The 116172-nt window shown below is 43.3% G+C and overlaps 2 protein-coding genes across 6 annotated transcripts; both read left to right on the plus strand.

Annotated features, from left to right (window-relative positions):
* Positions 1 to 29621: 29621 nt before the first annotated feature.
* Positions 29622 to 62066, plus strand: PRPS2 (phosphoribosyl pyrophosphate synthetase 2). 4 transcript variants are annotated; one of them, XM_082447269.1, is made up of 8 exons: positions 29622 to 29871; positions 35134 to 35317; positions 43004 to 43102; positions 44121 to 44245; positions 50194 to 50367; positions 51294 to 51453; positions 53148 to 53254; positions 61902 to 62066. In XM_082447269.1, the coding sequence occupies exons 1-7, from the start codon at positions 29750 to 29752 to the stop codon at positions 53238 to 53240; spliced, it is 957 nt and encodes a 318-aa protein (XP_082303395.1). In that variant the 5' UTR covers positions 29622 to 29749; the 3' UTR covers positions 53241 to 53254; positions 61902 to 62066. The 4 variants fall into 4 exon arrangements, with proteins under 4 accessions (XP_082303395.1, XP_082303394.1, XP_082303393.1 ...); XM_082447268.1 differs by lacking the exon at positions 61902 to 62066 and adding an exon at positions 55276 to 55751; XM_082447270.1 differs by lacking the exons at positions 29622 to 29871; positions 61902 to 62066 and adding exons at positions 30822 to 30993; positions 31557 to 31640 and having other exon boundaries at positions 53148 to 55751.
* Positions 62067 to 62164: 98 nt separating this feature from the next.
* On the plus strand, positions 62165 to 101611 carry TLR7 (toll like receptor 7). 2 transcript variants are annotated; one of them, XM_082446961.1, is made up of 3 exons: positions 74763 to 79942; positions 80300 to 80400; positions 97407 to 101611. In XM_082446961.1, exons 2-3 carry the CDS (start codon positions 80398 to 80400, stop codon positions 100554 to 100556), a joined length of 3153 nt encoding a protein of 1050 aa, XP_082303087.1. In that variant the 5' UTR covers positions 74763 to 79942; positions 80300 to 80397; the 3' UTR covers positions 100557 to 101611. The 2 variants fall into 2 exon arrangements, with proteins under 2 accessions (XP_082303086.1, XP_082303087.1); XM_082446960.1 differs by lacking the exons at positions 74763 to 79942; positions 80300 to 80400 and adding an exon at positions 62165 to 63612.
* Positions 101612 to 116172: the final 14561 nt, after the last annotated feature.

Genomic DNA, 116172 nt, shown 5'->3' on the forward strand with positions numbered 1-116172 from the left:
GGATGAGGCTATCTAAGAGGCTTGTGGAAGTTTCCTGATGGGAGGGACTGGTGGTGGGTAGAGCTGGCTGTTGCTCTAGTTGGCAGAGCTCAGTAAAACTTTAATCGGCTTGTCTGCTGATCGGTGGGGCTGGGTTCCCTCCCTGTTGGTTGTTTGGCCTGAGGTGACCCAACACTGGAGCCTACCCGGGCTCCTTGGTGGGGCTAATGGCAGACACTGGGAGGGCTCACACCAAGGAGTACTCCCCAGACCTTCTGCTGCCAGTGTCCTTGTCCCTTGGTGAGCCACAGCTGCCCCCCGCCTCCGCAGGAGACCCTCCAACACTAGCAGGTAGGTCTGGTTCAGTCTCCTATGGGGTCACTGCTCCTTCCCCTGGGTCCTGATGCGCACACTACTTTGTGTGTGCCCTCGAAGAGTGGAGTCTCTGTTTCCCCCAGTCCTGTAGAAGTCCTGCAATCAAATCCCGCTAGCCTTCAAAGTCTGATTCTCTAGGAATTCCTCCTCCGTTGCCAGACCCCCAGGTTGGGAAGCCTGACATGGGGCTCAGAACCTTCACTCCAGTGGGTGGACTTCTGTGGTATAAGTCTTCTCCAGTCTGTGAGCCACCCACCCACCAGTTATGGGATTTGATTTTACTGTGATTGCGCCCCTCCTACCATCTCATTGCGGCTTCTCCTTTGTCCTTGCATGTGGGGTATCTTTTTTGGTGAGTTCCAGAGTCCTCCTGTCGATGATTGTTCAGCAGTTAGTTGTGATTCTGGTGTCCTCGAAAGAGGGAGTCCATTATTGTTTTAAGATGAAGTAAAATGAATACATTCGCAAGAATATGTGGGCTTTTTTTTTTTAATTGAAGTATGGTTGATTTACAATGTTGTGTTAATTTCTACTGCACAGCAAAGTGATTCAGTTATACATATATATACATTCTTTGTTATATTCTTTTCCATTATAGTTTATCACAGGGTATTGAATATAGTTCCTTGTACAGAAACCTTGTTGTTTATCCATTCCATATATAATAGTTTGCATCTGCTATTCCCAAACTCCCAATCCTTCTCTCCCCCCGGCTCCACCTTGGCAACCACAAGTCTGTTCCCAATGTCTGTGAGTCTGTTTCTGTTTCATAGGTATGTTCATTTGTGTCGTATTTTAGATTCCACATATAAGTGATATCATATGATATTTGTCTTTCTCTGTCTGACTCACTTCCGTTAGTATGATAATCTCTAGGTCCATCCCTGTTGCTGCAAATGGCATTATTTCATTCTTTTTTACGGCTGAGTAATATTCCATTGTATACATGTACCACATCTTGTTTATCCATTCATCTGTCCATGGACACTTAGGTTGATTCCATGTCCTGGCTATTGTGAATAGTGCTGCAGTGAACATTGGGGTGTATGTATCTTTTTGAATTAGAGTTTTCTGCAGATATATGCCCAGGAGTGGGATGGCAGGATCATATGGTAGGTCTATGTTTAGTTTTTTTAAGGAATCTCCAGACTGTTCTCCATAGTGGCTGTGCAACTTACATTCTCACCCACAGTGTTGGAGGGCTCCCTTTTCTCCACACCCTCTCCTCCAGGCACGTTTTAAAACCACCACCTGTCAATCATTTTTGTTGTAAATTACTGCTTGGTTGTCCCAACAGGACAAGGATACAATTGCTGGAAAGATCCCAGTAATTCCTTCAGTGTAGCTGCAGGATATAAAGGATCCATGAGTGTTCTGGCCACAGAAGGAGCCCAGGTGCACCCCCAATGGGAGGGACAGGCCTCACTGAGCTCCCCAGTCCCCCAAGCTGTCCAGCTGATCAAAGAGAGGAGCTCATCTCGGCCTTCCAGAAGTTCATGTTTGCTGTTCCCACAGCTCCACCTGGCACCCCCATGACACCAAATGCTCTGGAGCCCTGCCCAAGCTGACCTGCTGTCAGGTGCAAGCTGATAACGGCCCCCGCATATTGCTTTTTCCTCGTGTTCATGGCGAGCCAGAGTGATCAAAGGTCACTTTTCCAGCCTCGCGTTTGTGCGTTGACCCTGGCCTCGGGGCTGCCTGTGGCCCTTCACGCACCTTATCTCTAATCTATACCTGGCCTGTTTCCCAAGATTCTGAGGCTGCTCACATGATCAAGCCAAAGGCATAGTGGGGTCAGTCGAAAATAAAGGGCCCCATGGGAGGGGGACAAAGGGAGTCCGAATTCACGTGCAGCTCTAAGCTTCTGGATGGTGGAGCCAGAAAGGCAAATCTCAGCTTATGTTAGGTTTTTGGGTTTATTTAATTGAAGTATAGTTGATTTACAATGTTGTGTTAGTATCAGGTGTACAGCAAAATGCTTCAGTTATATATATATATATATATATATATATATATATATATATATATATAACTGAATATATATATATGTTCAGATTCTTTTCATCCTTTAGAAGTATTAAGCCTGTACTATGCCCTGTTAGGCTGTCTCCTCCAATATTGTATGTCTTAAGTGAGTCTTAGGTTCCTTCTCTGAAAAATGTATTGAGTATCTATCTTCAGTGTGTCAAACACTGTGCCAGGTGCTAAAGTAGCTGTCAGTTTATCCTGCAGTCCTCTAAGACAGGACTTTTCCAACTGGAGTGTGCAACACGACCCCTGAGGAGTTGTTAGGACGCTGGGTCCCAGCCCCAAGGTTTCTGATTCACTAGGCCTGGGGGTGGGGCGTGGTGAAGAATTTGCATCTCTAACAAGTTCCCAGGTGATACTGATACTGCTGGTCCAGGGCCCACGCTTTAAGGACCAGAAAAGGTAAGTATTCTAAAATATGGTTTTCTGTTTGTTACAGGCTTTAGATGTGAGATTTGAGAGAGAAAGAGGGGTTTATAGCATGCACATCCATCTGAGAAAGATTAAGAGTCAGGCTTTATTTCCAGCTACATGGAATAGCAATTCACTTTATGAAAAGTGTGGGAAATAGGGGGCCCAGTTTAAGGAGGAGCAGTAATTTTTCTCAACCAAGAACTTGGGATCTTTTTGAAAGATATATAAGGCCTTAAAGTTGCTGCCAAACAGCATGGAAGGGATGCTATTTGGGCTGGAGATCATTTGAAACATCTGTTGCCTTCTATGGCTTGGTCCACATAAGAACCTCCGTGTCGCCTCTATGGATATTCTAGCTTTATGAAGCACGTCATCTTGATGAACTTGTGATAATAAATTAAGTGCAAAATGCGCTCGCGTGGGCTAAATGAACTGCTCATTTAGATGGAGCATCACAGTGCTTTTTTGCCGTATGTTCTGCAGAACGTGACCATGAATCCGTCATTTGCTATGTAGACTTCACAGAAACACCTTCAACCACAATGAGACATTATCTCACACCTGTTGGAATGGCCATTATCAAAAAGACAATAGGGCTTCCCTGGTGGCGCAGTGGTTGAGAATCTGCTTGCCAATGAAGGGGACACGGGTTCGAGCCCTGGTCTGGGAAGATCCCACATGCCGCGGAGCAGCTGGGCCCGTGAGCCACAACTACTGAGCCTGCGCGTCTGGAGCCTGTGCTCCGCAGCAAGAGAGGCCGCGATAGTGAGAGGCCCGCGCACCGCGATGAAGAGTGGCCCCCGCTCGCCGCAACTAGAGAAAGCCCTCGCACAGAAACGAAGACCCAACGCAGCCATAAATAAATAAATAAATAAATAAAATTAAAAAAAAAAAAAAGACAATAAATAACCAAGTGTTGACCAGGAGGTGGAGAAAAGGGAACTCTCGTGCACTGTTGGTGGAAATGTAAATTGGTGCAGCCACTATGGAAAACAGTATGGAGATTCCTCCAAAAATTAAAAATACAACCAATATGATCCAGAAAATCCACTCCTGGGGATTTAGCCAAAGAAAATGAAAACACTAATTTGAAAAGATATATGCACCCCTTTTGCAGCATTATTTATAATAGCCAAGATATGGAAGCAACCTCAGTGCCTGTCAATAGATGAATGGATAAAGGAATTGTGATCTATCTATCCATCTATATCTATATGCATATATAATGGAATATTACTCAGCCATAAAAAAGAATATAATCTTGCCATTTGTGACAACATGGATGGACCTAGAGGTTATGCTAAGTGAAATAAATCAGACAGAAAAAGACAAATACTGTATGATTTCACTTATATGTGAAATCTAAAAAACAAAACAAATGAACAAATATAACAAAACAGAAAGAGTTATAGATACAGAGAATGAACACATCATCACCTGAGAGGATGAGGGGGAGGGTGAAGGAAAGAAATAGTTGAGGTAGATTAAAAAATATAAACTTTCGGTTGCAAAATAAATGAGTCAGGGGTATGAAAGGTACAGTGTGGGGAATATAGTCAATAACTACATAATATCTTTGTATGGTGACATATCATAAGTATGCTTATTATGGTGATCATTTTGAAATGCATAGAGAGATCAAATCACTATGTTGTGCACCAAGAAATAACACTGTAGGTCAATTATACTCTGACTACAAACAAACAAACATACTCATAGACAAAGAAGTCAGATTTTTGGTTACCACAGACAGGGGTTAGGGGGAGGGGAAACTGGATGAAGGTGGTGAAAAGATACAAACTTTCAGTTATAAGATACATAATAAGGAATAAGGAATATACTGTACAACATGATAAATATAATTAACCCTGCTGATTGATATATTTGAAAGTTGTTAAGAGAGGAAATCCTAAGAGTTCTCATCACAAGGAAAAATAATATTTCTATTTCTATAATTTTGTACATATATGAGATGACGAATGGTCACTAAACTTACTGTGATAATCACTTCATGATGTACGTAAGTCAAGTCACTATGCTGTACACCTTACATTTATACAGTGCTGCATGTCAATCATATCTCGGTATAATTATATCACTTATGTCTCAATGAAACTAGAAGGAAAAAAAGAGACACAAGGAGTTTGGGGAAAGGGGAGCCTCGCAGTTCTGGGATGCTGTTCCTTGGAGTCATATTGAATTCTATTATTTTGTGCAAATAGAGCCTTTGGGTATTGTGCACCTTGATGGCTCTGGGCTCCTGCATCAGAAAGACTTGGTCTGAAATGTTAACTCTGGCAATCCAGTGGTTAGGACTCAGTGCTCTCACTGCCGGGGCCCGGGTTCAATCCCTGGTCAGGGAACTAAGATCCCACAGGCTGTGCAGTGCAGCCAAAAAAAAATAAATGCTAACTCGGCCAAAAGAAAAAAAAAAAGAAGAAAGGTATTCAAATACAGACTTGTTACTAACTTTAAAAGTTTTAATATATTTTTTAGAATGCTTAAAATGGAATACTATAGCTAATTTGACTTATTTTCAAAGGACGCTGTGTATGTTTTGAAAAATCAGATTTTCACATTATTAATTTCTTTTGGTCTCTGCTGAAACACACAAAAATCAATTCAATGACCGGGATTTCCAGTTGAACATGGTCTATTAAAATGAAGCACTGTTCCATTTCAAACCCCCCTTAAGAATAGGTTTGGGTGTTTTTTCATTCTTACTGAGATATAATTGACACCTATAACATTATATTGATATTAGTTTAAGGTGTACGACATAATGATTCATGTTGCCTGCATTCCTTGGCTCATGGACCTGCAACACCCCAACCTCTGCTTCCATTGTCACATCTCCCCTGACTCTGGCTTTCCTGGTTGCCTCCTTCACCTGTAAGGACCCTTGTGAATACATCAGGCCCACCTGGGTAATCCAGGAGAATATCTCCATCTCAAAATCCTTAACTTAATTGCATGTGCAAAGTCCCCCTTTGCTATGTAAAGTAATATATTCTCGGGTTCGGTTCCGGAGATTAGGGCAGGGATACCTGTGGAGGCCATTATTCTGCTCACCACAGGGGGCCCCATCGCTCTCAATGACACCCATGGTTGACAAGCCCCACTCACTGCACAGAGCTTCTTTTCTTCTCTTTAGTGCCTTGTCTCAAATATTAGCAGACAGTTTAGATAGCTGAACCTGTTTCCTCATCTCCAACAGCTTGGGACGGTTGTTAAGATTGAGTTAATATTCTTAAAGCACTTAAAAGAGTTTTTGCACTTACTATAGTAAGTGCTCTAAAGATGTTTGATTTTATTATTTGATATTATTATCAGTGAAGGAAAACTTCTAATGTGAAAATTAGAGAACAAAACAATTAGACAGAAAAAAAGTAACTGGGGAGAAAGACTACACAGGAAGATAAAAACACACCAACAGACCTACCATTCGTAGAGCCTCAGAGAGATCAGAGGAGATATTACATCCATGAAATGAGAAGTGGACACTGTCAAAATGAAGGGAAGCAATCAGAAAACAAGAGCATGTTTTGGAAATTTAAAATATCGGTCTGCAGCACATGAAATTGCCATTTTTAAAGATTGAAAGTCATCAAAAATTTGGCAATTTCATATAGTTCAACCTAATATAAACACAGAAATGAAAAACTCAGTAGAGGAAACAGAGAAATGAAATATAAACACAGAAATGAAAAACTCAGTAGAGGAAAACATTGAAGAAAGCTCTCAGATAGTAGAGCAAAAAGATAAAGAAATGGAAAATAAAAAGATATAAAAAGTATCTCTCCAGGAGGTCCAACAACCAAATGAGAGAAGTTCCAGAAAGAGAAAGCAGAAAAAATGGAGGGAAGGAAATCATTATAGAAGTAATTTAAGAAACTGCTCCAGGGCTTCCCTGGTGGCGCAGTGGTTAAGAATCCGCCTGCCAATGCAGGGGACACGGGTTTGAGCCCTGGTCTGGGAAGATCCCACATGCCGCAGAGCAACTAAGCCCGTGCGCCACAACTACTGAGCCTGCGCTCTAGAGCCTGCGAGCCACAACTACTGAGCCCGCGTGCCACAACTACTGAAGCCCGCGTGCCTAGAGCCCGTGCTCCGCAACAAGAGAAGCCACTGCAATGAGAAGCCCGCGCACCGCAGCAAAGAGTAGCCCCCGCTTGCCGCAACTAGAGAAAGACTGCGTGCAGCAACGAAGACCCAACGCAGCAATAAATTAATGAATGAATGAATGAGTGAATGAATTTTAAAAAAGAAACTGCTCCAGAATTGAAGGCCATAAATGAAAGGATCCACTGAGGGACTGGTACAATGGTGGAAAAAGAACCACGCTACAACCCATGCTAGGATCAAAGAGAAACTCACAGAAGCTTCCAGAGAGGGAAAGTGAAGAAAGAAAGAACCTCATACAAAAACTTCTCGACGGAAACAATGGAAGCTAGGAGTATATCAAACAGAGCCTTTAAAATGAGAGAAAACAATTTCCAGTCAAGAATTCTACATCCAGCCAAGTTTGAACTTAAGTGTGAATGTACACTCAAGACATTTTCAGACTTGCAGAACCACAAAAATATATTTCCCAGGCCCCATTTCTCGGGAAGCTAGTGGAAGAAAGTCTCTCCCTAAATGAGGGAGTAAGTCCAAAAGAAAGAGAAAGAGGATGTGGTTCCAGGAAAATTCTAGAACTAGTGATAAAGATGGGGCTGGTGACAGGAAGACTGGGCTTAAGAGAAAAGCAAATGTATTTTTAAACAATATTTTACATATACTGGAAATAACCAAGCAAATCCTCTGGAGCGGGGAGTCTCAAGCTTTAAGTAAATCACCTGGACGGCTTATTGAACCAGCACAAGCTTCCTGGGCAGAGCTTGCTCTGTATCCGTATTACTGAGAGATACAGAGGTTAATTAGGGAGAAAAAAGGAAGGGTTGAAAGTGGCTGTATCTGGGGAAGAAACACTGGAGCTGCAGGAGGGGGGGATTGGGGAGCACAGGGGTGTGCAGGGTAGGAAACTGCACAGATAAGCACTGTGGGCCCTGGCAGGAAAGTATTTGGCCCTTTAAACCAGGGGTCAGCAATTATGGCCGGCGAGCCAGCTGCCTATTCTTACAAACAAAGTTTTATTGGCACCTATTTTCTCTGGCCGCTTCCCCACCACAGGGGCAGAGTTAAGTAGCTGGGTTAGTCCCTGTGGCCCGCAGAGCCTTAAATATGCCCTATCTTGCCCTTTGCAGAACAATTTGCCAACCTCTGTTTTAAACCATCAGTGTTTAACTGATAAAAAGTAAAACTCAATTGAAATAAAAAGCAAAACCAAAAGATGAATGACTGGAGAATCATAACACGTTCGTGCTGGAAGAGATTACAGTACTTGCAACTGCGTTGGTTTCCAAGTGAGAAGACTTAGCTTCTGGGAGGTGAAACAGTTCATCCGGGGTCCGGGGTAGTGGGAAATCTAATCTATGGCTGTATTCAAGTGGCTCTCCATCTAAGTAAGTCATAAAAAGTTACTAAAGTAAGGTATTCATGAATTAAAATTAGCATGTGACTAGGGTTCACCAAGAGTTCTAATTTAGCATTCTACAATGAAAGCTGTGAACCGTACAGCCTGCATAGAGCTGAAATTCCCAAACTTTTCAGGAAGAACATTGATCTGAGCACACAATCAATGTTGCCCTGAATGTGATTTTCTTTGCTTTCCGTTGTAAAGTATTACTCTAGCTTGTCAGTTACTTCGTCCACCCAAGTATATATATGCTGATGAGAGACCTATCATTTTCCCAGAGCGAGGTTTAAGGTGCCTAAGTCCAAATAGGAATCATCCACTTGCTTTTTCCCCCCAACTCCTGTGAATTTGTTTTTAATTGAGATATAGTCATCCACATGCTTTGTTGTAAGCTAAATCGCTGTAACAAGTAGATCCAAAATGTAATGTAATGACTCACACTCAGAGAAGTTTCTGATTCACAGAACACTTGAAGGGATAGGAGTTGAGGGGGGTGCAGTGTACAGGGTTAGTGGGGAGAAGGAAGAGAGGGGCTCTGCTCCACAGAGTCATTCAGGGACCCAGGCTGACTGCAGCTCCCCCGGCTTCAACACTTGGCTTCCCAGCGTGCTCTATCATCATCATTCCAGCCAGCAGGACGCGAGGAAGGCCGTGGAGGAGTATTTGAGGTTCACTGTCGCTTCGGGTCAAGTTCCACTGGCTAGAGCTCAGCCACGTGCCCGCACCTCACAGCAAAGGCCACTGGGAGGTTTACAGGTATCTGAAAAAACTCAGGAAACCTCTGATGAACTTTTTTTTTTTTTTTAAGATGGAAGTCAGCATTTTTTTTGTTAATTTAATTCTTTTTATTTATTTATTTATTTATTTATTTATTTATTTATTTATTTATTTATTTATGGCTGTGTTGGGTCTTCGTTTCTGTGCGAGGGCTTTCTCTAGTTGCGGCGAGCGGGGGCCACTCTTCATCGCGGTGCGTGGGCCTCTCGCTATCGCGGCCTCTCTTGTTGCAGAGCACAGGCTCCAGACGCGCAGGCTCAGTAGTTGTGGCTCACGGGCCCAGTTGCTCCGCGGCATGTGGGATCTTCCCAGACCAGGGCTCGAACCCGTGTGCCCTGCATTGGCAGGCAGACTCTCAACCACTGCGCCACCAGGGAAGCCCGAACTTATTTTAAAACAATATTTTATATGCATTTTCAAATAACATGCTCAAACTGTTTTTGTTCCAACTTCCAAACACCTTTTCATATGTGTGGTATGGCCAGGGCCCCGGGAAGGATTAGGCAGATTTTGGTGGTCTTCACCGTTCCTATTACTAAAGAAGAGGTTTATAGCCAAAAATGCTTATAAAGCAACATTCTCTTGTTACCACTTATGTCTTTTCTCCATTGAAAGTGGGAACGAGTCAGATGGGTGTCCTACAGGCATCTTTTGTCCCACCGAACTGTATCAAAACCACTTTGAGTCATTGCTAGAGAAGAGCGGTTCCAATTTATAACTTGGGGGCTGAAAATTAGGGGGCGGGGATTTTAGTTGAGGCATAAAAAGGACATAGTCTCCACAAGGGGTCAAGCTTAGGGAGAGGGCCTAGCTGACCTGAGGCTACAGAAACGGAAGCAGGAAAAGCCATATTCACCTGCGAGAACTGACGAGGAAGTGTCTAGGATGATGGATTGAAATCCCTTTATCTTACATACCTATCAGAGTTCAAACCCGGAGACAATCCTCATCCCAGCTAAAGCGGCACCTCGGCCCCAGCCAGCGCACCTGGTTGCCTCGGGTCGTACAGGCCTGTGGCTCCCTCCACTGGGGTCAGCAGCATACCCACGTTTCCGTCCTCGTTCCACCAGTCGCATCGTTGCCTGGAAGAAACTATGGATTGGGAAAAGGTAAAAACTCCCTTTTCTTGGGCTTGCATACATTGGCCTGGGATTGGCGTAATCCACGTGGTCCACCGTTTAGTTTGCGCACCCCGCCGTTCTGATCACCAGGAGAGATGGAGCTCCCAGCAGGAGGAGAGGACGGGGAGGCACGCACCCAGGTGGGGTCCGGCTGTACCTGATGGGAGCAGAGCCCCCCAAACGTATGGGGGAAAGGGAAGTCTAGAGGCCTGAAAGGTAAACTGCATTTCCCTTAAAACACCACCTAAGCCTGTCCCATCCTCACCTAGGGGCCATTGATTTGTTTTTGTAGTAAGAATGCTCTGATTTACTGTGGGCTTTGGGCTTAAGATTCCTGCCATCTAGTGGCCAAAGTAATAGCACATCTTCTCCCTTGAACATGCCATTATTTGTGATGTGATTCTTGAAATGCGAGGTGTAAGTGCCTTATGCAGAGCAGATGGTCAAAAATATTTGATAGAAAAATGAAATGTAGTTCAGCCAGAAGTTTCAAGATGGTACATGGAACATGCAAGGAAAGGAAAGAAAAGAGACATCAGAAAAATTGATGGCTAAGCTCTCTGTCAAGTGTGCTGTAATCCAGCAAGGGTATCCCCTAAGAAGTCCTCAGGCAGGGAAGTACCCTGAGTTATTCTGTGCGCCTTCATCATTGTTGTCATAGTTACCCATGCAAAAGGGACCAATGACAGGTTTGCCTGGAGAAAGGGGGAGAAATGGACTGTGGCAGTGGGTTCTGACATTTGTCAAGCCAGATGGTGGGAGCTCGGGTGTGGCTGGAAGCTAAGTTCGCAGAGCAAACCTGTTCCTCTTCCCTACTTGTCTGCACATTAACATCACCTGGGGGTCTTTAAAAAATTCCAAAGCCCAGGCTACATCCCAGACCAGGGAAATCTCCATCTCTGGGAGGGACCCAGGCATCAGAATTTTTGAAGTTCCCCCAGGGGTTCCCATGTGCAGGCACCCATAGGGACCACTAGCCTGTGGGTACTTAGCCTGTAATTCCACGCAATGGTGTCTTATGTGAGCATGACACTTCACTGTTGGCAAGAGCATTCGGCATAGATTATCTCATCTAATCCGTGTGTAGTAAGCACAGCCATCTCCTTGGCTGCTCTAAGTTTCCGTATAGGAGCCTCTTGTTTCCTTGACGCAGCACAAGATACTAGCAGAGGTAGCACTGTGACGACTGAGAGTGTGGGGGTCTGAGTGGGATCTTGGATGTGTGAGTGGAAAGGGCAAAGGGCTCCACTCACAGAGCCGGAGCCACGCATTTCAATGGTCTTCATTTTAAGCAAATTGAATGTAGAAAAATATGTATTTTTCTTTTTTTAGAAATAAATTTATCTATTTTTGGCTGCATTGGGTCTTCATTGCTGCACACGGGCTCTCTCTAGCTGTGGCGAGCTGGGGCCACCCCTCGCTGCTGCGCCCGGGCCCCTCACTGTGGTGGCCTCTCCCGCTGCGGAGCACGGGCTCCAGGAGCAGGGGCTTCAGTAGTTGTGGCATATGGGCTCAGTAGCTGTGGCTCACGGGCTCTAGAGCGCAGGCTCAGTAGTTGTGGCGCACGGGCCCAGCTGCTCTGCGGCATGTGGGATCTTCCCGGACCAGGGCTCGAACCCGTGTCCCCTGCATTGGCAGGTGGACTCTCAACCACTGCGCCACCAGGGAAGCCCCTGTATTTTTCTAATTACATGAGATGATTATTTACTGCGTGAAAGGCTTCCTCTTTATAGAAAAAATTGCCACAGAATTTCTTAAGATAACAAAGCCCTTTTCTGTATTTTCAGTTATTTAGTTTAAAAACCCAATTCTACAGTCACCTTTTCAGCATCATTTTTAATTTAAAGCTAAGCCCTCTGAAATATTGTCCAAGTCATTGGCTCTTTATTTGTATACTTGTCCATCCAGCAGACAGTAAAAAAGAAAGAGAAACTTTGCAAAGCCCCTTGGGGGTCCCCCTTTCTCAGGGTTGCCATGTATGGGTGCACAGGTTGTGCACTGCACAACTCCAGAAGCCATGTGGTTAGTGATGTGAATCACAGCCCCTCCTTGTTTCTGTAACAGGGTGGGGCTGCTCTGATGCTAGACCTTGCAGAAGAAATAGAAATGCCTGCCTTGACTTGTGTTTCTGGCATGAGAGCCGGTAACTCACCAGCTCAGTCTTCGAGTCCTCACAGCCAAACCTAATGGTTGTCACTTCTAAGCCAGTGCTGCTTCTCCTGGGATGGCTTCATACTGGTTCTTGGTCATTTCTCCAGACATATGAAGAACATCTGTTTTTTTCTTTCTTTCTTTTTAAAAATACTTCCTCTGAGAACATTTTTTTTAAAAAAAAAAAGGCTTGTTTCAGCTCATCCATATTCAAAAGAACTTCGTGCCTGTACTCTTAACATGAACAGCTCTGCTAATGGAAAGATCTTGTTTATTCCCCTGAGCATCCACACTGACCCTTTCTCAACCTTCAGCATCATTCTCGCCTTTATTTTTCTGTGCAAAGACTGATTCTCCTTATTTTCAAATACATGTTTGATCTCTTCGCAAATATATTATCAGTTCTGTGTTTCAAATGACCTTTGAAGTATGTTTATGTGTGAGCATAAGCCTCCTTCAGTTGGGGATCACCCAGCATTTCCTGGGAGGGAAGGGAATGAACCTTTCTTGCTGCCTTGGATTGTCTGTCCTCGTGTATAACAGCTCGTAAAATTGATGGATTAAGAACAGAGCAGCTGAGCTTTTCCAGCTTCTAGCCAGGTGGTCCTTTCACTTCTTCCTACAACCAGATCTTTAGTAAATGTCAAAACGCTTCTTTCAGAATCCTGAGTCTGGGGATCGGCCCTCATCCCTCCAGCGTTCCTCGGGGGAGTCACATACACTACTTTGCCTTCTTGGCTTCCTTTGCCCACCCGGAAGTTCTGAGCTGTTTTGGGTTTCAAATGTTCTCTTTGATATTGGCTTTCTAACATAATTCTTCCAAATCCACTTGCTGTTTTTAATCTTGTATTAGTATGTTCAGTTTTTATCTTTCTGTGCTGCCCCAGATCCCTTTAGGAAGGGGGATAGACTAAACAAGCATATGAATTGGAAATATGCATTTACTGTATTTCCAGCTCTGAGCCTTTGAGATCTGGTCAGGAGGCAGGCGCCAGGGAAACCAGAGGCCAGGGGACCCCTGAACCCAGCTTCCTGCTCATGGAAATGGCAGGGGTGACTAGGGCTGGGGACACAAAAATGCTTTTGTGCTCCTTTTTCTTAACAGGTAGGAAGCACGGAACATAAAGCCATAGCAGTGGGCAGGGATGGTGTGTGCAGTAGTTCACTGGACAGGCTCGGGAGAGCGGATACACGTGAGTTCAAATCCCAGCTCTGTCGCTTGCCAGCTGTCCATCACATGACCTCCTCTCTCTGCCCTGCAGTTTATGCATCTGTAAAATAGGGATAGTAACTCACATTTCTTCTGCTCTTGTGAGGATTAGTTGAAATAATGAATGCAAACACTTAGCACAGTGCTTGGAGAATGCGTAATATGGGCTTAATATACATGAAAGCCAAATATGATAAGTATAGTTTTATAATTTTGTTTCCAGAAGATAGCTGGATAACAGTTTGTGACTGGCGATTTTATTCTTCATCATTCAAAATAACAGGCACAATTCAAACTGTTCTCCTTTATGAAAAAGTATGGGAGCCGTGGAAAGGAAAACTTCTAGGGAAAACCTTGTTTCTCTCTTCAGAAGTCTCCCCAGTATTTTTCTGAGTTTTTCTATCTTTGTAACTGTAGTCAAACACTCGTTTATTAAGACAGTTAAAGGTCTGATTTGCATACAGTAATCTTTAATTCAAGACAGTAAGAAGCTATTCCTTTGGAGTTTTTTCCCCCAAATTTAAAAATTAACGATATATGATCTTAGTAGACATATCACTAAAATAACCAAGAAGTGAAATATTTGTGAACTTCCTTTACTGTTAGAAAGACAAGTTCACTGGAAGTCATGCTAAAATAGTAAGTTCTAGTTCCTTCCCTTCAACATGCTTCTCCATGAGACCAATATACTTTTCATATTTTAGATTTTCCAAATTATACAGAAAATGCACAATAAAAATGGAAAATTATTACCAAAACAATGATGATACAATAAGAAGGCCTTTCTCTGGAAGAAATTGAAAGTATAAACATATTTCTAAAATAAGGATTATTTGGGGAATTCAACTAAAATTGCAAACCTCAAGCTACATATGCATACAATTCAAATGGAAAAAAGAATTGCCAACCAACAGTATCTGAAACAAAAATCTAAAATTCGGCAATGCCACTGCTACCTATTTTCTTAGGGCTGCATTATTCATTTTAAAACTGGGATGTTATTTAATTCTCTGAAAGTACCGGGCAGGGCGCAGGTCTTTTGCCATAAGGAGTGCAGTTTGGGTCTCCGTTCCCCCATCTCAGGCCTGACTGCCAGGCTCTGCTGAGGCTGGTGCAGAATCCCCTGCTTAAGAACAGCCTCCAACTTAAGGCAACATTGATGCAGGCCTATTCGATATGCTCTTTGGGTTTTTTTTCTTCAACAGTGAAAGCACTTTCACTGTCTACGAGGATAATTAAATTTCTCCAAATGCAGGCTCGTCCTGAGCTGCAGGCCCAAGATTATTGGAGCCAGACAGCTATTTGCCCTCTAATTTACACGGGTCCTAAGGCTTAGAGGTAGACAAGCTAAATCAGCCGCCTGCAAGAGCCAAGACAGCAAAGGAAATGTGTGACTAGGGCTGGGCGGAATGACAAACAGAGGCACAAAGAGACGAAAAGTGACAGCCGACATTTGGCCTCCGTGGGGATAAAACAGAGCCTGCTGGGACGTGGCAGTAGAGGAGATTGCTGCCCCCCAAAAGGGGACAGCCTCGACTTGGGGACAAACAACTGTGGCTCAACACAAAAGCAGGGCCATTGCTGCCAGATCTCCTGATTTTTCAAGTGAAGTCAAAGATCTGGCTTTTAGGGCTTCCCTGGTGGCGCAGTGGTTAAGAATCCACCTGCTAATGCAGGGGACGTGGGTTCGAGCCCTGGTCTGGGAAGATCCCACATGCCGCGGAGCAACTAAGCCCGTGAGCCACAATTACTGAGCCTGCGCTCCGCAACAAGAGAGGCCGCGATAGTGAGAGGCCCGTGCACCGCGATGAAGAGTGGCCCCCGCTCGCCGCAACTAGAGAAAGCCCTCACACAGAAACGAAGATCCAACACAACCATAAATAAATAAATTAATTAATTAATTAAAAAAAAAAACTTTAAAAAGTAAAAAAAATCTGGCTTTTAGATGAAATCTCCTCTATTTTAAAAGTCAGCAACTTGTTCAAGTGAAAGGCAACAATGCAGAGACATTGCTACGATGACCAAAGAAAACAGAACCGCAGGACACTGGTTTCCTAACTGTGGCCTAGAGTATGAAGTTTTCTTCCAGGTTGCATTTTGCCTTGAAATAGAAATTGAGGCAATTGCTATTCTTTCAAAAACTCTTCTCTATAAGAAATATTAAAGAAAAAAAAAACTACCTACTGTATAGCACAGGGAACTATACTCAATATTTTGTAATAACCTATAATGGAAAAGAATCTGAAAAAGAATATATATATATATATATATATATATATATATATATATATGTCTAACCGAATCACTTTGCTGTACACCTGAAACTAACAGAACATTGTAAATCAACTATACTTCTATTGAAAAGAAAAGAAAAGGAAAAAAACCATGCTAAATGCAATGTGATGTCCTGGATCAGATCCTGGAACAGAAGAAAATAACCAAAAACATAATGGTAAAGTAGTGAAATCAAATCAGATATGGAGTTTAGTTAGTAGCATTGAAGCGCTGTTAATTTCTTAGTTTTAACAAGTGGGCCCTGGTTTGTGAGATTTGAACATGAGTGGAGACTCAACGAAGGGTTTGTAGGAACTCTATATGCTAGCTCAGCAGCTTTTCTGTATATCTAAAATGATTCCACAACACAGAGTTTATTTAAAAATAAACTACAGTTGACCCTTGAACAATGCACGGGGGTTAGTGGCCAGACCTTTCTCACAGTGGTAAATCTGCGTATAACTTATAGCTGGCCCTTTAGCCCTCCAGATCTGAGATTCATTTCTATCCACGATTCAATCAACCCCTTACTCTGGTACTTACTACTGAAAAAAAATCTGCTTATAAGTGGACCTGTACAGTTCAAACCCATACTGGTTGAAGAGTCAACTGTATATAAAAGAGCATGTGTAAAATAGGTCCAATCAACTACTTCATAAAACGCACATTGAACAAGCAAGTTGTCCATGAACATTACTGTAGTAAGTGGCGCAAGTGAGAAATAAGGTCTAATATACAACTGAGTTCAGGTGTGGGGAGGATGAAAGCAAAAATTCCAGAAAGAACAAGATATCTTAAGACAATTGGGTAAACCAATGTCGGTAGATCAGAGAGTCTGTTAGGGCAGCTTGTAGGTGACAAGTTTGGAAGAAAATGAGAGCATACTGGTATAGACCTGAATTCCGTGTTGGCACAGCAGACAGTGGCATCACTCATTTAATTTCTCTTAAGATATTGTTTTATAATCACAGGAAGGCTTCTGTATTCATCTCTGGTCTACCAGTTTCCTAGCTTCTGATTTTCAATGGGTTTTTCTTCACCAAGTTAATGAAACAGAAGGTGTGTACTAGTAAAGATTAAGCACAAATAAAGGGCCAGAAGAAAAGGAAAGAGCTATAGCTGTAAGACGCAGCTACACACACATACATGGCCATCTAGTCTATAAATCCTCCTCGAGCAGGATTTCTCAGCCTCGGCGATCTCGGCATTTTGGTCTGGATACTTCTTTGTGGCGGGCTGTCTTGTGCATTGTAAGATGTTTAGCTGTGTCCCTGGTCTCTGCTCACAAGATGCCAGCATTAGCCCCCAAGATGAGACAAACAGAAATGTCTCCAGACATTGTCACATGTCCCCTAGTGGGCAAATGTGTCCCTGATTGAGAACCACTGGCCAAGAGAAAAGCGTATTTATCAGAGAGTGTATTCTAGAGTACTGGCATTCAAGTTGTTAGAACTGCCAGGTGGAATCACATGAAATAGCTGTTTTTGTAGGTCATAAATGGTTCAGTATCGGTCATTTCATGTTTCAACCTGAAATTGTTGTATTTCTCTACTAACTGGTAAACAGCAAGATAGCAGCTGCTATGACTAGTAAGAATAATTAATAACGTGCATTCTAATATAAACTTAGTGCCAGGTTTTTCCATGTCATTGAATGTCATGATAACCAATCATTGGGGAGGCTGCATGACTTGGTAAATTAATAGAGAGATTAAATATGTTACTATCCCAGCTAGAAAAAGTGGCTGGAAAATGTTATTAATTTGCTATTGGTTCATCAAAAGTTGAAAGTGAATTAAGCACTGAGAATAATATGGTTGCTATTAACATACATTCTCTGCTGATTAGATACGAAATCACCAGACAGTACGGCTCTCTGGCAGCTTTGAAGGCAGGTGGGGGGGCAGTGCCAGTGTACGGTGCCCAGCAGGCTGGAGCAGGGGGCGTTGGTGGCCCCATGTCTGAAGAACCATAGTTCTCACGTTTCATAGTTCTCTCATAGTTTCCACGCCATGTAGAAAGCTCTGGTACCCACAGGCTGAGCCAGCTGAGATCTGGAGTACCTAGCCTGGTGGCCCCTGGGCTGCAACAAATCCAACAGCTGCCATTGGGGCCCTAGTGACATCCATATAAGGGGGGCATCATTGGATGAGTTAGATGTGGTTCCTTGTGTCAAATCACAGCTCAGACAGGGGCGTCGTTTAGCTGGTCATAGCTGCATCAAACAAAAGATCATGTGGACAATTTCTAAAAATCAGGAATGATTTGGAAAGTATTAGAAAATTAAGGAGCAATACGGTACCCCTTAGATTACTTGGTAAGCAGTCTTGGATGATACAGCTTAGTTTATTTAGAGACTAAAAGGGAACATACTTATAATTTTATTTACGTATGATTTTTATATTAATTTTATTCCCGTTGCAGTCGTAAAATACATTCATTTCACCAGTGGCCTGGCATCAGATATTTAGCATCCCACTGGTTCCCAAAGGACATCTCACCCTATCCAATATCGAAGAGTGAGCAATTATCTTCTGTGTTTCAATGTTTAAAAAAAAAAAATCAAACTTATACACAGAAAACAGGGAGTTCAAATCCTTGCCCACCACTAACCTTGGCTGCCTTACTTTTTCTATATTAAACTGATAGGATTTATACTTGATGCTTTGTGTTTCACACAAGATGGGTGTTTATTAAATGTATTTTATTGACTTAATTTAAAGCACCTGCAATTTAAGGGTCTAAATATTCCAGAGGTGTGTGCTGGAACTAAAATTCCTGATCGTGGCTTGCTGCAGCCTGTCTCTTGCCATGATAGTGTAACCTTGAAGGAGTGCCAATGGAGTTTAATAATTGACTAAGAGTGGCTTTTTCCCCAAAGACACTTGAGCTGAAGCTTTTTCAAGCCTGAATAAGGTCACATTATTCCTCTTTTAAAAGATCAAGAAAATCATATCACGCTTCTGAGAAGTGATAGGTAGGTAGTTGTTATCATACGTTGGCATTCAGGGAAATGAACATTTTTTTTTTGTTAAAAAGCTTTGCTTGTAAATCAGATTCTTATATATGATAAACCTTCAGAAAGTACATGCTGAACTCATTGACATACTTTAGAATTTTATTTTGGAGAAAAAGAAAAAGGTTTCCAAAAGTATTCATTTTATCTGTTTTAAAAAATAAACACTATTTTCAAAAATAAACACTTTAAGGCTTCCCTGGTGGCGCAGTGGTTGAGAATCTGCCTGCCAATGCAGGGGACACGGGTTCGAGCCCTGGTCTGGGAAGATCCCACATGCCACGGAGCAACTAGGCCCGTGAGCCACAACTACTGAGCCTGCGCGTCTGGAGCCTGTGCTCTGCAACAAGAGAGGCCGCGATAGTGAAAGGTCCGCGCACCGCGATGAAGAGTGGCCCCAACTTGCCGCAACTAGAGAAAGCCCTCGCACGGAAACGAAGACCCAACACAGCCAAAAATAAAATAAATAAATAAAAAAAGGGAAGGAGCAAGCTTTAAAAAAAAAAAAATAAACACTTTTAAAGTAAATATAAAGAAAACACTGTTTTCAACATTTCCCCAGTACCTTTGCTAAATTCATTAGGTGGCGTAAACAGTTTGTATCTTTTTAAATGACTCCTCTGAGAAATGGTGTTACATCACAGCCCTAATGGCGTGAATGATGGCAGGAAAAGAGGATGGCGGTCTACAGAACGAGGCCAAGAACAAAACGACCGCAACTAAGAGCAGATGCACCATTAAACTGGGTGCTAGTTTTGCATTCACTACTAATTCCTCCAAGGAAAAGTGTCTCAATATTCTGGGGAAAGAGAAGAAAAGGATGGGGCAATTCAGAATCCAGAGGGACAAAAAGTCAATGATAGAACTGGAAAGATGAAGGGTGTGTTTGTGTGTGTGTGTGTGTGTGTGTCCAGAAAAACATGTTTTGTTGAGTTATTCCTCATGGCTCTAAGAAGTTTCTAGGGGTCACTTGATACTAATTCCTATTTTATCGCTGGAGTGTTTATGAGAGTGGCTCTGTCTGCACAGCATAAAGAGAAGTGGATCTTTAGGAAGATGCCAAATGATGAAGGGACTTTTGGTTGCTGTCTATGTTGATCATGTCAATTGCAAAATAATCACATTTTCATTTAACCATGTGTTTGCTCTCTCCACACGCAAATTTAAGGAGTATTGGTTGGAGAATATTTCTGATTTTTAAGTTCTTCCCTGCCTGTCTTCTTTATTCCCCCAAAAAAGAAAAACAATAATGATGAGAATCTGCCAAGCAATGTGCTAGATGAAGGATTGTCAAACTCCTTATAACCTGGGGGCCAAATCTAACCTGCCCCCCGTTTCTGTACAGCCTTTGAGCTAAGAATGGTTTTTACATTTTGAAATATGGAGGGGAAAAAATAATATTTCATGACACACAAAAGTTAATTTGCAGTGTCTGTAAATGAAGTTTTATTGAAACACAGCCACGTGCATTTATTTACATGTGTTGCTGCTTTTGTGCTACAACTGCAGACTTGAGTAGTTGTAACAGAGACCCTATGGTCATAAAGCTGAGAATATTTACCATCTGGCCAACCCCTGTGCTAGACTCTGAGGATAAATCTGTGACCAAGACTGACCCAATCCCTGACTGTGTTACTTACGGTCTAGTCAATAGGTAATATGCAGCTAAAAGCAGCAAGATGATAATTACAGATTAAGGTAAATGCTATGAAGGCAGTCAACACAGGGAGCAAGGAGGTAAAGAAAAAGTGGAGCGGGAGTGAGGGGAGGAAAGAGAATTGTGGTTTGTGGGGAGATTAAAGAAGTGACATTTATAAACTGAGGCCAGGACATCAAAGGAGCCAAGCCTGTGATGGAGGAGTCAGTGGAAAGAGCTTCCTGAGAGAGGAAGGCACATATGCAAAGGTCCTGTGGCCAGGAGGGCTGTTTGTGTTGTAGGAAGGAGACAAGAGAAGCTGAAGTTCAGTGAGGGCACATGAAGTTGGAGGGTTAAGCAGGGCCAAATTCCAAGCACAATGAGAAGCCATTGACAGGTTGTAAGCAGGAGAGTGACGTGATATAATTAGCTTTGATTTAAAAAAAAAAATCATTCTGATTGTTGCATGGAAAGGGACTGGAGAGGCAAAGATCTTGGGACCAAATATCATGCAGGAGGCCAAGGCCGGGGCTGACTGGTGGCCATGGAGACGGACAGAAGTGAACGGACTTGAGGTTGAGACTTTGCAAACAGAACTAACAGCCTCGGCACATGAAAAGTAATGGGAAGATCAGAACCAAGGGCTGGGGGGTGGGGGAAAGGGGAAGATATTGGCCACAGGAACATGCTTTCAGCTGTAAGATTCATAAGCTCTGGGCATCTACTGTGCAGCATGGTGATTATAGCTAATAATACTGTATTATATTTTTGAAAATTGCTAAGAAAGTGGATCTTAGTTGTTCTCACCACAAGAAGGAAATCGTAATTATGTGCTGAAGGTGTTAGCTGACACTATGGTGGTGATCATTTTGTAATATATAAGTGTATCAAATCAACACATCGTACACTCTAAGCTTACACAAGGTATATGCCAATTATACCTCAATAAAGCTGGGCAGGCTGGAGCGGGGGGAGAAGAAGACTTCTCATTGAAGAGGCCCAGCTTTTTCTGTAAAGGACCAAAGAGTAAATATTTAGGCCTTAAAGCCACATGATCTCTGCCACAACTCCTCAACTCTGTCCTTGTGGCACAGAGCAGCCATAGACAACATGTCAATGAAAATTTTCATCTGCATGTGAGTGTGTAAAGCTTTCTTAATGAAACAGGCTGTGAACAGAATTTGGCCTTGGTTTGCCCACCCATTATAGAGTTGGATATTCAAGCCTAGCCCTCAGGAGAGAGGTCTGAGCTGGAGATATGAGCATGTAAATCATCAGGATTTACCAGGTCATGGGCCTGGATGTTGGCAAAGAGAGCTTGTAGAAAGATCAAAGAAGACAAGAGAGGCCGAGGCATTCCAACAACATCCCAAGAAACGTTGGGTGGGCGGGATAATCTTTATCACGATTGTGTTACTGTGATACTTTAGAAGCGAGAAATATTATCATAAGGAAGAAGTACCCTTTTTATACATCACATGGATCTAAAATGGAAAGCCTTCTTCAATTGCTCCCACTTACATGGTGGAATGATGTAAGAGGCGGTGGGTGCAGTAGTAAAAGCTGCCTGGCTCCACTACATAGCTGTGTGACTTTGAGCAAGTTACCTAACTGCTCTGTTTCCCAGTTTCTTTACCTGTGAAACGGCGATGAGAGTCATAAGACCAAGCTCATAGGGTTGATGTGAAGGCCTGCAGTGTAGTAAGTGTTACATGCACATGTGACGTTATTATTCCTTCTCTCTGTGGCTACCTTATTCTAGAAAGGGTTTGCAGCAAGTTGCTTTTTTGGTCCTTACTTTAGAGCCTTCACTTCTCTGTTTGGCTCACACTAAAATGAAGCTCAATTCAACTTAACTGACTTTGTGTTGCTCCTCTCGTCAGAATGCTCCCCCACCTTCTCACAATCCCGAAAACCCTCTATCCCCTTGAAGAACCTTCTGGCGCCACCATTATAAAACTTCCTCACGCTTCCATCTTTGCCCTGGTTGGGAATTCCTGTGCCACTTAACTTGCTGGACTCCTCTGCTTGAATTATGCATGCCGTATCCAGCTCTCTTAGATTCACTGAGGGCACCAGAGTCTTTATCTTTGATCTAATTTCCAACCCATGTGACTGATCCAACCCACATGAAAAGGAAATTCCCCTGGGCAGCCTCAGATTATATGTAATTACCCGAGAAATCGGCTAATTCCACCTTCACCTTGCCTCTCAAGAAAGCGAACTCTTTTAATGACCAATTTTCATGGAAAGGAATTAGTTTAATATTCATCTTCATTGGGTCCATGTGAGGTTGACTTCTGGTTTTCATTTTATTGCCTATTGTTATGAACTTGTTGTTTTTTAGATATTTTGTACATTTCAGGCCATAATCAGTCCATGAGTTTTGCTGTTCACACTATCCCACTTTTGATGAGAAGTAACCACTTCAAGCCGGCTCCCTGATCCTGCAGACATAGTCTTCCCCGTCTTGGAAAGCGCTGACGCAGGGTGTCTTGGGTCATGTTGTCCATCCCCTGCCCCAGACCTTGGACCTGCCAGATCTCCAAGGACCCTGGTTCCTTTCAGTGGGAGATAGCATTTATACCAAACTCCGTACTCTGAAAACTGGTCATTAAAAGGAAGAAAATGAAACTTTTGTCTTGATTTTCTAGTACAAACTATATTTTAGGGTAACCACGTATAGCTGTAGAAGATGAAGGGATGCTCTTCTTTACTGGAGAATTCCAGTGAATATTTGTAGACAGGAAGGAATGATAGAATTAGAAAATCAGCATTTGCGAGGGTAGAAAAGACCCTTACAATGAAGGAATCAGACCATCACCACCTTAAATCAGTATCATCCTCAATATCCCTAATAGCAGGACAACCTGACATAATATATTAGATGTGATCATGGTATTGGAGTCATAAAGAAATGTCCTTATCTTTAAAAATATCTCTTATTGAGATGTAATTCACATACTATTCAATTTATTCATGTAAGGTATAAAATTCCATGGCTTTTAGTATATTCACAGAGTTGTGCATCCATCTCCGTAATCAATTTTAGAACATTTTCATTACCCCCAAAGAAACCCCACACGCCTTAGCCATCACCCCCTAGACCCTCCATCCTCCCATCCCCCAGCCCTAGGTAACCCTTAATTTACTTGTCTATGGATTTGCCTATTCTGGACATGGAATCGTGCAATATGTGGTCCTTTGTGTCTGGCTTCTTTCACTTAGCATACTGTTTTCGAGGTTCATCCATGTCACAGCACGTATCAGAACTTCATTCCTTTTTATGGCTGAATAATATCCCACTGTATGGACCGATCACGTTTTGTTTATCCACTCATCAGTTGATAGACATCTGGGTTGTTTTCGTCTTTTGGGTACTGGGAACAGTGCTGCTATAAACACTCATGTAAACTATTTCTCTGAGTACTTGTCTTCCATTCTTTTGGCTATATACTTAGGAGTAGAATCGCTGGGTCAGGTGGTAATTCTGTGTTTAACTGAGGAACTGCCAGATTGTTTTCCAAAGAAGCTGCACCATTTTACATTCCTACCAGCATTATGCGAGGGTTCCAATTTCTCCACATTCTCACCAACACTTGTCATTATCTGTCTTCTTGACTATAGCCAACCTAATGGGTGTGAAGTGGTATCATTATGGTTTTCATTTGCCTTTCCCTGATGGCTGATCATCTTTTCATGTATTTATTAGCCATTTGTATATTTTCTTTGGAAAAATATCTATTCAGATCCTTGGCCTACTTTTTTTTTCCATTCTTTTAATGGACTTGACTTTTTTAGAGCAGTTTTGGGTTCACAGTAAAATCAAGTGGAAAGTACAGAGAGTTCCTGCATACCTCCACATACGCATAGCCTCTTCCAACTATCAACGTTCCGTACCAGAGTACTACATTTGTTACAACTGATGATAGCCTCTTCCAACTATCAACATTCTGTACCAGAGTGCTACATTTGTTACAACTGATGAACCAACAGTGACGCATCATCATCAACCAAAGTCAATAATTTACATTAGGGTTCACTCTGTGGGTTTGGTCAAACGTATAGACATGTATCTACCATTATAGTATCATACAGAATAGTTTCACTGCCCCAAAAATCCTCTGTGCTCTACTTATTCATCCCTCCCTCCCCCTAACCCCTGGCAACCACTGATCATTTTACTGTCTCCGTAGTTTTGCCTTTTCCAGAATATCATACAGATGGAATCATACACTATGTAGCCTTTTCCGTCTCTTTTAATTAGTAATGCACATTTGAGGTTCCTTTGTGTCTTTTCATGGCTTGAGAGCTCACTTCTTTGTATCACTGAATAATATTCCACTGTCTGTATCACTGGAATAATACTCCACTGTCTGTATCACTGGATAATATTCCACTGTCTGGATGCAGCACAGTTTATGTGTCCATTCACCTACTGAAGGACATCTTGGTTGCTTCCAAGTTTTGGCAGCTATGAATAAAGCTGCTGTAAACGTCCATGTGCAGGTTCCTTTGCCCGTTTTTGAATTATTTGTCTTTTTATTGAGTTGTGGTCATGTTTATACATTCTAGATCCAAGTCCTTCATCAGATATATGAATTGCAAACATTTTCTCCCATGCTTTGGGTTGCCTTTTCATTTTCTTGATGGTATCCTTCGAAGCACAAACGTTTTTAATTTTGATGGCCAGCTTATCTATTTTTGTTGTTGCTGTTGCTTGTGCTTTTTGTGTCATAATAAAGAAATCATTGCCTAATCCAAGGCCATGAAGATTTATACCTATGTTTTCTTGTGAGAATTTTATAGTTTTAGCTCTTATATTTAGGGCTTTGATCCATTTTGAGTTAATTTTTATACATTATGTGATATCCATATCTTTTTATAGATGCAGACTAAATAATTTTCAGGTGAATATACGATGACTGTAATTTAGAACACTTCAGAAAAAATCAGATGAAGCAAATATAGCAAAACTGTGACAGCTGCCAAATCTAGGTGATCGGTTTATGGGTGTTCATTTTACTCTCCTCTCTGTTTAAAAATTAGTTTTCTTTAAATAATAGAAAGTAAAAGATATAGAAATAAAAATCGGAAAAATACTTGATTATGAGTGAAAATGCCACTAATTGAAGAATAAACTTGCATCCATTTTAACTTATAATTTAAATTATTTATAAACATTAGCATTTTATAATTAGTTGTAAAGTGTCAGACTCCTAATACAAACACCTGATAGAATGCATGCATCAGGGTGTCTTGGCATTGCTCTTAGGAACCAGTGTTCTAGAGCTTCTCACTCTAATATGGCAACTACCAGTCACATGCGGATGTTGAACACTTGAACTATGGTAAGTCTAAATTGAGATGCGCTGCAGGTGTAAAGTATACATCATACTTCAAACACTTGGTATGAAAAAGCTGGAAAATATCTAATGAATAATTTTAATATTGATTACAAGTAGGAGTAATAATATTTTGGGATATATTGGGTTAAAATGTATTATTAAGATAACTTCACTGGTTTCTTTTTACTCTTTTTAAATATGGCTACTAAACATGTAAATTACATACATGGCTTGTATTATATTTCTTTTGGACAGCACTGTTCCAGAGAACAAAGGGCTGAGCTAGAAGGTCTGCATTCTAATCCCCTTATTGCCTTTTACTAGCCATGTGACTTTGGGCCATTTCTTCCATTTCTCAGCCCTAGGATAGTTGAAAATAAATTCATTCAGAAAATATTTAGAGCTCTCACTATACAGAAAGAACCTGGCTGAATGATGCGGGGAATACAAGATGTGAAACTGTTCACAAACTCAAACGAGTGCTTTCCCATTTCAGCCCTATCCATGAGTCAATGAAGACAGAAGTCAACAATGGAAATATCTTATCATTTTAATTTTCTCCACTAACATTTTATCTTAAAATAATGAATATTTTACAATATGTTCGTGGTCTAAGATTTTATGTACACATAGTAGATGTTCTTTTCATCCTCTGGGTCTTGAGTCTTTGAACGTGTGTTCCATTTTCTTGGGGCCTTCCTCAACTCCACATTCTGTCCAAGAAGTCAGTGCACTGGGGTAGACAGCTGGTGGACTGGTGGACCTAATATTCATGCCCTTATGTTGTCCCATACCACTCTGACGCTGGTCTTGGCCACGTGACTTGCTTTGGCCAATGGGACATTAGCAAACAGGATAAAAGCAGAGGCTGGATAAGCTCTTGCTCATTGAGGCTTATCTTCTTGGAACCCTGCAGCCATGCTGTGAGGAAGCCCAAGCAGCTCTAAGGAAAGGCTCACATGGAGGAAGAAAGGGTCAGTGGTTTGTTCAGACAAGTGGTTCTTAACCTGGGGTGATTTTACTCCTTAGGGGACATTTAGCAATGTCTGGAGACACTTTTGGTTGTCACAACTGGTGGGGAGGTGCTACTGGTAGAGGCCAGGAATGCTGCTAAACATCCTACAAGCAACAGGACAGGGCCCACAACAAAGAATTACCCAGCCCAAATCTCAGTAGTGCCAAGGCTGAGAGACCCTCTCTAGACCAAGGTCCCCACAACCTGGGTGCTATGGATCAAGGATAAAGGCGCTTGGGAGAGAAAGTGTTCACACTTAAATAAAGATCAGCTTTCTGGACAGTCTGCTACTCATGGTGATTTTAGATGACTCTCATCCATCCCAGTGGGATATTTCCCCTTGTTTACCCTCAGCATTTAAGCATAGTAACTCATCAAAGTGTTGTACCGACAACCATTTTATTAGTTGCCCCAACCCAGATATTGCTTCTCCCTGGTAGTATTGAAGTCATGGTTTGTGACAATTCAATCATAGCTTCCAAGTGCCCGACCATAAACAGACTTGGAGGACAGGGGCTTTAACTTCTACTGTTTTATAGAGTCCATCCGTTTTGTTATCAAAGAACTGCAGCCCCACCATGCCAACAAGAAGCCACTTTCCCTCTGAGAAGAATGTGTATATATTTTGTCTATGAGAGAAATTTTAAGGACATAAAAATTATAGTAATACTGTTGGTAGTAAATTTTATTAGGAGAGTTTAAAATAATTACATTGGCAGACTCATTCAATAAAAATTTTAAACATATGTTTGAGTATGAGTATAAATCTCATTGCTATGGTAATTATCCATAGAATACATAGATAAGGCATTGCAAGAAGGGTTTTTTCCCCCCAAAATTAATAGAGCACATATACATCTCCAGGCGGAATGAAAAAGGGGCAGAGGTGCTGCCATAATTAACGCTTTGGACAATTTTTTGGTAAGCAGGCAGATGCAGGAGTTTAATGAAACACATGATGTGCTAGGCAGTCTAATTTGCAAAGTACATGGACCCAGATGAAAAATTCCAATGATATGAATAATCCCAACAATCCCCCAAATCCCAAAAATATGAAGTCAGATTAGAGCAGGCTACAACCCACCTGCGAGTGGCCTTCTCTTGATGGAGAGCCAATTCTTGGCAACATTAGGTAAAACCCAGCCATTTATCGAACCTGTTTAATCTGTTTTCACTGAGGAACGTTAAACTGTGACCAGCATCATCAACACGCGAGTCCTCCACCCCCATGTAACACATTCCCTTCCCCGACATTTGGTTTGTGCCCAGAGGTTGGTTTGGGAGTGTATTTGCTTCTTGAGAAAGACTTTTTGCTCCTGTCTGCAGGGAGGGAAGGGAAGGCGGGGCCTCCAGGGATGTGGAGGGCTTCAGCTGGGGGCCACCTGGGCGGACTGCGTTCCTGGGGTCAGGCCTTTGAGAGAGCGACAGGCAGGAGGTTGCGAAGCTGGCACAAGGACCACCACATCTACCTAAAAATGAGGAATCTGGAGGGGCCTTTGTTCGATCGCACATCACGTCGAGAGCAACCTTGCCCCCTCCACCTGGGGTCAGGGCTCAGATGGTCACTGGCGCTGTGAATTTTTCAAGAACCCTGGACAGTTCTTTTCTTTGACTAAGCACTGGATGGTAAATAATTTAGGCTTTGAGGGCCAAGAGGCAAAATGGAGAGGATATTATGTAGGTACTTATATAACGAGAGAAAAAAATTCACAATGTTTTTATTGATGAAATCCAAACTGTAATAATAGAGTACAGTTTTTTGCAGTACACACCCACTAATGAGAGGAAAGGAGTTCCTTTCTGAAGGGGATAATATGTCTCTTAATTGGGGTTCAATGGTATTGTAGCTATTATCACATACATACACAAATGTTCAAGTGTAAAATAATGCTTAGCTCTCTGGTACAAACAGGCAGCATGTGAATCTGGCCTGCAGGCCAGTTTGCAGACCCTTGTCATCTGCACCAGTGATCTGCAGTGGGTTTGGGGGTATTCCAGGTTGGGGGGGTCGCTCCTGGTTGCGAGGCACCTTCATCGCCCTTCCCTCACCCTCCCTCTGTGCCCAGCTAATCTGGTTCATTGACTCTCCCCCGCGAAGCAGGACAGAAAGGTCAAGATCAGGGCCTGGAGCTCTCCCACGGAGCCAGGCCCCCCAGGGTTTCTCATCCTACCGCCCTCGGTGTGTAGCAGCCCCCGCCTCGCAGCACCCGCCTCGCAGCACCCGCCTCGCAGCACCCTCGGGCTCTTCCTCCAATCCTCCTGCCCCTCCCTCTCTCGCTCCTCCAGCTACTCCTCCCGCCCCCATCCTCTCCAACATCCCTTCCCCTCCCGCCCCCCCTTCCTCCCTTTCCCTTCCAGCTCCTCCTCCCCCCGCGCCGCTCCCTCAGTTCCTCCTCCTCCAGCTCCTCCTCCGGGTCCTGTTGCGGCACTTTCCCACTCCACCTCCGCCTCCAGCTCCTCCTGCCTCAGATCCGCCGCCTCCAGCTCCTCCTACCCGGCTCGCGGCTGCGTCTTCCCGCTCTTCCCACCCCGCAGCTCCTCCTCCCTCAGCTCCGCCCCTCCAGCTCCGCCTCCGGGATCCGCGGCTGCGCTTTGCCGCGCCTCCGCCCCCTCCAGCTCCTCCTCCGGGAGCCGCGGCTGCGCTTTCCCACTCTTCCCACCCCGCAGCTCCTCCTCCCTCAGCTCCACCGCCTCCAGCTCCTCCTCCTCCAGTCCCGTCCCTCCCGCTCCGCCTCTCCCAGCTCCGCCCCCCCAGCTCCGCCCCCTCCAGCTCCTCTTAGCTCCGCTCCTGCCGGTGTCCGCCAGTCGCGCTTTCCAGCTCTCGCCGCCGGCTGCCGTGTTACCGCCGCCTCCGCCGCCCCGCGCCGCTTGGAGCCCCGCGCCTGACCATGCCCAACATCGTGCTCTTCAGCGGCAGCTCGCACCAGGACCTGTCCCAGCGCGTGGCCGACCGGCTGGGCCTGGAGCTGGGCAAGGTGGTCACCAAGAAGTTCAGCAACCAGGAGACCAGGTGGGGGCCGGGCCGGGGAGGGCGCTGGGCGCGCGGCTGCGGTGCCGGGCCGGCGCCGGCGCTTACCTGGGACCCCCTCCGCGGCTGCACGCTCCCCCTTCCGGGGCGGGACGGCCACTACGCGGCCTCCGCGCCACCGCCGCGGCGTCCGGGAGAAGCCGAAGAGGGCGGCCCCAGCCCGGAAGAGCGACCTCCGGGCGGTCACAGGGCACGGGAGGAGGTGGGCGCAGCTGGCGGGAACCGCGGGGCACGCGGGGAGGGACGGGCCTGGGCGTGCTCGCCCCGAGGTCCGCGTTCCTGCCTGGCCGATCCCAAACCACGGGCGCGCGAGGGAACGTCCCGCCCACGTCCCCAGCCCCGGCTGCGCGCTGGATTCGCCTGGGGCCGTTGAAAGTGCCTCTTACCCGCCCTGCCCCAGAGATTCCGGTCCGAGGGCTGCGGGGTCGGCTTTTTAAAAGCTCCCAGGTGACAGTGCTGAGCTGCCAGAGTGCAGACTTCTGAGTTCTCCACAGGCTGTGGTCCTGCAAAGGGTTTAAAGAACCTGAGAACTCCAGGGCTCACGTGCTGGGATCCCCTGTGCTAACTTTTCTGCTTCAGAGATGATGGACCTTTTCTTTTCAGCTTCTTCGTCGTCCTGGGACTCTGCTGTGTCCCGCAGCAAGGCCATGGCTTGAATGTAACTGCTGCCCGTGTCTCAGGTCCACAGGAAGCGGTCGCCTCTGTTCAGTGAAGTCAGGCTGGTGGCCCCCTCTGAAGCTGGACCAGCGTCTCCTTTTTTTCCACTTGCCTGAATCCACGCAGCTCTTGACTAATTTCAAGTTGGTCCCATTTCTACCCCCCCCCTTAAATATCTTCCACTGTACTCACTTACTGATCTTTTTTTTTTTTTTTTTTGAGTTACCGATCATTTTGATATCTTTGGCAAAGATTCAGTTCAGCCAACATTTCCAACAAGCGGTGCTGGAACAATTGTTGGCAGCTGCAAAAAAACCCAAAAAAAGTCCATCCATACTTCCCACCATTTCAAAAATGAACTTGAAATGGATCGCAGGCCTAAATGTAAAACCTAGAACTAGAAATTTCTAGGAGAAAACATCGGAGAAGAAGCTTGATGCCCTTGAGGTGGGCAAAGATTGCTTAGATACCGAGGGGTTATTATTATTACATAGAGAGAAGGTGGAGGTTGTTGTTTTCAGCTTGTTAGGCTACGGGAAACCCTTCTTCCAGGTGGGAAATCACCACTGCACAACCCTGATGATAATATAAGTGAAGAGACATTTGTGAATGAGTATCAGGTGGTGTTAATGCACGAGTCCTTCAGCTAAAGAATTCCACTTGGCAGAGTTTTATCCAGAGGTCTCAGAGGAAGTCCAGGGCTCTGGAGAAGGATAGTGTATTCAGGTTTGAATGCCACAATATCTGGCAGTCCTGTTTAAGTTGCAGTAGCTTTCAGAAGAATGGGATGATAGTTTGTCTCCCGGAGGCGGTGTCATATAAGTCAAGGAAAAATTTTTATTTGGTTTTGAGTATTTTATAACTACCACTCAATAATTAGAAATCATGAGGTGTCAGAAACCACTCAGCATGAAGTCTGGGAATTGCTATATAGTTACATTTTATGTTTTTAATATCTAGACTATAAAAGGTTAACTTCCTGACTTTTCTCTTTCCCATGAACTGTCTAGGCCCAGAGGTTGATTTTATTATAAAGAGGACTCCCTGTACCAGATACTGCACTAGTGATCGGTTTTTCCCGTGTGGTCCTAGAGGTGAGAAGCACAAGGGCAAAAGGAAGAGAGAATTGATACAATTCATGTTCAGCGGCCCCTTCCTGACTCTCTCCCTGAACCAAGACCAGAAATCTGGTTTGGCGCCTGGTCCTGAACTCCTCCCATTACCCATTTTAAAAACACTATCTAATTGGACACAGAGCCTCATGATTTTACCTTCTCATCTCTAAATTATTTAAGCTCTGCAGGAAGACATTGGCTTCAGCTTTACAATTGATCACTGAAGTGCCACAGTGATGTCCTAGGACAGCACTGATGATGGTGTCTGAAAGTCTATTGTAACCCGTTATGTTGGTCAGTTGACATGCCCAGAGCAGCCAGCTGGATCCTGAGACCCAAAGTTCTGGTTATCTGTTGTGTAACAAGTCACCCCGGAGCTTAATGGCTTGAAACTAATTGTTTATTTGACTCTCAGACCTGCATTTGGGCAGGGCTCAGCGAGGAAGGCTTGTTTCTGCCGTGTGTGGTGGCATCTGGGGCTGGAGGGTCCACTTCTAAGCTGGCTCACTCACATGGCTGGTAAGTTGGCACTAGCTTTGGCCTGGGAGCTTGGTTAGGAAGCTCAGCACCTCTCCCCACAGGGCTGCTGGAGCTTCCTTATTAGAGCATGGAAACGGGGGTCCAAGCACAAGGATTCCAAAACACAGGAAGTGGCAGCTCTCAGTCTGTTAAGGCCTGGGCCCCAAAGTCAGTGCATCGTCACTTCTGTCACACTGTGTTGTCAAGCACGGAGTCCTCCTTCCAGATCCGGGGGAAGAGGCCATAGACTGCACTTCTTGATGGGAAAAGCGTTAGTCTGTGGCCGTCTTTTAATTACCACACCCATTCGTTGTTGGCTCAGATAAACTCATCAACCTTCTTATTTCAGGGTCAGTAAAGAACAGTGGACGCTGCCGCCTGGCCACAGTTTTTAAAAGGCCTAGAGTAAAGATCAGTCGTGACCATCTTTACGAGTAGAAGCAGGAATAGCTTTGGGGAGAAGTTGCCATGGTGATTGTATGTATTTTCTGTCTTCCCCTGGACCGCTAGTCATATGGGGATTGAGGTTCCTTAGAAAAAAATAGGCTAAAGAAGCTGAAATTCGGGGATTAAACAGTCATAACACCAGGAGTTGTTGGCAAACCTTTTCTGTAAGAGGCCAGACAACATTTTAGGCTTCGTGGACCCTTGGTGGCTCCAGCTGCTGTTGCATCTTACAGTTGTGTAGGTTAGAAGTCCATCACCGGTCAGTGTTCCTTTCTGGAGGCTCTTGGGGAGAATCCATTCCTTGCTTTCCCAGCTCTCAGGGGCTGCCTACTTTCCTTGGCTCTTGGCCCGTTCTTCCATCTTCAGGGCCAGCCACATAGCACGTCTCTGACCCTACGTCAGTCCTCACATCTCTTTCTCTGACCTCTTCTCTCTCCCTCTTGCATTTTTAAGGACCCTTGTAATCACATTGGGCCAACTAGAATAATCGAGGGTAATCTCCCTGTTTTAGGGTCACCTGACTAGTAGCCTTAATTCCATCTGCCACCTTGCTTTCCCTTTGCCCTATAAACGAACATATGTATTCAAAGGTTCTGGGGATTAGGACATAGACGTCTTTGGGAGGCCATTATTCTGCCCACCCCATTCTCAGCTCACGGGCTATAGATTATTGACCCCTGAGCTCTGTGATACTGTGATTTCCAGGTTGACTTCACCTCACAGTTGATGTGATATTCACAAAGGCATTACACTTAGCTCCCTAGTACTCGAGTTTGGAGGGAGCATGCAGAATTCGGTCTGTCACATGCTCTTCCCGAGGTTGGCATTGTACTCTTTCCATCCGTGGCAGAGCACGTGCGGGGTTAAGTCCCACTGTTATCAAAACTCATTTTCAGATCCTGTCAACTTGAAAAATGGCATTTTTGTCTTCTAATTATTCTGTTTAAAGTTGGGTAGAGGCTTCTGTTGATTCAGATAGACCGCTTGCTATGTGGTATTCAAAATGCCATTTGTATTTACATTTTCTTTAGAAATAATTAGCTCTTTTAATAAAACAATACCATTGGGTATAATGGGTTTCTGATTGCAAGAGATGGGATACAGGTAATTGTGTATGTATGCCAGTGTTGTGCTGACTCGTTCCCTTGTTGAACCCCCAGAATCCTATACCTGAAATACAGAAACTTTCTGGTAGGCAATTTTCAAAGACTTTAGCTCCTATTTGCTCTTTCTCAAGAAGCTACTGGAGGATGCCCATCAGTAAAACAAGGAAGTGCACCCAGAAAGGGCACAGAAAGTGGGAAATCGAGGGCAGGAGAGGGGTGGAGGGGAATCCCAGGAGACAGCTGTGCACAGGTGGAAAGAGAGCCAGCTCAGGGAGAGACTCGGGCAGGCCGAGGAATGGAGATCGCGCTCGAGGCCTTTGACATTGACATTGTGGGATTTAGTTTGTTAGCCAAGTGTTGAGGCTGCCATTTGTATTCAGTACTTGGAAAACTTAGTAGATGAAGAGGTTGGATAATTTCCTCCAGGGTAAACAGACCCCCAAAAGTTGTGCATAGAAGGGAAATACAAACTTGGTTTTCAGTTTACTGTATGACTCAGCTCTGAATGGCACTGACACAGTTAAAATGTAGCTCTCAGATTTAGTTGGAAGATGCTGATCTATGTCAGGAGGATGGCAAGATGAGATGGCAAGGCTGCACACGGGTGCGGGTGATGGGATGGGGAGGAGATAGAGGTAAATCCTCCTCCTCCGTAGTGAGAAGTCAACACGTGATGCCTAAGATGAAAAATCCAGATGAAGCAATACAAACGTAAGGGAGGGACTTTGAAGGTAAATATCTAAAGACCATATCAAGAGTTGAAATTGGCTGCCTCTGGGCTGTTTATTTGTTTTAAGCCTTACAGAACGATTGGAGTTTTTTAAGCAATGTGTATGTGTAACGTTAACGAAAGTGAAAAACTAAAATACAGTATTGAACCAAAAAGAGTTAATGTAACAGGCCTGAGACAATTTCTAAAGAGCATATGAGATCCCCTCATATATGAAAAAGGTCCCTTTGCAAGGTGGCCCTTGGCTGGCTTCTGGGAGCTTAGCTTTCGTGAGGTTTCCCGCCATTCCCTGTGGGAATAGCTCACTGCTGAACAGCGTAAACCACGTGGTTAACACCGAGTCCCTGGCCCCCAGTAAAAGCCCAGGCGCTGAGTCTCTGATGAGCTTCCCCGGGAGTCAGTGCTTCACGTGTGTTGTCACAGCTCGCTGCCGGGGGAATTCACATGTCCTCTGTGACTCCACGAGAGTAAGGACTCTTGGAAGCTTGTGCCTGGTCTCCCCAGACCTCGCCCGTGTGACTTGTCCCTTCGCTGATTTTGCTCTGTCTCCTCTCAGTGGAAGAAGTCATACCCTCGAGGACCACTGCCTGCCAAGTCCTAGGGAATGACAACCCTGGGGGTGGTCACAGGGATGTTTTCCTATTAACGGGTGGCATCTTCCTTCCCCTAGCGTCGAGATTGGCGAAAGTGTGAGGGGAGAAGATGTGTACATCATCCAGAGTGGCTGCGGAGAAATCAACGACAACCTGATGGAACTCCTCATCATGATCAACGCCTGCAAGATCGCGTCGTCCTCCAGGGTGACCGCCGTGATCCCGTGCTTCCCCTACGCCCGCCAAGACAAAAAGGACAAGGTATGGGGGCGGGGCTCCTGTTGGAGGAACCTGCTCTGCCTTAACGGCTACATTTATTTTCTCACTGTGTACCTCTGAATCCCCGGGAAATGTCTGCTCTCTACTGTCAGGATGGAGTAAATATGCCTTCTCTGGTTGGCTTTACCAAAGGTCTGTCTTTGGACCAGCCATCACGTTAATATTTGTACATATAGAAACAGATAAAGTGTATTTTTGCAGGTATGAGAATACCATTACTATAATATGAAATTATTATACTTTACATATAATGAAAGTGGATGAAATTGTTGTGTACCTTTGTGGTGGGGGATAGAACTAAACACAAACACGCACACACATTACTATAGTCCTTGTGATGAAATTATTCTGTATCTTTGTGGTGGTGGATAGAACTACACACACACACACACACACACACACACACACACGTGACTATAAAACACTGGGGGAAGTCCTGAGCAGACCACTGGATTGTATCCACGTCAGGATCCCAGTTGTGATATCCTACCTTAGTTCTGCAAAATGGTACCGTGAGAAACTGAGGCAAGGTTGCACCATCTCAGCATTGTTTCTTACAGCTGCATATGAGTCTACAGTTATCTCAAGATACCAAGTTTAATTTATACCATTATCTCTTTTTAACCTTGCAAGAAGAATGAAGTTAATATTGTTGAATTATTCTTTTTGTAACACTAGCACTGTAGGAGGCTTTGTGAGTTTCTAGAAAAACTGAAGAAGATACGGCCTCTGCCTTCAAGAAGAATCAGAGAAGTTGGAGTTGGAGGGGAACTTGAAAGGGGATTGTATTACTTTGCTGGGCCTGCGAAAACAAATGAGCACAAACTGGGAGGCTTACTTAGAATGACAGAAATGTGCTCTCTCACAGTCCTGGAGGCCAGACGTCAGAGGTCAAGGTGCCAGCAGGCTGCACGCCTTCTGAAGACTCTGGGGGAGCCTTCTTTGCCTCTTCCTGTTTCTTTTGGCTCCTGGCATTCCTTGGCTTCTGGTAGCATCATTTCCATCTCTGCCTGTCTTCACATGGCTGCCTTCCTGTGTCTCTGTGTGTCCTTTTGTCTTTTATAAAAGGACAGTTATTGGATTTAGGGCCCGCCCTAATCCAGAATGACCTCATCTTGATCTTCACCTTAGTTACTTCTGCAAAGACCCGATTTCCAAATGAAGTCACAGTCTGAGGTTCTGGGTGGACGTGAGTTTTGGGGATACCATTCAACTCTCTATGGGGAGCAACTCTTAAGCTGTTGTCCACCTTGTATTTTATGAATAGATGGTCGGTTCCGCGGCAATCCTTTCAGTTCCATATAACATAAATCCATAAAACATATTTATGGACATTGAAATGTGAATTTCAGATAATTGCCACATGCCATGAAATGTTGGGGTGTGTGTTGGCGGGGGCTGTGTGTGTGTCTGTCACTTTGTGACTTGGCTTTAGCTTGTGAGCTGCCCAAACCTGAGGTCCCACCTGTTCCTGTGAAGCATATGACCTCCCACTTGTCATTTATGGAGCTGCTTTTATTCTAAACTTGATTTGCAAGTTTTATGTGTGTTTTTAGCTGCTAAATTTCAATTTACTTCTTTTGTCCCATCAGTGTAGTCTGTTGTCTTAGCTCTTCCTCCCATTTGTGTGTTTCCATGGGCTTGTTCAGCATCTTCATTCTTGTCTGTGTCATAGGGAAGCTCATATTCTGCTACCATTTCTCTTCCATGTAACAGGAGGTTTAGTAAATTCTGTATTCTGTCATTTGTCATCAGATTTTCCTTTTATTTCTAGTAGCTTTTGCACTTGGCACTAAGATATTTGATACATTGCTGCTGCTTCGGTAAATTACTCCTTTTATTATTACTTGGCCCTTTCCCACTGTGTAACGATTTGGAACCCTAACTTGTTTTTTGGGTTTTTTTTTTGGGTTTTGTTGTTTTCTTTTTTTTTTTTAACCCTAACTTTCTTTTTAACTGATAGAAATATTGAGACACCTGCATTTTTTGTTTGCAAGTATCTGATTGGCAGTTACCTCTTGTTCCAAGATTGTATTTTCAAACTTTGTTTCTTATGTTTAATCATAATGAAGTCTTTGTCGCATAGAGAAACTAGCATGGTCTGCATGCCTGGTGTCCTTCCCCCACACAGGGGATGTGACGGCACTCCTGGCCTCTGGCCTCTACTTGCCAGCATTGCTCTCTGTCACCACGCTGACGGAGAGCCCTCCAGAGCTCTTGAAGCCCCAGTGGGCTTAACTGTTGTCTGGAACTGTGTTGTTCAACCGTCTCTTGATCCAGTTCCTATTGTTGGACATTGAGATGGGTTTTCTTTTGGGGGCCATTTTGAGTACCAGTTTCTTTCCTTCCTTTCACTGTTCCTTAGTCACTTTGCTGTAAGTGTGTTTCTTGGAAACGACATGGTAGCTGCTTTTCGTTTTTACCCCGATCAGACAGTTCCACGACTTTCTGAGCTTAACCGCTGACGGAAGAGATAAGCTGGTCACCGTCAGCAACACAGAAGCAAGGCCATGATAGCAGTTGAGAGACGGCGCCAGTAACAGCAGAGGGAATCTGGAGTTCAGAAATGGTGCGCCTTATTGTTGGAGAAAGCTGATAGCAAAAAAGGAATCACAGAGGCCTCTGTTAGTTTCTGATTGCTGCTGTAGTAAACTACTATAAACTGGGTGGCTTCAAACAACAGAAATGGATTCTCTCATAGTTGTGGAGGCCAGAAGTTGAAAATCAAGGTGCGGCAGGGCCATGCTTCGTCTGGAGGCTCTAGGGAAGGATCCTTCCTGGCCTCTTCCAGCTGCTGGCAGCTGCCACGTTGCTTGGCTTGAGGCCGTATCCCTCTGACCTCCGCTTCCATCTTCACGTGGGCTTCTCTTGCCTCTGTCGGATCTCCCTCTTTAAGGATACATACAGTAGCATCCAGGGCCCTCTGGGATAATCTCCCCATCTCAGAATCCTTAGTAAAACCACATCTGCAAGGGCCTCTTTCCAAATAAAGTAACAGTCACACAGGCTCCAGGGGTTAGGACCTGAGATCTTTGGGGCCACCATTCAGCCCACTCCAGGGGGCCTTGACAGGTCACTGATGTGTGAATAAGTGGGTATTTAGGGACAGTTCAAGCTCTGAGATAGTGTCATTATTACATCATTTATCATCTAAGTCAGGCTACTTGAGAGATGAAAGGGGATTCTGTGAATAATGATGCCAGGAAACAAGTGTTCACCCAACTGTCCCAGGTGAGTCTGACTCTTGACCACCCTTTGTATAGCCTGGCTCTTTGGGACTGACCTTGTAGGCAGTCAGGACATGTCGATTGTTCTGGCACTATCATTTCTGACCTATCTCTAGTCAAGCTGACTCTTGTTGCAGTAAGGAGAGAGACTGTTTCTCTCACCATGCTGGTCGAAAGGGAAATCTTTAATTTTGTCTATTATTTGAGGTGTGCTTTTGGACTTTTTAAATTGCTGCTAATAACTTTTCTAACTATTCATTTCTTTACTTAGACCAACTGGGCTGGCTTTGTATCAGGAAACTTTTGAAGTGAGGGTAACAAAGGATTTAGTAAGCACTTAAGAGAAATGGCCTGAGCCTATATGTAATTCATATACCAGCCAGGGTGAGTGATGAGGAGACCCAGGGTGATGGGGGAAAACACTTCTCCCCGCTTTTGGCTTCACTTAGGTAGGCTAAAGGCCACGTAGTGTTTGAATGTGATGGGAAGTCGTCGGCCACGCTTGTTCTACGGGCTCAGAAAGAAATTCTCCTCCTCAGCCACTGGAGGAGCCCTGGGGAGCCCCACAGACTTGTCCTTTCCTTCCCATAGGACTGTACTGTCTATGGCGTCTAAGACACAATGGAATTCTGTGCAGTCGATCTATTTAGAGTTACCTGCAAAGAAGCGCAGAAAAAGCTAGAGCCTTTTAACCAGATTCAAAGCTTGTTTCATTATTTTTAACCTCAGTGCTTGTTTTTAAGCAAGTGCTGCACATCTGTCAAATTTTATTTTTGCTTTTATTTGTATGTGCAAGAAACCAGGGGCAAGTTCTGACAGTGAAGGAAAGGTTTCATGATGACACATCAGCACAATGTAATACTAACATGGAAGAAAGATAACAATATAGTATTCATTGTAAAAAGTGTGGTGCAGGGTGGTCTGAGTTCTGGGGTAAGACTTTGGAGTCAGGTGGACTTGGATTTGACCTTTAGTGCCATTATTTACTCTTGTTCTGTTGTGTCTTTAGTTTCCTCCTCTGGAAGTTAAGGATGGTATTTGGTACTATTTATAAAGTGCTTGGCACACAAGTGGGCAGACTTTCCCAAAAGAACCAGGTGTCAGATTGTTGAGGCTTTGTGTACCACTGGGACTCTGTTGAAATTGCTCCACTTCACCATTTGGTGTGAAAACAGCCATATTTAATATGTAAGCGAAGGGGTATGGCTGTGTTCCAGTAAAACTTTATTTATGGACATTGAAATATGAATTTCGCATACTTTTCAAATGTCACAAAATATTGCTTTTGATTGGTTTTCAACCACTTTAAAACCTAAAAACCATTCTTAGCTCACAGGTTGTGAAGAAACAGAGCCTGGGCTGTCTTGGCCCATGGGCACCAGTCCCCTGACCTCTGCTATAGTGGGTGCTGAATAATTGCTAGTTTCCTTCCCTGCTACAAATCGTATGATGTGGGCACAGCTGGAAATAATTACTTTTGAGGGGGTAGAAGACTTGGAGCTTTTTTTTTTTTCCCCCCAAATTTTCAAGGTTATGTTCTATTTTCAATGATCAAACAGTTTCTTTTGATTTCTTAACTGGAAAATTTGAGGACAGTTGTGCTGACACAAATTTCTACAATCTTGTCAGTTTTTAAAGCCTGCGAAGTTTACACTTTTTAGCAGGGCAGCAGCCGATACGTTAAATAAAATCTGGACTCTCTGGAGAGACTTTGTCCAGGTTGGTCTGGCTCACAAAATATTTGACTTTTATCCGTTTTTCATTAGAGGAGTCGAACGTTTTATCTTCGGTTGCTGTACCTTGACTACCTTTGTTGAAATGTCATACAAATTTTTCTCTGTCTTGGCTCTAAAGTCAGTTGAAACTTGTGAATCATTTTTCCTGCAAGATGCAGTTGGGGGTTGAGGCAAATTGCGAAAGACGGTCCAAAAACCAAATTTGAAAACAGAGCTTGAAGAAGAAGATCAGAAAGTATGAATTTAAAAATTACCCCTGGGACTTCCCTGGTGGCACAGTGGTTAAGAACCCGCCTGCCAATGCAGGGGACACGGGTTCGAGCCCTGGTCCAGGAAGATCCCACATGCCACAGAGCAACTAAGCCCGTGCGCCATAACTACTGAAGCCCACGCGCCTAGAGCCCCTGCTCCGCAACAAGAGAAGCCACTGCAATGAGAAGCCTGCGCACCACAATGAAGAGTAGCCCCCGCTCGCCGCAACTAGAGAAAACCCGCGTGCAGCAACGAAGACCCAACACAGCCAAAACTAACTAACTAAATAAATTTATTAAAAAAAATTACTGCTGTGCTTTGGCTCTCAGAAGTAAGAAATGCTCAACGCCATGTCCTCTGCCATGTGAGTCAGATTCCCAGCTATCGATTTGTTCTTTCAATTATCTTGGAATTTTGTTAGGCTAAATAATTCTCACAGTTAGTGAGGTGAGTGACTAAGCCTCGGAAACTTGGTGTCACAGAGATCCTGTTATTAAATATTTATCGAAGAACTGTCGTATGCAAGGTACAGAGCTGGGACTGCAGGTGATGTGGAAATCTCCAAAACCAATTCTTTGCCCTTGAGGGACGCATAGTCTAGTTGTGAATTATGCATCCTATGTAAAATATCCTCTGATGTCAGTCTTTAAGCAGGCGGCATAAGGTGGTCCCATATGGTGGGGACCAAATGCTGTGTCCCTTTAGAAGGGATAGATCATTTCTCTCGAGATTTCTCGGAGTACCTTAAAGTTTGGAGATTGGAACCAGATCTGGAGGATCAAACACATCAGGTCTGCAGAGATGCGGGTGGAATAAGGGTAAGGTGGGTGTGCAGGTGTAGATGGCAAGGCTTAGAGTGTTGTCCGGAAGAGGGAGAGAGCGGGCCCAGTCCCCACTGCGGGGAGGACCCCTCCTGGAGGCACAGGGATGGGGGTGGGGCAGACCAGGTCTCAGTAGCTAGAGCCGCACAGGCGGAGGGCTTTTTATCCCAAAGGCAATGTGGACCAGCGCAGGGGAGCTAACACGATGGAAACGTGACGTAGTGGAGCAGGTTGAACAATTTTTAAAAAATTAGAAAACTGTTTCCCCATAATCTCACTTTCTAGAAACATCTACTGGTAACATTTGGGCTGTTTCCTCTCATTCTTTGTGTGTGAAAAAAATGTGTGTGTGTGTGTGTGTGTATTATCAAGTGATAGGTTTCTTTTTTATAAAAGAATGGTGTTATTAGAGAAAATAAAAATAATCTGTTCACATTGTGATATAATTCCTGTGTGTTTTTACATGAATATACTGTGTGTGTGTGTGTGTGTGTGTGTGTGTGTGTGTGTGTGTCTGTGTATTTAACAGAGATCATTTGTTACTATTTTGAATGAAATCTTTTTTGTTTTCAGCTTTGAGATATAATTGACATGTGACATTGTGAGTTTGAATGAAATCTTCTGTTAAGCTTACATTTCCTTTTCTGTGCTGTATAGGAATAACACTGTTCACAGCAGAATGCTGAGCTCTCTCCCTAGGTCTCCTCACGCCTGTATAGTCCCTTGGGTTGTTTTGACGTGGACAGAGTTACTGTCTGTCATTTATGGTGTGGACCCTAAAGCTATGGAGAAGTTGGGTACCTTCAGAGAGGATACAGCGTCACGCTGCGTCCGTTTCTCTGAATATCAAATTATCCATCACCTTAAGGTGTTCTTTCTTGGATCTGGTTTTTGTCGAATTTGTAACAGCCTTCGCTCCCAGCTGTAGTGCAGAAACTCGTCTTTAAGGGCTGGCCTTGGCCTTCAGGGCCCTGCGGGATGCGCCCCTGCCTCTCTCCCGGCATCCCCTCACACTCTGTCCTGGACCACTGCCTGTAGCGACGCTAGGATTCGTTCCGTCCCTGGATGTGATCTCTCGGCCTCCGTGCCGTCACATGGGCTGCTCTTGCTGCAACACTGGTTTCCGCTTCTGCTGGCCTCGCCTTAAAAAGCACTTTCCTCAGAGGGGCCTCTGACAACCAGTGTCTTTTAACTTGGTGTCCTTCATGCTCTTGTCTGTCTGTCTGTCTCTCTCCCGGGACCTGTTATTCTGCACAGTTGTCACAATTGGAATTATATAAATTGTGATATTACATGTATTTATGATTAATTATTGGCTTCTTTGATATTTGTTTTCTATACCCAGTGTCAGGCACACTGTCTCACAGTAGTAGATGTAAATAATTAATATTTGGTGAATAAAACGGGATGAGTATCTTTTGCTGTTATAACCTATAACTTTCTTTATTAATAATGAAATCATTTAAATTACTAAGTTTAAATTATTGAAGTATTAATTTTGAATTATTAAGTTAATTTTCTTCACGTGTAATAAAGCATCTGTGATTCCTCTTTCTTCTATAAATCTTAGTGGGAGAAATCTGGAGGTCTCCATCTCTCCCCTGTTATAAAATCCGTGCCTTTATATTTTAGAGTCGTGCTCCGATTTCGGCGAAACTCGTGGCCAATATGCTCTCGGTCGCTGGGGCGGATCACATCATCACCATGGACCTGCATGCCTCTCAGATCCAGGTTCCAGCATTTTCTTTGTTGTCCTTGGTTATGGTGGGGGCTTAGTGCAAGTGGTTAAATCCTAACACCCTGTTAGTTAAATAATTTTTGAAGGAGGTAACACGACGTGTGTTTTTAAGTTTGTATATGGCAACTCTTGGATTTTCATCTTTTTTACTGAACTTAGAAATATATTTAATGTTGATATCGCCTGTCTCCAGCACCACCTTCCCTCTACTCACTTTTGGAGGAGCAGGAATGGCTTCTTGGTAGTAAACTATAATTCCATCTCAACTTCTGGAAAATAATTAGAATGGGAGAGTCGTAATGTAGGTTTTTTAAAACTCTTCATAACTTAGTTCCGTAATCTGGTAAACAGGCCAAATTACACTATGCATACTCTGTGATATAGTGAATGTTGACTTATTTGGCTTATAATAAGGTGTTTAAGAAACAGCAAACCTCTCACCCACTGATCTACAAAACCATTCTCCTATTCCTTAGGATAGAACTGATCATAAGATAACGGACCATGTCCCCGTATTGAACTGAAATCTGCTTCTGGAACTTATCTGTCTTTTGATTTAATTCTGTTTGAATTAAGAAAAGGGAGTCTGCACATAGAAAAATGGTTACCAAAGGGGAAAGGTGGGGGGGGTAAATTAGGAGCTTGGGATGAACAGATACACACTACTGTATATAAAATAGGTAAACAACAAGGGCCTACTGTATAGCACAGGGAACTATATTCAGTATCTCGTATAATGGAAAAGAATCTGAAAAAGAATACATATATATATATATATATATATATATATATATATAAAAATAACTGAATCACTTTGCTGGACACCTGAAAGTAACACAACCTTGTCAGTCAACTATACTTCAATTTAAAAAAAAGAAATTTAAAAAAAAAGAAAAAAAGGGGAGTCAGTTGAAAAGGCTTCTTTTGAATAAAAAATTCAAGTTTTATTTCATGAAAGAGAAGATCTTTTTAAAAACCCCGTGATAACGTGACACCCGCTTCTCCCCTTAGGGGTTCTTTGATATCCCTGTGGATAACTTGTACGCGGAGCCCGCGGTCCTGCAGTGGATTCGGGAGAACATCACCGAGTGGAGAAACTGCATCATTGTTTCACCTGACGCTGGGGGCGCCAAAAGGTACTGCACAGGCCCAGGCGGCACAAGGCGGATTTCGATTTGTGTGTTTGCCGACTGCTTTTTCCTTTCTGTATGTGTTAGATGAGGAAGCATGTCTTAAATTACTGAACAGTTTATTTTGCAAATGAGCAAGTAAGTAGCCAACAGGCTTCACCTCCAGAGCAGAGAGCTGTCATCTTTAACATTTCAACACTCATGAAAGAAAAAAAAAATACACACAGACATTTGGTTTTAGCAAAGAATGTTTTGAGTTTTTTAAGTTTTCATTTCTGATTATAAAAGCAGTGAGCCTAATTGGAAAATAAGGCTTTTACTTAACAACACGATTGACCAAGCTAGTTCTTCTTACTACAAACACTTAGAAATGGAAGCCAAAATAGAAAAATTTTAAAATCCGTGTCCGCAGAGCAGCCAGAAAGAAAGGGAGATGTCTGTGGCCAAGAAATAAAGAAGGCTGACGGCCACGCTCGGGGTGGCCTGGGGTATGGGTGTCAGATCCAGGAAGAGGCGGGTGGCTTGGGAGAGGCTCATGCCCTCATGGGGGCCTCCAGAGAGAAGGGAGATGGCAGGGAGACCCCTCCCTGCAACCTGGGGAGGAAAGCCAATCTTTCCAGATGCTGGGAAAATTGACCCCAGGCCACAGAGCCACGGCCGAGGGAGAATTCCACAAGCCCAGCTGTTCAGTAAGCACTCCCCGCTGAAGACCACCTCATTGTGCCTGACGATCCCAGTTAGGAAGCCGAGGGGGCTCAGCCCACAGAGAGCCACAGCGCCTGCAGATAACAGGGCGGCGGGCAGCCAGAGCCGTGGGCTCACAGGATAGTTGCTAGGCTGTAAAAGGAGGATGTTGGACGGAAATTGACATGGCACTAAAAGTATCAGAGCGCAGGTGCAGTGAATGGCATAACTAACGGTACTGAGCAGCAAATCCAGGGGGCTTTGCAGAGACTCAGGGGAGTAAAGAGCAATCAGTACAGACATTGAGGATCGGGGTGAAGATGATGGAACGCCGATGCAGAGTGCTTTACTGTGTGCCGCGACTCAGTGAGTCAGAGTCACCTTGTAGAACTGCGCAGCTGCTCTCTGTGGGGGGGAAAGAGCGGAATGGAGTTTTAATTCCCCGGGCAGGGGCCTCCGTCAGGGAGGGAGAGGTGAAAGAGAGCTCCGTCCACCAGTCCTGAGAGAAAGCAAGGAAGCTCGTAAGTCTGTGCACGCTAAAAACCTGCCACAAGAGAGCGGTGACCATCAAGCTTGGGGACATCTTTAAAATGCAAATGCCCATCCCTCATCCCCTCCATGGCCAAGCTAAGGACCTAGAATCGAACTTAAAAGCTCCCCTTCGGGTGCAAGCAGCCCCGAGTGTTGTCTGCTTAAGACGACAGGGGAATGTGAGCAACATTTTGGAGTAATTTCTCTTGGAAATGCTTGCAGTTACTTAGAAACTTACTGAAGTCACACAGTGGAATCTGCAGGCGAATGCACTGGCCTGCTCGAAGGTTAGAGGGGAACACGTGGGTTGAGAGCATGAGATGTAACTTGTTTTTAGTAACAGCTTTATTGAGATGTAAGTCACATACCTCCAATTCATCCGTTTAAGGTGCGCAGGTCCGTGGTTTTTGTGTATTCAGAGTTAGGCACCTGTCACCACTGTCTAATTCCAGGACATTTGCAGTCACTCCCCACTCCCTCTCCCTCCAGCCCGTGGCCACCACTAATCTCCACTGTGTCTAGGGAATTGTCTCCCTGGGCGGTTCATATGGATGGATCATAAAATAAGTGGCTTTCGTGTCAGGCATATTTCTTTTTTTGACCAGAACAACTTAGTTTGATTGCTAACAGGCCAAAAGAATAATAGATTGCACAAACTTGTGTGGCCTTGTCTTTTCCCATCCCAACCCTATTTTTTATATATAGGGTGATGTCTCCCATTTTCTTCTTGAGGGGCCTCTATTCTTCCCAAAGTCAGAATTATGCTTTTCAAACATATACCCCCCTTTTTATTTCACACAGATGATAATATGCTGCACATACTTCTTTGCTGTGTTTTTTTAAAAGCGGGTTCCGCCTTAGCAACAGTTCCGCAGCTGTGCAGTAGGTCTGCTTTCTTGGTTTTCGCAGCTGGGTGATAGTCCCTTGGGTGCGGATATAGTGATTCCTTTAACCAGTCTCTCGTTCCTCTTTAGTAGGTGCTGTTGTTTATGTTCTTAGGCACATTCCTGCAGCATGACACTCACTTTCACATTTCATATACTTGTACAAGTAGGATGCGTTCTTAGAACTGCTGTTGCCAAGTCCAGGGGCATGAGCTATTTAGGTTTTGATGCACAGGGTCAAAATTTGGTCTTTGAAAGAAGATAGACCATTGGGATTAGCAGATAAAACTACTATATATAAAATAGATAAACAACAAGGATCTACTGTATAGCAGAGGAAACTATATTCAGTGTCTTGTAACAAACCATAATGGAAAAGAATCGGAAAAAGAGTATATAAATATATATATATGTATAACTGAATCACTTTGCTGTACACCAGAAGCTAACACAACATTGTAAATCAACTATACTTCAACTAAAAAAAAAGAAGATAGACCAGTTGACATTCCCAAGTATGGATGCCAGTGACTTTGTACACAGGCTTGCTTACACAGCAGATGATCGGACTTCTTTTACTTGACAGATCGGCTGAGTGATACGTGGCATCTCCTCCTGTAAATTCCAGTTGCGTGCATAAGGTTGAGCGCCCCTTCTAGCACGTTTATATTTCGTTCATACCTTTTGCATGTTCTGTCAGCTGGAGGCCTCTTCCTCTGGCTTGTTCGGAGTTCTGTGCAGGCAGGAAGTGACATCTTTGCTTCTCGTGTGTAGCAAGTAAGTCCCCAAGTTTTTCACTTCTTCCCTTTTTGTATTTTTCTTCTCTGCAAGACTTTTAAAACATTCTTATGTACTCACATTTATCTCTGTTTCACATTATGGCTTCTGGGTTTATGAAGGATAACCCTTAACATTTGTCTTCTCCCATGATTTCATATGTTTTAAGGGTTGCTTTTTTCCTTTTTAATGTTTTGATTTTTCTTCCATCTGAAATCTGTTTTGGAATAAAGAGTGAATTAAGAATCCAACTCCCCTGTCCCCAGCTATCTGAATTGTCCCCAAAACTATTCAGTAATCAATTTTTCTCACACTGATTTGAAATAGCATCTTTTATTATATACCAGGTTCCCCCATCTACTTGCCAACTCCTGCTGAAAAAATGCAGAGTCAGCTAGCCAGAGGAAATGGCCAGCAGCAAGATGCTGTTTTTGTTCAGATCTCCTTCAGAGTAGTTCCGCTCCGATCGCCCCTGCTCCCTCTCTGCCGGGAAAGGCAAGCTTTTTAGGGGCGTGCATTTCAGATTTGTTGTCACCTCCATTCCTCCCCAGTTTTTGCTACACATCCTTGTCATCCTCATATCCTGGAGTAAGCTGTTCCCCAACCGACAAAATAGCCTCGCAGGTAACGCACGATACATACAGTTGACGTTATCTGTGGCTTCTTTGTTTGATGCAAGAAGTCGTATTTCACCAAGAAAAATAGATATCTATCTGACAAATTGGAACTTGTTGTCGTAGAAAAAACCTTGAGGCTTGATTTGTTCCAGGTACAACTTAGTATCTCCACAAAACTTAATATCGCCACAAGAGGTCACTTGTGGGTAGAAAAAAATAAACCTTAGGAAACACACCACTGTTGAGATAGTCAATATTAACGTAAAACTGGTCTGGGAAGTTGGTGAAACGAAATAATTCAGATTTGACTTTTTTCGCTTTTCTTTTAAAGAGAATGTAATGGTGTATCCAGAAGAACTGGAAATCAAACTGTGTATTATTTTTGTCCTAGCTTTTTCCACCCAAGATTTCTGTATGATGCACTGTCTCAACATCGTATGTTAGGAATAGGTATTAAGTCTCAGTTATACACCAGGAAAAGAAGAGTTGGAACCTGCGGAGAAATAGGAATGTTCTCGCAACCCAGGGGGCTTTTTGCAGGGATATTTTCCTTTATTCTCTGCTTCTGATGTTGCCATTGGGTACCTGAAGTGGCTGGAGCTCCCCCACTCATGTTCCACGCCTGTCCCCACCCCCCAAAACCGCATAGCTCAGCTTCTTTCCCACGCAGGCCTCTGCGCCCCCTGCTGGTGTGTTTGTGCACAGGCTTAGGAGAGCGGATCACATGGCAGAACGCAGGTTATGCTTGGACTTGAGTTGCTTCGGAACTTCAGCCCCAAATGGTGGCGCTTCCCCACCGTACCGAGATCTTCTTGGTCCTTACAGATAAACAAAATTTTAATATATACGCACATACATAAGGTGTTCAAGAGTCTTTTCTTGGGAAAACCTGTCTTGTGTTCTGAGAAACTAGCTTTCCTTAATGGGAGTTTAAATGGCTTATCTTTTATGAATTGGCATATAGATAGTAGTATATGTTTTAGGGCGATTATGGGGCAAAATTTTGGTCAGCATTCAAATTCTATTTTATTTATTTATATATATATATATATGCCACAATTTAAAAAAATACTGGTTGTTGGATGTTCTCAGAAACAAGCAGGGGTAACCTGTGGTGCACAGTCCCCTTCATGCTGCCCTCTTGGCCCCAGAAAGTGGGTTCCTCTCAGCGACTTGGCCACACTCGGCTTGATCAGAGCACCCATGGGGCGCCACTCTTGGTTGCCAGCTGAGGAGGACGCAGTGAATGGGACCAGGACTTAAAAAGCGTCCAGAGGTTGTATCCTCCAGGCACTGCATACTAAATTAGGGTGTGTGAGTGTATATGTTTTGGTTCCTCAATAAAAAGTTTTTCAGCTGAATTGCATCATGAGTGACCGTCATTTCAAAAAGTGAAACAGGAAAATCTTCATGTCACCTTATGTCTATGGAGTTATTTTGCGCTAAGTTTCATCATTGAAATCTATTCTTCACAGGAAAAATCTAGAATGTCCGGGCTCACCAGCAAGCCTGGCCTGCCACTTTCTCCTCCTTTTGCCAGTTCAGGCCTTTCAGAGCTGATGACTTTTGAGCATTTGCCCTAGTTGCACAGAGGCCTGGTCTGTGATTACCATCTCTGGAGGCCTCGAGTCCAGTGAAGCCCCTTGTCCTAAGCGTACAGATTACATGGCTACGCTCACCAGGACTTTGTCCCCGCTGGCCGCTCCCTACACCGAGCAGTTAGTAGTTTCTAAATAACTTGCTTTTAGTTGTGCCCCTGACTTTAAAAGGTACCCACGAACACTAACCTGTTGAGTGTCAGCTTCTCAGCCAGGAGTTTTAGCCCATGGTCAAGGCGCCCTGGCTTTCTTCCCCAGCTGCCACAAACGCAAGGCCACATCCTAGCATGTTTCTCCCCTTGGGTTGCTTAATACATATCCCAGACCAGGCCTGGCTTTGCAAGGGAGGCCTGATTCTTGCATTATCTTGAGTGTGGCTGGTCACGACAGTCCTAAAATACAGCTATGAAGAACACAATTTTTTTTGTATTGACAGTGTTTGATGTATCTGTCTGTGTCTTTTTTTTTTTTTTTTTAATGACTCTAGAGTTTTTTAATATTCTGGGAATACGTTTTCAGAATTAGTCTAATTTTTTTCCCTATATATATTTTTTAACTTTTTATTTTATGTTGGAGTATAGTTGGTTAACAATGTTGTGTCAGTTTCAGGTGTACAGCAAAGTGATTCAGTTATACATATACATGTATCTATTCTTTTTCAAATTCTTCTCCCATCTAGGTTGTTCCATAATATTGAACAGAGTTCCCTGTGCTATACAGTAGGTCCTTGTTGGTTATCTATTTTAAATATAGCAGTGTGGACATGTCAATCCCCAACTCCCAATCTATCCTCCCCGCCGCCTTCCCCCCTGGTAACCATAAGCTTGTTCTCTGAGTCTGTGACTGTCTGTGTCTTTGAGCAGGGTCACGTCAATCGCAGACAGGTTGAATGTGGAATTTGCCTTGATTCACAAGGAGAGGAAGAAGGCCAATGAAGTGGACCGGATGGTGCTGGTGGGCGACGTGAAGGACCGCGTGGCCATCCTTGTGGATGACATGGCCGACACATGTGGCACCATCTGCCACGCTGCGGACAAGTATGCGCGTGCTTTGGGACCACTGAGGAGAGGGGTGGGGCGTCTCATTAAGAAAGGAAGAATGTCAGCTGTTAAAAACTAGGCTCACTTTTCCTAATTATTACTGATAGCTTAGTAGTAGCTTTTCAGACCAAAGTCAATTCTAGGCCTATTTTTTTTTTTTGCTCCGTAGGGAAAAAACTGTGGCCCTTTATGGCCTGGTTTTCATTTTCAAGGTTGAACTTTCAGTGTGTTTTTAAAAAAGTTCAGAGAAGGTGCTTCTCCTGAAACTGAGCACAGGAGGAAAAAGACAGTCTTTCGGCCTCTTCAGGCCCTCGCTTCCTGGGCTCGCCTTCGCTCCAGCCTTCTCGGCCGTTGGCTTCCAGGGACTTGGAGCTGCGCTGTCCTGCGTGGGAGCCGCCCCCCAGCCGTGCACGGCTGCAGAACACATGGACTGTGGCCCGTCTGACTTGAGATGCGCTGGGAGGGTAGAATGCACAGCAGGTTTCAGAGACAGAACGGAACAAAGAGTGTATAATACCTCAGTTTTGTGTACTGATTGTATGGCAACATGGTGACATTTTGGCTTTACTCTTTTAAACCTGGGCAGTTTTGTTCCCTGGGTGACATTTGACAATATCTGGAGACAGTTTTGGTTGTGACAACTGAGGGGAGGGGCGTTGCTGTTGGCTAGAGGCCAGGGATGTGCTGCACAGCAAAGAATTATCCGGGCCCGACGTCAAGGCTGATAATCCCCGATTTAAGGGAATGTAAAGTGTTTGGCCAGCACATACCTTAAAAGATCCTGTTTTAGACTGATAAATGTGAGTGAAATTGGTTTCCTGTTTTCCTTTATGGAACACACTGTTGCTTTTAAATTCACACTAAGGGGAGACTGTTTCAAGAATATTTGTGTGCACTTAATTTTTTTCTCTTTTATTTTATAGGCTACTCTCGGCCGGAGCCACCAAAGTTTATGCTATCCTTACCCATGGGATCTTCTCTGGGCCAGCTATTTCCAGAATAAATAATGCCGCCTTTGAGGCTGTTGTTGTGACAAACACTATTCCCCAAGAGGACAAAATGAAACACTGCTCCAAGATTCAGGTACTGGCTACACTGCAGGCAGAGCCAAGCAGGGAGGCAACTAGCATCTTGCGTGTGTGACCACTTGCTAAGCAGATGTCAGTAGAGGTTGTAGCTTCCCGTAATGGGAAGGTATGATAACATGTTAGATGTCTGGGAAAGGCTGGGGCCAGCAGAGGTCAAAGTTATAAATAGTAAGTGAATAAAGCCAAAGTAAAGAACATTAAGAAACAGGCTGTGCTAAAGCTAAACAGAGTTACCACATGACCCCCCTGGTCCATCTCTAGGGTTATTCCTCCAAATCTGAAAACGGCTGTTCAAACAAAACCTTATGCACGAATATTCACAGCAGGCCTTATTCACGGTAGCCAAAAGGTGGAAATGACCAAATGTCCACTGACAGTTGAATGGTTAACCGAAGTGTGGCCTCTTCATACGATGAAATATTCCTCAGCCTTAAAAAGGAAGGAGACTTTGATACGTGCAACAACATCGATGAACGTTGAAAGCGGTATGCTAAGAGAAAGAAACCAGTCACAAAAGGACAAATATTGTGTGATGTGTGAACTAGATTCCACTTTCCTGAGGGCCCTAGAGTAGTCAGGTTCATAGAAAGGGGAAGTAGAGTGGTGGTGACCAGGAGCGGGGGATAGGGAGTTAGTGTTTAATGGTGCAGGGTTTCCGTTTGGGACGATGAAAAAGTTTGGGAAATGGTTACACACCACTGGGAATGTAATTAATGCCACTGAGTTCTATACTTAAAAATGGTTAAAATGGCAACTTTTGTGGTACATGTATTTTGCCACAGGTTTTTTAAATGGGGGAGGAAAACAAAGAAGCAGCTTGGCTGTGCCAGGGGTCTCCGAGCTTTACTCCTTCTCTCCCTCCTGACTCGGGAGGCCCCCAGAGAGTTAGCAGTGATCACTTCACACCAACTGGCCCGAAATAAGTTGAAGGGGTTTGAGTCCTCGTTTTGCCTCTATGTCTTGTTGAACCTTGGCAAGTCCTTTCATTGCTGGAAGCCTCCGTGCCCATCATTGGAGCATGAAGACGGATCGGAGTGATCCGCTTCGTGATTTCTCATCCATCGGAGAGCAACACAGTTCATTCGGCACCAGGAGATTCATTAGAAAATGGTCAAAATAGCTATGCCTTAGATTTTCATGTCTGATTCTCAGTAGCTGAGAGTCAGCAAATTAAGGCCCCCGGGCCCAATCCAGCCCACCATCTGTTTTTGTAAATAAAGTTTTACTGAAACACAGCCATGCCCATTCATTTATGTATTGTCTGTGGCTGTTCTCAGGCTGACCCCGGAGTTAGATGATTACAGCTGTGCTGTCAGACGTTACAGTTTCTGTGTTTTCAGAAACCAAGAGAGAGAAAAACCTTCCACATAATGATTGAGTAAATTTAATTTTAAAACAACAAGCACCCAAAGTAAAGGATGTGTCTGGTTAACAGAGGCCCTGAAAAGCCTTTGAAGTATCTGCACTGAAAAATCTCACTTCCAGGATCCCGTACAGGATAGTAATTTGAAGACAGACCCAAAACTGTCTGTCCTCTCAGAAGAAATGGCTGCGGGGAGGTTCGATAGTGGCACATCTTATGTGCTGGAGAGAGCGTTTCTAGGCTTTCTGGCTTCTAAGTTTCTAATTAAACATGACTGAGATGTCCCACTTTCCTCTCCTCTTTTCTGTCTTTTCATTGGTGTTTAGGTTATTGACATTTCGATGATCTTGGCCGAGGCGATTCGAAGGACCCACAACGGTGAATCTGTGTCTTACCTGTTCAGCCACGTCCCACTGTAAATCCAGGATGTGAGGTGTGGAAGCAAGCCTGCTCTGGCTTCTGACTTGCGTGCATTTGTCTGATTTATTAGCTTTAGGACTAAGCAGTTATATTAATGCAAAAGCATCAGATCTTTGTATACTCCGAGGTCCACTGGTTTTCCCCCTCTTAAAGCTCTCGACCATTTATTTTCAGTTTGGTGGGGAGGGCAGTGGTTATTTGATCTTTAAGTGAGCAGTCTTAAATGAGAAATGTTTTTGTTATCTTGATTTGTTCTGATACGTGACCTTTTTTTCCTTTGTTCTGTCAGTGCTTTGAGGCCACAACTTTCAAGTTTATAATTCCATTGTGGAAGTTCATAGTTTATGTATTTCAGGGTTACCAAAGGTCACCTCAGATTAAAGCCTCTGTGTAAATATAGAATGATAATGCCTATGGACATTTGGGTGAAACCCTGTAGAGAATTAGCCTTTTGCTTCTAAGTGAACCTTAGAGAATTTATAATACCCTGAATTTTGAGTATTTGTTTTAGTGAGCAGGTTTCCAATAAGCCATTTTGGTTATTATGCTTAATTTGGACCAAATTTTATGTAGCTGAAGATGGCCACTGACACGTTTATTTCTGGTAAACATTAGACATATCAGAGGCAATGTAGTTCAGTATTTTTTTATTGCCACTTCTAAAAATCATAACTGTCACTTCTCTGAAATACCTTGTTCTAAAATTCCAAAATTATGTTCAGCAATAGAGCTGACTGAGAAACTGTTTTGAGGTAGTCTGCAAGTTCATTGTCACATCCATGCTGTGTTCATCCCAGATACACCTCATGTCCTGCCATCTTTTTTTTAATGTCCTGTTTTTAGCTCTAGCTTTTACTTTGCCTTTTTTCCAAGAGTTTCATGTTGTGGATTTCCATCACCACAAAGACTTCTTCCCTAAGTCCCCTCATATTTACTAGTCTGATCTCTGTTTTGCTTTTGACATGAGAAAAAGGTGAATTGTTTGTGGGTGCCTCCAAATACATATTTAAATATTATTTCCTTAGTGTTGATCTCATGGTCTTTTGCCTTTTGTAATCACAAGTAGCAAGCCTCCTAGGCAACAGATTATTTTAACTAAAGCTGTTACATGAAAAATGTGGGTGAGAAAGGCCTACAAAAAAAGGACAAATAAGGAAACATTAGTTGCTCCATGAAGCTAATGTTCAAATGGTGGCCCAGGAGTGATGGTGGAGGGAAGATAGCTTTATCCACAGGTGGCTTTTGATGACTCCTGAGTGAGGTGCCCCCATCCCCGGTGGCAGGCGGCAAGCATCAACTCTGAATTTTCCTAAGTGCGCGTTGGTGGACAACCAACTGAGTGCTTCCGCCCCCAAAGAAGAAAATGTGCCTGCACAGACAAAGCCCAGGAATAATAAATAACAATCTCCTCCTTCTGCTGAATCTCAAAACTTGAAGAGAAGAAAGTCTCTGATCTAAATTCTGTGGGTGGAAAAATGAAATCTGTTTAAGTTGTTAACAAATCTGAATAGCAGTCTTTAAGGTTTCAAACTTCACTACAGCAGAGGGTGAATCAAAGTTTAAAAGTATCGTTTTAGTCATTGCAGAGACTAGCATTTTGCTGTACCTTAAGAGGGCTTTTGAGAAAAAATCATAGCGTAGCCTGGTTAGGGTCAGCTATGCAATACGATGGACTCTATCTAGACAAGAGTTGATTTGAGATATGTAAAGAGCCTGTTTAGATGTATGTAATTTTTATTTTTGACAAATGAGTGATATCTGTATTTCTTGAAATTTCTATGCATAGAGAAATGAAAATGTAGTTATGAACGCACGCAGGTAGACAGCTTGGCATCCCAGTGTAGACATGTTGACAATGACTAAAACCAGTTGATTTAAAGGTAGTCATTTCGTCCAAGATTTAAGAGTCTAACACACAGAGCTAGTTTTAAAATAATGATCTTCAGATAAAGATATAAAAATCGGTATTGTCATTCTCTGAATTAAGAATTGATTGTTTCTATGGTTATTTATCTCCACTTTTGTATTTTAAAGTACTTCTGGTACATCTATCAACTAAATAGACTAGACGTAGCCCTGCGCAGCAGCAATGTAGACCTTAACTATTTTGATGGTCCAGTTCAAAAAAGATGATGAAGACGGCCTTGAGAGCAGCTTAATCCCAGAACTTGTGCGTCCCTTGCTGCTTATGTGGAAACATTTCAGTGAAACCACCAAATACATTGGTCCTGTCTGAGTCTGCTGCATGGCGGTTGACTTGGAGTACATCTAGCCAAAAAGGGGAGCCAGAGAAATATGAATATACCAAAGTTGCTCAGTTTCCAACTTAAATTACATTAACCAACTTAAAGAGATTCGTATTATAACTTTCCTTTGGTAGATATGATGTCAAATAGATTCCGGAACTACATCATTTGCAGTGCTTGTATTGGTTTAGAATATAGGATTCGAAGATCTTCCAACACTGTACTAAAAACATTTCAATAAAATCATGCTCCTTCTTTCTTTCATACTTTGTATCATCATTGTGGAGTAATATGTTTTGATGGAGTGATGTGTTTTGATGGGTACCTTGAAGTGTTTGCTACATCATGGCTGTAGCCCAGCATATAAAGTTACAGAAAAGCCAGAAGTTCATTGAAGTCAGCTCTTCTCCATTCTGAAGGTGTTTCCGAAGAACTGATGAGCAGTCTCCTTGCCCCAAAGCATAATATCTGGGCCACGTAAGAATTCTAGACGTTGCCTATAAAATTGAAGATTGCACTGTGTGTTTATACATCAGAGTAGTCGTGTTCAATATCCGTAGGTTGGAATGGACCAAACTTAAATGTAAGCCCCATAGAAGTTTTTCACATGCTTTGAATTCAGAAGCACCAGGAAGAGTTTGAGTTTCCCGCTCCCATAAAACAACTGTCACCTATTCTGTGATACTTTAAGTTACTCTCGTGGGGACGAAGTAAAAAAATTGTTTTTGGCCACACTGTGCGTGCAGCATGTGGGATCTTAGTTCCCCGACCAGGGATCACACCCGCGCCCCCTGCAGTGGAAGTGCAGGGTCTTAACCACTGGACCACCAGGGAAGTCCTGGACAAAGTAAACTTCTAATTACGGTTCTCCCCGGAAAGCTCAGCTTTAAAGTGTGGGTAATGCTGAGAGTGGCAACAGTTTGTCTTAAAAAGTCCCAGTGAAATATAAAGAACTAAAACCAAGTCAGCTGGAGAAGATCACAGTTTTAAGACAAAACAGGATAAAATGTAATAGAAGGGAGGAAGAAAATGGAGAGATGGAAACACCAAAATCACTTCACCAACTTTACAGTTTCACCTCATTAATGCTGTCACACATGCCTCCTTGGAAGTGTTTGATTTCATATGGCAGGTCCTCCCCAGCCCACCAGCTGGCCTACTGGCTGGACGGGCTAAGCATCCAAGGGGAAGATGCGATACTAAGAGGTTCAGAGGGTCGAATGAGGCTGGGGAGGTGAGACAGGGCTTTGTGAAGGGACTGCTGTTACCGATGGTACTTCACAGCAGAATTTTCCAGAACCACTGGCTGTACTCCAGCATGGACTGAAGCAGGACAGCACAGGGTGTCTGGTACTTATTATGTTAGAGTGAGGATAGCCAGTGAAGATGGAAGTTGGGCCGAAACGTACTGCCTTATCCTTTGTGTACATTGCATGCAGAAGTTGACAGAGTGGCTCCTTTTCGCTGCAGATCTTCACCAAATTGGTTTATCTCCTGCACCCCGGGAACACAGCCCTCCACCTTTTCCCTTGCTTTCAAGGTCCACGTTCTGGATTGGTTTGATGTATTGTCACCTCTGAGCTCTTGTTTTCTCTCCTGAAAGAGCGTGGTGCTCAGAAACAGACTCCACCACTTACTAGAGTTAGGACAACGACAACAACAAACCCTCTTTGGGCTAGTTGCTTACCCCCTCTGTGCCTCAGTTTCCTTGTATGTGAAATGGGTTAATAGTACCTCTCTCAGAAGATGTGATGAGGAGTAAACGAGATGATATCTGTAAAGAGCTTAGAACCGATGGTTTTGTACATTAACCTCAGTTTTTAGAACAGGCATCTTATTTCTTCCCTTTGAAAGAATCGAAGTATGAAGAAGCAAGATTTTCATGCACTCTCTAGATGCTAATCCATGTGCCTGTGAGCTAGTCACAAACACGATCCACTCACCCAGGGGTACATTGTCCTGGCACGTGACCGTCTCCACCAAGGGTAGCATTTGGTGATGACAAATAGATGCATGTTGAAGACACTTTGCTGGGCTGTAGAAATGACAGGAATGGATGACATGTGGTAATGGAGATGGTGACCAATTGAGGCTGTTTACAGCAACCTGATTCCATTCACTATCACAACATTAAAAAAAAGCAGTGCCCAATATAAACAGCAGTTTTCACTGTTCTAACGGCTAAGTCCTGTGGTCAGAAGAAAACCCAGCTGAACTCATTCCCCAAGAGCAATAGAAAGAGACTGGCAGAGCAAAAAATGTAATGCAGTGGAAAGTGCCCTAAATTGGGGCTGTGGCGATCTAGGGTCTGGTTCCTGACATGCTACCAGCAAGCTGTGTGACCTGGGGAAAATGTCTATACCACTCTGAGTCTGAGTATCTTTGTGAAAAAGAAGGGGTAGATGATTGCTAAAGTCCCCAGCAGTTTGAACAGGCCCTGACCTCTATGCTAGATTTAGTTGGACTACTTCTGACTGAAGGCTGTGGTCCTAATGTGGCAAAGATGGTTCCTTCTCCATCAGGTGAACAACTTGTTTGGGCTTGCAGGGGACTTTCTCAGTGCTACCTCTGGAAGTCTTGCATCCCAGGAAAGCCTGCAGTCCTGGGCACGCCAGGGTGCTCGGTCACTCTCATTCTCTTTCTTCTAATGTGGATAGTTCTGGATCCCCAGCACCACCTTGGCTAAGGAATCTCACAAGCATGGCTCTGATCTTGTGCCAGTTGCAACACAAAGGAGGCTATATGACAAGCCCAACAATGTGCCAACGACCTGTGGCGTCACAGTTTTTAAAAAATCCATTGTCAATTAACTGTAGAAGCTGAAGGCTGTAGTCACAAATAAAAGAGGGAAAAGGGGGGACACCTTTAGGAAACGCATTCAAGACCTGGCTTGACTGCCAGTCCTTTGGCAGAGCTGCCTTTAAAGCCGTAAGTGGTCTTTAGAGACCCCGGGGAACAGTCCAGGCAGAAGGCAGAGTGCCCTAAGTATTTGCTGATGGACGTCACCCTTCTGTGCTTTGAGGGATTCTTAGGTCTGTGAGCACTTGACCTTCAGTGTCTGAGGATGCATGATTCTCTGATTTTCCCTATGCAGAGAGTGTTAAATCTACTATCTTCTTGCCTCGAAGCTAAGACTGACCATGAGTTACAGAAAAATTGTGAGGACTTAGACCGAACTTGTGTCACTTTGTCAAATCATCAGAGGGATTCTTTGGGGGCACATTTTAGTGTATGTTTGCTATAGAATGAACTCAGGAAGTGCCACTGACAGTATACTTGTCTGAAGAACCAAGGAAGGACCCGAAACTTCCTGAAGCCTCAGAATATCCTGTTTTTAGGACCAGGGCTGTAGAGCAGCCTCCTGAAGTATTGAAAGGGACAGACCCCTCTCGGCAGTAACTGTGCATTCATTTCCCCACTGATGGCTTTCATAGCCTTACAAAGAGCAACACTTCAATGAAGACACAATTCATGAACAGTGTCCTATGAATAAAAGGGCTCCCCTGTTGGCGCAGTGGTTAAGAATCCACCTGCCAATGCAGGGGACACGGGTTCGAGCCCTGGTCCGGGAAGATCCCACATGCCGCGGAGCCACTAAGCCCGTGCGCCACAACTACTGAGCCTGCGCTCTAGAGCCCACGAGCCACAGCTACTGAGCCCATGTGCCACAACTACTGAAGCCCACGTGCCTAGAGCCCGTGCTCCACAACAAGAGAAGCCACCGCAATGAGAAGCCCGTGCACCGTAGCGGAGTGGCCCCCGCTCGACGCAACCAAAGAAAGCCTGCGTGCAGCAATGAAGACCCAATGCAGCCAAAAATAAATAAATAAATAATTTTTTAAAAGATTAAAAAAAATAAAAGAGCACATGGAGGAAAACCATGGCACAAGAAGGCTGGTTTTTGGTGAGTCAGTAATTTCTTACTGACTTGCATTGGTGCGGCCGTAAATGCGGTCTCGACCCTTGTCATTTGGAGGTGTTTTGTTTTATGTGTGCAAGTTATAGGAACTATAATTCATCTGAGAAATACCTCTTGCTCCTCTGTCTTTTGACTCTTATGAACATTTGGGCTCAGACAGATGTCAAATGGAAGATTTGTATCTGTAGTCTTCTGGGCTGCCTTGATGATTTCTTCCACGGGCAAAGTGAAGGAGGGGGTCTCACACTCACTCACCCATTCGTTCTTTTTTTTTTTTTTTTTTACACTTTTTTTTTGAATTTTATTGTTTTTTTTTTTTTTTATACAGCAGGTTCTTATTAGGTATCTATTTTATACATATTAGTGTATATATGTCAATCCCAATCTCAGGGTAGACACTTTTTATTTATTTATTATTATTATTTTTATTTTTGGCTGTGTTGGGTCTTCGTTTCTGTGCGAGGGCTTTCTCTAGTTGCGGCAAGCGGGGGCCACTCTTCATCGCGGTGCGCGGGCCTCTCACTATCGCGGCCTCTCTTGTTGGGAGCACAGGCTCCAGACGCGCAGGCTCAGTGGTTGTGGCTCACGGGCCTAGTTGCTCCGCGGCATGTGGGATCTTCCCAGACCAGGGCTCAAACCCGTGTCCCCTGCATTAGCAGGCAGATTCTCAACCACTGCACCACCAGGGAAGCCCCACCCATTCGTTCTTGATGGAGCAGTTACTAGGAGGCCGTTGTGTTAGGATGGGGCTCTGAGGTAAATACCAGATAAATGAAATACGTGACCAAGGCTTACATGTATTAAGCCATTAGCGTTTATGTGGATTGTTTTATACACAAGCATGTGATGTAGGCAACGTGGGAGGATGATCGCCCTGCCCTTGCAGATGTGATCATTCATTCGGAGCAAGGGCAACAGTGCGAGGTTTTTGTTGTTTGTTTTTTTGTTTTGGGTTTTTTTTTTTAGTATTTTTGTTGGTGTATTTCTCTTTCAGTATTGTAAAAAAGAAAATCTACAGTCAGAATCATTTATGTCAAGTCTACCAAGACAGTCACACTCAGCATTAAAATGTAAATAGAACAAAGGAGCGCTTGTTTAAAAGGTGCATGACTACATCTCTTCCAGCTTAAAAACCTGTTTAAGATACTCTATTGATTTCATAGCCTTTTCTGGTGCGCTTCTGCTGTTAATCATTTTTTTCCTATGATTATTAGCTTCTTAAGTTTATTATTACATATTGTCCTCAGAGCCAATTTTATCTTCAATAAACGTTTCAAGGTCCCTGACGGAGGTGTTTCAGGATGGGGTTGGGGGAGGGAAGCTGGATGAAGGAGGGCGCAGCAGGCTTTCTCTGGGGCCAGACACCTCCCCTCGGGGAAAGAGCCCCTCCGCTCCTGCCCCCCTTTGCCCCTCTGGCCATTTTCTTTTGCCTCATAGGATAATTTCTTTCTTTTTTTGGGGGGGGGGGGAATTGCACATATTTATTATTTATTAAAAATTTTTATTGGATTATAGTTGATTTACAATGTTGTGTTAGTTTCAGGTGTACAGCAAAGTGACTCAGTTATACAAATACACAGATCCACTCTTTATTTATTTATTTATTTATTTATTTATTTATTTATTTATGGCTGTGTGGGGTCTTCGTTTCTGTGCGAGGGCTTTCTCTAGTTGCGGCAAGTGGGGGCCACTCTTCATCGTGGTGCGCGGGCCTCTCCCCATCGCGGCCTCTCTTGTTGTGGAGCACAGGCTCCAGACACGTAGGCTCAGTAGTTGTGGCACACGGGCTTAGTCGCTCCGTGGCATGTGGGATCTTCCCGGACCAGGGCTCGAACCCGTGTCCCCTGCATTGGCAGGCAGATTCTCAACCACTGCGCCACCAGGGAAGCCCCAGATCCACTCTTTTTGATTCTTTTCCCATATAGGCCATTACAGAGTACTGAGAAGAGTTCCCTGTGCTATACATTAGGTCCTTATTAATTATCTATTTTATATGTAATAGTGTGTATATCAGGATAATTTATTTCAGGGTTTCTCAAGCTCAGCACCATTGGCATTTTGCACTAGATAATTCCTTGTCGTGGGGCCGTCCTGTGCATCGTGGGGTGTTCAGCAGCATCCTGGGCTTCTACTCTGTAGATGTCAGTAGTAGCCCGCCGCCTCTTCCCTGGGGGCCAAGACACACACACTTGTGACAACCCAAAAAATGTCTCCAGATACTGCCAAATATTCCCTGGGGGCAAAAATCGCCCCTCGTTGAGAACCATTGATTTATTTTAACCAGGACCTTCTTCCTTAATCCTCTTCCTGACGTTCAGGTCAGAATTCCAGAGGAGATCCATCCTGGCCCTTGGTCCACTCTCAAGTAGAAAAGCATTTTAGAACGAAGTGGATAAGACAGTGGCAATCATAAGTCACTTTAAAAACGTAAACACCAGTGTTTGCTACGACATGAAATTTTACACCAAAATAATTGCATTATCCTTTTGATGCAGGGCTTCAAACACCGATCCCTACGTCTGCCATGAATTGGGGTGAGATCCCTACTGCACAGCTGTGGAACTGTTGCTAAGGCGGAACCCGCTTTTAAAAAAACACAGCAAAGAAGTATGTGCAGCATATTATCATGTGTGAAATAAAAAGGGATATATGTTTGAAAAGCATAATTCTGACTTTGGGAAGAATAGAGGCCCCTCAAGAAGGAAATGGGAGACATCACCCTATATATAAAAAATAGGGTTGGGATGGGAAAAGACAAGGCCACACAAGTTTGTGGAATCTATCATTCTTTTGGCTTGTTAGCTATCAAACTGAGTTGTTCTGGTCAAAAACAGAAATATGCCTGACACGAAAGCCACTTATTTTATGATCCATCCATATGCCTGACACGTTTTTTGTTTGAATCAAGAAACTGATTAAGGTAATCTTCAAAGAGGTGACTGAATTTTAGTCTGACTTCAACGGTGACATCCAGAGAGCAGAGATTCCCGTGCGCCTTGCAGGTGGTGGGTATCCTGGCCCTTCCGTGATTGAACTCTCATAAGATGGCCAGAGTCTAACGTGGTCAAACCGTAGAGCAACTCACCTCTCTTGTCAAATGTCGTGGAATTGATAAGATTTCGGAGTTAGATGGAACATTTGAGACTCATTTTACAGGTGAAACTAAGGCCCAAAGAGACGAAGTGACCGGCTCAGTTAAGGTCACACTGTTCCTTAGAAGAAACGCTGTGGCTGGTAAATGGGCCTCTTGCTTCTGCCACTGGAGGTGTTTGCTCTAGCCCAGGTGTTTCCTCCAACATTCTGATCACTATCTCACGAGGGTGAAGGAGTTTATCATTAAGCCTCAGGGCAGTGAGAGAAAGCACAAAATATGGTGCGGTAACTTCCATCAACCTGGAATGCTTGCTTCTGCAGATTTGGTTGTTCGCTTTCCTTCTTCCAAAAAAAGGTCTCTCGTTGCACTCACGGCATTTGCCTGGTCCTTCTTCATAGTCATGCTAACGTGGGGAGATTTAAAATAACAACCCTGGGTCATGGGTGTTTTTAAGGTGACGGTAATTTTGTAGGGCAGCGGTTCTCAAAGTGTGGTCCTGGGCTAGCGGCATTGCCAGGGAACTTAGGAGAAATGCAAATTCTCGGGCCCCACCCCAGACCTATTGGGTCAGAAACTCTGGGTGTAGGGGTGTGGCAGGCACGGGGTTTGATACACTGAAGTTTGAGAACTACACTGTAAGGCTAAGTCCTCTAGTTTAGTAGTTGGCAAACTTGGTTGCATATGGGGCCACCTAAGGAGCTTTTTAAAATATTGCTGAAAATGAGATTAATTTAAAAAAATGTATAACTGTGTGGTGATGGATGTTAACTAGACTTATAGTGGTGATCATTTGGCGACATATACAGGTATTGAATCATTATGTTGTACACCTGAAACTAATAAATTCTATATGTCAATTACACCTCCGTTAAAGAAAATGAAATTGATGCCTGGGCCTTGCCCCCCAGAGATTCTGACTTAATTGGCCTGTGGAGCAACCAGGTATCAGGTTTATTAAAGACCCTCGATGACGTGATGCCACTGTGCAGCCAAGCTTGAACCATCCCTGATGGCTGAGTCCGTGCTGCGCGCCGAGCGCACGCGCCACCCCACCCCCACGCATCGCACAGGGGACGATCCTTTCCTTCTTGAAGAAGATGGTTCTGACTCTAGTAAGTTACAATCAATTTAATTACACTTAATTGTAATTCTTGTATTCAGCTGAAAAGTTATGCCTACTCTGCGGACATTTGGAGAGAATAGCAGCTTTCAGTTTATCTGAAGATTCAAATGTACCTAGATTAGAGATTTCTGATATTTGTTTTCACTTACCCAAAAACTATAATTGCCAGGCACTTAGTAACTTGGAACATTTGAGTTGTTTCTAATGCTTTGGTTTTATGGACAGAAAAAGACAATGTTTATTTTCTAGAAACACAAAGTATAAGATTCCATTGGTGAAAATAGAGTTATTACCAAAAAAAATGTTAAAATTAACAATACTTAATCATTTGTAATAATGGGTTCAACACACACTCCTTAATGTCTAAGGAATTTCCAGTGATTTTATTAATATGGGAATCTCCTTTAAAAAAGTGTTTTTAGGAGGGAAGCTGGAACCAAGAGAAAAATAATAGAAGCAGTTTTATTTAACACCGTATTTTTCAACACCGTCGATCAGTTAAACAACCGCAACAAAAAGTCAATTAAATCAAGGAGTCTATTTTTTTTTATTGAAGTGTAGTTGATTTACAATGTTGTGTTAGTTTCTGGTGTACAGCAAAATGGCTCAGTTTTATAGATGTGTGTGTATATGTATATATTCTTTTTCAGATTCTTTTCTATTATAGTTTATTACAAGATATTTATTACAGTTCCCTCTGCTATACAGTAGGACCTTGTTTATCTGTTTTATATAAAGTAGTGTGTATCTGTTAAACCCAAACTCCTAATTTGTCCCTCCCCCCCTTCCCCTTTGGTAACCATAAGTTTGTTTTCTATGTCTGTGACTCCATTTCTGTTTTGTAAGTTCATTTGTATCATTTTTTTTGATTCCACATATAGTTGATGTCATATGATATTTGTCTTTGTCTGACTTCACTCAGTATGATAATCTCTAGGTCCATCCTTGTTGCTGCAAATGGCATTATTTCCTTCTTTTATTTATGGCTGAGTAATATTCCACTGTATATATGTACCACATCTTCCTTATCCACTCATCTGTTGATGGGCATTTAGGTTGCTTCCATGTCTTGGCTATTGTGAATAGTGCTGCTGTGAACAACATTGGGGTGCATGTATCTTTTCAAAGTATGGTTTTCTTCAGATACATGCCCAGGAGTGTGGTTGCTAGATCATGTGGTAGTTCTATTTTTAGTTTTTTAAGGAACCTCCATGCTGTCTTCCATAGTGGCTGCACCAATTTACATTCCCACCAACAGTACAGGAGGATTCCCTTTTCTCCACACCCAAGGACTCTTATTAAAAAAGGATCTATACGTGACTTAAATATTGTATTTTAACTTGAATTATACAAATGGACTTATTTGGGGAGACAGTTCTCCACGGGTCTCTTGCAGTTCTATACATCTCATGAGCAGAGTCATTGAGAGCCTTGGTTCTGGATAATCTTTTCAAGGATGTTTATATAGCAAGCAGAAGATAGTGGATAGTTTTGGAAGACAGAGGTAGCGTCCCTGTCTGGGGCAGGTGGCAGGTTTGATTGCTGTCCGGTCTAATAATGACAGTGCCTCACTCTGGGCAAAATTCAGTGAGGTTTGCTTGCAGCCCATTACAAATGTTTGGGTTCTCTAAACTCAGGGTTCCTCAGCTGTGATGCAAACCCACTTCATGCATAGCATCCACCCAGAGCCACTCCGTGGCATTGGGGGGACAAAGGGAACCGGTACCTGCTGTGCCACAAGTGCTAAAGTCCGTTGTCCCTGACCCAGGAGTCTCTTGTATTCTATCAGCATCCAGGAACCTGTGGCAGATGAACTTGTTAGCTGGCAAGGATGGTACTATCTCAAACCTTTCACAGTGCCTGACAATTATATTCACCAATTATTTTTAGGTAGGGCCAAGACCCCTTGAGAATGGGTCCAGGATTACCTGTCTTCCACAGACCGTACCTGGAATACATTAGCTATTATTTATCTTTATTTTTTTAAAATTTTAACTGGAGTGAGAACTTAAAAACATATGCACAACAATCTGAGTACAGACTCTCCAGATATTTTCCCCTTTTTATTTATCTCACCCACATCTAACTTGATAGCTTATTTTTATTTATTTATTTATTTATTTATTTATTTTTGGCTGTGTTGGGTCTTGTTTTTTTTTTTTTTTTTTTATGGGTTTTTAAAAGTAATTTATTTATTTATTTTTTTTATTTTTCACACACACACACACACACACTGTATTTTATTTTTACAAGAGATAAATAGACTGACACCAAGCATTGTACATGGATGACCACAACAAAAGCAACAATGATTGCAATTACCAAACATGAAACACACTCATGCTATGTCATAATATTGACATTCAGTCCAGTAATCCTCCACTGTAACAGCTCCTTTACTTTGCAGTGAAAATTGATTTGTATATTCTTTGCCTCTGAGTCCTTGTGGGATTTTTTTTTTTTTTAATTCAGACAGAAAGTCACAAAAATTATACTCATCCTCATCAGTTCACTCAGTCCCATGTAATTAATTGTTTTTTTTCATCTTGATCTTTTGTTAGCACTTTTATGAGTTCATCAGTTTTTCATCAGAGTTCTGAAAATGCTTATTCATTCAGTTCAGCAGTACAGTCAGTTACCAGAAACCTGTACTTGTCAGAGTCTTTTCCATGAATTTCTTGAAGATGAAACCCTTTTATAGGAACATATTTGCAAAGTCATCAGAGTACACCCAGAACTGTCTGTAAATGACAAAAGACTTAAAAATGACCACGGTAAAAGATTTGATGAAAGTTCATAATAATGCAGTTGACAAGAAAATTAGTTATTTCTGAGATATACATTTTAAAGTAATAACTAGGATTATTACTTATAACATTATACCAGAACATATAAGATTTTTAGAAATTTCATGTAATGTCTGAAACATTTATATTAACATATTTCCATACATATTTCCATACAAATACAAATATAAGATTTTTAGAAATTTCATGTAATGTCTGAAACATTTATATTAACATATTTCCATACATATTTCCATACAAATACAAATATAAGATTTTTAGAAATTTCATGTAATGTCTGAAACATTTATATTAACATATTTCCATACAAATAACCCAATGAAAGTTTAGTATTAGTTGTTTTGTTTGTTTTTTTATACTGCAGGTTCTTATTAGGCATCAATTTTATACACATCAGTGTATACATGTCAATCCCAATCGCCCAATTCAGCACACCACCATCCCCACCCCACCGCAGTTTTCCCCCCTTGGTGTCCATATGTCCATTCTCTACATCTGTGTCTCAACTTCTGCCCTGCAAACCGGCTCATCTGTACCATTTTTCTAGGTTCCACATACATGTGTTAATATACGATATTTGTTTTTCTCTTTCTGACTTACTTCACTCTGTATGACAGTCTCTAGATCCATCCACGTCTCAACAAATGACTCCATTTCGTTCCTTTTTATGGCTGAGTAATATTCCATTGTATATATGTACCACATCTTCTTTATCCATTCGTCTGTTGATGGGCATTTAGGTTGCTTCCATGACCTGGCTATTGTAAATAGTGCTGCAATGAACATTCGGGTGCATGTGTCTTTTTGAATTACGGTTTTCTCTGGGTATATGCCCAGTAGTGGGATTGCTGGGTCATATGGTAATTCTATTTTTAGTTTTTTAAGGAACCTCCATATTGTTCTCCATAGTGGCTGTATCAATTTACATTCCCACCAACAGTGCAAGAGGGTTCCCTTTTCTCCACACCCTCTCCAGCATTTGTTGTTTGTAGATTTTCTGATGATGCCCATTCTAACAGGAGTGAGGTGATACCTCATTGTAGTTTTGATTTGCATTTCTCTAATAATTAGTGATGTTGAGCAGCTTTTCATGTGCTTCGTGGCCATCTGTATGTCTTCTTTGGAGAAATGTCTATTTAGGTCTTCTGCCCATTTTTGGATTGGGGTGTTTGTTTCTGTGATATTGAGCTGAATGAGCTGTTTATGTATTTTGGAGATTAATCCTTTGTCTGTTGATTCATTTGCAAATATTTTCTCCCATTCTGAGGGTTGTCTTTTCGTCTTGTTTATGGTTTCCTTTGCTGTGCAAAAGCTTTGAAGTTTCATTAGGTCCCATTTGTTTATTTTTGTTTTTATTTCCATTACTCTAGGAAGAGGATCAAAAAAGATCTTGCTGTGATTTATGTCAAAGAGTGCTCTTCCTATGTTTTCCTCTAAGAGTTTTATAGTGTCCAGTCTTATATTTAGGTCTCTAATCCATTTTGAGTTTATTTTTGTGTACGGTGTTAGGGAGTATTCTAATTTCATTCTTTTACATGTAGCTGTCCAGTTTTCCCAGCACCACTTATTGAAGAGACTGTCTTTTCTCCATTGTATATCTTTGCCTCCTTTGTCATAGATTAGTTGACCATAGGTGTGTGGGTTAATCTCTGGGCTTTCTATCTTGTTCCATTGATCTATGTTTCTGTTTTTGTGCCAGTACCATATTGTCTTGATTACTGTAGCTTTGTAGTATAGTCTGAAGCCAGGGAGTCTGATTCCTCCAGGTCCGTTTTTCTCCCTCAAGACGGCTTTGGCTATTCGGGGTCTCTGGTGTCTCCATACAAATTTTAAGATGATTTGTTCTAGTTCTGTAAAAAATGCCATTGGTAATTTGATAGGGATTGCATTGAATCTGTAGATTGCTTTGGGTAGTATACTCATTTTCACAATGTTGATTCTTCCAATCCAAGAACATGGTATATCTCTCCATCTGTTGGTATCATCTTTAATTTCTTTCATCAGTGTCTTATAGTTTTCTGCATACAGGTCTTTTGTCTCCCTAGGTAGGTTTATTCCTAGGTATTTTATTCTTTTTGTTGCAATGGTAAATGGGAGTGTTTCCATAATTTCTCTTTCAGATTTTTCATCATTAGTGTATAGGAATGCAAGAGATTTCTGTGCATTAATTTTGTATCCTGCAACTTTACCATATTCATTAATTAGCTCTAGCAGTTTTCTGGTGGCAGTTTTAGGATTCTCTATGTATAGTATCATCTCATCCGCAAAGAGTGACAGTTTTACTTCCTCTTTTCCAATTTGTATTCCTTTTATTTCTCTTTCTTCTCTGATTGCCGTGGCTAGGACTTGCAGAACTATGTTGAATAATAGTGGTGAGAGTGGACATCCTTGTCTCGTTCCTGATCTTAGAGGAAATGCTTTCAGTTTTTCACCATTGAGAATGATGTTTGCTGTGGGTTTGTCATATATGGCCTTTATTATGTTGAGGTAGGTTCCCTCTATGCCCACTTTCTGGAGAGTTTTTATCAGAAATGGGTGTTGAATTTTGTCAAAAGCTTTTTCTGCATCTATTGAGATGATCATATGGTTTTTATTCTTCATTTTGTTAATATGGTGTATCACATTGATTGATTTGCGTATATTGAAGAATCCTTGCATCCCTGGGATAAATCCCACTTGATCGTGGTGTATGATCCTTTTAATGTGTTGTTGGATTCTGTTTGCTAGTATTTTGTTGAGGATTTTTGCATCTATATTCATCAGTGATATTGGTCTGTAATTTTCTTTTTTTGTAGTGTCTTTGTCTGGTTTTGGTATCAGGGTGATGGTGGCCTCATAGAATGAGTTTGGGAGTGTTCCTTCCTCTGCAATTTTTGGGAAGAGTTTGAGAAGGATGGGTGTTAGCTCTTCTCTAAATGTTTGATAGAATTCACCTGTGAAGCCATCTGGTCCTGGACTTTTGTTTGTTGGAAGATTTTTAATCAGTTTCAATTTCATTACTTGTGATTGGTCTGTTCATATTTTCTGTTTCTTCCTGATTCAGTCTTGGAAGGTTATACCTTTCTAAGAATTTGTCCATTCCTTCCAGCTTGTCCATTTTATTGGCATAAAGTTGCTTGTAGTAGTCTCTTAGGATGCTTTGTATTTCTGCGGTGTCTGTTGTAACTTCTCCTTTTTCATTTCTGATTTTATTGATTTGAGTCCTCTCCCTCTTTTTCTTGATGAGTCTGGCTAATGGCTTATCAATTTTGTTTATCTTCTCAAAGAACCAACTTTTAGTTTTATTGATCTTTGCTATTGTTTTCTTTGTTTCTATCTCATTTATTTCTGCTCTGATCTTTATGATTTCTTTCCTTCTGCTAACTTTGGGTTTTGTTTGTTCTTCTTTCTCTAGTTTCTTTAGGTGGAAGGTTAGATTGTTTACTTGAGATTTTTCTTGTTTCTTTAGGTAGGCTTGTATAGCTATAAACTTCCCTCTTAGAACTGCTTTTGCTGCATCCCATAGGTTTTGGGTTGTCGTGTTTTCATTGTCATTTGTTTCTAGGTATTTTTTGATTTCCTCTCTGATTTCTTCAGTGATCTCTTGGTTATTTAGTAACATATTGTTTAGCCTCCATGTGTTTGTCTTTTTTACGTTTTTTTCCCTGTAATTCATTTCTAATCTCATAGCGTTGTGGTCAGAAAAGATGCTTGGTATGATTTCAATTTTCTTAAATTTACTGAGGCTTGATTTGTGACCCAAGATGTGATCTATCCTGGAGAATGTCCCATGAGCACTTGAGAAGAACGTGTAATCTGCTGTTTTTGGATGGAATGTCCTATAAATATCAATTAAATCTATCTGGTCTATTGTGTCATTTAAAGCTTCTGTTTCCTTATTTATTTTCATTTTGGATGATCTGTCCATTGGTGTAAGTGAAGTGTTAAAGTCCCCCACTATTATTGTGTTACTGTCGATTTCCTCTTTTATAGCTGTTAGCAGTTGCCTTATGTATTGAGGTGCTCCTATGTTGGGTGCATATATATTTATAATTGTTATATCTTCTTCTTGGATTGATCCCTGGATCATTATGTAGTGTCCTTCCTTGTCTCTTGTAACATTCTTTATTTTAAAGTCTATTTTATCTGATATGAGTATAGCTATTCCAGCTTTCTTTTGATTTCCATTTGCATGGAATATGTTTTTCCATCCCCTCACTTTCAGTCTGTATGTGTCCCTAGGTCTAAAGTGGGTCTCTTGTAGACAGCATATATATGGGTCTTGTTTTTGTATCCATTCAGCCAGTCTATGTCTTTTGGTTGGGGCGTTTAATCCATTCACGTTTAAGGTAATTATCGATATGTATGTTCCTATGACCATTTTCTTAATTGTTTTGGGTTTGTTTTTGTAGGTCCTTTTCTTCTCTTGTGTTTCCCACTTAGAGAAGTTCCTTTAGCATTTGTTGTAGAGCTGGTTTGGTGGTGCTGAATTCTCTTAGCTTTTGTTTGTCTGTAAAGCTTTTGATTTCTCCATCAAATCTAAATGAGATCCTTGCCGGGTAGAGTAATCTTGGTTGTAGGTTCTTCCCTTTCATCACTTTAAGTATATCATGCCACTCCCTTCTGGCTTGCAGAGTTTCTGCTGAGAAATCAGCTGTTAACCTTATGGGAGTTCCCTTGTATGTTATTTGTCGTTTTTCCCTTGCTGCTTTCAATAATTTTTCTTTGTCTTTAATTTTTGCCACTTTGATTACTATGTGTCTCGGCGTGTTTCTCCTTGGGTTTATTCTGTATGGGACTCTCTGCGCTTCCTGGACTTGGGTGGCTATTTCCTTTCCCATGTTAGGGAAGTTTTCGACTATAATCTCTTCAAATATTTTCTCTGGTCCTTTCTCTCTCTCTTCTCCTTCTGGGACCCCTATAATGCAAATGTTGTTGCGTTTAATGTTGTCCCAGAGGTCTCTTAGGCTGTCTTCATTTCTTTTCATTCTTTTTTCTTTAGTCTGTTCCGCAGCAGTGAATTCCACCATTCTGTCTTCCAGGTCACTTATCCGTTCTTCTGCCTCAGTTATTCTGCTATTGATTCCTTCTAGTGTAGTTTTCATTTCAGTTATTGTATTGGTCATCTCTGTTTGTTTGTTCTTTAATTCTTCTAGGTCTTTGTTAATCATTTCTTGCATCTTCTCAATCTTTGCCTCCATTCTTATTCCGAGGTCCTGGATCATCTTCACTATCATTATTCTGAATTCTTTTTCTGGAAGGTTGCCTATCTCCACTTCATTTAGTTGTTTTTCTGGGGTTTTTTCTTGTTCCTTCATCTGGTACATAGCCCTGTGCCTTTTCATCTTCTCTATCTTTCTGTAAATATGGTTTTTGGTCCACAGGCTGCAGGATTGTAGTTTTTCTTGCTTCTGCTGTCTGCCCTCTGGTGGTTGAGGCTATCTAAGAGGCTTGATGGGAGGCTCTGGTGGTGGGTAGAGCTGACTGTTGCTGTGGCGGTCAGAGCTCAGTAAAACCTTAATCCACTTGACTGTTGATGGGTGGGGCTGGGTTCCCTCCCTGTTGCTGTGGCGGTCAGAGCTCAGTAAAACCTTAATCCACTTGACTGTTGATGGGTGGGGCTGGGTTCCCTCCCTGTTGGTTGTTTTGCCTGAGGCAACCCAACACTGGAGCCTACCCGTGCTCTTTGGTGGGGTTAATGGCAGACTCTGGGAGGGCTCACGCCAAGTAGAACTTCCCAGAACCTCGGCTGCCAGTGTCCTTATCCCCACGGTGAAACAGAGCCACCACTCGCCTCTGCAGGAGACCCCCCAACACCAGCAGGTAGGTCTGGTTCAGTCTCCCCCAGGGTCACTGCTCCTTCCCCTGGGTCCCGATGCACACATTACTTTGTGTGTGCCCTCCAAGAGTGGGGTCTCTGTTTCCCCCAGTCCTGTCAAAGTCCTGCAATCAATTCTCACTAGGCTTCAAAGTCTGATTCTCTAGGAATTCCTCCTCCCGTAGCCGGACCCCCAGGTTGGGAAGCCTGACGTGGGGCTCAGAACCTTCACTCCAGTGGGTGGACTTCTGTGGTATAAGTGTTCGCCAGTCTGTGAGTCACCCACCCAGCAGTTATGGGATTTGATTTTACTCCGATTGCACCCCTCCTACCGTCTCACTGTGGCTTCTCCTCTGTCCTTGGACGTGGGGTATCCTCCTTGGTGAAGTCCAGGGTCTTCCTGTCAATGATTGTCCAGCAGCCAGTTTTGATTCTGGTGCTCTCGCAAGAGGGAGTGAGAGCACGTCCTTCTACTCCGCCATCTTGGTTAATCTCCAAAAGTGGGGTCTTGTTTTTGTATCCATTCAGCAAGCTTATGTCTTTTGGTTGGAGCATTTAATCCATTCACGTTTGAAGTAATTATCGATATGTACGTTCCTGTTACCATTTTCTTAATTGTTTGGGGTTTGTTTTTGTAGGTCTTTTTCTTCTCTTGTGTTTCCCACTTAGAGAAGTTCCTTTAGCATTTGTTGTAGAGCTGGTTTGGTGGTGCTGAATTCTCTTAGCTTTTGCTTGTCTGTAAAGCTTTTGATTTCTCCATCGAATCTGAATGAGATCCTTGCCGGGTAGAGTAATCTTGGTTGTAGGTTCTTCCCTTTCATCACTTTAAGTATATCTTGCCACTCCCTTCTGGCTTGTAGAGTTTCTGCTGAGAAATCAGCTGTTAACCTTATGGGAGTTCCCTTGTATGTTATTTGTCATTTTTCCCTTGTTGCTTTCAATAATTTTTCTTTGTCTTTAATTTTTGCCAATTTGATTACCATGTGTCTCGGCGTGTTTCTCCTTGGGTTTATCCTGTATGGGACTCGCTGCACTTCCTGGACTTGGGTGGCTATTTCCTTTCCCATGTTAGGGAAATTTTCGACTATAATCTCTTCAAATATTTTCTCTGGTCCTTTCTCTCTGTCTTCTCCTTCTGGGACCCCTATAATGCGAATGTTGTTGCGTTTAATGTTGTCCCAGAGGTCTCTTAGGCTGTCTTCATTTCTTTTCATTCTTTTTTCTTTAGTCTGTTCCGCAGCAGTGAATTCCACCATTCTGTCTTCCAGGTCACTTATCCGTTCTTCTGCCTCATTTATTCTGCTATTGATTCCTTCTAGTATAGTTTTCATTTCAGTTATTGTATTGGTCATCTCTGTTTGTTTGTTCTTTAATTCTTCTAGGTCTTTGTGAAACATTTCTTGCATCTTCTCGATCTTTGCCTCCATTCTTATTCCGAGGTCCTGGATCATCTTCACTATCATTATTCTGAATTCTTTTTCTGGAAGGTTGCCTATCTCCACTTCATTTAGTTGTTTTTCTGGGGTTTTATCTTGTTCCTTCATCTGGTACATAGCCCTCTGCCTTTTCATCTTGTCTGTCTTTCTGTGAATGTGGTTTTTGTTCCACAGGCTGCAGGATTGTAGTTCTTCTTGCTTCTGCTGTCTTCCCTTTCTCATTCAGTATTCTAATACATGACTTTTAGAGGCTGCATAGTATTCTAAAGTAAAATGTTTTGAATCCAGTATCCTTCAAAGAATCTGAAACAACAGATGTTGCCTTAAATACATATCTCTTTACCTTTCTCTTGTATATATCACAAGTGGTAGACCATCACTTTGGTGGTTCTGAATGAACCATGCTTCCCAATATTCACGTTCTTGCGGAGTGCCTTTCCTTATTGACTCTGGGCTTGGCCAATAAGTAGGACATTAGCAAGGCTGATGCAAACAAGGCTTAGTAGTGCTTGCACACTGGGGCTTATCTGTATTGAAATGCTCACTCTTAGGATCTAATCACCATGAAAAGAAGCCCACTCTAGCCACATGGAAAGAAAAAGAGCAAGAAGTCACAGCCTCCCAACCATCCCCACCGCGGCACCAGACAGGTGAACAAAGCCGTCTGACTGCAACCTCATGGAAGACCCCAATTGAGACAAACAGAACAGCCCAGCAGAGCCCCAGCCAAATGACAGAATGGTGAACAAACATAACGGTTGCTGTTTTAAGCCGATACATTTTGGAGTGGTTTGTTACACAGCAATAAATCATTGAAACATGATAACTTTTAATATGAACAGTTACCTCAAATATGGAAAATAAGCTCAAAAAGGACTTTTTGTTATTATCTGGTTGAATTGCTGAGGTCCTGGCTGATTAGATGACTTTCAGAAAGAACATGGGCAGTGGAGTCAAAAAAAACATGAATTGCAACCCGGTTTTGCATATTAGATATATGACTTCTTAGAGTATCAGCTTCCTCGGGGGCAAACCCGGTTTTAACAGTAACTACCTCGGGACTTCCCTGGTGGCGCAGTGGTTAACAATCCACCTGCCAATGCAGGAGACGCAGGTTCGTTTCATCCCTGGTCTGGGAAGATCCCACATGCCGCGGAGTAACTAAGCCTGTGCGCCACAGCTACTGAGCCTGCGCTCTAGAGCCTGTGCACCACAACTACTGAGCCCGCGTGCCACAACTACTGAAGCCCGCGCACCGAGAGTCTGTGCTCCGCAACAAGAGAAGCCACTGCAATGAGAAGCCCATGCACCACAACGAAGAGTAGCCCCTGCTCGCCACAAGTGGAGAAAGCCCGCGTGCAGCAGTGAAGACCCAGTGCAGAAATAAATAAATAGGTAGATAGATAAATAAATAACTAAAAACAATAGACACCTCACAGGTGTTTTATTCTTAGGCTTTGCGAGTGATGGAGCTTCTAACTCAATGGCGTGATAAACATGAAGGAATGTACGGGTGTGAGGTCACATTTTTATTACAAAGCCATGTCTCTCGTATCCCAAGCAATTGTTCTTGCCACTATACCTCAGTCCTAATGAATCCACTTATGAGTCTACGAAAACCAAGTGGCAAGAGGGATTATCTTTGATGCCCACCTGGCAAAACTGCTTCTGATTTTCCAAGGCAGCAGGCAGAGCTGCTTAGCGACCATTACCTCCATAAATAACCTTTTCTCTTTTTAACTAAGTCATCCACTCCATTATTTGCATCAGGGCCTTTTTTCAAAGCATCTGACCCTTTGGACTCATCTGGTAAACTCTAATGTTTATGTGGGACCAGCCCTCAACACGAAAGAAGGTTTTTTTTAATATGAATTTGCATATCCTGTCAAGGACTTTTTCAGAACACTTTCATTTCAAGGTAAAATGAAACTTACAGGACTAAGCAGAGAAGTGCTTCACATTTCAGTTTAAAGGGGGGGGTAATAAAGATGTTAAAAAAAATAAAATAGAAATTTTAAAAAATTTAAAAAAGGGGGGAATGAAACAAAAGACAAGGTTAATTATGACACTGGGGCTTTACAATGCTAAAAATATACTATATGCGAAGGAGCTATGGAGGCTGTGTTCTATTTCCGCGTGTCCTTTACAAAGAGCAGGCTCATGGTATCTGCAAATTTCTTTTTTTTATTAGTTTTTATTGGGGTTTTATTAGTTTTATCGTTGCTTTACAATGTTGTGTTAGTTTGAAAATTTCTAGTAAAGAGTTTTATTTGAAAAACGTTCATGGTTGTATCTAACTGAAAGGGTTAACATTTCAGCCTTGTTATAAAAATACTATGATGCTTGTCATTAAAGTTCTCTCTCCTTTTCCTCAAGCCAACCCTGACTTTCAGCATGCAAGAGTGGAAACAGCCAACAGAAATTGGGGAAGCAGTGGGGTCCTGTTTGTATTCACATGCTCGCCCAAATAGAGAAACGTTAAGACGTTATACTTCCCCATGCTGGGAACACAGCATTAGCTGGACTAGAGCAATTTATTTAAGGGATTTATTTAGGTTCCCAGCAGCTTTAGGAGAGTATGTATGATGCTAAGTTTCCACTCAACCCCTTTGATGTCTATGTCAGAGTCAGATGGCAGCACTGGGGCTCAAACCTGGGGTTTCTGTACCCAGCTGTATACTTGTTCACCCACCACTCTGGATGCCACTTAAGCCTGGACTTCCTTTTAATTTCAGAAACTTAATCTTAGGAGTCCTTCAATGTTTAATTCCCTAGATTAAAATATGACACTAAACTAGGACTGCCAGATAAAATACAGGATACCCAATTAAATTTGAACTTCAGACAAACAACAAAGAATCTTCTAATATTGGCATGTCTCAACTTCCTAAATTTACCAACCCTCTACTAAACCTTAACTCCCCACCAAGGGCCCTTTCCATCTTCTTTGTTTCCATCTAAAAGGAAAAAAAGAAATGCGGTGAGACTTAGAAAACCGAGTATGAGGTATCCCAGCCAATGAGAGGCCTGTCCTCCCAAGATGAATAGAAGCACTCTATCCTCTTCATCCAGTCATTTCTCTTGAGCTAACTAACCTGGGGGGTCCTGGGCCCACGACGTCACCCAGATGCGGGTAGCTCACGGGGGCCACGACTAGCTCTTCTTCTCAAAACTGACCTAAGTGATCAAATTCTTCTTATTTTCATGATCACTTTCGTTTTTATCATCATGAAGAATGATTTTTAAATACCAACTCTGGACGAGATACTGGGGACAGTGCATCCTTAACTCAAGGGGTCTGCAATATCACTGGGGACCTAGCAGATAGAATCAAAGATAAATAACAATACAAGAAAGCATAATCGTATCATAATCTCTCGGGAGCTTACCATATAAAACCTGGGTGTGCCTTTACTGATCACACAGCCTCATGCCTCACTTTATAGATGAGTAAGCAGATTTATTTTTATGTAGTCAAATTTTTTGATGTTTTCTTTCAGACTCTGGGGTCGTTGCTGTTGGTGTTCGTTTGTTGTTGTTGTCATACTTAGAATGACTTTCTCACTTCAAGATTATAAAAATATTTATCTGTGGTTTCTTCCAGTACTTTTAATGTTCAATGTCTTACATTTAAATTTTTGAGCCATTTGAAATTAATTTTGATGTAAGAAACAAGGTAAGACTACAGCTTAATTTTTTTCTAAACTTTAAGCCAGTTGCCCAACTTTATCTTAATAATTCCTTTTGCCATTGATGTGACTTTAATGTCCCATATGTGCTTTTTTTAAAACTTAATTAATTAATTTTTATTTTTGGCTGCCTTGGGTCTTTGTTGCTGCCCGCGGGCCATCTGTCTAGTTGCGGCAAGCAGGGGCTACTCTTAGTTGTGGTGCGCGGGCTTCTCATTGCGGTGGCTTCTCTTGTTGCAGAGCACGGGCTCTAGGCGTGCGGGCTTCAGTAGTTGTGGCACGTGGGCTCAGTAGTTGTGGCACACGGGCTCTAGGCGCTCGGGCTTCAGTAGTTGTGGCTCCCGGGCTCTAGAGCGCAGGCTCAGTAGTTGTGGTGCACGGGCTTAGTTGCTCCGCGGCATGTGGGATCTTCTCGGACCACGGCTCGAACCCATGTCCCCTGCATTGGCAGGTGGATTCTTAACCACTGCGCCACCAGGGAGGTCCCTCCCATGTGTGCTTTTACTTAACTTTGCTATCTCCTCCTTTTCACTGACGTACTGGCACTATGCCATTGTAGGCAATGCAGCGTTTATGATGCATTTATAGATCGAGAAGAGAAATCCTCCCCTTATTACTTTTTCATTCAGAAGTTACCTGACTATTCTCACCAGGGGTCTTAACCCAGTCAGATCCAATGCCTCATTTTTATGAGAGATATCTGGTCACGTACCCTTTACTATCCAGAGGAGATGACATTTATGGATAACATAACCCTAATCTTTGTGATAAATGAAAAATGCCCAGCTGTGACCTCTAGCCCTAATAACCATCTCTTTCTCTTCATCTGTTTACATCTTCTTTGCATCTTCCAGGGTCCTGACAGAAAACAAGTGGCACACTCAGAGTCCGAAATTGATGAGTTTTGCAAAGTGACTATTCATGACAGTGTGGACAGGATTTAGGGAAATCCCCAACCGTGGTGCAGCGTTTCAAGGGTTGAGTCTTCACAACCCCAGGCTTAAAGTGGCAAGGCGGAGGAACAGTTAGTGGAATTCGGGAAGAGTGGCCATGAGGGGAGCGTCCCCTGACAAGAGCATCGTTGCAGGGTGGCAGCCAGCCCACAGCATTGGAGAGGGAGGGAGCCCAGGGGTGAATACTCTGACCTTTCTCCCCATTGGCCAGACCCAACCGGAAGTCTGCCAGCTAGTGATGGAGTTTGTACAGCTCAGCCTCTTGGGACACAGAGCCGGGTGGGAAGGCATGGAGAGTGGATTTGAGGGGCAAATGCATAGCCAGCAGCCTACTAGGTAAGGCATCGTTGTACCCTGCCCGTCTACCACCTGCTTCATTCCCAAGCGTTTCACGTCAGTTTTCTTCCCAAGTATTTCGTATTTTTGTTGCTGTTTTGCGTGGAATCTCTTCTATTATCCATCTGGATTAGTTATTGTTTATATATGAGAAAGCTATTGATTTTTACATATTGTTTGCGTGGCAAAGTGGTTTGCTAAGAGGGCATTTGATTTTTGCTTGTGTGACTATCACTTACATGGTATGTGACCTGAGGAAAGTCCAGTATCTTTTCTGCATTAATTCCATTATTTGTTTAAAAAAGAAAGGATAATAAGATATTTACTTCATTTTTTTAGTATTTGATGAGATCGTACATATTAGGCAGTTAAAACAGTGTCTGGTTCATAATAAACTCTCAGTAAAGATCACTTATTATTGTATCTAATAGGTTTTCAGCTGATCTGGGGCACTATTGACTTTTCAATTCAGTAGATTAACCCTGATGGCTGATGGCTGTCAGCTGTGTTTCTTGTGGCACACTTGGCAATTTTCAAATTCTCTCCGGGGCGACTAGGCGGACTAAAGACCTTTAAACGTAAATACTGATATTTTGACTCTACCTCCAAAAGGCGCCAATAATCAGTTCAGAAGGGAGCGATTCTCCCGGGAAGCCCACTTTGAGAAGCAGGTTTTACATGACCCTGGACTGCGAGTGCAGCTGCCCTCGTTTCATTGAAGCGAGGGAACCAACTGGAAGCTCTGCCCCTGCTTAGAAACCAGAGTCCCTTTCAGCTGGGCCTAAGACAGAATGAGGGAAATTTAGACGTGTCTCTAAGATACTTGTGGAACAGTGGTTCTCAATCTGGGGCACTTCTGCCCCCCAGGGGATATTTTGCAATGTCTGGAGATATCTGTGATTGTCAAGGGGCAGTGCTACTGGCGTCTAGTGGGTTCAAGTCAGGGGTGCTGCTAAACATCTTATGATGCCACAAAGAATTATCTCACCAAAAATGGCAGTAGTGCTGAGGTGCAGAAACTCCTAGAAAAAAGGAGATGGATCAACCAGGTTGCTTGGACTTAGACATGACATTGCCCCGATTGTGGTGGTAGAAATAAGAGGAACCTGCTGCTTCTGCAGACCTCATGCCTGCGATGGCTTAAATAGTCACGCTCCTCCCCCCAACCCCCTAATCTTGTCTTTGCACTTGGAAACTCCACGGCTGGCAGCCTGGAGTCTCTGTGACTCTAGGTTTCCTGCAGCCTATCTCTTCACTTCAGAAGACTCCAGACCTCGAATCACTCCATGCAGCCAAGAAAGGTATTTTCAACACTGGGACAAACTCAGATCATTTAAATAACTAGATCTATGAGCCATTCTTAGAGAGAGGGGAGGGGAGGAAGAGGGAACCCAAATCATATGCAAAAGAAAAATTTCTTTTAGAATCTAATGAGTTTTGGTAGTCTCAAATGTCATTTCTTCGAAGATAAAGTCAGACTTTTGAATAATGTTAGAAATGGTTTTCTGGAGTGTGTCTCTAGATAACTTTCAGGAAGTAAATACTATTAATAGGTATTTTCAGCAGCAGGTATTAGAGCCATGCTCCCAGCACGCTTTGAAGCTTCAGTACTTTGCTGTCTCTGAAATGTAAAGTTTGGTGTTTTCTCTTTACCTTAGTTGATGCTATTGGGTCCATCTCAGGCTGATCTTGACACCTCTCATGCTCTGCTCTCTTCAACCAGACCTCTCTGTTTCATTTTGGAAGAAGACTAAAAATGGTAAGGACAGCTAAGAGATCCCTAAAAAGTGTTATCTGTCATTTTTTGTGGGAAGAACTGAAACCGGCTGGCAAGAGAGATGTTGAAGTATCTGTACTTCGGTTATTTGCTGAGGAAAACTTCTTCCATGATCTTGCACAATCAAGATTACTCATGGGGGTCTTTTGTAATTTCAGATTAATCAATACTTGCTCTGTGCAACTTCCGACGGGAGTTACTGCGTCCCGCCCTGAGGAGGAGCGGTCGTTTGAATTGGGGAAATAGCTTCTATGGGTCTAACTTTCTTCACCTCACCTTTTTGGCTTTAACGCCGTAGAAATCACTGAAGTTCCTTTCTGCCTTTTCTAGCATTTGGTGGCGTCTGAACGAGTATGTGTGTGTGGCAGCGGGGGAGGCGGGCAGGACGGGGAATACAGGAGCCTGGGCTCGCGTATGGTCAAAGAAACCAGAAGCGGACAGTAGGTAAAGCAGGTGGGGCAACGAGACCTTAGTATAGGACTGGGCTCAGTTCCAAATACAGCAGAGACACATGGGGATTTATAGGCCAGGAGCAGAGTGGGGGTCAGTGGTTGGAAAATTACTAAGAGGAAACATCAGGGTTAGGGGGCGTTCTGGCTGGACCGACCTGACAGGGCTCTTGCTGAAAGCGGGCCGGGGAGATGGGGTATCACCTGGGGGATGGTACGGATGAGAGGCTTGATCAGATAGCAAGGATGATCAGATATCGTGGTGAGGGATTCTTGCTAAACTGACCTAAAAGGATTCTTGCTAAAACTGGCCACACGGACACAGAAGCCCCCAAATCAAGGCCTAGTGACTTAGAGGAGCCTGACTAAAGTCTAGTCGAGGAGAGGGTCTGTCAGTGCTGGCTCTCCCAGTCACTAGCTGGGGGACCTTGGGCGTATCACCTAAGCCCTCTGAAGCTCAACTTTTTTTGGCTATAAAATGATCATCACTGCACCTCTCCAGTTGCCTTGCAGGGCCATTGCAGGGGCTCAGATAACAAAATATATGTTCAAATCCTTTGCAAGTGCTGTGCGTTATTAGGTATGCCCAAAGTTCTTCACAAAAAGACATCAGTGACCTTTTCTTGAAATGGTTTTGTCACCCCAATTAGACACAATGGAGTGCCTGCACCAGGAACCCACTCTAACTTCTGGATCTGAATGTTGGCGCCTGGGCTCATTTCGTGTCTAAGGTCTAATGAAGGGTTAACCACAGGGCACTATGTTGCAAAGGAAGCACCCGCTTAAAGTTTCATTTCCTAGAAACTCAGATGTCTATTTTTAGGCAAACCCATGCCCGCATCTGCCTTTGCCCTTTGAGGGATGGCATGATATGATTGATCGTAATAAAGACAGGTCACATTTATTGACCACTTACTACAAACTGAGCATTCATGCTAAGGGCTGGATGTCTCTGTGTCGATTTCACCCTCCAAGCAGCCTTGTGAGGCACAGATGAGGGAGCTGGGGCTTCAAGAGGGTAAGAGCTTGTGGTCTTGGCTGGGCAGCTCGACTCTGGTAGCGAGACCCCTCTGCTCTACCTCGACCAAGCCGGCCCGGCACACACTTCCACCCGGGACACAGTCAGTCACCGTGGGCTTCAATTATGATAATTTACTCCTGAAAAAAAGTTGGGACATCTTTTATAAGGAAAGAGATGAAAACAACTTTTAAAAGAAGAAATAGAAAAGGCCAAACAGCATAGGAAAATCTTATGAATCAGTCAATCTTATGAATACTTATAGGTCAGACCCTTTGATATGGAAACTCCACTTCTAGAAACTCTTAAAGAAACAATCAGGGATGTCGCAAACAATTTACGAAGATAGTCTGTGCAGCATGGCAAAGAGAATATCTCATGTCCAGTGTTGGGAAGGGGTTAATTAATTGTGGTCCACCCATTAAGTGGAATGTTATGTAACCATCAAATCATATTTCTTAAAAGAATAGTGAATGACATAAGAAAATACTCATGATATAATGGTAAATGGAAAAAGCAAGCTAGAAATTAAGTATCGTATATTCCTGATGTTTTTAATGCACATACTAGACACTTACTAAATGTTGGTTAATCTGTGATGACGGTTTGCCTGAGTAAACGGGTTACCTATTTTTCTTAATAGTTTCACAAGAGAGCCCTGCGTTCTAACCATTTGACAGTTGAGAAATCAGAGGCTCAGGAGGGAAAGTGATTCACCGAAGTCAGAGAGCGCTCAGGTGGCAGAATAAGGATTGACGATCAAACCTCTCCACTGACGAAGCCCCCGCTAGTACTGAACTGCTTCTCACTGTGTGAAATAGATGCAGGAAGGGGGAGATGAGTGTTAGAGGGAACATGCCAAAACAACAGTAGTTAACTGTAGCAAAGTTCTTCATCGCCGAAGAGATAGTAAGGAATTCGTATACTAAATTAATCAAAATTGATGGTTTAAAAGTAGGGAAGATGGTGTTGAAATTTAAAACAGTCATTACAGATGAGCCAACCAGTGTCTTTGCACCCCAAGAATAGATCATTTATATCTCTGAAGCCCACCAAAGTTTAGGCCTGGGATGGCAAGTGGTGATGGCCGTGGGTCATATCCAGCCTGCCACCTGTTTTTGTATAGCCCACAGACTAAGAATTTTTTTTATCTCTTTAAATGATTGAAAAACTCAAAGGAAGATACTCTTTTGTGGCCCATAAAAGTTATATTAAAGTCAAATTTTTGTGCCCACGATAGCTTTATTGTTTGTGTATTTGTTTACATATTGTCTATAACTGCTTTTGCCCTGCAGGGACAAATTTGAGTAGTTGTGACAGAGACCATGTGGCCTGCAAAACAAAACATTTACTGACTGGCCCATTACAAAAAAAGTGTGCCACTTGTGATTTATGTAAAAAGGGGGATAGGGTATAATGTCAAGTAAGATTTAATATCTTACGGTCTTTGGTGCCTGTTGAGATGCATAGTAGCTGTTGAGTTCCTAATTTATGTAAGACTACTTTATATCATTTTACTCTTTTATTTTGAAAGCTAGGTCTGTTGGGCTAAAATGGTGGAAGGGAAATGATAAAAAGTCTCTTTATTTAAGTAAGTGGGTTATATCCTTGTACTTAATTTTTTGGTTGTTATATAATGAAACTTTGATGTCCATGGTAATTACACTTCACAGAGGTTAGCCTATAATTAGGAGTATTTCAAAATTTGCGAAAAGGGGATATTTGGTCATAAGTCTTTTAGGGAAATTCCCAGTGGAGGCTGGCCTATAAAACAATAGCACATAACTTCCCTTATTCTCTGCCCTCCGTTAGCCCCTAAGGTGATGTATACAGTGCACATCTAGTTCTCAAACAGTTCAGTGTCATGGCAACATGACAAAAGGTTAGTGAATTCAAATTCAAGGGTTTCCCACAATTGCTCCCCACTCCTTGCCTCTTGCAGGTGTCTTTCTCCTGATTCTCCAGTTGGCCGTCACCTCTGGTTCAACGCAGCCCATCCATTTGCGGGATGCCCACCGCGCCATGACATCCTTTGCTTCCATAGCTTGGTTTCGGTGACTCCCTCCACCAGAACTGCATATTCCAACACTTCCTTTTCAACTCAGGCAACTTGGCTTTTTTTCTGCTCTGTGATCTTGAATATAAATGGGAGGAGTAGCTGAGGGCACCTAGCTGTTGTCCCCTGAAGTCTGGCTCATAGCAGCCCGCAGGGGTTGTCTGGTATGTTGGCCTTCAGACTGGCTACTGGGTAGATGAGCGGAGGATGGAGAAGAATTTTGCTGCAAGTTATTAAATCTAACCAGATCATAGCCATGCAAAATGATATAATAAAGACCGGAAGGGGAATACCGATGCAATACAGAAAGGTGAGAGGTTCTACCTGCCACCAGGTAATCACACCCAACTTCCTCTTCCTGGAGGGCTCTGTCCACCTTCCCCTCTCTTCTACCCCCAGCCCCTCATGCCGGCTGCTCACCCTTAGCTGATAACCCAGCTTCCTGCTTCCCCGAGCGCACCAGAGAATTGGAAGAGCAGTTGGAAGGGATGGCCCACCGGCTCCCCTCTGCTTGTGTGCCCGCCTAGAGCTTCTGCATCCACCCGTCCTGCCTCACCTCCTGTCAAGTTACCCAGCATCGCGTGGCAGATCACCCCAAAAGCCACTGGCTTGATACCACCACTGTCCTGGAGTGTTACGTGTGGCGGGCCCACGGGTTGACTGGGTTCACTGAGGCGGCTCTGGCGCTGGGTGTGTCCCCCACTTGCAGTCGATGTCTGGGGCTGGACTCGCCCCCGCACAGGTCTGGTGCCTGATGGGGAGACTCCAGAGCTGCGGGCTGCCACTGTCTCCACGTGGTCTCTCCAGTATGGCAGCTGCGCTGTCCCCGGGCTTCTTCCGAGGCTGGTGGCTCAGAGCTCCAGTTCAAGTGGAGAGAGAGACGAAGAGATCGGGAGAGAAGGAGCGCTTGGTGAGGTGGAAACTCTCCCACCTTTTCTGTCCCAGCCTGGCAAGTCCTGCAACATCGCTTCTTCGGCTGCTCTCCTCCAGATACGGAGAAAAGCCTGCCCAGGTTCAAAGGAAGATGCAAATAGGTGAACCAGTTTGCAGACTCTTATACTAAGGGTGGAATTTTCATAATCCTTGCCAAAGCCAGTCTCCCCGCTAGTGCGCTGGGCCACCTCCCTGCTTTCCTCCCCGGGCTCAACGCGCCCGCACCCTCCCCTGTCTCTCCTGCATCTTCATCGGCATTATTATTAATGATGGGGGTTTTGGGAAGATTTTTCCCACTCTCACCAGCATTACAACATGCTGTTCCGCTTCCCATCCTCAAATATATCCTCTTGACCCTCTTGGCCCCGGGAACTACCACCAGTATCTTTGTTCCCAGAAATGTTTGCCGCCTCCAGCTCCTGCCCTCACATTCTTCCAAGAACTTGGAAGTCATATTTGCTTTGGCTTCACCTTCAGAATCTATCCAGTATCTGGCAAGTTCTTACCACCTCCACCCCTGCCAGCTGGGGCTTTTGCTTGAATTACCATAATAGCCTCTTGACTGGTCTCCACGCTTCCCCTCGTTGTCTCTTTCAACACAGCAGCCAGCGTGATCCTTCTAACATGAAGTCAGACCGGCCTGCCGCTCCTTGTTGGGATGGCCGACTAGGCCCTGTAGGCATCCTTGGCGTGGGCCTGGGGCCCCTCCCTCTTTGTTTTTTGTTTTTTAAATTTATTTATTTATTTTTGGCTGTGTTGGGTCTTTGTTGCTGCGTGGGCTTTCTCTAGTTGCGGCGAGCAGGGGCTACTCTTTGTTGCCATGTGCAGGCTTCTCATTGCGGTGGCTTCTCTTGTTGCAGAGCACGGGCTCTAGGTGCACGGGCTTCAGTAGTTGTGGCTCATGGGCTCAGTAGTTGTGGCTCGCAGGCTCTAGAGCGCAGGCTCAGTAGTTGTGGCGCACGGGCTTAGTTGCTCCACGGCATGTGGGATCTTCCCGGCCCAGGGCTCAAACCTGTGTCCCCTGTGTTGGCAAGCGGATTCTTTTTTTGCCTTTTTTTTTTTTTTAACATCTTTATTGGAGTATGATTGCTTTACAATGTTGTGTTAGTTTCTGCTGTATAACAAAGTGAATCAGCTATATGCATACGTATATCCCCATATCCCCTCCCTCTTGCGTCTCCCTCCCACACTCCCTATCCCACCCCTCTAGGTGGTCGTAAAGCACCAAGCTGATCTCCCTGTGCCATGCAGCTGTTTTCCACTAGCTATCTATTTTACATTTGGTAGTGTATATATGAAGATATACAGATTGCCAACAAACACATGAAAAGATGCTCAACATCACTAATTATTAGGGAAATGCACATCAAAACTACAGTGAGCTATCACCTGACACCGGTCAGAAAGGCCATCATCAAAAAATCTACAAACAATAAATGCTGGAGAGGGTGTGGAGAATAGGGAACCCTCTTGCACTGTTGGTGGGAATGTAAATTGATACAGCCGCTATGGAGAACAGTTTGGAGGTTCCTTAAAAAGAGAACCACCATATGACCCAGCAATCCCACTACTGGGCATATACCCTGAGAAAACCGTAATTCAAAAAGAGTCATGTACCACAATGTTCACTGCAGCTCTATTTACAATAGGCAGGTGGATTCTTAACCACTGCGCCACCAGTGAAGCCCTGCTTAGACCGTTTTGAAAGAACAGCAGCCTGAGGTTCTGGGGGGCTAGGAAGGAGCATTGAGGTCAGTTAGCTCAGTCGCCATAGTGTGTAGATGAGAAAGTCAAGGTTTAGGAGAATTCAGTCAGTAGGTGTTCATCAGAGCAGTTGACTTTCTTTAAGTTTAATTTTTATTTATTTTTTATTGAAGTATAGTTGATTTACAATATTGTGTTAGTTTCAGGTGTACAGTGGAGTGATTCGGTTATACATACATACATATGTGTGTGTGTATCTATATTCTTTTTTTCATTCTATTCCATTGTAGGTTATTACAGAATATTGAGTAGAGTTCCCTGTGCTCTACAGTAGGTCCTTGTTGTTTATCTATTTTGTATATAGTAGTGTGTATCTGTTGATCCGCTGCTCCCAATTTATCCCTCCTCTCTTTCCCAAACAAACCATAAGTTTGTTTCCTATGTCTGTGAGTCTGTTTCTATTTTGTAAATAAGTTCATTTGTATCATTTTTTTTAGATTCTACATATATCATATGATATTAGTCTTACTTCACTTACTGTGATAATCTCTAGGCTGACTCCTGATCTGACTTTGAGTTCACAGGAGCTAAGCCCCAGAATACATAAACATGAGAAGTCAGACTAATCCTGGTCTTCCTCTAACTTGTTGCAAAACTCAAACCACTGAAACTCAGTTCCTCCCTCCTGCCATCTGTCCTTCTGTCTCCTCAGATTGCATCCATGTCAGGAGCTCGCAAAGTCTTGAAGCTAAAAACAGTCAGCAAAGCACAAAGTTAGACTCATCTAAGTCCATGTGTTTTCCTATTAGGAGTCATAGCTCTACAACCGTAGACATTCTAGCAGGAATGTAAAATGGCTCTCACATCAGGAGAATACACTTTTGAATACAGTCCTGCCACAAAAATGAGGCATCTAAGGGGACACGTGTCGCCTCTTCAAAGGGTTGTGTATTCAAGCTTCTGTTTGAAGGGTGGGCAGGCAGCATTACCTTTAGGCCTGACTAGCCCCCATCCCACAAACTCTTCTTTCTCCCCTGCCGTGGATTTCCCTGAAAGTAAAGAGTTCTCTGCTTGGGAATATACACGGCTTCTGAGACGCAGCAGTGGAGGAATTTGGTTCCTAATTGGGCAGGAATGGTGTGTAACTCACTATCATTCCCCTGCTGCCTCTAACGTAGTGCCTTGCATGGAGGAGATTCCCAGTAATGTTTGTTGAATGACTACGTGAGCATATACTTCTTTATTATGAAGCTAAAGCTCAGCCTGCCTTTAAATTTATAAATTCATAAACTATGCTAACATAACATTACTGGGCATGAATGCACTCATAAGAAATATATGATCCGAAAAGTCTCTTTTTTCCCCTTGAGTTGGTCCCAGTCAAATCATAAATGTCTTTTCTTAATATTTGGACATTTTCTTATGAAAACTCCAAATAGCACAATATCAAAACATTAGACAGCCAAGAACCCTTTAACTGAAAAGGAAATTAACCAAGATGCAGGTATGCATCATACCAAGTGGAACAGTATGGAAGCTAATTGATCAAAATGGAGTTTGAATCTTGGTTTGAAAATGCCTCTCTGATCTCTGTTTTCTGATCAGTGAAATGGGAATATTTATGTCTCTTCAACTTCATTGTCAGGGCTCAGTGATGTGATATAAACAATGTATCTATTTTGGCATCTGACACATGATAAATACCTGATAAATGGCAGTTGTTATTAAAAAAACAAACACAAATGATTGTCTGATGATGGTTCAACGTGAATTCTACATTTTCCATTTTAACAAAAAGAGATGATTTACTGAGAGAACAGAACACCTGTGCATACAGAATCAAACATTCCCATTTTTACCATAATTAGCTCACTAATTGAGCATCCAAATTTACCCAGTGTATTTGCGTGTGTAATTAGCTATGATTCATGACTAAAGCCGGGCCTATTATGGTGTATTATGCTATTTTACAAATCAAATTCCTGAAAGACTTATGTTTTGGGCAATCACTGCCAAAAAAGCAAAAAAACAAAATAACGTGGATTATTTGTATGAAATGAAAAAAAAAGAGACCTGGCGTTATGCTGAACGAACGCTTACATTTAAAAATAGCATTAGTTGAAGCGAAGGTCCTAGCTTCAGTCTGAAGCAGGTAGTTCCCCATGGTTTGAAAGGAGAAATTTCCACGGGAATAAAGGAATATTTCACATTTTGAAGTCATCTTCTCAAGAATATCTTTTCGTTCAGAAGCCTCAAAGGTATTATTTCTCTGTAATAACAAATTTAGAAAGGCTTTGTTCATTGACTCAGTTTTCTTCCTCACCTGCTTGATCAAGGGTCCGTCTGTGAGTTCCAGGCAGCCTGCGCAGAGAGCCGAGAGAGGGCTTGCCTTGCATACAGCGTTCCAAGGGCCATTTGGGCTGGGACTCAGCGACTGAGTATAAGACGGGGACAGTCCCGTCCTGGCTGTGTCTGTTCCCAGGAGAGACAGATGAGCTCTGTGCTCTCACTAGGGTTTCGGGCTCAAGGGGGCAGAACTTCTGAGAAAACGGATTGCCTAGAGTTCTTCTGCGGGTCTGCTTCCCACAGCCTCCCTCTGACTCCATCCCCTTTTCTTCTGTGGCTCTCTTTCCATTTCAACCCTTCTTTTAGCGGCCCCCAGCCCTCCTGGTCTCTCCTCGTCCCCTTGTCAAAAATCTGATCTTTGGAAAGACTTTACTATTTATGATCATTGAGCCTTCCGTGGGATTTTAAGAATGTTCAAAGCCTTGATTTACTCAGCAGACACTTATCTTGCGCTCAGGAGGTGGCGGGCGTCGTCATCACCAGTAAAGACAAACAAGGCCGTGAACCTCAGAGAGTTTAGCACCTAGAGGGAGAGATGGGTGAGTCGATACCAAGACTCCTGGAAAGGTAGGCTAGCAGGGGGGCTGAGGGCCGGCTCTGTATGTGAGTTGCCCGGACCTCACGGCCGGCAGGTTCTCTAGCCTCTGCATCTCACTGTCCTCATTGTAAAGGTACCTGTTTCTCGGGATGAGGGTGAAATAATTGGCTAAACGCTATTGGTTGAAATTAGTGGCACATGAATGGACTTAGAGGGTTACAGGTAATACGACTTCTTCTCATATTTGGCAGACTTGGCCTGAATTTGCTTAGAGCTAATTCCATGTGCAAGTGGAAGGTTTTGTCTAGACCAGGGGCCTGAAAACTATGGGCCGTGGACCAAATCCGTCCCACCACCTGATTTTGTGAGGTAAGAATGGTTCTGACCACCTTAATTCGTTGTGTTCTAAATAGTTATTTAAGTAGCCACATAACAGCCTCAATTTGGTCTACAATATTGGCTGTCTGGCCCTTTACAGAAAAAGTTTGCCAAGCCCTGGTCCTGACCAACACTGTCTAATAGAACTTTCTACAATGATGGAGAATGTTCCGTATCTGCGTGCTCGAATACGGTAGCCATGAGCCTGATGTGCCTTTGAGCCCTTGAAATATGGTTAGTGTGACTGAGGAACTGAATTTGAAAATTGCACTTAATTTTAATTCATTTAAATTTAAACAACCACATGACTGGTGGCTGTCACATTGGCCAGAGCAGCTTTAGACCCTTTGAGTCTAAAGATTCTGTGTTCTCTCAGTGTTCTTCTCTCTGAATTTAATCAACTTCCCAGAGGCTGTCTGAGTCAAGAGGAAGGCAACACTCTTAATCAGATTTTTTGGGCCCTGGACTGGCGTTCACTGTCTGCTAGAAAATGCTTAATGGAAAGTGCTCGAAAAATGCATGAGAGCATACACTTACTTCCTCTTAAAGCCGTATCCGTGACATCTGCTGTCGTTTAGGGTGAGGCAGTTGGCTTTTTCAACCCCACAAGGCCCCAAATTAAGGAAGTCTTAATCATCTTTAGAGTTCAGGCTGCAGGCAGAGAAAACCTCACTTAGCAAAGCTATATTTCCTTCCATCCCTGCTAGGCTAACTTCAGCCCTAGGTCATTTCTCTCATAAGATTGCCTAGAACAAGAAGAAGTCATCAACACATGCCATCATTATGAATATTGTCAAACCATTTCCCCTAAGAGTAAAGTTGCAGTTGGCATTCTGGGGATGTCATGTACAGCGTGGTGACTATAGTTCATAATATTATACTGCATATTTAAAAGTTGCTAAGACAGTAGATCTTAAAAGTTCTCATCACAAGAAAAAAATTGTAACTATGTGCAGTGATGCACGGTAACTAAACTTACTGTGGTGATCATTTCACGATATATACACATATTAAATCATTATGTTGTACACCTAAAACTAATACAATGCTATATGTCAATTATATTTCAATAAGACCGGAAAAACAAAAGTCACAGTTGGCAGGTATTCTGCCTTCCAAGATAGCATAGGTGAGAGTTGTATCAAGTGTTTTTGTGACAGCATAACATGGGTCACTAGTTTTTTAGTTTCCAATAAAAAAGTGAGTCTTTCTTTCTTTTTAAATTAATTTTATTGAAGTATAGTTGATTTACAATGTTGTGTTAATTTCCGCTGTACAGCACAGTGACTCAGTTATACATATATGTATATGTTCTTTATCATATTCTTTTCCATTATGGTGTATTACAGGATACTGAATACAGTTCCCCGTGCTCTACAGTAGGACCTTGTTGTTTACAACAAGTAGGACCATCCTATATATATTAGTTTGCATCTGCTAACCCCAGACTCCCAATCCATCTCTCCCCCACGCCCCCCTTGCCAACCACAAGTCTGTTCTCTGTATCTGTGAGTCTGTTTCTGTTTCATAGATATGTACATAGATATGTACATTTGTGTCATTCTAAATTCTATGCCACTAAAATTAGGTTTGCATTCATGCAATAGAAATTCCAGTTAACACTGGCTGAGCATAACAATCTTGTGATTTCTCATAAACTCCTAGAAGTCAGCAGTTCAGAGCTTTTGTTTCCACTCTGCTCTATGAGGTCATGCAAGGATCTAGATACTCTGGATCATCTACCTTGTTGCTTCACCAACCCTAGCACGTTTTCCTCATTTGCATCATTCCAAGATGGTGGCTACAATATCCATATTACAAGAAGCCAGATGGAAGTAGACAGGAGGAAGGGGAAGAGTCTCACTGTTTAAGGATATGTCCCAGAAATTACACATCTCACTTCCTCTCCCATCACATTGGCTTTAACTTAGTCATATGGTCATAGCTGCAAGGGAGTCTGGGAAATGTAATCTTTTTTCAGAGTGGCATATGCCCAACTCTAAATGGAGATTCAATCACTATGAGATGAAAGAAAGGGGAAAAATATATAGATATAGAACAATCTCTGGAGCCTCTGAGAATAATAAAAGGAATTGGGAGTATCAGAAAATACTCCTGGAATAAGAACAACATACAGTTAATCTACACAAATGCAAGTGGCAGCATCTCATCTGGAAAGAACTAATGGTGTTCCACATTCTATTTTATTTTATTTTTCATTTATTTTTTAATTTTTGGCTGCGTTGGGTCTTTGTTGCTCCGCGTGAGCTTTCTCTAGTTGCAGTGAGCAGGGGCTACTCTTCATTGTGGTGCACGGGCTTCTCATTGCGGTGGCTTCTCTTGTTGCGGAGCATGGGCTCTAGGCGAGTGGGCTCAGTAGTTGTGGCGCACGGGCTTAGTTGCTCCACGGCATGTGGGATCTTCCCGGACCAGGGCTCGAACCCGTGTCCCCTGCACTGGCGGGTGGATTCTTAACCACTGTGCCACCAGGGAAGTCCTTCACATTCTATTTTAAATCTGTATATTTTTTCCCTTCTCCACTAGGCTTTGAGCTCTTTAAGGACAGAGATTCTATGTCTGCTGCCCCTAGTAGGTATCCAGTAAATATTTGTCAAATGAAAGAATGAATGAGTCAGTAGAATTCTGATATTTTTTTAAATAAATTCTTTCTCACCAGATACTTGGTACAGTTTCAAGCTAAAGAACTGTTGAGGAATTTTCCAGTCCAAGTCCATTGTCTTGATCTAGGAAGGTTGTCTGGGTCCTTGGTATCCCATATTGTTATTTCTGTGTCCATCATCCTCTTGTAGGGGATCTTCTCCTGAGCACAGTGCCCACCTCTGAAGGGTACACAGAGAGTGAACTACGAAGGCAGGGCAGGACCCAGTTGGTCCAACCTCCATCTGGAGTTCTTTTCACAACCTCACGTGTAATCAATGGAGTAGGAGATGAGAGGAGAAAGCAACTGCTTCTGTCTGGGTTGATCCCAGAAAGCTTCTTGAAGAAGATAGGTTTGAACTGGGCATTATAAAAGCAGAGCTTCCTAAACCTTTCCCCCCAAGGAACCCCAGGGCAAATAGAAGAGGCAGAATGTGACCCCTGAGGAGGCTGGGGGTGTAGCCTGAAGGAACCTACTCCAAGGAGAAATTTCTTTTAACTATTTTGCTCTGTTTCACTATTCATTCATGTATGCATTCATTCTTTCATTCGTGTATTTAGCAAGCATAATGCAGCATTAAGTGCCAGACATTGTCTTTTATGAAGACACACAAGACCCTGCTCTCTTGAAGCTTACATTTTCATGCAGAATAGATATAAAACAAATAAACACATAAACCAGAAACACATAAATGATCAACAAGATAATTTCTGATGGTGCTTAAGGCTATGAAAGAAATAAAGCAGAGTAGTCTAGTACAGAGTACATATACCTCTCTGTGCCTCAGTTGACTCATCTGTAAAATGGAGATAATAATAGAGGTCTACAGTTCCAAAACCCCCTAACTGAAAGCTTTGTCCTAATTCAGTTGATGGCAAACACGACTTGATCTGAACTCATTTGGAAGTGCATCGTGACCTGAACCGAATGATGTAGTAGTAGTAGTAGTAGTTGTTGTTGTTCTTCTTCTTTTTTTAAAATCCCACGTAGAGTGGACAGTCCTGTGCTTCACTGCGCAAATTTTTGTGTGTTTGATTATGAGATGCTACCCCAGACTCCAGTTGGAGTATTACATAATACGAGGTACATGCATCATATTACCTTCTACAATCTGAAAAATTCTGGGTTCCAAAACACATCTAGGTCCAAAGGCTGTGGATAAGGGATTGAAGACCTCATGCAGTTATTATGAGGATTAAATGAGTTAATATATGTAAAGCACTGAAACCGTTGCCCAACATATGGTAAATGCGACCTAAGTTACTTACTGTTCCTGCCTTTATCACTATTATTACATGGGAGGGTATTTAGAAAAGTTGCTTAGAGACGGCCTCTCTGAGGATGTGTCATTTAAGCAGACACCCAAGGGATGAGAACGACCTGGCTGTGGGAAGAGGAAGAGCAACATAACTTCAGGAAGAGGGAACAGCAAGTGCCAAGACTGGCTCAAGTGCAGAACAGAAAACAGGCCGGATGTCTGGTATGTGGTCAAAGAAGGGGAAAGTTGGTTCAAGGTCAGAGTGGTAGGCTGGAGTCAGAACATGCATGATATAAACAATGGTAAAGACTTTGGACTTCATTCAAAATGTGATAAGAAATCGTTGTAGTTGATCTGATTCGTGTTTATAAAGACTGCTCTGATGCTCTTGATGGATGAATTGTGGAGGAGGAGGGGAGTTAGGGAGACCAGGTTGGAGGCCAGTGTGTAGTACAGGTGAGACCTCATGGCAAAGTGGAGTAGGGTTGGGGTAGCAGACAAGGAGAAAAGTGGACAGGTGTGAGAAAAAGTTTAGAAATAAGGGAGAAAAAGACTTTCTGATTAATTTTGCATTCGTTGTAATTTATAATATGTCCATGTATAGCGGCTGCGAATGTCACAGCCAGGGTCTCCAGTGTGTTAAGGTCAGTGGTTTGCTGGACCCAGCTCCTACAGGCTTGCCAGAGCAATTCTGCACATCTCTCTCCAACTCTGCATTCAGGGACATCACACTGGCAGCTTGAAATTGACCATGATGGGGGTATTTACACTACGGGCATTGGCAAACGCTACAAATCAGGACTTAACAAATCAGAAATTGGGGGTGCAGGAGAGAAAGCTGGTTGTTAAACATTTACCAGCACACCACTGTTATTTTTTTCTATAACTAGCTTCCTTTCTCTTAGAGCCTTCATTTCCCCCTAATCAAAAAATATTTGAACTAGGCATTTCCTGGAAAACTCAGCTTGATGAATGCTGTCTCAGTCACTTCATGTTTTTAACTCAATTCAGGGGTCCTTCTGCTTCTTTCCCAGGGTCTCATCTGGGTTCGTGGGAATGGGATCAGAAGAGGGCACCTGGTTCATGATTTGTCTTTGTCCTTTATCCATTTAGTCCCCGCCTGGACCTCCCTGGTCCTTAATATCACTCTTAGCAGCATTACTTATTGCCTTTTGATAGTGGGATTCATGAACCCATCATGTCTTCCGACAGACGCATAGCTGAGGATGGGTTCAGGGTCTGGGATCCTGTTACAGGGACCATACAAATAGCTCACTGTACTTCTCCCCTTTCCCTCTTCTAAAGCCCTTCCCCCCCATCTTGACTTAATCCCTCTTCCCTGAGTGGTGGACGCTTTTCCTAAATCTTTGAGTAAGATTGATGCCCAAGGAAGATATACTCTTTAGCTAAGGGCTTCCCATACTCCCGGCCTTTGCCATATCTTCCCAGGGATCTGAGTGCTCCAGATTGAGAAGTACAGCCTTAAAAGGTAACCAGAATTCTGGTGGGTGGAAATGGTAGGGAAGAGTACTCCAGGTGGAGGGACTTGCAGGTCAGGGAACTGCAAGCTGGTCTTGGGCTTAGTGATTAGAGAAGCTGGTAGGGGAGTTGTATGAGGTCAACCTAGACAAGGAGATGGAGCCAAATTATGGAAGACTTTGGACACCATGATAAAAAGTTAGGGCTCATTCGGTAAAGAAGAAAGAAGAAAAAGAAAACCATTTAAAGATTTCAGAGCAATATCATCTGATTACTGCTTGGGAAGCTTGATGGATAGGTGGATTGGAGGAGTGAGAGCTTGGGGACAAGGGTGAGGCTTTGGAGCGGACCAAGGATGGGATAATCTCACCTGAGATTGTATCAGCTAAAATGGCAAAGCAAGGAGGACGTCAAGAAGGACAACAAAGGAAGTCAACTGGACTCAGTGAATGGTTTTTTTTTTTTAAATAAATTTATTTATTTATTTTTGACTGTGTTGGGTCTTCGTTTCTATGCGAGGGCTTTCTCCAGTTGCAGCGAGCGGGGGCCGCTCTTCATCGCAGTGCGCGGGCCTCTCACTATCGTGGCCTCTCTTGTTGCGGAGCACAGGCTCCAGACGCGCAGGCTCAGTAGTTGTGGCTCACGGGCCCAGTTGCTCCGCGGCATGTGGGATCTTCCCGGACCAGGGCTCGAACCCGTGTCCCCTGCATTGGCAGGCAGATTCTCAACCACTGCGCCACCAGGGAAGCCCACAGTGAATGGTTTTAATCATGGGGAGGAGACAGAGTGGTGAAAGAAAAAGAAGAAAAAGACAGTATTGTACCTCTAATTCCAACACATTTTAGGCATGTAAAGATATGTGAAGAAGCTCTTTGAGATCCTTCTTAACCATCTTGCATTAGAGAACAAGAAAGCTGAGGGGAAATTTTGCTTATTTACCCTCTATTGGAGGAATTAAGGGAAGTAGGCACTTGGTTTATTAGATATCAGTATGACTGGTTGATTCAGTCAATTGGGAGGACAGAAGCATTAATGGAGCTGAAAGTCTGCTGTAGAGACACAGGCTGGATCATTCCATGGATAAACACCGGTTAAATGAAAACCAGTGTTCTGGAGGAAAATACTGCTAGAAGTCCTGAAACTGGAGAACAAGTCTGTGGTTAAACCACCCTCTCTGCAGGGCAAGCTCGAGTTAATATGATGGTTAGTAAAGCTCTTCAAGTGTGTCCCATGTTCGCTTTTAAGGGCTTTCTCCCCAGGGTGCAAGTGTCTCTCATGCTAAACCTGGATGCCCAAGAATCGCCGTTAAGAGTAGGTTCCCACATGTCCCAGTTGGCCCGAGGGAGTCTTAGTTTATGCCTGCAGTCTTGGCATAAATTATTAACAGCCCCTCCCCTTTCATTCCCGTGAGTATCCTGTCTGATCAATCGGGGGTCACCCAGGCAGTGCCCTGACTCTCTACCCTCCCCTTTCCAAATTTGTGTAATGTAAACCCAATGTGTAGGGAAAACGTTCATCCCCAAATCATCTCGGAGATGATTTCCAAAAACAGTCCAAGAGGAAAGCCCGGCTTATAGATAGTAGTGCCAAAATGGCGGGAGTTGTACGACCTTAGACAAATCAGTTAATATTGCTGAGCTGTGTCTTAATCTGTAAAATGGGGGTAATGGATCACCTTTGTTTCTCTCCTTAGAATATTAAGAGGCTCGAGTCTTGTGAAGGACTCTTCTAATGTGTACCAGAGCAGGCTTAACAAACAAACATTAACTGCACTAAAGTTTTTCTTCCCAGATGTAGCTGCATTTTAACATTCCTTCACCGCCCCACACCCCTCTCAAATTTCAGACTTTGGCAGCTAATTGATGGCTCTTCCATTGCAGCATTCTAAATAACAGTGAATAGGAAAACACTGCTTCTCCCAACTTAAAAGCTATAATACTGAAAAGCTAAGATGCTAAGAGCTAAATATGTAACTAAGTTTTTTATGAACCTCAGTAATTGACAACTACAGTCATGGGGTGGAGGTCGGGGTGCTGTTTAGACCACTGAGAACCATCAACCCGGACTGTTTAGTTTCAAATGTAGCAAAAGAGAGGCAGCAAACGGGAATTTTAAATTCTGATTCTTGGTGTATTTTAGAAGGGCGATTTGTTCTTTCTTATACTTTCAGGTGTTTCCAATGTGGACCTCGAAGAGACAGTTTCTCATCCTTTTTAACATGATCCTAATTTCCGAACTCCTTGGGGCTAGATGGTTTCCTAAAACTCTGCCCTGTGATGTCACTCTGGATGCTCCAAATGCCCATGTGATCGTGGACTGCACAGACAAGCATTTGACAGAAATTCCTGGAGGTATTCCCACCAATGCCACCAACCTCACCCTCACCATTAACCATATAGCGGGTATCTCTCCAGCGTCCTTCTACCGGCTGGACCATCTGGTAGAGATCGATTTCAGATGCAACTGTGTACCTGTTCGACCGGGGCCAAAAGACAATGTGTGCACCAGAAGGCTGCAGATTAAACCCAGCAGCTTTAGTAAACTCGCTTATTTAAAATCTCTTTACCTGGATGGAAACCAGCTTCTAGAAATACCTCAGGATCTTCCTCCCAGCTTACAGCTGCTGAGCCTTGAGGCCAACAGCATCTTCTCGATCATGAAAGAGAATCTAACAGAACTGGCCAACCTAGAAATACTCTACCTGGGCCAAAACTGTTACTATCGCAATCCTTGTAATGTTTCGTTTTCCATTGAAAAAGATGCTTTCCTAAATATGACAAATTTAAAATTGCTCTCCCTAAAAGATAACAATATCTCAGCTGTCCCCACTATTTTGCCACCTACTTTAACTGAACTCTATCTTTATAACAACATCATTGCAAAAATCCAAGAAGATGATTTTAATAACCTCAATCGACTGCAAGTTCTTGATCTAAGTGGAAATTGCCCTCGTTGTTATAATGCTCCGTTTCCTTGTACACCCTGTGAAAATAATTCTCCCCTACAGATCGACCTAAATGCTTTTGATGCATTGACAGAATTACAAGTTTTACGTCTACACAGTAACTCTCTTCAGTATGTGCCCCAAAGATGGTTTAAAAACGTTAACAAACTTAAAGAACTAGATCTTTCCCAAAACTTCTTGGCCAAAGAAATTGGGGATGCCAAATTTTTGCATCTTCTTCACAACCTTGTCCAATTGGATCTGTCTTTCAATTATGAACTTCAGGTCTATCATGCATTTATGAATCTGTCAGATGCATTTTCTTCACTGAAAAACTTGAAAGTTTTGCGGATCAAAGGCTATGTCTTTAAAGAGCTGAGAAGTTCATACCTCTCCCCATTACATAATCTTTCCAATCTTGAAGTTCTTGATCTTGGCACTAACTTTATAAAAATTGCTGACCTCAGCATGTTTAAACAATTTAAAACATTGAAATTCATAGATCTCTCAGTGAATAAAATATCACCTTCAGGAGATTCAAGTGAAGACGGCTTCTGCTCTAACATGAGAACTTCTGTAGAAGGTCATGGGCCCCAGGTCCTTGAAGCATTACATTATTTCAGGTATGATGAATTTGCAAGGAGTTGCAGGTCCAAAAACAAAGAGCCTCCGTCTCTCTTGCCTCTTAATGAAGATTGTTACAAGTATGGGCCGACCTTGGACCTAAGTGGAAATAATATATTTTTTATCAAGTCTTCTGAGTTTCAGTATCTTTCTTTCCTCAAATGCCTAAACTTATCGGGAAATACCATTAGCCAAACGCTTAATGGTAGTGAATTTCAGCCTTTAGTGGAGTTGAAATATTTGGACTTCTCTAACAATCGACTTGATTTACTCTACTCAACAGCATTTGAGGAGCTACGCAACCTGGAAGTCCTAGATATAAGTAGTAACAGCCATTATTTTCAATCAGAAGGAATAACTCACATGCTAAACTTTACCAAGAACCTAAAGGTTCTGAAGAAACTGATGATGAACAACAACGACATCGCTACCTCCACCAGCAGGACCATGGAGAGCGAATCTCTTAAAATTTTGGAATTCAGAGGAAATCATTTGGATATTTTATGGAGAGATGGTGATAACAGATACTTAAAATTCTTTAAGAATCTGCTGAACTTAGAGGAATTAGACATCTCTGAAAATTCCCTGAGTTTCTTACCTAGTGGAGTTTTTGATGGTATGCCTCCAAATCTAAAGACTCTCTCCTTGGCCAAAAATGGGCTCAAGTCTTTCAGTTGGGGAAGACTCCAGTATCTGAGGAATCTAGAAACGTTGGATCTCAGCTACAACCAACTGAAGACTGTCCCTGAGAGATTATCCAACTGTTCCCACAGCCTCAAGAAATTCATACTTAAGAACAATCAAATCAGGCACCTGACAAAGTATTTTCTACAAGATGCTTTCCAGTTACGACATCTGGACCTGAGCTCAAATAAAATCCAGGTTATCCAAAAGACTAGTTTTCCAGAAAACGTCCTCAACAATCTGGACATTTTGTTTTTGCATCACAATCGGTTTCTGTGCAACTGTGACGCTGTGTGGTTTGTCTGGTGGGTTAACCATACAGAGGTGACGATTCCTTACTTGGCCACAGATGTGACTTGTATGGGGCCAGGAGCACACAAGGGCCAGAGTGTAGTCTCTCTGGATCTATATACCTGTGAGTTAGATCTGACTAACTTCATCCTGTTCTCACTTTCCATATCGGCAGTTCTCTTTCTGATGATGATCACAACAGCAAACCATCTCTATTTCTGGGATGTGTGGTATAGTTACCATTTCTGTAAGGCCAAGATAAAGGGGTATCGACGTCTGATATCACCGAATTCTTGCTATGACGCTTTTATTGTGTATGACACTAAAGACCCAGCAGTGACAGAGTGGGTTTTGGATGAGCTGGTGGCCAAATTGGAAGACCCAAAAGAGAAATGTTTTAATTTATGTCTCGAGGAAAGGGACTGGTTACCAGGGCAGCCTGTTCTGGAAAATCTTTCCCAGAGCATACAGCTTAGCAAAAAGACAGTGTTTGTCATGACAGACAAGTATGCAAAGACTGAGAATTTTAAGATAGCATTTTACTTGTCCCATCAGAGGCTCATGGATGAAAAAGTGGACGTAATTATCTTGATATTCCTTGAGAAGCCCCTTCAGAAGTCCAAGTTTCTCCAGCTCCGGAAGAGGCTCTGTGGGAGTTCTGTCCTCGAGTGGCCAACAAACCCACAGGCCCATCCGTACTTCTGGCAGTGTCTGAAAAACGCCCTGGCCACAGACAATCACGTGACCTACAGCCAGGTGTTCAAAGAGACAGCCTAGCCCTTCTCTGCAAAATGTGTCTGCCTAACTTACTAAGGAGAGGCTCGGCTGCCTAGATTGGCTCATGCATGTCCCACCGAAAGAGCGTTTTAAACTTTTCCAAGCCCTGAGATTGCCCATATTGGAGAGGAGTCACCGATATATGACAAAGGAACTGGAAAATTGGGATTTATATAAGCATCAAGTCGTCTTTCTTAGCTCTCTGTGTCTCCATTTGCACTTGAGTCTCTGCCTTCTGCTGCTGTATAAAATACTGTTGGGAGAAGGGTGGCAAGTAGAGGACGTGGCACTTTGATTCTCCTGGAATTGTGATTATTACATAAACACACAGTCACTAAATTGAGAAGAACTGCATTTCTACCCTTAAGAAGTACTGGTATGTATGGAAATAGGGTAAAAAAAAAATGCTCAGGGTCTACCTATATGACATTAAAACGTACCAGAGTGAATTAGTGGGAATAAACCAAAAACAAAAACAGTTAACTCCTCAACCAAGTGCTTGAGTATAATCTGGCACCCCCTTCTGTGCAGACTGAGTGTTGGCGCCCAACAGGTGGTTGCTGCTGAGGTGCTCCTCGCCCTTTCCCCCTGGGCCTGTTATTGGGTTCTGTGGGGAAACAGAAACACCTTTGCCATTGATGGACATAGCCTACTTACAAATGGGAGAAAAATAAAGTGCTCTGCCTTTATGCAAAATGATGGTCTTTACCTTTGATGATAATTTACCTGCTTAAATATTGCTGTGGACTAAATGTTTGTGCCCACCCCCAAATTCATATGCTGAAATCCTAACCCCCAATATGATGGTATTAGGAGGTGGGGTTTTTGAGAGGTGATTAGATCACGAGAGCGGAGCCCTCATGATGGGATTACTGCCTTAGAAGAAGCAGCCAGAGGCATAACTTGCCGCGTTCCCACCACGTGAGGATACAAAGAGAAGTGGGCAGTCTGCAAGCCACGAGAGAACTCTCTCCAGAGCCAGAGCATGTTGGCACTCTCATCTCAGACTTCCGTCCTTCAGACCTGTGAGAAATAAATGTTTGTTCTTTAAGCCACCCAGTTTGTGATGTTTTGTTATAGCGACCAAGCTAAGACAGATATTTTCATCTGCATTGAAAAGTACTGTATCCAAAGAAAAATTGCCTCATCCAATGATCTTTCAAACTGCTTTGTTAACTAATACTGTATATTTATAATCATCTGAAAACTTGATCCATCAACATTAGACGATTTTGGTGGTAAACTCTGAAGAAGGACCCCAAGAGCATGTATTTATTTAGAGTTGTCAGGCAGGGATGACAATTGCATGGATTCCTTTAAATTTGGGGTTGGGGGGAGGAACAGAGGTTTATCGACCTTAACACTGAGAAAGCTTCGGTCTTGAGCTTCGGCTTCACTACTCAAAAAAACAACAGAAAGGACCAAGATGTTCTGAAGACACACCTTCCAAGTGAGTATAAATTTGCATGAGTTCAAAGTTTGAAACGTGACCAATTTGTTTTTATTTCATGAAAGAAGTTATCTACAGAGGTGTCTGTGCCCTTTGGAAGATAGCGTGTAAGGGTTCAAATCCGAGAGTATGAGCTGGGAGATACTGTGTTTTCCTCGTATGTGGAAAAGCCAAAGGTTTTACTTTAAGGATGGCTATCAATACACAGTATATAAATTATTTCCAAAGGACACATAATCAATTAATAAGAGTCACAAATTCCCAGGTTAATTTCTGGATTGAATAGAGCCAGTGATCTGACAACCTCTGTAAACTTGATTGTACTTCATAGATGCCTTCTTCGGTGAAAACAGATAGCATCATAAAAATTGGCTTTGGCATGATAAACTTTCTTCTATTAAAACACATAAATACAGGGACTTCCCGTGGTGGTCCAGTGGTTAAGACTCTGTGCTTCCACTGCAGGGGGCACGGGTTCGATCCCTGGTCGGGGAACTAAGATCCCGCGTGCCACGAGGTGCAGCCAAAAAACACACACACACATAAATACATAAGGTTTAAGCTAGTTTGGTGATTTATAAACCATGAAGCACTTGAAGACAACTTAAACATCTGAAATGGATCAAGAGGAAGGGAAACTGAAAGCAATGCAACTCAGAAACCACAACGTATTTCAACATGAGATTGTGTACAGTGGTTTGTTGTAAGAAATGACCAAAAGCACTTCAACAGATGGTTTTAATTTTAATTCCTTTGTGATCTCGACAAGTCACTCTTTTAACCTCCTGACGGTCTTCAGTGGAGTCCTGTTCTATTGGAGCCATTCATAGATGGCACGGATCAAAAGCCACCAACTCAGGCCACCAGGAGCGCGTGATTGCTAGTTCTCCTGCCAGGCTCCGAGTGTCCTGCTCTCAGCCGACCCGCTTCTGGTTGGCGCTGCTCTAGAAGGGACTCCCGAGTCTCCATAAATCCCACTCTACCATCAGGGAGTTCCCAACCTCTTTCCACCCTGAACCTGGCCAGGGTGTGTCCTTCCTCCTCGGATAGAGGCTGTACCTCAGCAAGACTTGGGCATTTGTAGGATCCAAGCCAAGGGAAGCACTAGGCAGGTAAGTGTACGGCTGAGAAAAAGGCAAAGCAAGTGTTCGCAGCCCATAGAACGGAGAGAAGGTGAGTCTAACCGTAGCTCCGCTGCTGAGTCAGGATCTCTTGGCCCCATCCTCACATCTACTTCCAGCTCTATCTGTCTGAACGGTCTTAGGTCCAGCTGGTCTCTTAAATGTAGTCAGGGAATACAGAGTATATGAGAGGGGCAACGGTGACTTAACAACCTGGGCATCTTGTTCCCCAGTCTCCAAGGAAGCTGTAATGGGGACAGCAAGGATGCACTGGGGACAGAAGGGATTCCTTCTTTCTCAGGAACCTGTCCCCCTCCACCCCCATAAAACATGCTTTTTATTTACTTCCTCCTCCTCATCCTAACCAGAGAGAACCAGGTTGCATCTCCTGTGAGGTATTTATGGCCCAGTTTTAAAACGGGGGTGGGGATAAGGTTTGCTTTGTCCTCTGCCTCTCCTGCACGCACTCGAGTGGGCAGAGAACACTGGTTACGGGGCAGATTTACTAGCCTGGCTGTGGAAGCTCATCCCTCCTTGGAGCCTTGGGATACCAGGCCTCAGGAGCAGTTAGCAGTGGGACACGCCACCAGTCACCTCTGCTGGAAACTCGAACCCTTGAGCCTAAGAAGCACTGGGAATTCTTTGTATCTTCTGAAGCACAGATATCAGTGTGGGAGGGAAATGACCAAAGAACGTGATAGAGGGCGACTCAAAAGGAGATGTTCTCTGGAGAACACGAGGGCTGAAAGTGAATCCATGTCATTGAGTTAATGAGATGAAGGAGAACACGAGGGGCACCAACCAACCAACCAACCAACCTAGTGAAGGGGAAGGGTTACAAAGAGAGGAAAAAGTCCCAAACTTGTGATGAGATTGTGTGGAAGAAGGCCTGGTGACACAGGGGCCATCCATGCTGGTGACAATGAGATGACAACAGGGCAGTTTCACACTGTTTGGGGTTTTATATGTTTTTCCATCTTTCTTCTTTTGCCTTCCCCTCCCTCTCAGTTTCCTTTTCGGCTTTAGGCACCCACGGCCAGCCTCGTGTCCTACACAAGAATGAACAGAAAGAGCCGTTGTTGCAGGTGGATTCTTCTGTTTGGAAGCGGTGGTTTGGTGTGTACTTTTGGTTTAAAACTGGTCTCTTTCCCACGCATACAGAGTAAATCCCCACCTGCTTCAGTGAGCATGAGCTTCTGTAATTGGCATGGTGAAACCTTCCCTGGGTGACACTGGCCGGACTCTCTGTCACATTCAAACTCATATTCTTTCAACTTATCCCAACTTTCAAGCATGTGGGTTAAGAAACTGAGTAAGATCTGGTGCTCTGCCTCAAGATTACCCTACTCTTGGGTTGTAATTAATTTCTAACGTGTTTGCCATGACATTTCAATGAGTGTATTTCTTCATGTATATATCCCTTCTCCCTCTTGGTGATTTATATGAATTGTTTTGGAAGAGCCCAGACACACTGACTGAGGAGGTTTGAGTCCCAGTAGCTCACAACAAGCACCCCCCAGAAAGAGTCTGTTAGGTTCTGGAGGATAAGAGGAAGCCCCCGTGGCCTCGTGGCAGTTTTCACACATCCCTAGAGCCCACCAGTGGTCAGGGTGAGGCGGGCAGATGCTTCCACATGCAGAAAATGGTTCTCAATGTCCTTCTGGCTGGTGGCACCCCTGAAGCAAAGGCCAGACAGAGACAGCCAACTAGGGCACCATCTTTGTCTTGTATGATACACGTGACTGCCTCACTTCTCACTGACCAAGGAGATGCAGCGGGTCAGAGATTCCAGAGGCTTTCAGAATTGTGAATTGCCTGAGCTTACGTCTTGAGCCATAGAAGTTTGTAGGAACATCTCCATGAACCCATATCTGAGGCCCATTGTCCAGGGGGACCAAGCTGCTAAGAAGAGCAGGGGTGGGGGGGCTGTTTTGGCAGTTAGAACTAGCCTGCTGTCCTGCAGTCACCCTGGGACAGTGGGTAACACTCCTGGGCCAGGTCCAAATGGAGGCCCACCAAGCAGGACCTTGTGACCAGGTGAGATGCATTAAATAAAATGGTTTACAGTGCCCATCTCACTCCCCTAGGTCCTCATTTCCCACCATTTAGTTGCCTTTCGATGGGAGCTGAATTAGAAGAATGAGTTTTAAAATAATCACCAATTTGGCTCCTACTCTTGAGGACAGGCCCCCAAGGGAATGACAGGGTGAGGAGAGAGCGAGGAGGATCTTAGGATGAAGGGCGTAAGGTGAAGTCACTGGTACCTGGACAGCGTTACCGAGTGGGGTCTGGAGGAGGAAGAGGAGGGAAGGAATCATATTTATTAAGCATCAAAGCCAAGTTTAAGGCTTCATTTATTCCGTTAAATCTTCACATCAGCTCTGTGAGGCTGGTATTAAGAGCTCCATCTCAAAAAGGATGGGTTAACTCAGAGATGAAGGTGGGATCAGACATGTTAAGTCAGCTGCCAAGGTCACAGAGGCAGTAAATGGCCCTGCCCCGAACTGACCCAGCTCTGTCCAGCCAGGTCAGCTGGTTCTCCAATTTTACAGGGGATCAGGATCACCGAAGGAGCTTGGAAACCATGTGGTTGCGGGCCTCCACACCAGAGATCCTGATCTCCGGGACCCAGGACCCTGCATTTCTGAAACTAGCCCAAGTGCTTTTGAAGCAGCTGCTCTGCGGAGCCCCGTCTGGGAAGCGCCACATCTTCCTTTGGGATACCAGGGATTGTTAACTCAGGGATCACTTCAGCAAGGAAAGCCCGAACCCCCAGGTATGCTCAATTTCTCTCTCTCCTTCTGTGTATAACCCTCAGCGTTCTTAACCCACTGCTCGGAAATGGAGCTGCACTTCAACCCAAATTGCTTCCCATTAGGCACTTGTTTTCAGGAGGGATATAAGCTACCCGTACAGGATTGGCGGTTCTGTTCAGGGCTAACATGTGAAGACAGTTTGGGCAAGCACACTGAGCAGATTTGGGTAGAGACAGAGGCAGGTGGACAGCTGATTCGCGGTCCCATAAGTCCTGACCAGTAGAGCTGCTGCTTGTGTTCACGGTTTAAAGGATGTCTTGACTGTAATTTTCCTAGTATCTGACTGAATTAGACACTGACTGTGGTTCTACGTATACGGTGCAGAGTGCCACCTAATGGAACCTCATGGGTGTTGCTGGTCTGCTACTGAGACCCTTGGCTAGGTCTCCAAAGTGGGGTGTGGGAAGAAAATATAAGAATAGATATAACCATCTTTTAGAAAGTGTGTCTGTGGCTATTTTATCATATACGTAGTGTATTAATACAGAAATATGTAGGGCTGTATGTTCAATGTTGTTTATTGATGAGAGGGCAATGTAAAAAGTATTGGAGACCATAGATTATCAAATCTTTGTTTTGACCACTCATTTCCATTGCTTTGATTTGGTGTCTCAAGATGGGGCTGGCCGTGCATTGCCCTTTGCACGCGCAGGCATAGATGAAAAACCTGAGTTAACCAGGTGAGCAGCCTTCTTTTCCCTATGACACATTTCCTCTTTTCATACAGCGTGGCCCCCATGTTAAACCGTGGTTTCTGTAGCAATGACACCGTCTTAGCATCTCTCTAGTGCCCTCTGTCGCTCTCACGATTCCAATCTCACTCACTGAGCGCTCTCTCCCTCTCTCCTATTTCTGAATAATCTAACTACTAACTCTTCTCCTCCACCACCCCCTCATCCCCACCCCAGCCCATAAATGGCATCTTCAAAGCCTGCTGTAATTTAATAGTTTGAGGATTAGCGGTCTTTTTCATCCTACTTAACTGTGAGTTCATGAAAACTGTCTCTGGGTGGGCATGATGCTTGCGGGTTTCATGCCCACTTCCCACAGGCAACATTAAGCAAGTCAGAGATGATGGAATGCTCACTTGCTATTATACATATATAGAACATTCCTCATACAGTGAATATTTTTAATCTTTTTCTTTGAGCATACGGTATCTGGGAATTTTCTTCTACTAACCATTTCTGCTGTGTATAAAGTTTATGCTCAACATTTCATGTATTATATTCATATATTAAAATTTTTTTAATTTAAAGGGTGATACTTCATTCGTTAGCTCTTCCATGCAGTACGTATTCTCAATCACTATTTGGTCTCCTCTTGTTTTCTTTGAATTTAAGTCCATCAAACTTTCCAGAAATGTCTCAGATACCCAGAGCTCATTTCTGCAGGCTTTTTTTAAAATATAATTTTTTCATTTTCCATAATTTTTCTACCATGAGAACGCTGACCACTTCCTGCTTAAAACTTATCGGAGGAAAGTCCCTTTTTCTTGATCCAAGTTCCCATATTTCCCTAGTTCTGCTTTTTCCTATGATCCTGCAAGAAGAAGAAGAGGGGCTTCCCTGGTGGCGCAGTGGTTGAGAATCTGCCTGCCAATGCAGGGGACACGGGTTCGAGCCCTGGTCTGGGAAGATCCCACATGCTGCGGAGCAACTAGGCCCGTGAGCCACAACTACTGAGCCTGCGCGTCTGGAGCCTGTGCTCCGCAACAAGAGAGGCCGCGATAGTGAGAGGCCCGCGCACCGCGATGAAGAGTGGCCCCCGCTCGCCGCAACTAGAGAAAGCCCTCGCACAGAAACGAAGACCCAACACAGCCAAATAAATAAATAAATAAATAAATAAATTTATTTATTTAAAAAAAAAAGAAGAAAATCCAGAAGTATGAAGGAGTGCCATGTTCATTTGCATAGGACCTTGTGATGCTTCTTTACCTCCAAGAATCAGAATTGAGTTCTTCCCGTTCTTACCCCTCCCCACCTTCTCCTGATATTTCCACTGACTCTAGGTATAATTGGTTTTCTCGAGTGTCACACGTGAGTTTACATTTTTCCTGATATAGCCTGTTTTCATAAAACTTCTTTTAAAAAGCCCTGTTGAGAGAGACAATACCGAGGTTTATATACAAAAGTATAAAGTGCTTTCTTCCGAGAATGTGATGGGCAGGGTTGATCTCTCCCTAAGCGGCGCTGGACACCAGAGTTGCACCAAGTCCAGCCTTGGTGAAGTTCACTTGGAAATTTAGGATTCCATTTAGAAAGGGAAGTCTTCAGAATTGTTGGGGTCTGCGGGAGCCTGGTTACTTATACCTCTCTCCAGCTGAGCAATACACACCGGCATCAGGTGGGGTTAAGACCCAGCATTTGCTAAATTTGATGCCCATAGCTTGCATTTGTCGTCTTATAACTCTCCAACCCCTCTGGCTCCATTGAGTTGGTCCGCCCAGCTACAGATAGAAAAGAAGAAGGAATACAAGCTTTCAACCCAGAGCGAGGGCGCCCTGCCTCAGGGCGGTAGAAACAAGGAGGGGGTGTGCTCTGCTCTGCTCGGGCTGCCCCTAGAGAACAAGAGCCAGGAGACTGGAACAAACAGGCGCAGTGACCGTTTCCCCGCTGTCGCCAATCCGACAAGTCGCTCTGTCCCCCGTGAGAAGCGTAGGACGGGGTAAAAGGAAAGAAGGTCTAGTCACCATCCTTCCCCATTTCAGGAGTTGATGTCACAATGTAAAGAGAAGAGAAAACTCCTTCCAAAGTGCCATTCTGAATCAATGATAAATGAGTAAAATCTCAATTAAATGAACTATACTAAGAAATTAGTCTGTAAAACGTCAGGCCATGCTTGGAGTCATGAAATGAAGAAGACTCTTCTTTTAAAAGCCTAAGACCAAAACTTACAGGTTTCTCATCCTTACAGGAGATAGAGAGTCCTTACCTTCCGGGGCGCTAGAGGTATCATTTCTAAGACTCTTTATTATTGATTGGGTTCCATAATTTCCTTTCAGCATTTATGAGATAGTGTAGGATGTAGTTATTTAGAATTTGTATTCTGCATTATGTTGATGTAGTATTTAGAAGCTGTCAATTGTACTCATTCATTCATTCACTCATTCATTCATTTTATTCAGGCAGTCCATAAATATTATTGTGTGCACACCATGGACCAGGCATGGTGCTAGGGGCTGAGGAGACGCTGGTGAGCAAAAATAGAAATATTCCCTGTTTCCCCAGAGCTTATTCAGAAACTCATCAATCAGATAATCGTGTTGAGGGGGATTCAAGTGCTTTGAAGGAAAGGAAGAATGTTCTAGAAGATTATGTAATTCTCATGTTACACATCAGAGAACTGAGTCAGACTGGGGAGGAGAAGGGGCAGGCTGTCTAAGGAAAGCCACCGAGCTGAGATGTGAAAAATGAGTTAACTGAACAAGACAGCATTGAAAGAGGACCATATTTGGAGGTAGGACATCACAAGTGTGGCTTAGTAATACTGATTTGGGGAGCTTTCCAATACCCAAACTGGAGATGCTGAGTCAGTAGTTGGCCACAGTCTCTGGAGCTAAGAAAGAGAGCTGAGCTAGGGATGCGTAGTTCAAGTCTCCTGTGGCGATGACAGTGATGGACACCTTGGGCAGAAATGATGTAGTCTAGGGACTTGCTATTCAAACAGTGGTCCCTGGACCAACAACGTCAGCACCTCCTGGGAGTTCCTTAGAAAAGCCCCACTTTGTACCTGATAAATCAGAATCTGAATTTCAACAACAGACCCAAGTGGTTGCCAGGCATTTCACAGTTTGAGAAGCGCTGCCCTTATTAACCTCAGCGCTACTGACAAAGCATTCTTTACTGGGATGAGGTGTGTGTGTGTGGAGGGGGGAGCTTTTGAGGGTAGGGCATTTAGCATCCCCAGCCTCTGCCCACCAGGCGCCACGAGCATCTCCCCTTCCCTCCCCTCGAGTTGTGAAAACTACAAATACTCTGCCAAACGTCCCTTGGGGGACAAGATACACCTCCCCTCAGTTGAGAACCACTGACAGAAGGGCAAGGTATGGAGTAAATGGAAAGATGATGGGAATTGAGCGTTGAAGAATTCTAATTGTTCACAGCTGGCAGAAGATGAGCCTGGAAAGGACAATGAAAAGGAGGAGACAGAGATAGAAGGAAAACGAGGAGAGCAATGTCTAAGATATCAAGGAAGCAAGGATGATGAGGACGGTGTCACATGCCGCTGAGATGAAGGTGAGGACTGCAGAGTGCCCATTTAATTGAGAGAAATGGAAGTGACCCTCTGGGAGCTTGTTAGAAATACAGAATCTCAGGTCCCACCCCAGACCTCCTGAATCAGAATCTACGTTCGTTTGAACAAGAGCCCCAGGCCCCCAGGCGATTCCTACACACACATTAAAGTCTGCTAACAGAGACTTAGGTTAAGTCTTTAAGCTAGTTTAGTAGTGAAGGAGAGGAAACAAAACGCTGTGCAATTGTATCTACAACCGGTTTGCTACATGTGACTGCCTTAAATATACTTACTGTCTATAAACAGATTTAAAGGAACCACATATGGTTGAACATGGCACATATTTAAACAGGAAAGTGCAATTTCCAAACTCATAAATCAGAACTCTGGTTGCACTCCTGTTTTCAAGGTACTTGATGGCTTCAACATTTCATGATTTTATTAAAGTCTCAAGTACAGTCATTACTTTATACTTTCATGCAGGCAGTTAGTGCCCATGAACAAATGAACATGTGTTTGCAGCTAATTGGCTTTCATAAAAGAAGAATATTTAGTATAGTTTGGTGTAAGCAGAATCTTAATTAATATTTTTACTAATTGTGTTTCTATCGGTGGACGTGCTGTTGACGTATATTACTCTAGACCGGCGGTTTTCTTTTTCTTTTTTCCCCAATTTTATTGAGATATAATTGGCAAATAAAAATTGTACGTATTGAAGGTGTACAACGTGACGGTTTGATATATGTATATATTGTGAAATGATTACCACACATCCATCACCTGAAATAGTTACCAATTTTGGCGGTGTGTGGTGAGAACAAAACATCTACTCTCTTAGCAAATTTCAAGTGTGAAATACAGTTTTATTAACTGTAATCATCATGCTGTGTATTTGATCCTCAGAGCTTATTCATCTTATAACTGACAGTTTGTACCCTTTGACTAACATCTTCCCATTTGCTTTAGTGCCGCCCTCACCCATTCTACTCCCTGATTCTGAGTTTGACTATTTTAGATTCCACCTATAAAGACACTGTACAGTATTTGTCTTTCTCTGTTCGACTTATTTCACTTAGCATAATGTCCTACACGTTCATCCGTGTCGTTCCAAATGGTAGAATTTGCTTCATTTTTATGGCTGAATTTTTTACATATATATATCTCACATTTTCTTTATCCATTCATCCATCAGCGGACACTTAGGTTTTTCCCATCTCTTGACTAGAGTGAATAATGCTTCAATGAACATAGGGGTGCAGATATCTTTTCAAATTAGTGTTTTCGTTTTCTTCAGGTAAATACCCAAAACTGGAATTACTGGATCATATGGTAACTCTATTTTTAATTTTTTGAGGAACCTCCGTACTGTTCTCCATAGTGGCTGCACCAATGTACATTCTCACCAACAGTGCACAAGGGTTCCTTTTTCTCTACATCCTCGCCAACGCTTGTTATTTCTTGTTTTTTTGATAACGGCCATTCTGGCTGGTATGAGGGGATGTCTCATTGTGGTTTTGATTTGCATGTCCCTGATGATTAGTGATGTTGATCATATTTTCATGTGCCTTATACAGTTGACAATGAGACTACTGATGCCCAGCACCTTTTCATGCACCTATTGGCGATTTGTATGTCTTCTTTGGAAAAATGTCTATTCAGATCCTCTGTCCATTTTTAAGTTGATTGTTTGCTTTTTGCTGTCGAGTTGTATGAGTTCCTTATGTATTTTGGATATTAACCCCTCATCAGGTAGATGGTTTGCAAATATTTTCTCCTGTTTTATAGATTGCCTTTTCATTTTGTTGATGTTTTTCTTTGTTATGCAGAGACTTTTTAGTTTGATGTAGTCCCACTTGCTGATATCTGCTTTTGTTGCTTGTGCTTTTGGTGTCATATCCAAAAAAACACTGACCAGTGTCAAGGAGGTTTTTTGCTATGTTTTCCTCAAGGAGTTTTACGGTTTTAAGTTCTATATTTAAGGCTTTAATCCATACAAACACACAGGTGTAAGACGACCCTGTCCCATCAATAACAAGGGCTACCACTGCAGAGAGTCTCAGGCTGGGGACAGTACCATGATATCCCAGAAGGGAGGAGATATTTATTGTGAGACAGTCCTGGTGATTCAGATCTCAGTTTCCCCACTTGCTACGGTGGTTCTTAACCTTGGCTGTCATTGAAATTACCTGAGGTTCTTCAAAAATCCCCATGCCTGGGCCCCACCAATGAAGCTTCTGATTTAATTGGTCTGGGGGAGAGCCATTTGGACTTGAAACCTTGCAGGTGATTCCAATGTGCAGGCAAAGTCGAGAATCATCACTCTATTGCAAGCGGTTCTCAGACTTGAGCGTGCGTCAGAGTCACCTGAGGGGCTTGTTAAACCTCGGATTGCTGCGTCCCGCATCGGTTTCTGATTCGGTAGGTCTGAAGTTGGAGCCTGAGAATTTGCATCTCTAACAAGCTGGGCCCCGGGGGCTGCTGATGTTACTGAGTGGTCCTCAGACTTCATTGGCTCTGCCCTGGAGCTCCTGAGTTTCTTGAGTCCTGACATTTGCATTTTAAATAAGAGCCAGGTGATCCCAATGCACGTGATCTAGATACAAAGCCTTGCAAAACCGCGCCCTAGATGGTGAGATCGCACTGGGAGGCACAGTCATCTTTGAGGTTGTCGTCCGTTTTCTTTCCTTTTCCTTCATTCCCATTCACGCTGACCTTAAGCTCTGTGCCCATTGCCTCGGGGGACATGTGCGGGGTAAGTGAGTTCTTGGGATTTTGTCTTCTAAAAGCCTAATAGTCTTAGGGGATCATGAGGGGTTTGTGGAGGTAAAGCTACTCAAGGACATCCGGGTCTCCAGGAATGGCAAAAGGCGAGGTTGCTTCTCCACCTTTTTTTGGAGAGAGAAGCCAAGAGGGAAGGGAATGGGAGGGCTGGGGAGGCCTGTTGATTCAGAGAAAAGAGGGGACCTGCCAACTTCGTGTGGAAGATGAAGGCGTACCCCCGTGTGTCACTACAGCAGAGCCAGAAACTGTGTACAATTCCTGGGAGGCAAGGGTCCTCCGGTCCCCTGAAGGTCTGAGTTAACCTTCGGGAGAGTCAGGTAGGATGAAAGCTCAGGGACAGAAACAAAATCGAATCATAGAAAATGAAGCTGTCTTTGTGTACATCGCAGTTGGTAGACTGACCTTCACACCGGATATCTGTTCTACTCTTGGAACATTTTCCACCTGGCAACATTTCTTTTGTAATCTGGTTTTGTTTTGTTTTCTCAAAATCTAACTCAGTAAGTGGATTTAGAATAGATACAGGGAAGTCTGAGCTTTATTTCACATCTTTCATAACTTATGAAAGTGACCCTTCTCTAGCTCATTACTTAGTTAAAATTTTCTATCTATTCCCAAATGGGGGAGCAAAAGCTTCATGGTTTTGCTTTTCTTGAATCTTAAACCTTTGAGACCCATAGGGCAAATTATGAATAAAAATTGTTTTTATTTGGAAGCTTGGGTTGCCCTAACTGAAACGGCCCCCAAACGAAGAATAAGACCTTTATACATGTGTAGATTTTATTAACCTTTGCAGCAGTGTAAAATTTTATACTCAATTTATCCCATGTATATCACACAAAAAGGACCCCTCTGCCTGTTCAGGAAGGGAAATACTGGGCAGGGTGCGCCACCTGGTGGCAGGATGGTTATTAACTCCTTTGCCATGGGCTGGGTCATCCAGAAGTAATTTCTGACCCTGAAGGCGGTTCTGAGGTCCCTTGGAGGTGGCAGATCCAAAAAGGAAGAAACAGAAATGGTTTCCTCCAAATCTAAAAGCCCCACGTTGAGAGAGATGAAGATTGGGAAAAGAGAATTTGAAGGAAAGAAGAAAGAAGACAAGTTGGGGTGCGGAGAGGGAACAAGGGGTCCTGGGGATTGTGAGGAATCCATTTAAGACCTTCTGGAGTCTTCCTCTCCATACCCAGCCCGGGGCCTCAAACCTAAGAGAATGTTCTCGTGCTTTCAGAGTGCCCTCATCTATGTGAATTAAGTGGCTGTCCCCCAAATCTTTTCACATGTTCTCAGCCTCTAGTATTGATACCCGCCCCCCCTACCAGCCGCGCTCTCCCCCAGTACCCAACCTCACCTCCTATATCAATGACAAAGAAATTGGAGACCCACTGACATGCACTTCTTCAAATCCCCTCCCCTCAACATCAAAATATATTGTATGTAACTGTCCTCTGCACCAGCTCACAAAACCAAGATTCTTTCCCCAAACAGCCTATCCTGTTTGCAAGGAGTGGTGGCCCTCCCTTAGGTGTCCCTTCCTCTTCCCCTTCCTAAGTTACAACTCCACCCACCCACCCCGTCCTGGTTCACGCCCTTTTGCCTACTTGCTTCATCAGATATGCTCCATCTGTGGCATAATCACTCTCTTCCATCCTGCTGGCGCTTCTCCTCACCTGAACGTGGTTCTTCTAAAATTATTTTCCCTCCAAAGATGTTTGTTGTGACATTCAAGAGACAATATTTCATTCTTTTTTATGGCTAAGTAATATTCCAGCGTGTGTGTGTGTGTGTATACACACACCACATCTTCTTTTTCTTTTTGCCACACCATGCGCGGGATCTTAGTTCCCTGACCAGGGATCGAATCCATGCCCCCTGCAGTGGAAGCGCGGAGTCTTAACCACTGGACCACCAGGGAAGTCCCTATACCACATCTTCTTAAGCCAGTCATCTGTTGATGGGCACTTGGGTTGCTTTCATGTCTTGGCTATTATAAATAAAACACCTGAAACTAACACAATATTGTAAGTCAACTATACTTCAATAAAAGAAATTTAGGACACCCAAGTGTCAATCAGTAGGAGAGTCATTAAATAAAATGTTATGTCCATACAATGTATATAACATAACTATTAAGGCACAAAACAAAACAAAAATAATAAGACAGATCTATATATCTAAAATAGTGCTAGGTGAAAAAAAGTGGTAAAGAGCAGTGTATATCATATGATCCCATTTTTGTAAAAGAATTGTTTGTGATGATATGTCAATATACATAGGAAAAATCTTGAAGAACATACACCAAACTGTTAAAAGCCATAATCTTTGAGGAGTGGAATTTGGAGGGCTTTCATCTTGTATGTTGTACATTCCTGAATTTGAATGTTTAGAACTATGTAATATTGATAATATTATAATCAGAAAAGATTTACATATAATAAACGTCCCTTAATTCTACTGATATAATCCTCTGTGCTCCCCATTCATTTTCACCAACATTTGTCAACCGATAAGTATACAGGGCCGAGCTGGACAAATAAAACAGCCCCTGGGGGAATTCCGTGGCGGTCCAGTGGTTTGGACTCTGTGCTTTCACTGCCACGAGCACGGGTTCAATCCCTGGTTGGGGAACTAAGATCCCACAAGCCTTGAGGCGTGGCCGAAAAAAAACAGCACTTGGGTTCAAAAGGTTTACGGTCTGATAGAGGATGTAAGATGGACCTCTGGCTCTGTGCCCTCTTATCTAGCTCTGTGCAGAATGTGACAAGTTCTACAGAGCTTTCGGTTCATTTGGGCGAATTACTGAACCTTTGCAAGCATGCTTCCTTCTCTAAAAGTGGAGATTTTAATAACCACCAAAACACAATGGGAAATGTACATGGGTAGTGCCTTAGGTGGGCGCCTGGCACAGAGGAGATGAAATGCCACGAGGCAGGGAGGGACCTGGGGACTGAATATGGAGAGCGCACATCTGCTGGGTGGACCTGGCCAAGTGGGTGCCATTTGAGATGGGCAGGACACCGACAGCTGTGTCCCAGATGCTCATGGCCGAGAGGCACCCACCCATCACAGAATGCAAGCTCCTGTGATTCACAGAGCTGGGGTGAGGTGGGGCAAGGACAGACCTCTCCAGGAGCAGGAAGAGGCTGCAGAGTTGGGAAAGGCATAGGGCCTTCTCAAGGAGTGAAGGGCGGTCACGTCAACTGAAGGGCAGGACT

This window comes from Balaenoptera physalus (assembly GCF_965194825.1).
Source record: "Balaenoptera physalus genome assembly, chromosome: X".
Taxonomy (NCBI): domain Eukaryota; kingdom Metazoa; phylum Chordata; class Mammalia; order Artiodactyla; family Balaenopteridae; genus Balaenoptera; species Balaenoptera physalus.

Excerpts from the sequence above, each read along its gene's own strand:
- PRPS2 (XM_082447269.1), top strand. The coding sequence starts at position 29,750 with ATGCCCAACATCGTGCTCTTCAGCGGCAGCTCGCACCAGGACCTGTCC. Across the intron at positions 29,872-35,133 it reads TTCAGCAACCAGGAGACCAG|CGTCGAGATTGGCGAAAGTG; the intron begins GTGGGGGCCGGG and ends TCCTTCCCCTAG. Across the intron at positions 50,368-51,293 it reads ATCTGCCACGCTGCGGACAA|GCTACTCTCGGCCGGAGCCA; the intron begins GTATGCGCGTGC and ends TTTATTTTATAG.